This window comes from Prionailurus viverrinus, chromosome D2 (assembly GCF_022837055.1).
Source record: "Prionailurus viverrinus isolate Anna chromosome D2, UM_Priviv_1.0, whole genome shotgun sequence".
Classification (NCBI taxonomy): Eukaryota; Metazoa; Chordata; class Mammalia; order Carnivora; family Felidae; genus Prionailurus; species Prionailurus viverrinus.
The window spans coordinates 87386166-87514383 of NC_062571.1; the positions used below are offsets into that span (position 1 = coordinate 87386166).

A 128218-nucleotide genomic window follows, 5' to 3' on the forward strand; every position below is an offset into this window, starting at 1 on the left:
AATGGCTTTGCCGGTGCACTCTAGCAAACACTTGAGGAAGTCATGCAAACTTGTTCAGAAAACAGAAGGGGAGAGAACACCTACAACCCATTTTCTGAGACCAGCATAAACCTGATACCAGAACCGGACGAGGACATTGCAAGAAAAGAAAATCTAGGACAATATCCCTAATGAGCATGGAGATAAGAATTACTGAAGAAATATTAGCAAACTGAGTTCAATGATAGATAAAATCCAACCTAGTGATGCAAGGCTGGGATACTATTCAAAAGACAATGTCATTTACCACACTGGCAGAATAAAAGAGGGAAATCATGTGATCACCTCCACAGGAATAGGAAAAGCACTTGACAAAATTCAACATCATTAATGACTTAAAAGCAAAAAATCCCACCACACTAGGAGGAGAAACTTCCTCACCTGAGAAGGGCATCTTTGAAAAAGCCCAGCTGACACTGTGCTTAATGGTGAAATACTGAACCCCTTCCCTTAAGACCAGGAGAAAGGCCAGGGTGCCTTGCTCTCCCACTTCTGTTCAACTCTGTGCTGGGATCCTAGACAGTGTGCTAAGGCATAAAGTTCTAAATGGAAGAAATAAAATTGTCTTTGTTCACAGATGCCATGATTGTGACATACAAGGTTTTAGGATACAGTGGATGTGCAACATTTTAAAAATTGTATTTGTTTTTTGTTTGTTTGCTTTTTTAGAAAAAACACAGGACTACTGCTCCCATTACAAAGGGCAGGTCTTTGCAGGATGAAGGAGGGAATTCTGAGGGTGAGAAGGAGGCCCCTACTTGTCAGCGATGAGTGGGTTCCACAGGACTATGATGACTCAGGCCCTGCGCAGGAACTTCTTGGAGATGTAGTGGTCCTTGTCGACTGGGGTGGATTTCTTGCCCTAATGCTCTTGGGGACTCGGTCCACATCTCCTCCAGCACCGCGTCGCTGTCCCTGTCGAAGGGCATTCCTATGGCCTGGGGGCTTCTTGTCGTTGTGGCCACTGATGAGCACTTGGGTGTTGTTCTTGACTGACTGTGAGCACAGTGAGTGGACCCGGGTTAAACTCTTCCTCGTCCCGCTTCTGCAGCTGCTCCAGGGTCACCTCACTCTTGGGTTTGTTGAGGACACTCATAGTGGTAGTGGCTGTGCTCCCAGGTCAGTGCCGACTCCTCTGCATTGCTTCTGCCTCTCACAACTTATTAAGTATTAGATATGGAGAGAAAATTGAACAAAACTTGTGCAACCCCTGCACTGAAACTATGGAATGAGACAGAAAGTAAAGACCGGAATGGACAGCATGATTTGCTATGTTCATGGATTCGAAGACTCAAAATTTTAAGAAGCCCATTCTCTCTGCATCAATCAATAATTTCAATGCAATGCCAATCAGTATCTCAGCCAGCATCTTTTAGGAATTGACAAACTGATTCTAACATATACATGGAAAGGCAAAGAATCTAGAATAGTGAAAACAATTTTGAAAAAGAAGACCAAAGTTGCAGGGCAAGCACATCTGCTTTCAAGATGTATTATAAAGCTACAATAATCAATATGGTACAGTATTGGTGTAAAAGATCAAACAGACATCCCTATTGCAAAAGAAGGAGGAGGAGGGGGACGAGGAGGAGGAGGAGGAAGAGGGGAAAGGGGGAAGAGCAGAGAGAGGGACGGAGGGAGGAAGAAAGACAAGAAGGAAGGAAGGAAAGAAGGGAGGGGGGGAACCTTGGCCCTTACTTCATATTAACACAAAAATCAACTTGAAATGGAGCTTTAAAATTAACAGCTAAAACTATAAAAGTTGTAGAAGAAAATAAAGGATAAAATCTTTGTGATCCTGAGTTGGGGAAATATTTCCTAGAAAGGACAAGAAAGGAACAAACCATAAAGGAAGAAATTTTTACTTCATCAAATTTGGACTTATTTTCCAGAATCCCCTTTAAGAACCAAATCAGAATCAGATATACAGAACTGGCTCCTAGAAACCAGCACACAATTGGATTAGCCATAGGGGATGGGGGAAACTTTCTGGGATGAAAGAAATATCCCACACTTGACAGCAGTGGTGCTTACAAAACTGTATACATTTGTCAAAAGTCATTGAATCACATCCTTTAAAATGATAAATTTTACTTTATGTAAATTACAATTCAGTAAACTGAATTCAAAAATTAACTGCTGGGGCACCTGGGTGACTACACCCACTCTTGACCTCAGCTCAGGTCTTGATCTCAGGGTCGTGAGTTCAAGCCCTGTATTGGGCTCTGCCCTGGGCATGAAGCCTACTTAAAGTTTTTTAAAATTATATCTCTATGTAGTACTAATTAAAAACCTAAAAATAAAACTATAAAAAAAATTAGGCCCCTTATGATAGCATCAAATAAACAAAATGCTTGGAAATAAAATTAATGAAAGATGCACAAGACGTGCATACTGAAAACTCCAACCCATTCCTAAACAAGAAATAAATAAATGGTGAGATATACCATGTTCATGGATTAGAGGGCTCACTATTATTAAGATATCCATTTTCTCTAAAATTGATATACAGATATAACCTCAACAAAATCTCGGCAGACTTTTTTGTAGACTCAAAATTTATATGGAAATACAAAGGCTATAGAATTGTCAAAACAATTTTGGTAAATGAACAAAGCTGGAAGACGTACACTATCTCTTTTCAAGATTTACCATAAAGCTGTAACAATGAAGAGAGTGTATCACTGGTATAAAGAAAGACAAAGATCCCAAAACGGACTCACACATGCAGATCAAATGACTTTTGACAAAGGTACCAAAGTTATCCAATGAGGACAACAAAGTCTTTTCAAGGGATGGTGCCGGAATAATTGGGTATCCACATGGGAAAAACCAACTCTCTACCTCATGCTTTGCACAAAAATGGGTTAGAAATTGGCCCTAGACCTAAACTTGACTCGAAGGTAGACAAAAATTTCAGACAAGACAGAGAAATCACCAACCAGAAGGGAATGACTGCTCATCTAAAAAGAACATTGAGGGGAAGAACAGGCCAACCACAGACGGGGAGAAAATATCACAACACATCCATCCATCAAAAGACCTGAATTCAGAATGTCTAAAGAACTCCTTTTAGAGAGCTCAGTATTCATACAGAACTCAGTGTTAACAACGCACACACACACACCAAATGGGCAAAAGACTTAAACAGACCCTTCACACAGTAAGCTGTACAAATGACCAATCAGCAGATGAAAAAGTCATCAATACCATGAGTCATCAGGAGAATGCAAATGTTCCTAATATGAAAATTTCTCTTTGTTCATCATTTTTGGAACACTCATCGTCTGCCAATGTAAGAAGCATCATTTTCTTGATAATTGTATAGTTCTCCATGACAATTAGATTTGGCCGTGCCTACTGGAGAGATCCTGCCGAGCCTCTAAGACACCAGCCGGCCGCCCTGCGGGCCAGCAGATGCCTTCAACCCAGACCCCACGAGCACTCCCAGGGGCCCAGCCAGAAAGGAGAACAAGTCTGGGCCACGACTGCCCCTGCACAGTCCAGAACATTCCCTGAAGGTAGACCTGGCGTGTGTGACACCCATCGGGTCAGAAAGACTCCAGCTGGGGTTGGTCTGAGCACTTCCAGGTCAACTCGCACGTTCCCTCCTTCCACTCAGTCGACTTAAATGCAACAAGCAAGGCCCTGGGAGCCCCCAGTAAATACAGTGTGGTCCTGCCCTCGCGGCATTGCAGGCACTGGAGAAAGATGCACATTCCTGTGACAGGAGACTCCTGGAGAGGGTCTCTGTCTACTGTGCAGGCTTGTGTGCACACGCACACGCACGCGCACGCACAGACGTGCAGCACACGCAAGAACACCATCTCCAAACAGAAAGCTGCTTTTCTTGGGCCATCTGTGCTGCTGTCTGTGAGTCTGGCTTCCACGAACCCCTGGGAAATCGAAAGCCCCCTGAGTCCTCGACCCGAGGCCGTGGCCATGTCCTGTGTGCTGTGCCCTGAGGGCCTGAGGCCCAGGCTGCTGGCGGGCTGACCCAGGGTCTGGGAGCTGAGGCACCACCAGTCAGAGGGTGCTGAACCACCAGCTCCCACCTCACTACTCTCGTGGAGGACGGCTCTCTTTGCTGTAGGGCTGCCGTCCACTCACCAAGGTGATGTCAACGGCAACTGCATTGGAAACGGAGACACTGCAAGACTGTGTAATTAACAGAGCCTTTCGGGACGTTTCAATTAACTCAGTCTGCAGACGAGCAAACTCCTGTTCTCTGGAGCACCGAGATTTTTTAATTAAAAGGAATTTGAGATAATTTTGTAAAGGTTTCTTGGATTCCACTGGACACACCCACAAGGGTCTGAAGGCAGGTGGCCCCGCCTTGTTCCAGGTGACCACGGTCCCCTCGGCTTTCTTGGCCTGCAATGCCCTCCCTCCAAGACTGCACACGTGGGCCCGAAGATGCGCATCATCCCAGCAAGAGGGTGGGCTTAACTTTCCGAGGACTGAGGAGCCCTGTCGGCCCCGGAAGTGATAAGCCCACAGGTGAGCTGGGCTGCACAAACCTTAACTTCCCAGCCCCAAGACACAGCTCTGCCACCCTGCGCACTGCCCTGGGGACGCTCAGCCTGCGGGCTGGGGGTGCGGTCAGCACGGGCTCTGCGTCCACCTGTGCGCACAGGACAGCCTTTCCTAACCTCGTGTCCCAGCGAGACAGACATGGGCCCTGGCAGGCAGGCGGGGGGAGGGTCCCCCAACACTGGGCCTCTCTCAAGATCCAAGGCACCCTCTGCAGGGGTCCAGGGGGCCCCGTTGAGACAAAGCATCTCCTGGGCCCCAGACCACTCCAGCTGCTTCCTAAAGACACAGGAGCCAGAACATTGGGCAGCAGCCCATGAAGGCTGCTACCGCGAAGTCCAGCAGCACCATGCACGGCACCCCCTCCACGGGCAGGAGGTGCCCACACGGAGTGGACAGCTAAGGCGAGCACAGCCCAGGACACTTGTCGGCCAAGCAGGGGCCGCTCCCACACACTCCCACACACACAGGCATAAATATATCCTTATATACTCTCTCTCTCTCTCTCTCTCTCTCTCTCTCTCTCTCACACACACACACACACACACACACACACTGCCAGGTCCATGGGCAGGGACTCCCAGAGACGCTTTGGAAGGGACGCCAACTCCCCAGACCCTCAGCCACGCCTCAACTGCATTTCCCAGCCAGTGGTCACAGGAAACTCAAGGCTCAGTGCTCCCAATGGCTAGCACTGTGGTTCTCAGCAGGGGGCAGTTACCCCCTGGGGACACGTGGCAATGCCTGGATGTATGACTGACTGTCACAAATGTGGGGGGGGGGGTTGCTGCTGGCACCAGTGGGCAGAGGCCAGGGATGCTGCTAACATCCTGTAGTGCGAGGAACCGCGCCCCTCCCCCTCCAAGAACGACCCGGCCCGGATGTCCACGCTGCAGAGCCTGCCTGGCTTAGAGGTGGCCCCTGCTCCACCCTGCACAGGGCAGCCCCCACCGGCTTGGCCTGTGGAAGTCCAGGGGACCCTGTGGTCAGAGCTGTACCCAGCTGAGGCCCCAAAGCCGCCCTGCACACCAGTGACCGCTCCAGAAGGCACGGGGACCCTGTGCGGAGGGAGGCGGCTGTGGCCCCGGACACGAGGCACACACCTGCTCACCAGCCGGGTTCTCAGCTCCTGTCAGATGTGCGTTTCATAAGCAGCCCACACGCAGCCTCTCCAACCCAATTCAGGGAAAGGGCTTTTGGGACAGCGGCACCTGCATCTGCCCAAATTCATCCGTCATGTTCAGCCCGAAGGCAAGTGCAGCCAGTCTCCTGTGTCTCCAACAGCCGGGACAGCCACTCCCACCCCTGTGCCCCATTCCCCGTCCCCTGCAGGCCCTGCCCTGACTTCTCCTAAAGCCCAGTGTCCTGAGCCTGTCTGTCCAAGTGACCAGGCAGCTTCACCTAACTTCTCTGACGGCCTGGAACAGAACACACGCTCCCAGAGAAGACGGAACAGAGTCATCCAGAACCGAAGCCAGGGTCTGGCCGTCCAGAGGGCTCTGCTGCTGCCAGCTGGGGACGGGGGAGGGCAGGGGGCAGGGCCAGAGGGCCCGGACTGCCACGACAGGGCACTGAGTGGGCAGGAGCCATGCCGGACACACGGGCTGGTTACACCTGGCCCCAAGGAGGGCTCGGGCCTGGGGGCACCAGAACTTGGTTCTGAAGGGGCCGAATCTGAGAGTGTGAGACACATCAGTGGTAGCGTCGAGTCAGAGACTGGACAGAAAAGTCCGCAACGTGGGAGGCAGGTCCCGGATGGAGATACAAATTTGGGAGTCGGCATATGGATGACATTTGAAGCCGTGAGGCGGCCGATGCGTGAGTGTAGTGACACACAGTGGGGAGAGAAGGACCGGCCAAGGGGCCGAGGAGAAGCCAGTGGCGGCACCCTGGGTACCACAGGGAGGGAGCGACTCTGGGCGGCTCCGCGGTGCTGGGTGCTGCCACGGGTGGAGGACGAGCAGGGCTGGGGCTGGCCATCACTGGCAGCCACGTGGAGGGCACCTTCCCCCGGGCGCGGGGCCGCAGGTTCCCGGGGGGCAGACAGGCAAGGACGAAGAGCCCCTGATGAGTTTTGCCGGAGACGGGGAGCAGCGCACATGCAACGCCTACAGGACGCCTGCGCCACGAGGGCCCTGGGGACACAGAATCACGTGGCTCCACCCTGGCCACCCTCAGGAGCCGGTGACGCAACCCGTCAACACGCACGAAACCTGAGCTGAGCTCAACACAGGGCTCGGCTGAACCCGGGGGGCCCGGGAGCTCCACCCGCCCGTCTCCGCTGCAGCCGTGGACGGCTCTTCCCGCCCCCACAGAGCCTCTGAGACGTCCTGGGGCAGGGAGGGCAGAGATGCGCACATTCTGTCAGGCCTACACCTAGGAACACATCCTGGGTTGTGGGGTCATTGCAACCCAGCCGAGGGCCAGTAGGAACCATCTGAGGCTGGACACTTCTGGCACGACGGGGGCCCCGGACGGTCTCAGCCGGAGGGTATTTGCGAGAAGGGCCGGGGAGGTTTGGGCTCAGTGCGGCGGCACGGGGGCGTAGGGGCAGCGGCCTGGACACTGTCAGGGTGCTTGGACAGCTTTAGGGCTGGGCATCCTCGTAGATCGTCCACAGAAGGTGGGGGGTAAAGTGGGTGCAGAGCTGTGACTGGCAGAGCCGGGCAGGGGGAGTCTGGCCATTTGGGCTTGGACAACACTCGTGACGTGCCACGGAGGGCTCTTGTCTCTGTCTTGGCCCATCACGGTCGGACGTGGGTGTTCTGTGATATCGTTTACGTGCCACACAAGAGCGCCAGGGCCCGGTCGCGTGCCAAGCCAGCTCCAGACGTGAAGGCTGGGCTCTCTCTGCCACGTCCCGCCGAGCAGCTTCTGAAGTGGTTGTGTGAATTCACACTCCCTCTGCCCGGGGCGTACAGAGCAGGTGCACACTGCAGATACTCAGCTCGCTGAAGGAGGTGACGGGCACACACCAGAGCCCGTGCTTCAGAGAGACGGTCCTTTCCCAGGAACAGTGAGCACCCCCGGCACCCGGACGTTGGATCCCGGCACTGTCCCCTCCCCGACAGAAAGACCCGGGCTCCCTGGAGAGCTGACTGACTCCAGCACCGGGCCAGGGGACAAACCTTGTGGGGCCAGAAAGGAAGCGCTCAAAAGGCTGCAGGAACAAGAGAAGGGCGACAGGGCGTGCCAGGGGCACGGGAGCCAGCCGAAGGCCGGGCCGGAGCTACAGCAACAGAAGTGACAATGAAGTCACACTGGATTATAACCCAAGTGCCCGACCTACACCCTTGCGTCCACACTAATATACGTGAATGGCCCAACAACCACACAAATGGGGAGGAGAGACAAATCTGCACAGAACGTAGACGTCTCCGCCTCCAGGATGGGGGCCTGACACCCACCCCCTAAGCGTGGGTGGTGTGTGGGGACTGCCGACAGGACAGTCCCTGACGGCGGACCCTCCTGAGTAGGAGGCCGCAGCCACGGGGACAAGGTCAGAGCCCCGCTGGGCTCCTCCCACAGACCCAGTGGGACCCCGACATGCTACAAAAACACCTGACCAGCTATCCTCGAAACCACCGAGGTCATCAAAAACCAGGAAAGGCTGAGAAACTGTCGTGGCCCAAGAAATGTAAAGAAAGACACGTCATGTGGAACCACGGAACAGAAGAATATCAAGTACAGACGGGAAACCTGAATCAACTATGGGCCTCCATTACTCAGTTGTGACTGTTAACTCGATTGGCCACGGGCGCCCAGATCACGCACTCTCCCGGCGGGTCTGGGCGTGTTTCGGGTGATGCCAGCACTGCAGTCCGTGGATTCAGTAAAGCCGACCCCCAGCCCAGCGAGTGTGGACATCGACCAATCCACCGAGGCCCTGATGGAGGAAGGGTGGACTCTCCCTTTGTTCCTGCCTCACCTTCCGGGACGGCTCGTGTCATGTTCTGCCCTCGGACTGGGAGCTGCCCACGGACGCGGACTCTGTTCCCGGGGTCGGCCGGCCCACGGCTGACTGGATCCTGCTTGGCCTGGGTAACTGTGCGAGCCCCCCGGTCTAAATAAATCCCCCGATACGCACACACACCCCCGCATGCACGTGCACACACGCACACACCACACTCCTGTTCTGCAAGTGCACCACCTCCCCCCCCACAGCCCTACTATGGGGTCAGGTCACGGTGGGCTCACCGGGTGTGGCTGTCTGACCCTCCACCCCAACACAAGACACTGATGTTCGTGGAAACCCGTGGTGACGGCTCGTCGCACTGCCTTCAGACTGTGCTGCAAATCTATAATATTCTCTCTCTCTCTCTGTTTTTTTTTTTTAAGTAGGCGTCATGCCCCTGAGATCAAGACCTAAGCTGAGATCAGGAGTTGGACGCTCAACCCACTGAGCCACTCAGGGGCCCCTAAAATACTCCAAGTTTACAAGAAAAAAGTTTTGAAAAAGTAACACATGCTTCATATGGATCCAAGCGTGGATTGGAAGGCGATACGGAAAACTGCAGGTGGTTGTTATATTAGTGCTGAGGTTACATAAGACGCTGAATTTCTTAATATTTTTTCTTGTCACTTTTTGTTATATAATAAGAAGCTATAAAGTTTAAAAAAAAAAAAGGAGCATCCTGGAAACAGCGTCTGGTGGCTACACGAGCAGCCACGTAATTTGTCACACAAACCAGGACACGTCTGAGAGTGACAGGGAGGCCGTTCATCACCACGCCCGACCAACCAGCAGGAACCGGAGTCGTGCGGGGTACAGGGTCGTAGCTGCGTCCTCCCTAAATCCCTGCGCATCGTGGCCCCAGAGCAGAGCCGGGTCAGTGGGGAGGCTTTGTCAGAGGCACCGAGACGTGCACATTGGTGTCCGGGGGCCCTTCTCAACCTTCTCGACCCTGCGAGCCCGCACAGCCAGCTCACCCATGGCTGACCACGCACTCTTGCCCGAAGCACCCTACAGGGGTGGGGGGAGGGCCACCCCAGGTTTTCCAGCTGCTGTATGCGCCACGGGGCCGCCAGCACAGGCATGAACTGCTCGCGCACGTGTGGACGGGGACCCCCTCTCTTTGTGGCTTCCTTCCTGTTTCCCTGTCCCCCGCCCTCCCAGTCATGTGCTAATTTTGCAAAGCATCCTTTCTGCCAAGGAGCTAAAATACAATTTCAGAAACACACGACGACCTTGATTCTAGAAGAAAAGGAGAAAACAAAAGAATTGGGGACAAAGGAGAGACACGACCCAGGACAGCCCAGGTGGGTCCCTGTGAGCTTCCCGGAAAAGTCCCCAGGGCCAGGTGGGTCACAGGCGCTGGCAGGTGCACAGCCCGCAGGCTGCCTGGGCTCCATTCTTCACACTCAGGAGGCGCTCGCTTCCCCTCTTTCTTCCTGTTTGTTTCCGAGACGGACGGCACTTCCCCGGAGGCTGAGTTTCGAGGCAGAGAACCGAATTCCACGAGTGTCCCAGTGATTCCCGGGGCTCTGACACAGCGACTGGCTCTGCTGGGTGGTGCTGGGTCCTCTTGCCACACTGGCACCCTGCGTGGCCCCGGAGTCGAGGTGGCCGAGAGGGCGCTCACACAACACAGGGAAGGCAGGCCTCTTCCCGAGGTGGCCGCGGGCAGGCACGCTGAGGGACTTCCGGCTCGTCCCGGCTGGCCACCCCCGTGTGCGTGCTCTCTCCTGAGCCTGAGCGGGACCTGCTCCAGCCACGCAATGCGGCAGAGGGACAGGGTGCCCGTCCACACCCACCGCGTGCCTCAGCCTCCGTGTGCTGGGCTCCATTGGCCTCGGCGCTCTCGGGAGGAAGTCCCACTCCCCCACGGCAGACACCTGCGGACACGGAGGAGCCCCGAGACCACGGACGATAGGCCCACACAGCCGCTGGTGATCCCTTCAAAGGGTGGGGCCCGATTCCCTCCCCTTGAGTGTGGGCTAGACACGGTGACCCACTTCTGGCAAGTGGCCTAAGGCGCCAGGGACAGCATGTGACTTCGGAGTGTGGCTTCCTCCTCTCTCCCGGCTCGCGGAGAGGCTGGCCGCCGTGGCGTGAGGCCACGCAAGCAGCCCCACGGAGAGGCCCACGCGTTGAGGGGTTGGCGCGGGAGCAGGGTCCCCGCCCGTCAAAGCTGCAGACGGTGCGGGTGCGGCCACGGCTCCCGGCTCCTGGGGGGCCCGGAGCCAGACACACACGGGAGAGCCGCTCCCGACCCCCCAACTCACAGAAATGGAGGTGACGGCACGTCTTAAGGCCTGAGGTTTCGAGGTGGTTTGCTACGTCACAGAGAACAGGAACAGATAACACACAGCAGGCGACAGCGTGAGCCGCGACCCCCGGGGATGTGACGTTCGGCCTCCAGGCCTCTGAGCCGTTCCAGCTGGGAATGAGGCACCGTGTACGTGAGCAAGGGAGCCACCGCGGATGTCCTGGGGGACCCGTCCCCACCGGACCCTGGCCAGTCACGAGAAATAATAAGGACAGGTGGTGTTAAGTCACTGAGCTTTGGGGCCCTTCGTCGCCGCAGATGAGTAACTGACGACGGGCCCCGCGGCCACAAACAGCGTCCAGTCTGAGAGACTGGGTGCTGAGACCCTGCCCCGCCCCCAGGGCTCCGGGTCGCACGTGGCCAGCCAGGTCCCAGGAGAGGCCCGGGTCCTGGGGGAGGCAGCCGACGGCACAGCAGACCCCTCCTCGCCCCGACGCTGCCACAGGCGCGAAAGAACAAAGGCCACGCTTGCAAAGGCCCGAGTGTCTGTGCCAGGCCTGACACGCTCCCAAGGAAATCGCAAAGTCGTCTATTTCTTGCTTTTGTGACCAGTTCCACCTCACGCATACAAAGTATGAGGAGTCATGATGTGAATTCTGAGAGCAGAGACCTTTCTAAAGTCAACTTCTGAAATCGCTGTGAGAAATTGAATGTGCTCAGCTCTATTTTTAATAAATTGGGGGCGACACTGACTCCCACCCACACCAGCTCCTCGGTTTCGGAGCCTAGATAACAGCCAGCCAGGATTTCGCAGGATCGACGCGGGCCTGTGCCGGAGCCTCCGTGGGCTCCCAGGCACACGCGGGACGTGGCGGGGGGAGGAGGGGCCTTCCCACAGCTGAGTGAAGCCAGGCAGGGAGAGCCCCCAGCGGTCAGCTGCCTTGGTTTTTAAAGTAATAGATTTTAGGTCAATGACGAAAAACATTTTTTGATGAAGCAGGCATCCCAGATTTTAAAAATAACAATAATTGTATTAATTACAGCTTCTCCCAAGTTGTCTCAAATTCTGATCATGGAAATCACTCCGTGTTTGGATCCAGCCAGTGTTTGGGGAAGCAAAAAGTAGCCCAGTGTCCTGCGGGGGCCCGGCCGGCTCGCACCCCGAGAGGAGCTCGGTGTCCACCCGCCTTGGGGAGAAGGAGCAGAACGGAGGAGGCCTGCGCGCTGGACGGCGAGGACTGACCGTTTGTGGGAACACCAGCCAGCAGGAGGAGCGCTTACCGAAGCTGTGTTTGTGTCCGTGGTCACACACAGGTTGCGGAGCGAGGCAGGTGTGAGGAAACACACGGTCGACCTATTCGAAGTAAGGAAGAACGACGTGCACAGGAAGGACAGGGACCCCAGCCCCAGGGCCAGGCCCTTCACTAAGGTCAATGCCACATTTGACTGAGCTTCCTGTGGACGGGGAGCCGGGCACAGGCCCTTAAAATAAGAACCAACCGGCCCCAAAGAGGACCAGAGGGGCTGTCCCGGGCCCCCCAGGAGGGCAGACGGCTCCCGTCAGCCCCCCAGCAAGGCCCTCGGGTGTGGGGCTGGACCGCCATGCTCCCAGCACACACCGGAGGGGAGCCAAGCGACCTCTGGGACACGCGAGCCCTCGGCACCCGCCAAGCAGCCGGCTCTGGGACCAAGGACACGCACAGAGGATCGGGGAGCACCTAGGTGTCCCTTAGCAACCCCCACTGGTACACTTGCCCGGCACGCCTGGGGAGGGATCAGAAGGAAGACGCCAAGTCCCCACTTACGAGAAAGGAAGGCGGTGGAAATGTGCTGTGGTTACGTGTGCCCCAGGCCGTACCTGAGACAGATCACGAAGAAATAAAGACACAACTGAAGGAGACACGGGGCCATCTCATAACCAGCAGCTTCCCGGTTAGAGCCAGCTTGTGTCCAGGGCCGGTGTGGGCTCCCGTCCAATGCCCGTCACCCAGTGCGTCGAGCCCCAGGGGACTCTGCCCTCAGCATCTGGGCCTGCTAAGCCCTCCGAGCCCAAGGTGCGTCCCAGGGTGGGCGGCAATGGGACCGCCTGGGAGCCGGTTGGCAATGCAGACCCTTGGGCCCCACCCCAGACCTGCTGAGTCGGAATCTGCCTCTTCACAAGGCCCCCCGGGGGGGTTGGGGCCCAGGACGGCTGGGCCGCCCTGACCCTGTTCAGAATGAGTGCCCCTCCACGGCTTTGCCACCCCCAGACCCTCATCCTCAGACAAAAATTACCCCCGCGCATTCGTACATTACTTCTCAACTGGAAAGCTGGGTGGTTAAATCTTTAAAAGAAAATCGGCTTACTTATAGCACTTTAAAACACACAACCAGATGGACAGGCGTGCAGAGATGACGTGACGGTAGGTCCCAAGTCCATTCTGAGACCAGCCTTGTCAGCCACGGGAGAGAAACACGTCAAGCTCCAGGGCTGCCTAAACACCCTCCAGGACGCCCAGAACCCCAGAACCCCAGAAACCCAGGAACGAACACGCAAGGGGGCTTTCCAAAGGGGCCACATGCCCTCCTACCCAACCTGAACCAAATGCCCGCCCCACACCAAGGGCCTCTGCATTGCCTCTACCAGCTGGTCAAGGACCCCAGGGTCCCAGGGTCTGCACCCACAGGGCTTCTGGCCACCAAGGCCCCTGCCACGTGGGGAGGGTGTGTGAACCGCCATTAGCCCGAGTCTGGGTCCCACAGGGAGCCACCGCCCAGCCCCCCCACCCCTTCTTCCCGGTCAGGAGGGAAGGAAAAAGGTACTTCCTGAAACTCAAGTCTATGCCCCCTGCAAACAGACTCTTAATAAGGAAGGGCCGGACTGACCCCCACAAGGGTGGCCCCATGAGCACTAGCAGGCCGCCACCCGTGTGCCCCACCCACTGCTCTTGGCCCTGCAACACAAAGGAAAAGTGGGGCACACGCACCGTAGAGTAGTGGACAACCCTTCTTTGCTGCTCGTGTGACTGGCCACCCAGAAAGCCCAAGCGCAGAAATCAAAACCCTGGGAACCAGCAAGGGTCTCAGCAGAGCGGCCATTTCCAGGATGAATAGTTTCAAAAGTAAAGTTCCGGGGTGCCTGGGGGGCTCAGTTGGTTGAGCGTCTGACTTCGGCTCGGGTCATGATCTCGCAGTCTGTGGGTTCGAGCCCCCCCGTCGGGCTCTGTGCTGACAGCTCGGAGCCCGGAGCCCGCTTCGGATTGTGGGTCTCCCTCTCTCTCTGCTCCTCCCCACTCGTGCTCTGTCTCTCTCTCACACCCAAAAAATAAACATTAAAAAAATTTTTTTAAACAATGAAATAAAAAGTAGAGTTTTCCTTCATTCCAGCACTAACCAGTGCAGAAAGATCCTGTTCACAGTTCACCGAAGCCCAGCAGCGAACACACAATAAAGGGCATTTAAACTTAGAAGCACCCTAAGTGAGCCCACAGGAGGAAGACCTTCTCGCTGCCATCAGATGTTGTTCCAAATGGATTGGAAGTTTCCATATGAAGTATTGGAAGGCAGCGCAGGTGCAGGTTTAGAAACTGGGAACGGACGACAGTAACACGACACCAAGGCCAGGACCTGCCAGGAAGGAAGCTATTGATGAATCCGACCACACAAAAATTAAACACATCCGTACCAAGAAACCCCCAGCAACACTGCAAGATAGGTGGCAAATGTGCATAGGGGCTGTTTGCGGGTGAGGCTGTGTGCACGCGGAACGGTGAAAAGAAACAGGACGGCAAAGGTCCCCGTGGGAGGCACGCGATTCACAAGAGACAGCCGCCCCAGAGATAGAAAGCAAAGAGATTAATTACCAGTGCCATTGGCAGAGAAACTCCAAGCATTAATACAATCTTTACCTTGCGGACCGTCAAAAGTGTAAAACATCTCCACCAGCCCAACTTGGTGAGGACTCAGGGAAAGAGGGCTTTGGAGCACACAGCGAGAACAAACCACCACGGCCTTCCGTCCCGGCTGCTCCGTGGAAGTCTCTGCCCTCTCGCCCCTCCCCTGGGTCCCTCCTGCCATTCAGTTTACTTATTCACATTTCCTGTCCGCTGTCGGTCTCCCCACTGTCCCCCGCCGTCTGGTTACCCTACACGCAGCAGCCATACCCATTTGGTCACCAGCGGGTAAGGCGCAGCCCCGACGGCAGCTGGCTCACAGAGGGCCGTTCGAATTGAGGCCAGCCGGGCAGACGTACCAAGATGCCTTGGGTGGACACTCTTGCGTGTGTCATTCCCAAGGGCATGAAGCTGAATGCACAGAGACGCTTGTGCTGAGCTGTTTATGATATTCACAGACAGGGAAACACCCCAACGTCCTACGATAGGAAATGAAGTGAATAGGCAATGTGGTATCTACACAGAGGAATTGTCTACACAGAGGAGAGCCGAAAGGCAGGGACTCTGGGACCCGACGACCCATCAAAACCACCAGCAGGGCCTAAAGACGTAGCTGTGCTGAGCTCTGCCTCCACCCCCACCCCACCCGCACCCATCCCGACAAACTCAACTTGAATCTCTGGGGGGTGGGGCCCAGCCAGCCTGGTGTTTAAGGGCACCACGGAGTCTAGCTCGTGGCCACTTTTGAGGACCACGGTGGCAAATCTAGCCAACAAATGATGCTGTAGATCTATCAGGTATCTGCTACATATCGCTGAGTAAAAAAGCAGGTTACGACAGATCCACATACGGAACACGCTCCCATTTCCGTATCAGAGGGAAAAAGTGTGCTCCCACACGGCTGCACGCGTGAGAATGCCCCTAGGGCAAGGCTGCAGAAGACGTCCACCGACGTGTTCGCCACGGCGGCCTCTCGGGGCCAAGGATACACGTCTGAGTCTTCCCGTTGAGGACAATTTCAGGAAAAACAGGAAAGCATACACATTTATTTATTTTAATGCTTCTTTAATTAGAAAAAAAAAAAACCAAAGGCTTTTTTTTTTTTTTTTTTTTTGAAGAAAGGTGGCTTGAGAACCTGCTGGCCTCCTGTCCTGGCAGGCTGTCCACCCACCCAACAGACACGGGCGAGGCATTCTACGGTCTTCAAGGCTCCCTTATTCCCGGTTTTCTTGGGGGAAGCAAACCTTTGCAGTGACTAGGTACTTACTCCCCGCTACTAAGCTAATGCCACACTGGGCTTGAGAAGGCCAGGTGCCCCCCGGTTATGGAGCTGCTCAGCAGGAAGGAGCTGGAGCCCCAGCCCCCACCCCATGGCCTCCAGCTCAGCAACCGCATTCCACTCGGGGACACCAAGACAGTGAGAGATGAGGAGGCTGCGGGACGGCCGCAACTCTGGGGCAGAGAGCAGAAGAAAGGCGGGTCCCCAGCAGGGTTCAGCTCCGGAAATCCAGGGCTCCCAGAAGTGGGCGAGGGATCTGAGGCGTGGGGGCAGGGGCGCAGGGAAAGGGGCCCCGGTCCGGTGTGAGAGGCGCACAGAGTTTGAACACGCGGCTGGCACCCGCCAAGTGAGCACAGGGTTCTCGGCGCCGCAGGACCCACAGGGACGAGGACACTTAAGACTTTCTATATCACAACCACGCTTTTTAGCTGGGATTTACCTGGCACTCTGTTAAACTGCCCTCTTTTATTCTTTTTTTTTTTTTTCCATTTCTCTGCACACCAAACTTGATACATTAATCGGGAGTTTTAATCCAAAAAATTCATCAGAAGGGCTTCCGTTGCCATAGCAACCGTGCAGTCCCAGCAAATGCACGTCTCCAGCACAACTCGGCCGCCTCTTCCAGCCGGCTCTGCAGCGGGGCCGGGAAAGTCACGAAACCGCTGTCTGGAGGGGCCGGGAGAGAGCTGGGGTTCAGGGGCCACGGCTTGCGTCCCGACTCTCCTTCCTCCTTTCCGAACCCCACTCCTTCCATCTAAATCACGCCACGGACCTCACGCCAAGAGCTGCACAACATTCTCTCAGCAAACGTGTGCTGTGACTCTTGAGCCATATGTGTCCTGACAGTGACACGCAAACGTACGACAAAGTGGCTGCCGGCCTGGACATCGTTGCCGGCTGCCCAGCCCGGGCCCAGGCCTTGCCTCCCAGTCTCACCCAACAAAGTCCGGATAAGGCCCGATGGTGTGTTCAGTCTGGGGATGTGGCCACCGTGCCAAGTGATGAGCAACTGACTGACGGTCACACGTCCGAAACAGCAAGCACCTGTAGCCCGAGTGGGCACCCACTCCCACACACGTCCCCAGGAGCTGGCCCACGGCTGCTCACTCCAGGCAGGTGAGGAGGGGTGCAGGATGTGCTCGAGAAGTCTCAAGTCAGACTGTGCGCATCATAAACAGACCCTGTGCTCTTTTTCAATGATCCTTGAAGTCTGAGACACTGCACACCGTGAACAAACAGAAAAATCCCTCCTTGAAAAGCTGGAGGCAGCCCCTGTGCTACATCAATTCCTCTACGTTCACATGCTCTGCCTTGGGGAGCACGGGGCTAAGGTACGAAGAGAGCGGCCGGCCCTTGGCTGACACCAGCACGGGCTGAACTCAGCCGTCTTTCTCATCCCGCAGCCAGAGAAGCCACATGTAGGTAGACCTGCTTCCTCACTCGCTCCCAATTCACTCTGGGCGTTCTCTACTTTGAATATTTATGTCAAAAGCAAAAATGTATAACATACGAAACACTCACAGCAGTGAGCTCTGCGGCTCTCAAGTTCAGAACACACTGTACCGATGGGGTGGGTCCGGAATGCACCCATGCCTAGCCCCTGCTGAGCTGCGGAGCCGGCACCCCCCCCCCCCCAACCCCCCGGGGCACCTACAGCAGTCTCTCCACTGCTCTCTGACGATTGCCTGCACATCCACCACCACTGGCCTCAGGTCGTATTATTGTAATTTCCTATAACGCTTAAATTATTTATCAGAATAAATAGCTCGGGCTCTTGTGCTGAGCTGTGCTCTAAAATTATAAAAGACCCATCATACCTCTGCAGGCTGCCTACAAATGAAAAATGCATATTTCAACTATTTTAAGAAAATGTCAGAAAACATCAAGTGTGTCATCATTGTACCATTTAAATTATCTGCACGACATCTGTAAAAAGAGCTGTATGCTTGCATGTGAATTTATCACAGTGCCCCAAAGGCAGACCTTCCCTGCAGGTGCTAAGTCAACGGTGGCCCATCACTCCTTTCCACTGGCGCCGCCTCCGCATGGCCACTCAAGAGATACCTCCCCTGGGTCAGCAGCTGTACCTGCAAGGGGACCTGAGAGGAAACTCTCAAAGGCAGTTCCCAAAGGGCAGGTCTTTGCACAAAGGCAAAGCCGTCTCCCCCACTGCACACCTGCGTGCAAAGACCGGGCACGGGGCGGCCACGCCACGCCACGCCGTCACCAGGCAGAGCTCCCAGGGCCAGGGACCCCGCGCCACCTGTGGGGCTGGCCTCTCTCCCTTCGCAAACGCGGCACAGTACAGGTGCAGAGCAGACCAAGCCTGCACAGCGCCCCTGAAAGGAAACTGGAAACACACACAGCCGTCGCCACAGTACGTGGCTAACCCCGGGGCCACTCCGACCACGGACCCTCTCCCCAAAGGGCGGGCCCAAGCCTGTTCCGCCCGCCGCGCCGCCACTGGACACGGAGGACGCAGGCTGGAGCCCTGGATGCGCGTGGGCGCCGCAGGCACCACGAGCGAGTTTCCTCGGAAACCGAGCCGACCCGGGACGCCGTCCCACCCGGGCGGCCGCGGTGTCTGAGCGCGAGGAAAAGCTCCCGCCGCGGCCGCCCCGCGAGAGCGCGCACGGTGTCCGTGCGGCGCGGGTCCCCACGCTGCCCCCGGGAGCGGCCCGGGGGGCCCCCCGCGCTCACCGTCCTCCTTGTCGTCAAACACCGGCCTCCGCGCCGTGGCCGCCGACAGGGACGAGCCCATCCTCTTCTTCCACTTGCTCCACGGAAACAGGGGGCGCGGCTGCGCGCGGGCATCGCTCGCGTCCCGGGCCCGGGGCTGGCCTGCGGCGGGCGGCGGCGGGACCGGGGGCGCGTCGGGGCCCGGGGGGCGCGCGCGGCCGGGGGGCGGCGAGCCGGGGGGCGCCGCGGCGCTGCTGCCTCTGCGCTCCGCGCCGCTCCTCATGGCCGGGCCTGGGTGCGCGCCGCGGCCGCAGCCGGGGACATGGCCCGCCCGCCGGGCGGGGAGCAGGGGCGGCGGCCGGAGCGGCTGGCGGCGCTCTCCGTGCGCCCCGGCCTCGGCGCTGGCTGCCGGCGCGCGCGGGGGTGGGGCCGGGGCGGGGCCGGCGGCGGGGGGCGGGGCCTGGGGGCGGAGACCCGGCGGCCGGCCCTGGCGGTGGCGCGCCCCGCCGAGGGCCCGCCGCCCACCTCGAGCGGGGCCTGGTCTGCGCGGATCCTGCGGCGGCGGCACCGACTAGGAGGCGGGGACACGGGCGAGGGAGGGAAGGCCACGATCCCCTCCGGGTCTCCCGAGAGGACGGGAACGGCCCCGCTCGGCAAGGCGGCGGGGACTCGGGGTTCCCCTTGGGTGTCCCCACCCCCGCCGCCCTCGCGAACAAAGCCGGCCACCGGATGTGGGGCGGCCTTCAACTTCATCGTGAGGCTCTGCGCTTCGCCAGGCCGCGAGCGGGGCCGGGGAAGGGCGGCGGGGGCCAAGGCTGGGTAGGGGTCAGAGCGTGCAGGGGAGGGAGAGGGCGGGGCGGGCCGCGGGGCCTGGTACTTCAGCCCCTCCGCCAGCGGTCTGAGGGGAGGGAGCCTGGCTGCCAGCGCGCGCACTCACGGACTCGTGCACCCGCGCTCTCGGGGTCTCCTTGGCAGGGTCCCCATCCTCCTCTCGGTGAGGCCTGCCGGACGCCCATCCGGAGCTGGAGCCCCTGGCGCAGGTGCACTCCGCGAGCCCTCCCAGGAACCGTGTGCCCGAGTTGCCCAGAGTCCCCTGGCCCTGCCCGGGTCCGACGAGGGCCTTGGCGCTGACCGCGGGGTTCTCCACGGCCTTCGCGGCGTATTTGGGGAGCGCCACGCACAGCTTAACCTCGGTGAGTCTCCACCCCTGCTCGCAAGGCCACGTGAGACCGCGGGAGTCCAGCGCTGGGCACAGCGGACGCCCTAGGAGACGGTTCTCAGGAGTGCCAAGCCTCCTGCACCTTAGACTTTGTCACTGAAGAATCATTTCTGTGATGGGTTGGCTTTTGGAGGCCTTAAGTTCTGCCTGGTAGCCAGGCCCAAAGCCCGGTCATTGCTTCCTTCCCCGAGAGGTCGTGGAGGGGCCTTCTGCTTCCCCACAATGCGATGGACCCCCCCTACCTCCCCCTCGCTCCCCGCTTGCAGGTCCTGCAAGGCCCTGCGGATCTCGCCGCTGCTGCCCTCCGTCCACGCACATCCTTCGGCCACCCTGGGCTCTGCCCTGTCTCTACCCCCCAACCCCAGGTTGTGGTACTCAGTCTATCCCTCACCACTCCGGTCTCTTTCCATGGTTGGCTACACTTGTACCCCACCCCACCTTTGAAATTCAGCGTGGCTCCTTGACCTGCTTGACCAATGAAGTGAGAACTGTGGTGAGCTGTATAACACAGGTGTGGGGCTGGCCATACATATCCCCTTGGCTAAGAGGAAGCCCCCATCACTGGGGACACTTGCAGAGCAGCCCCAGGCTTGTAGGACAGGTGTTGGGCCATTGAGATGGGGGAGGGGCGCATTTTTGCTCCAGCAGAAGCCGGGTTAGTCCCACTGCCCACCTCGCCTCTTCGTAAACAGTCCTTTTATGGAACTCTGAGCTGCCCTGCTGGGAAGCAGATACCAGCACTGGCCCCGGGAAACAGGAAACAAGTTCAAAGGGGATTCTGATCCTGGGGCGCTCACCGCTCACCGACGACGTGGAGGGTCCCGGCAGGAGATGGGAAGCAGACCATCCCTGGCTGTGGGCCACCAGCACTGACTCTGCTGGGACCAAACAGAGTCCCAAACACGGTGGCAGGCAGGAGTTTGGGGGATCAAGTGCTGGGATGGTTGGCTGCCTGGCTTCTGATGACCACAGAGAGAATCATCAGAGAGGGGAACGCACAGCAGAGGGGCCGGAGCCCCATGGTGCATTGGAGGGAGCCCTTCACCCTCTGGGATGGTACCAGGTCTGAACACAGGCTCGCGCATCAGTTCCCAGGGCCGCTGCAAGAAAGCACCGCAAAGTGGTGGCTGCAAACCACAGAAGTGGATTCTCCCACAGCCCTGGAGCGGAGCCTGTTCCTTCTGGAGGTACTGAGAGGGAATCCGCCCCTTTCTGGGCTTCTGGTGGGCTCCTGGCAATCCTACGTGACCCTTGACTCGCAGGGGCGTCACTGCACTCTGCGTCCATTGTGACCTCATGTTTCACCTGCGTGTCCTCACCTCTTCTTTCCTTATGAGGCTTCAGGGCCCACCTTAATGCAGGCTGACACCATCTCGAGACCCTTAATTACACCTGCAAAGACCGTCTTTCCAAAGACGGTCCCATTCATAGGTTCTGGGTGGACATATCTTTTGGGGGGCCACCATCAAACCTACCGCAGTCCACGGTTGGGTCCTCCAACATCTGTGTCCATCCTGTGTGTAGAATACCCCGCTCAGCACTGCGGCGTGAGCTCCAGGCCTAAAATGCCACCTAAGCATGATCAGCTCACGAGTCCCAAGGGTCACCATGTCTCTCAGGTGCTAGTGACACTCTGGGTGTGGCGCATCCCAAGGCAGAATTCCTCTTCATCTGTGCAGCTGGAAAACAAGATACCTGTTTCCCAAATACATGGGCAGGTCGGGCGCAGGACAGACCTTTCCATTCCAAAAAGAGAACGTGGAAGAAACAAAGGGGTCACCACTCCCAAGTAAACTCAAAATGCAGCAGAGAAAATTCCGTTAAGTTTCAAGACCCGAGAAGAATCCTCTGTGACTGGAAGCCCCGTCCTCAGAGCTGTGTTCTTCCTTTATCCTGATGGGTTGCACGTACCTGCAGCTCACCAGACCTGTCAGCCCCTTTCCTGCTTATAGAACTTTCTAGAAAGTCTGATAGCACTCTTTCACTCCGCCCTGAATCTGTTGCTCTCAGTGCCGACGAGCGGTGCATCTGCCGGCACAGCATTCGCAGACACACACGGGGCTCCCTTAAATGGGGGGGGGGGGCAGTGAGCCCACCTTTCCCGCTGGGCTCTGCTGCGACGGCTGAGTGACTTAAGAGTCGCACACCAGCCTCTCCGGCAAGCGGCTGTGCAGCCACACCCTTGGCCCTCTGTTTCCAACATGCTTTTCCAATAGGCAATTTCCTAATTTTAGTGTTCTTTGCAATCCAGATAGGCCCAAATCATTAAGCGCTGGTTCACTTTTGCTTAAGAGACTTTCCTCAATTTATCTCTTTTCTCTCACATTCTACTATGAGCAGCAAGAGGAAAGCAGCCCACGCCTTTAACACTTTGCGTATAAATCTCCTCAGCCAGTATCCAAGTTCATCACCTGCAAGGCGTTCTGCCTGACATCAGAATGCAGTCCGGCCCAGTTTTCTGCCACTGCACCACCGGGCTCGTTGCCCTGGTTTCCAGTAGCACGTTCCTTGTTTCCATCGGAGACCCCACCACCTTTAATGCTCACCTTGCCACCAACAAACATCCTGCTCATGGTGGTGTGTGTCCTGTCCGAGGGCAGCATTCCCTTCGTCCTCAGTCCTCACCAGCCCACCCTGACGGGCCATATTTCTACCAACTGTCTCTTCAGGGCATTTCGACTGGGTCTCCTGGAATTAATGTCAGTTCAGAGCTGGTGTTCAGTAGTCCCCAAATGTCTGATTATGTCCTCCCCCCCCACCCCCACCTCCAGTGCTCAGTTACCCTGGTAGAAGGCCATCAGTCCCTTCGGGGAAGGCCGGGAGAAAGATAAGCAGTATACATTTTTGGTAGTGTCCCAGAGTCCTTCTTTGAGGGGGCCCTTCCATTCAAGGGGCCCTGGGTTTGTTAACCAGCTCTGGTCTGGAAACTGTTGAGGGGCCATGGCTCCCTGTTTTTATGATTCAGGTTGTTCACTTGACCTAGAACTTCTCTGCTAACACAGGCTTCCTGTCTACTCTACTTCCGGGAACATCGCGACTGACCAGCCAACACCACAGGTCTGCTCAAGTCAGACTTGGCCTCTGCTGTGCATCACGGCCACCATGGCCACCTTGCTCGTGGTGGTGGAGTGCCTCCTGTCATCATCCACTGGGGAAGAGTTTAGTTCATTTTGGGGTGTATGTCTTATTGGGTGGAATTATGATCTCATTATGTGTTTGTTTGGAGACCAAGTGTCGTTTAAAGAGGTGTGTATGATGTCAGGTCGGCAAGGGGTGGGCTTGTGATGGTTAATTTTCTGTGTCACCCTGCCTAGGCTTGGGAAGCCCAGAGAGCTCGCAAAACATTATTTCTTGGTGAGTCTGTGAGGGTGTCTCTGGAAAAGACTGATATTTGAGTTGGTAGACTGAACAAAGCAGACTATCCTCCCCGCCATGGGTGGGCAGCATCTAACCTGCTGGGGGCCTGAATTCTCTCTTCTGGAGCTCGGCTGTCCTCAGACACTGGATGGAGCTCCTGGCTCTCGGGCCTTCCGACTCTAGGACTTAAACCAGCTACCCACTCCACCCCTCGTAGCCCCTTCCCTGGTTTGTAGGCCTTTGGCCTTTAGACTGGGAAGTAACACTCCAACTCCGGTTCTCCGGCTTGCAGGTAGCAGATCCCAGGGTCCCTCGACCTCTGTAACCATAGGACCCGGCTTCGGTGACGAACCCCCGCATATATACCTCTACATATCCTATTGATTCCGTTTCTCTGGGAAACCCTGACTCGTACAACAACCCAAGAAGAAAACAATTCCCAATGGTGGTAGATTTAAATCCTCCTCTCTCTCTCCAATTGATAGAGCAAGTGCACACACACAAGTCTGAGGAACACCGTCACCCAACTTGCCCTAACCAACCTCTAGAGAACATTATAAACTCACTGGCATATTACACATCATTTTCAAGCGTGCAAGGGACATTCATGGAGATAAGTCATATCCTGGGACCAAAAAAGAAAAATGTTTCAGTAAATTTCAAAGGTTTAAAATCATACAGAATATGTTGCCTGAACACAATACATTAAAAAAGACACCAATGATAACAGATGTTCTAAAAGGCTGCACGCATTTGGAAATTATATGACAAACTTCCAAGTAATCCATGGACCACATAATAAATCACAAAGGGGATTAGAAAATATTTAAGACTGAATGAGTATGAAAACCAACATAACAAAATGTGTGGGATACAGCTATTTTTAAATGCTTATATGAAAAAAGTAAGCTTAAAATCAATGATCTAAGTTCTATCTTAAGAAGCTAAAAAAGGAAGAGTAATTTAAATTCAGTGTGAATAGAAGGAAAAGACATGAGAGCAGAAATCTACGAAACAGAACATGACAAATGATAGAAAAAGTCAATAAAGCAAATCATTGGTACTTTGAAAACAACCAGTAAAACTGATAAAACCCTACTATTATAGAATAAAAATAGAGCAAAAAAATTGCCACATCAGAATGGAAAAGGGGGTTATCACTACAGGGCCTAAGGAGATTAAAAGAATAATTAGGGGGGCACTGGGTGGCTCAGTCGGTTAAACGTCTGACTTCAGCTCAGGTCACGATCTCACGGTTCATGCGTTCGAGCCCCGCGTCAGGCTCTGTGCTGACAGCTCAGAGCCTGGAGCCTGCTTCGGAGTCTGTGTCTCCCTCTCTCTCTCTGCCCCTCACCTGCTCACACTCTATCTCTCTGTCTCTCAAAAATGAATAAACATTAAAAATAATGTTAAAATAAATAAGGGGATATCGCAGAAATTTTGTGCCATAAATTCACAACTCAAATAAAATGGGAGAAGCCTTTTTAAAAATGCAGTTTATCGAGACTGATAGAATAGAGAATATGAATAGGTCATATGTGTGCACAAAATTGACTCTATATCTAAAAACACGCCCCCAAAGAAAAGTGTATTTGCTGGGACGACTGGATATCCGTATGAGAACAAGCTGACACCCTTACGCAGATACTAACTCAGAACGGATCGGAGGCCTCCGTGTGAGAGCTGACACCACAAGGTTCTACAAGAAAACATGGCGGACCTGCGTGACTTGGTTGGCCGAAGAGCTATCAGATGTGACACCAAAAGCTCAAGCTGTCAAAAAGCCCGTGTCTGTCTTCACCGAACTTAAAAACTCGCGTGCTTCAGAGACGCCATAAAGAAAACGAAAGGGGGAGGCACAGACCGGGAGGCAGCGATGCTAAGCTTACACTTCTGGCAAAGGACTTGGGCAGAGAATATATAATGACTCACGACTCAGTTATAAGAAAGCAAGCAACCCAGTTAAAAGGCGGGCAAAAGACTTGAACAGACATTTGACCGATTCATACAAACGGCTAATGCACACGTAGAAACGCACTCTACACCGTTAATCATCAGGCAGACGAAAATTCCAACCACGCTGAGATAGTACTTCATGCTCATTAGAAGGGCTATAATAAAAACCACACTCACTACTGCAGGGGAGGAAAAAACTTTCCCCGTATCTTCTCAGACCCAGTTTCTGGGGTGTGTGAATTAAAACGACGACAGAGTAATAGGAGGAAATGTTTGTTTTCTGTGCACAAGGGAGGCATCAGAGAAAAGACAAGAAAAGCTCAAAAAAGCTACTTGGCCTGGGGATTCATACGCCATTTTAACAAAGGGCAGTAAATTGTAGAGAAGTGACAAGAAAAAGTGCTTTGGGCTTCTAGGGATGGTAAGTTGGGGGAAGAAAAACATATGGGGGAAAGTACTGGAAGATAAGGTAATTTAGGAAGGTTTGTTATACAGACTGGAGTCAGCACCATCTCCAGAGCTGAGAGCGGTCTCCCCTCCCGGCGCGGGAGAGCGTCTTCGCGGAGGGACATCTGCTCCCTGACTTGGTGGTGGGGACACACTGTTTCTCAGCACCATTCACCTAACGTGATCCCGTGTCAGGGTGGCATATTCTGTGATGGCCAAATACCTTGTGTTTTCAAGGACGTAGCAGAACTGGAACCCCCAAATTCTGCAGATAGAAATGCACAGTGATATGGCCACCTGGAGAACAGTCAACTCCTTAAGAATTGAAGCATAAGCTCACCATAAGACCCAGCAATTCCCCTCCTAAGAATCTACCCAAGAAAAATACAACACACAGCAACGCAAATACATGCACATGAATATTCATAACAGCATTATTCTTTTTTAAAGTTTTTTATTCTTCACTATTTTGAGAGTGTGTGTGTGCACACACAAGTGGGGGGGGGGCAGAGAGAGAGAGGGAGGGAGAGAGCGTCCCAAGCACTGTCAGTGCAGAGCCAGACGTGGGGCTTGAACTCACAAACCACAAGGTCATGACCTGATCTGAAGTCAGAGGCTTAACCGACTGAGACACCCAGGTGCCCCTATAACAGCATTATTCTTAATGTCCCCACACCGTAAATAGTCCAAATATCCACAAGCTGGCAAACAGATAAACAGACAGTAGATTCGTGCCACGGGATATCACCCAACAATGGAAAGGAGTGGAATACTGCTACCTGCTGCAACACGGATGGACCTTAAAGTCAGGATAAAATGGGAAAAAAACAGATGAAAAACCATGTATCGTATGGTTGCGTTTATACGGAATGTCCAGAAAAGGCAGATTTGTGGAGGCAGAAGGCACACATCAGCGCACTCCTAAGGCTGGAGGTGGAAATGGGGATTGTGGGAAGTTCGTTCTGAAGCCGGATGGTGGTGTCGGTTGCAACTCTATACATTTACTACAAATCATTGAATTGTGTCTGTACGATGGGCTGTGGTCAGGGGTCTTTTTGTTTGTCATCTTTCCATTTCTACCAAAGTATAACTAACAGACCGCAAAACTCACCATGGTCCCTCAAAAGCCATGTTGTGAGAGAGACTGCAGACAAGGGAGGGGTGAAGTGGCCCCTTCGGTAGGGCAGAGGTACACGGAGCTGCTCCCTACATGGAGCTGGCCCAGGGCCCTCTTGGACACCGTCCCCGAGGGCTCCAGAGAGGGGTGAGGTGACCCTGCACCAGCTGGCCATTCCCGTGACATTTCCGCTAACAAGCCACCCGAACTTCTCTCTACCACCTACGATTTGCATCTGACTCATGCACCTTGCGGTCGGCCGTGCTTCGGCAGATCTCACCAGGCTTGGCTCTGGGTCACGGATTCAGGCCACGTCTGTCCTGTGGGTCTCTATTCTTCTGGGAGCAGGAGGCCACTCATGTGCTTTCTACACGGATACGAGGGCCTTCGTGACTCTGCTCACACGGTGGAGTTGCCGGGAAGGACTCTGCGACGAGAACAGCATCTGCGTGGCCCCGAGGTGAGAAGGGCTGGCTGGCTGGCAAAGCGTGACACGGGAGGAGGTCCGGACGTCACAGGCACGTGTGGTCCCTGCGAGGCAGGTTAGTGACAGCTGGTGGCCACTGCACGACAGCCCTGTCCACAGACGTCTCAGCGGCCACGTGCTCTCAAAGCTTTGTCACGGCCACTGAGGGTGGCTGGAGCAGCCGGAACCACAACATGCCACGTCTCAACTGCACGTGACAGAGGGGTTTCACGTGGCCTGGCAGTCAGATTACGGACTAACGGAGAGCCTGGGCTACAGTCTACCTGCATTTGTTGTTGAATTGTTTGCGGCTGAATTCCTGTTGATCTGGTTTTATGGTTGAATTCATGCATTCTTAAACTCCGGGACTGGGTGAATTTCTCGTCCCTTTTCTTTCACATGGTTGAAAAATAGCCGTGTTGTTGGGACCTCACTACTTCGGAGACTGGTGATCGGGGGACAAGATCCCAGCTCTCTCACTGATAGCTGCATGGAGCTGGCAAGTCCTTAACCACCCTGAACTTGTTTCCTCATCTGTAACAATCAGGGTGTGCACGAGGTAAGCATCCCCAAATGCAGAAAAACATGGCTTCAAACTGCCTTGTTATTAGGCAAGTGGCACTCTATTTATCTGACATTTTCGTGTGTGTGTGTGTATAAATACAATATATATATATACATATATATACATACATACATATATATAAAAAGCTTATTTATTTATCTTGAGGTAGAGGGAGCATGAGCAGGGGAGGGGCAGAGAGAGAGGAAGAGAGAGAATCCCAAGCAGGCTCTGCGCTGTCAGCACGGAGCCTGACGTGGGGCTCGAACTCATGAACCGTGAGCTCATGACCTGAGCTGAAATCAAGAGCTGGAGGCTTAACTGCCTGAGTCCCCCAGGCGCCCCCATCTGACATTTTATATTTCTGCTTTTAAAAAAACCTCCTTAAGCTCTGTGTTGGCAGCACAGAGCCTGCTCGGGATCCTCTCTCTCTCTGCCCCTCCCCTGCATGCTCGCTCTTTCTCATAATAAATAAACTTAAAAATTCCCTTGCCCTGAATTAGATCTGTCCAGTATACTTTGAACCACTCGGCCATTAACAACGTGAAGGGGCACAACGTAGCAGGTGCCCGCGTGCGGCTCTCTCCACGTGGCCTCCCTCACCCTCCACCTGGCTGCCGGGGTCCGTCCGCAGCCCACACTGATCTGATGCTGGACCCCATGGAAGCATGGCGAGCCATCAGCCCCGGGTCCCAGACTTGGCTCGTGGGGCGTCCAAGGCGGGTGTGGGTGAGGCAGGTAAACGCAGGTCTCCCGGAAGGCAGAGCCCGTGTCCTCGCCGGACTTCCTGCAAACGTGCCCCAGGCACACAGGCTTGTCAGGTGGTGAGGGGCCACCCGCCTCATCACTCTGTCCCGTGCTGCCCACCCACAAGGAACCACGGACCTAAACTGATGTGTCCACGTCTTGTTTCTCGGGCGCGTGCGGGATTCAGGGACCTTTATGTTTGACGACTGCACGTTTTCTGGGGGGCACGTCCCTCCGTAGCCAGTGGATAAGCGGCCGTCACCAGCCCACCTTCCCTCTGAGCCCGGAGCTAGTCGCCTCAGAGGGCCAGGCCAGTCTCTGTCCCCAGGCAGGGGCTGTGACACCAAGCCACCCTCCACGGCCACAGCACTCAGTGCTGCCTTTAAGTAAAACTGAACCTCAAGGTGGCCCCAGCGGCTTGTTGAGGATGAGGACCACACAGGGTGGAGAGATTTGGGGGAGAATCCTTCCCCCACCACTTCTGATGAAGTTCTGTGCAAACGCTCCTGAAATCTTCAGGGAAGAGGGCCAATTCTCTGCATTGTCCTCAATCCTCTCTTCAAAAGAGGTGGCAAAATAAAGGGAGGTTTCATCTTTTCGTGCCTGTGGGCCCTGCTCCTGGGCGCCCAGGGAAGCTGTACTTGAACATTTACGGGGTCAGAATGACTTGGCAAAACCTCAAAGCACGGGGCTACTTCTGCCCCCACGCACACCGTACATCTGCTCCGTTAGAAACTTAAGCAAAAAGGAGCATTCTGAACAGACCGATAAGAAGAGAAAACCTCCCTGCTCCCCATGCAATTAAAGTCCCACAGCCTTGCACAGACTAGAAACAGAAGATAAAGTCTCTAACCTTCCACACCGTCCCCGGTCGTGATGATTTGTAATTCTTTACGTGCAAACACATACGACGCTGCCCCAAAGTCCCCTCCCCGGAGCAGTCCCTCCTTGTGAAAGTCGTGTATTCGGGCAGCTGGGCCTAACTTGGGCTCTGATAAAGCTCTTCTTTCTCTCTAAAATTTTAAAAGTTTGCTCATTTGCTTCGACATCGGCTTGTGAGCACCCTGGCTGCCTCACCTGGTTTTGAAGCAAACACTCTGCAGTAGAAATCAGCCTTCTTCATGGGGCGCCTGGGTGACTCGGTCAGTTAAGCATCCGACTTTGGCTCATGATCTCACAGTCCGTGGGTTCGAGCCCCGCGTCGGGCTCTGTGCTGACAGCTCGGAGCCTGGAGCCTGGAGCTTGCTTCGGACTCTGTGTTTCCCTCTCTCTGCCCCTCCCCTGCTCATGTTCTGTCTCCCTCTCTGCCCCTTCCCTGCTCACACTGTTTCTCTCTCTCTCTCTCTCAAAAATAAACAAACATTAAAAAAATTAATAAATCAAGCAAGAAAGAAATCAGGCTTCTTCAGGCCTGACTGGGAAAGTTCTGTCTGGCCAGTCAGAGAAGAGCCACGCCTGTCCTGGCTGGGGACACCCAGCACAAGCTGGCACGGGAGCCCCAGGTTATCCACACTGGGCTGTGTGCCATCGTCCCCTCCCTGGGAGAGGCCACATGGTCCTGCTGCCCAGGTCAGGCTGTGTGTCAGCTTCTGCAGGGGCCCGTGGGCACCCCTCTGGCCATGCGGCCGACATCCGCGGGCAGGGGCTGGGCCCTGTAGCCCAGGGGCTGGGTCCGTGTGGACGCTCAGCTCAGATCTGGCCCAGGACCTGGGCACCAGGGGCTGGACGTCAGACCCGGGCCGGGGGCCGGCGGTGTCGTGGCTACTGGCTAAGTCCACCTAAGCGTGTGAGCCTGCTGCTTCTGGGCTTCCAGAAAGGCCCCCTGTGGAGAAATCACTTCTGCTTTAGAGTGTGGCTGTGGGAGGGGACCCCCCACCTTCTCATGCTCCCCTGGGCGTGAATCCAGGTCCTCCATTTTCCCGGGGGCGTCTCCGGCCCCCAGTCGCCACCCTGCACCTTCGCTTCTCCGTGTGGAATTGGGTAACGACCCCCACCCGGCGTCACGGAGACGAGCACCCGGCGTTTGCTGGCCCGTCGGGCACCACGCTGCTGTCTTACCACAAGCTGCATTCAGACCTCACACCATCATACAAGATCCCCGTCGTGACCACCACATTTTACGAGTGAGTGACAGGGTCGGAAGGACCCACCCAGGCCCGGGCGTGAGCAGGGGTGGGTTAGGACCCCGTGCCCCCCACAGCAGTTGGGCAGCAGGTGCTCGTCCCGTAGCTCATTTGCTCTGGGACACGTGACACGTGGAACATATAAAAGTTCTGAAGCGCCAGCAGGAGCCCCGTGAGCCGACCCCGCCACCGGCACCCCGCCCATTAGCCCCCTGAAGCCGCGACCACAGATCCCACAGAAGGGGCGGCCGAAACAACAGAGGCTAATTCCCTCCCGCTTCTGGAGGCCGGAGGTCCAGGATCAGGTGTCCACGAGCCCGGTTCCTCCCGAGGCCTCGCTCTGCAGTCCTCAGCGTGTAGCCGGCCGGCCCTCCCCATGTCCCCACGGGGTCGTCCCCGTGCGTGTCTGTGTCCTCGTGTCCTCTCTTCTCACAAGGACGCCCGTCAGAATGGGTCAGGGCCACCCCTCAGGTGCTGGGACCAGGACTTCAACGCATGGGTTTCAGAGAGACACGATTCGGCCCCTCACACGCCCCACGTGCACGCCCGTCCCCTGCCTCCCCCAGCCTGGGGGCGGCGTCTCTGCCCAGCCAGCAAGGCCCCAGAGACCACGGCACGAACATACAGAAGATAAACCGGTGTGGTTAGTACCGAGGTGAGGCTGGCCGCCATACATCTGTTCTAGCGATCGGTCCGGGGCTGGGAGAACGGCCTTGGGGGTGGGCTGTGGACCCCGCATGCCCACCACACACAGCTGGGCCAGGACATCTCTCTTACCTCACCTCTACGTGAGGCACTCAAACGGCTGCCATGGTGACACCTCAGCCCCCCCCCCCCCCAAGGTAGGAATACGGACCCAGCCCACGTTCCCCAGTTCTCGAAACGTCCCAGCGCCCGGGGTCACGGCACCCGGGGGGAGCAGCGGGGGTCACCGCCGGTGCTGGGCTGGGGCAGCCCTCTTCCTCAGAGGGCGCTGTGGGTCCACCGCCGGGCCCGGGTCTGCAGACGGGCCTGGTGTCACGACTGGCGCCGCAGCGCCTGCCCCTGGCTTCTCGGTTTCCATCCCCGGCTTCTCTGGACCGTGCGGACTGAGCGGGGCCGTCGCTGGCCGGCCCGGGCCTCACGCTCGCTGCCGTCACGGGCCAGGACCCACGGCCACAGGCTGTGAGCCTCCACATCAGCTGGTCGCCACACTTTCTCCAGTGAAGACAGTTCCTTTCCAGGAGATATGCTCACCGTGGGGACGGCATGGTGGCCCCAAAACGTCCACAACCTTACCCCCAAAACCTGTGAGTATGGTACATACAGGACCAAAGGGACGTCATACACGTGGTGAGTGACAGATGCTGAGGGGGAGATGGTCCTGAATTATCTGTTGGGCCAACGGCATCACAGGCTCCGCGGGAGAGGGAGCGGGAGGGTCAGAGTCGGAGACGGAGGTGTGACAATGGAGTGAGGACACGAGGCAGGGGCCGTGAGCCAAGGGACGCAGGTGCCTCGAGAAGCTGGAGAAGACAAGGAAACAGATCCTCGCCCAGAGCCCCAGCAGGAAGCAGTCCTGTAGACCCCTCATGTCACCCAGGGAAAGCCAGCCAGACTTGCGAGCTCCCGAGCTGTAGGAGAAAGGCGTCTGTCGCAGGCCACAAGGCCCTGACGGATTTCTACGGCAGCCACGGGAAACAGATAGGACGGAAACGGAGTTAAGGCAAACCGTTTTCACCCTGTTGGGCATGAATGCCAAGGCGACGAAAGCCCCGCAGACACGGCCTGGAAGCGCTCAGGTCACAGGTGAGTCCGTGCGAGCGAGAGCCTTCCGTCTGAGGCTGAAAGCAAAGCGCTTCCTGTGTCAGGCTCCCTTTTGTGCCCCGGAGACGCCTGCCCTCTGCGCACCGTCCGTTCCGTAAGGGCCGCGCCGTGTTACAGGGCTGATTTCTCTCCAGGGGCAGCATGGGCTCCGCTTATCCGAAATCCCGGACACGTGGCCGCGTGCTGTGGGCGTGGAACCACACGCCAGCTGGAAAGACGGGAATGCACCTGCATTTCCTCACGCGTTCATTCAAGTCTGACTGGGCTCCCTCGTGCCACGGGGCGCTGCGTGCCGCTCTCGGGCACAGCCTCCGTGCTGATACCCCGAGGGGCCCCCAAGCGACACAACAGCAAGGTCCCACATAATCCACACTTTCATGGCACTGATGGGCTCGCAGGAAGTGAAGGACCTCGCCAGGGGACAAGAAAGCGACTCAAAGCCCGCTGTCTAGGAGACATCTGGGGAGGAATCTGCTTCATCCCCAGAGTGGAAAAGGAAGAGGGGAGCGCGGGGACTCGGGAAGATTGTGGGGGTGGGGCAGGGACCGTGTCTGGACTGCCCCACAGGGCGGCTGCCGCTCCGCCGGGATATGAACCCTAGTCCCCAGCCACGCGGAAAGTCCTGCTGTTCTCACGAGGGCTTTGCGTGAGGACCTCGCGGACGCCTGGGTTTTAAGAGTGGGTCGATGCCGGGTAGGAGAGGGCGGGCAGAGGCAGAGGGCCATGCAGAGCCAGCCCCCCCTCCCTCCCCACTGCACCCTGACCCCCCACCAAGAGCCGGAGCTCACAGGAGCCTGGGGGAGGGTGACCGGTGCCCATGGGGCATGGAGCCGGTGGGGGCCGTCTATGGGGCTCAACCGTTTGTCCCCAAATCTCAAAGGTGAGCTCACCCCCAGGCTCACCTGGAGCATTCACTGAGGAGTCATCCCACGCTCCTCCCGAGACGCCAGAGAACCAGCATTCCCGCGTGGTCCTCCTGCCTTCCTGAGGCAGTCCCGCTGCCCACGCCTCATGCACTCTCAGTGGTGGGTGGCACCTGTGAAAACCAAGGTCGTCTTCCCTCTGCGGCCTCACTGCCTTCTGAGGAAGGATATGTTCCAACCGCCACATTTAGAACTCGGCGCGGCCGGCAGAGGAGAGATGGCGCCAGCTGCTCAGAAGCATCTGGAACGTTTTCCAGAAAATAACTCCCAGCCGTTCTGAAGTCTGTGAAGCTTACCTAGAAATGCTTATTCTCTTTTTTTTTTAAACTTTCTAGAAAGTAGATTTCAAGTTTTAAAAATATTTTGTCTTGGGGGCGCCTGGGTGGCTCAGTCGGTTAAGTGTCCGGCTTCGGCTCAGGTCATGATCTCGCAGTTCGTGGGTTCAGGCCCTGCATTGGGCTCTGTGCTGACAGCTCAGAGACTGGAACCTGCTTCGGATTCTGTGCCTCCCTCTCTCTCTGCCCTGCCTCCACTTGCACTCTGTCTCTCTCTCAAAAATGAATAAACATTAAAAAAATACATATTTTTTATTTTGCTTTTCTTTTGATACAGACGGATGTTAGTTATCAGGAATCTACCAAACATAACTTACAGCCTCTTCATACCAAGAAATTAAACAGGAAAAACTAAAACAGAACAAAATGCTCTTATTGTCCATCGTGCATAAAACACTTACTTCCTCTGGGGAAGCAGGCACCCTCGGTTCGCGCGCACAGACCCTTCCACCATTCCCTCCATCCACGGCCACGACAGAGATGTTTAAAAAGAAAGCATTAAAGACCCTAACCCTTCCACAGACCAAAGGCGGAAGGAAGACACAGAACAGCGTGCAGGATAGAGACCTTGGACCTGCGGGGCTCTGGGTCCAGAAACAGGCAAGTGGCTGGGAAATGCGGTCCCTGAGGGTCGAAGAGTCTAAAACTGCCCAAAGGGAGTGGGGGAACAACAGCCAAGAGCATCACCTAAAATTGGACCCAGGGCAAGTCTCCCACCTCTACGACAGGAAGTCGAGAAAGAAAATCACCTCTGCAACAGTTACCTGAGGATCCCCCAGAGGATGGACTTGGACACTTCTGCACTTCTCAGGGGGTGGCTGCACGAGAGCCCCGAGCCCCCAGTGTAACACACATCAGTGCTGCAGAGCCCCAAAAGGCTGTGTGGAGGCACCTGCAGGATGGAGAAACATAGACAGGTGAGCAGACAGAGAACACAGAACACAAGCCCCTTGCCTACGACGAGCCTGCCAGCCTCAATTCCAAAGCACGTGACTCTAAGAAGAAAGATAACAAGATCAGCAACCAGCAGATGAATTCATCCCAGATGAAATGAAAACAATACAGCAACCTAAAAATTAAAATAGAGCAGATTTTAAAATAACCATGTTTAGGATTCTCACATTGGATAAAGAGAAAACATCCACAAAAACTTGGAAGAGATTATGAAACAAGAACTGGAAAAACAAAATAAGAACAGTAGAACAAAGAAAATTAGAAATGAGACATGAAGTCATAAAAAAATAACCATCTAAGTACATGATACAAAGTCTAAGTGGGCACCAGTGGAGACAGATTTCCCGGTGGAGAGCACAGGTAAAAATTAAGAAAAGCAGTTTTGAGACATGGAGAACGACTGACTGGTTTCAATCTATCCCCTCACAGGAGACCCAGAATAAGAGAATCGAGGTCGGGGTGCAGATCACAGGCCACATTTACGTGAAGACAAAATGCCTGGAATGTCTAGGATCGAAGATCCTTTCTGTTCTCAGACAGGAAGGACACACCAAGTGCCAAGCAGCGTCACTGAAACAACCCACACTTGACAATTATCGTAGTGAAATGTCAGGACATTAAGGACACAGTAAGGAAAGACAGATTTCCCTCACAGAAATGGCAATTCAATGGACAGCAAGCTTCTCGTCAGCAGCAAGAGCTTCCGAAGAGTCGTGTCTTTAAAATTCTGACTCGAAATAACTGCCAATGAGTTCTATACCAGTTAACCCTCATTCAAGAGTGAGATCAGAAGAAAGATTTTTCATACACTTTCCGACAGGCACGTCTGTAACCGCCACACTATGCCCGTCCTGCCACGGTGGGTCATCTGGGAATCTGCTCTGAACCTCTCACCTGCCCTTAGCGTTGCGTGGGCTTCCAGAAACTAATAGCCCGTCTTCCTCCGTTTCCAAGCCTCCTGCAAGAGCCCCTGTAACCACGCAGAAAAGTATCCAGGGCAGGAGAGGAGGCACTCCGAGGGCAGGACGGAGGTGCTGAGTTGGCCAGAGTCTCCGTGTGTTAGACTTGCTCGTGGAATCCCCTGTGCCGACCCTACTCCCCCTGCCTGTTGATGGATGTGGCCTTCTAACCTACTTTTGCTTCACCAACACCCTCTTCAGCTCTAAGCTATTATTGTATTTTTTCAGATCCAGAATTCCAATTTGATTCCTGGCTGTAATTTCCAATATCATTATTTCTTTGAACATATTAAGCCTTACCAAACTGTATTCTTGCAAATTTCATTATCTGGACCAGCCACAGGTCAGTTTCTTTTTTCTCCTGTTTTTCTTGGATTTGATCACATGTTCATGTTGCCTGGTGTGTGACTAACATTACACACTTTATTTCTACGTTTTAATGTTTATTTATTCATCTGGGGGAGACGGGCAGAGAGAGAGAGAGAGAGGGAGAGAGAGAATCCCAAGCAGGCTCCTCACTGTCAGTGCAGAGCCCCACACGGGGCTCAAACCCACAAACCGTGAAATCATGACCTGAGCCGACCGAGCCACCCAGGTGCCCCGTATGTTACACATTTTAAAACCATGAAGATAACTGGAGACCTAAGACGGTATTTTCTTCCTTCTCTGGAAAGGATTGACCTCCACTTCTGGCTGGGAGCCAAAAACACAGCCCCCCGGTCACACAGCTGCGGTCTGAGGCTGAGCTTCAGGCCCCATGAGGTTTGGCATTCCTCCAGGTCACTCTTGTCCTAGAGTAAGGCATTACGGAGCTCCAACCCAAAACCCAGGGGTTTACTAGACCCTCTGTCTCTGCAGGGATGTCAGACTAATAACTTAATCCCTTGGGTCTTTGGTCTCTTGGGAGCTTTGCTCAGCTGAGGTTTTTGTTTTGTTTTTTATAATTTTTGTAATGTTTTATCTTTGACAGAGTGTGAGCGGGGAGGGGCAGAGGGAGGGACAGAGACTCTGAAGCAGGCTCTGCTGATAGCAGTGAGCCGATGCGGGGCTCGAACTCACCATCATGACCTGAGCCGAAGTTGGATGCTCAACTGAAGCACCCAGATGCCCCAGTAGCGGAGCTTTCTAATACCTCTTCCAAACAGAAAGATGCTCACTGGGGGAAAAGTTCACCTTTCTGGAATGCTTCACTCCCTTGTTGCGGAAGGGTTGGTCATAACGACCTAGCCTGCCCTTTCTGTAGCGGAAACCGAGAGTGACCTTTCACAGCAAGGCGGATCTTATCTTAGAATCCCTGTAAAGCTCTTCAGGGGCCTTTGTAGATGATACTTTTGGCAGCCCTTCTAACAGTGTCCCCAATTTAGTTTCAGGTACTGTGGTGGCTTTGTGACGTGTCAGCTAAGTTAGCCTTAACTACCATCCCTCCTCCCCCCCTCCCAACCCCTTTCCCACGGGGTTTGCTAACTGGATCACAAGAGGCATCTCGCTGAGGTTTGGCGGACGGAGGGTGAAGCCGCAGCGGTCCGGTTTTCACACGTGGGCGGTCCGGGCGGGGCCCCAGGTGTGGCTGCGGCCCATCCGCTATTGCACACCTGCTAGCTCACCTCGCTGGTGGGAGGCAGGTGTGCGGTCCTGCGATGGACGGTGCCAACTTCTTCTGCAGGACGTCGCCAGGGCCGGTCCGTCCTCCCGGCTTCCTGCTTGTGCCCACGCCCCCTGTCCCCGGCAGCTTCCCCTCGGCGCCGCCTGTTCCAGCACAGCCGTGGACTAACAGCTTTCGGAGGCCGTCCAGCCAGCTCCGCGGCGCGGAAGGTCCGCCCCCTCGATCCCCGCAACGGCGCCCCCGAGGGTCCTGCGTCTGCCTGGGCGTCCGCCTGCCGCCGCCCGAGCGCCCGGCGGCAGAGGGAGTCCTGCTTGGCCCCGGCCCACGCGGGGCTCCTTGCTCCCCCGGTGGTGGTGTCCGCGTGACGGCGGCGATCCCGGGACCCTCGGAGGAGCCAGGCGGGCGCGGGGCAGAAGCGAGGTCAGGACCCCGGGAGGGTTCGCGGGCCCTGGAGGCCGCTGGGCGGAGTGGAGCGCGCCCCGCCCAGGCTCTGCTCGCTTTCGCGGCCGCAAGGGTCCTCCTCGCGCATCCGACCCTCCGGACTAAGGCACACGTGTCCCGCGTGGGCGCCACCGCCTGCCGCGCGGGAGAGACCGCGGGCCGCAGCCCACGCGCGCTGGGACGCGCCTCCGCGGCCCGCGCAGGCGCACCGCCCTCCCCGCGGCTGCGCGTGCTCCGCGGCTTGGCCCCTCCGGGACCCCGTAGGGCGTCTCCATGGCGACCGCGTGGGCCTGGCGGCCTGCACTTTTGGGCTGCACCGCTCTCAGTTCCCCGCGTGCCAGCGAGCTCCTGCTCGCGGAGAGGGGCGCCGCAGGTGAGGCGGGGTGGGGTGGGGTGGGGTGGGGGTGGGGGGTCGCTGCAGGTGAGGCAGGGGGCGAGGCGGGGGAGGGCGCCGCAGGTGAGGTGGGGGGAGGCAGGGGAGGTGCCACAGGTGAGAGCGGGGTGGGAGAGCGCCGCGGGTGAGATGGGGGGACAAGGGGAAGTGTCGCAGGTGAGGCGGGGTGCCTGGTGGGAGGGCGCCATAGGTGAGGCGTGGGGGGGCAGGGGGGGAGGGCACCGCAGGTGAGGTGGGGTGCGGGGGGGGGGAGGGCGCTGCAGGTAAGGTGGGGGGTGGGGGAGGGCTCCGCAGGTGACATGGGGGGACAGGGGAACTGTCTCAGGTGAGGAGAGGGTGCAGGGAAACGGCGCTGCAGGTGAGGGGGGTGGGGGTTCGCTGCAGGTGAGGGGGGAGGTGCCTGGTGGGAGGGCGCCATAGGTGAGGCTGGGGTGGGAGGGCGCCACGGGTGAGATGGGCGCAGGCAGCAGAAGGAAGGCGGTGTCCCCTTGGCCCACTGTGCCCTGTCTGGCTGCCCCGGGAAAGGCTGTGCACCCCAGGCCTGGAACTTGAGGACTAACGGGTCCGCCCAACCAGGTCTGGTGCAGATGGGGAAACTGAGGCAGGCATGGTGGGGACGTGGCGCAGCCTCCGCCCCCCCCCCCAGGAGTCCGCTCTACCCATTTTCAGGTCCTGTTGTTTCGCTCTCGTTTTGAGATTTTTTTCCCCTCAGGAGGATTGTAGGAGGTTGAAGCAGCCTTCACGGTGCTGATTCCCAGGAGAGGATCCATGAGGGAAGGCCCGGGATGTCCGTGGGTCGCCCTCTCTCATTCATTGCTCAGCCTTTGGGCAGCTCCTTAACTACCCCAAGCCTCGCACTCCTCAGCACAAGCACGGGAAGGAAGTATGTGTGTGTGCTCGTGTACCAGCCAAGTGGAGCGTCAACCAGGGATCGCGTGTGAGCCCATTAGCATTCCAATGTGTGTTATTACCGCTGGATCCGTTGTTTAGAAATTACACGGGGAGGGGCACCTGGGTGGCTCAGTCGGTTTAGCGTCTGACTTGTGCTCGCGTCATGATCTCCCGGTTCGTGGGTTTGAACCCCGTGTCGGGCTCTGTGCTGACAGCTCAGAGCCTGGAGCCCTCTTCGGAGTCTGTGTCTCCCTCTCTCTCTGCCCCTCCCCTGCTCACGCTCTGTCTCAAAAATAAATAAACATTAAAAAAAAAGTTAGAAACTACACGTGGAAGTGTGCTTCCCCAGAAGAGGTGCTGGTGAGCAGCAGTTCTTAAACTACTTTGGGAATATTGTTGAACCACTAAAAGTGAAGATTCTTTTTTGACAGATTTTCCCAGCACCTGACTTTGTGTTCCCCAGACCCAGCGCTGCTCCCTGAGCCGAACGGGGAGGATTCCTGGGCTCTGGGAGGTTGGCACCTGGTGGGGGGGATGGGGGGCGGGGGAGAGCTCAGAACCTCAGCAGAAGTACACAGTGTGGACGGGGGGATCCGTCCACACCACGTTTACGGGAGGAACGTATTGGCTTACAGGCCGAAACCTTCTGACGTTTTCATCCCTAATATAGCCATTCTTGTTTTGAGTCATTGTGTCTTCCAGGAGCTTAAAGTGGAATCTTGGAACTCTGTGCTGCGAAGTGAGGCTCATACGTTTAATCAGAACCTTCTTGACTTCCTGCTTTCTTCCTTCCTTTGAACTTGAGTGTCAAATTTATGATACCGTTTATGAAAAATGGTGGTTTTGTAAGCAAGTGACACTGTCGCAGATCTGCCCCATAGCCACCCCGTGCCACCTGGGTGAGTGTGGCAGTGGCCTAGCTGTGGCCGTGTCTCCCTCTGTGTCTCCAGGGGACTCCAGAGTGCGCAGGATGAGCAGTGGCCCCCCGACGGCTGGCAGATGGACAGAAGCGGCCCCTCCGAGCTGCCCCCTGGGGCGGCTGATCCAGAGCGCGGTGCCGGCCAAGTTAGCAGCGTGCCCGCCTCCCCCTCCGGAGAGGCTCACCAGGAGGTCAAGGGGGTCGTCCTTTCGTCGGTCTTAGACTTGAGTCAACGTGGCCTTCACCATTTAGAAGAGATCTTTAAAATCCCCAACATTAAAGTAAGTGGGGCATTTCTCATTTGTGCCTCTGCCTGGCAGACATGAGTGGCTTTTACTTGGAGGCCTCACCTGGGGAGAGGGATTCCAGAATGAGACAGAAGAGGGTTGACTCAGGGGCTCATGTGCGGCTCAGCACAGAGTGAGAAATTGAGGTACGGGGACGAGCCAATGCAAATACCTCGTGGAGTTGGACCGTGATAGCCATCCTGTCTCCCCAGAGGGTCTTAAGCACCAAAGAGCTGGTGGTAGAAACCACTGCCCATAACACCCTTGACCTCACGTAAAACACCGCGCCCACAGACCCCCACACAACATCGAGTCAGTCCACCACTGTTTCTCAGCCCCGCTCTGCTGACATTACCCGTGGACTTTGCCCTGTGCCCAGTGTCTTCGCCAGGCCCCTGCCAGCTGGTAATCCAGGGAGCGCTGTCTCACCCCCTGTGATTTCTAGAACAAGCTTCGGTCAGAGCACAGTTTTGACGTGAGCGGGGCTCCTGCTGCCTGGTACTCCTGTAATTTCCTTAAATCTCATTCGTCTCCATCTGGAACGCGAGAGTGAGCATATCGCTGTGGGTTATTGCAAGACCTGGACCGCAGTGTCCACAGCATGGTACACGCCAGACACGCTGCACCGTTGCGGTGTGGACTGACCTTTGGGAGTGCTTTTACAAAGCCGCAGGCCCTAATCGTAAGTGGCTGCTCGAGGACTAAATCCTCTGCTGCACGTGACACGCCCTGGTTTTGCTGCCCAGGCCGCCACCGGCCTTGCCCTCCCTCCCCGAGCACCCACCTCTTGGAGTGAATTCCTGGGTCGTCAGGGCTGCTGTGTGCCCTCCGCACGGGCACACGCTCCCAGCTGGCAGTCCGGACCCTGTTGGTGCCATGAGACTGTGTTACCTCTGTGCATAAAGGAAGAAGGAGCCTGCTTTTCAAGCTTAATAAAGAAGCATCATGACTGCTTATGCCCTTCGGAAAACAGAGACGTGAATAGAGATGTTATCGCCATGGCAACCAATCACTGAGGGAGGCGGCCGCTCGGCGCCGTGGCCTTCGAGGGGTTATGGGTACACGTGCTGGCGAAACAGCCATCACCGGAGTCGCCGGGAGCACGTCCACCGCTTCCACGGCCACATGCGGTCCTGGAGCGCGGGAGGGCCCAGTTTCCCCGGGTCTCGCCGGCCCGGGAGGGAGGATGGGCTCCTGGGGTGCAATCACCTGGCTGTTCCCTCAAGCCACTGTGGTTTTGGAGTCGGACACTTAGAAGCAGCTTGCCCTGAGACAGCGGGCCTGGGGGACTTGGAGCCCACGCTGCAGCCTCGCGTCGAGGTGCGCACACCCCTACCAGAGTGACCGCCAGCCCGTGTCCCCGAGACCGCCCGCGGCCAGCAGGGTAGCTGCCCACGCCTTGCCTGGCGGGACAGTTTGCTTTCTGTGCGCTTGTAAAGCTCCTGTCGTGACCCGTGAAGGGGCTCGGAGGACGGCCTCGGAGGCAGAGTTGGGAGTGGGGACAGCGTGGCCCGAGGGGGTGGCTGGTGCTTCCCTAGCACTCCCATGCACCCCGCATCGCTCGCTTAGCGTAGTCTGGCAGGTGGGTCCCCTGAGCCACTTCATAGGGGAGGATGCCGGAGCCCAGAGAGGTTTGGGAACTTGCTCAAAGTCACTCAGCTAATAAGGTTTTGAAATCTGGATTTGAACCCAGGAAGCGTGGCTTCCAGGCCATTCTCGTGACTTTGCGCTCTGCTACCTGGGTAGGGAGGTATGACCTACGACCTGTAACGGCCCCATCGAGGGGGTTCTTCTCCACCCACGATCGTGCTGTGCCCGACTGTGGGATTATATGTGCCCACGTGACCCAACCAGAGTCCCCGCGGCACATGCCCTCTTCAGCCTTCCCTTCCTGCTCCTTCTGACACCTGATGGAGACTTGATGGCGCTGGGCTGGCCCTTGGAGCCCTTGCTGAGGTGGTGGGGGCTGGGGTCGTGTTTGGGCGCCTGCCTGTCAGAGACCGCGCCTCGGAGAGCAGCGTGGCGCACTTGTCTTTTAGGTTCCTTTTAATTATCTGCTTCGGATGGGTCCCTGACCAGACTCCGCTCCTGCTGCCTGTCCACGGAGCAGAGGCCCGCGGGCTGCTGAGTGCTAGGGCGCGAGGGCGGGGGCAGTGACCGTGGAGCCTGAGAAGCGCTGAGCGTGGGGGCCCAGGAAGGAGAAAAGGGGCTTAAAACTCGGGAAGTACGTTTGGTCTGAGGGGTGTTTGTAGCAAAAGCCCCGTGTGGTGGTGGCGTCCCTGTCCAGCCCGCGAGGCGTGCGAGGGGTCCTGGTGCTTTTCTTTCCCTCTTGTCTGCTGTTTAAACTGCGTAAGGATCGGTTAGCGTGAGTTTTCTTTCAATTTGGTGTGTGTGGTTGCAAAAGCTAGTGTTTGTTCTGGAACTGCCTTGGCTAAGTCACGGCTCAAGACGTGCTTAGTTGACAGAACGTTCTCTTCTCTTCCCTGGAAGCAACTGCATCTTCAAAGAAACGCCCTCTGCGAGATTCCCGCAGACTTCTTCCAGTCGCTGCCAAACCTCGCGTGGCTGGACTTCCGCTACAACAGCATCAGAGCTCTTCCTTCTGGGATCGGGTCTCACAAGTGAGTTGCGCATTTCCAGACTTCAAGAACCATCACGTTTTCAGATGCCTGAGCGCCTGCTCTTTGGCCGCGTAGCTCGTACTCCTGGTTGAATTCTGGTTTCAGCTAGAAGCTTTTAACGCTATTTTTAAAGCCAGCTAGGAGATGCAACAAAGCACTTGACTGTAGTTATAATTTAGGGTAGGGGATGCTGGCAGCCACAGTGCCTTTGCTGGGCCATCCGTGAGGTTTTGGCAACACCTGGTTCCATCCCTGACTCTCCTCATGGGAAGCTGCCTGAAGGTCAGAAATAAGGCTGAGGAGCTACAGCCGGCCTCTGTGCTCCTGAGGCCTCGTGTATATCTTTTAGTTTCTGGTAAAGAACAAGAAATGCTTTCCGTTTGGAGAGTTGGAAACCCCACATTCCTGCGGCTCTGATTCCAGGGATTTCCTAGCACCCCCGCTTCTAGAACAAATGCCTCGCCTCCCTCCCTCCTCCTCACGTGGACTCTCCCCAGCAGCTAAGGGTCAGCTGGCACCAGCACTCCCCCAGGAGCCACGCTCTCTGGGAGCTCGGCCTACTGTCCTGACCCCGTCGCCTTTAGCACCCGCATCTTTCCAGATCAGTGTTTCTCACCCTTTTGAAAGCCCGGTAACCCTTGTAGGCTGTCCTTTAATGCCAGCGCTTCCTGGGCAGAGGAGAGCACGTGCGTAGGCCCTGGGAGCGTGTGCCTGGTGGACGTGAGGGACGGCAGGGAGGCCAGAGAGGAACACAGGAGGCAGAAGGGGCAAGAAATGCCTTGAAAGAGGGTCAGCCCAGCTAGCAGGCCAGGGATGCAGTGTTGGATTTCATTTTGAAAGAGCTTGGGAATCACAGTGGGTTGGAATGGAGAGGGCTGCAGTTTGACTTGGCTTTGAGGTCACTCTGTAAGGGGGGGCGAGGGTGGTCGTGGAAGGCCAGTTAGGAGGCCACGCGGCCGTCCCCGCCAGAGGCGGCGGCCTGGGCCAGGCTGACAAGGCAGAGTGCCAGGTGGACTTGAGGGCCGGTGGGGGTTCAGGTTGGTTCAGGGCATGGGAGGAAGAGAGGTGTCCCAGGGCGACCCCCGGTTCTTATGTGAGTAATCACGTCCGCACACGGCCGTGGTGGCCCCTCCAGGCAGCAGAGCGGGAGGCTGTAAAGGCCCTTCACTTGCCTGGAGGGTGGCTCACTCTTGCTGAAGTGTTTTGTAAGAAGTGAGCGTTTTGTCCGTGTAACGGTAAGAGAACATGTGTGAATCTTTTGTGCCTTTTCAGGCCCCACAAGGAAGCAGCTGACTTCTGATGACAAGCTGGGGTCTCCAGCAGGGGGCAGTCAGAGCCAGGAGCCGTCTTCCTGGAGCTCTGGGGTCGTCGGGGTCTGTGGGTGGTGCCGCTGGACGCACAGAACCCTGTCCCTGGCTCCAGCCAGGGCGGTGTGACGGTGGCTGAGGGCCGCGCCCACCGCCCACCGTGTCCCTTCCAGCTGACGACCTCGTGAGTGTTCTGAGCTGGTGGTTAGGGCAGGTTGGGAAGGAAGGCTTTGTTCTTCCCAGGGTGACTCATCTTTTGTGTTGAGGATAATTTGGTGCTTTCTGTCCCTAGACTGTGGCATTAGCACAGTTGAGGAGAGGGTTTGCTCCTCAGAGTGTAAACAAACGAAAGCCTCTTCCCAAAGCGCTGCTCTTTCTTCTAAAATAAGCACACAGTTCTCCAGTTTTGGAATGTGTTGGTTTGCCAGTCAAAGCCAGCTGCTTAATATCGTTTAAGATATAATTTTGCATGTGATTTATAGCCCATTATATCATTAAAATTAGATCAGCTTGCCGAAGAGCTGAAACATATTAATCAGAAGTGTTAAGTAATTACGGGCTTATTAAAAACCTTAAACTTTCCAAAAGGCCTAATGAAAGCAATGCCAGTACTAATGTTCTCCCCGCTCATTGTCCTGGATGTGTAAGCTTTGCTAGCAGAGAGAGAGAGAAATTTGTACGTCAGCATACGCGCCTCCCCAGGCAAGCCACTGCGGTGTATGCGTTCTGTGGAGAATCTGTGAAACGGCCCGTGGACTGACAGTGCCTAGGGGTCAACATTTACAAATTTATTATTTAACGTGTGCACGAGAATATTCAAACCTGTCATTGCATAAGGCGGGAAGACGCTTCCTTGGTGAGTGGTTGGTTCCCGCGGTCTGCGCCCCTGTGAGCAGGCAGGTGGCGGGGACGTCCAGGGCACCGGCCGCCTGCTCACGGGGGCGCAGACGCGGGGTCTGTCCGTCATGTGGGGAGCAGGCACTGCCCCGTTCTCGGGCCGTTTCTGTACCCCACGACTGGGGCTAAACCAACCCCCGGTGGTTGAAGTGATGGCATTGACATGACTCACTCTGCATACACTGAGAAAAGTCTGTTCCCTTCAGACCTCACGTAAGTAAGGAAAACCAAGGGAGTAAATGGAAAGAAAGTCGTCTCACCCCTTGGCGATCTGATTTTCCTTTGGGGTTGCTGGTCCGGAACTTAAACTTCGTTGGGCCAGAACGGGAGAACTCTCACTTGTGTGTCTGTGACGTTGCCTTTCCGCTTTCAAATCTTGGGGACCCTGACCAGTCGTGATGCTGGATTTTAATGGTTTCACCCTCCAAGGGGAGATAAGGCTTGAGATGGCCTCCCTCCACCCGCCGCACAGATTCACACGCGGGGTCTGTAGGTGCATTCGGCTGCTGGCCTCCTCTCTGGCGGGAGGGCCGAAGGCGCGGACGCAGGGTGGACGGCTCTCCAGCCCCGCGGTCACCCGGCTGCTTTCCTGGGGCCACTGAGGGCTCGGCGACTCCCGGGCCCGCGATAGAGGAGGAGGCGGGTGGGGGCTTTTCTCCAGGCGGTTGTGAGGGCGACCCCGTCGTGGCCGGCGGCCATCCCCGCACGGTCAGCAGCCCCGTGTGCCCGGGACTCCGGCCGGCCGGCCGTGTGCTGCAGCGAAGGTGTGGAGATTGAATACTACGGCCGACTTGACAGTTCTCCAGACGTCTCTCGGCGAAGCCCGGGGTGACACGGATACAGGGGGGAGGGGTCCCGCCCTCTTCCCGGGTGCCCGTCCCCGAGCCTGGAAACATGAGCCGGGGTGTTTGTGGTCTTTTTATGCCAGATTTCAGCTGCTGGTCCCTAAAAAGTGAAGGAGAGAAAGAAATTGATCCCTAGTGTATGATGAGTCTTCAGAATTCCACGGGAGGGGCGCCAGGGTCAGTCAGCAGAGCGCCTGACCCGTGATTTCAGCTCAGGTCATGGTCTCACAGTTCGTGGTTTGGGCCCCACATTGGGCTCTGCGCTGACAGATTCTCTGTCTCCCTCTCTTAAAATAAATAAACCTTAAAAAAAAAAAAAAAAAAGAATGACTTGTATAAAACAAAAGAAGCACAGTATGGTAAAAGGGGGAAGATAGAATTTAAGGTGAAATACTCCTTTTTCCCTATCATTCAATCAGTAACTTTTTAGTGTTGCTAAAAAGTGTTACTTTCTCGTGCTCCTTCTCTCCTCTCTCTCCGCGGCTAGTTGGTGAGAGATTTTGCAGGGGTGTTAGGTGTTCCACGAAGGAAGGGGTCTGGAGCCCGGTGCAGGGAGAAATGCCCTGATGCCATGCTTCCTCGTCTGAGACGACGGATTCTCCCTCCCCAGCCGGACAGCGTGCCGCGCCACAGCGGGCTCCCGGCACTTCGAGCGGGGGGACGTGCTGGCGGAGCGCCTTAGGGTGCGAGGCGTCCTCACAGCACGCCTCAGGAGACGCGGGCAGGAGTCCCGTCCCCCTGCAGGGCGGCGGTGCCCTCGGTTCCGTGGCTCGGGGAGGGTCCCGCTGGCACTCGTGGGTAGAGACAAGGAGGCAGCTGGACGCCCCGCAGGACGGGCCGCCTGACGGAGAGTCGCCTGGCCCCAAATGTCAGTTTGCTGACGGGGGAGCCTGGCCCATGCTGAGACGGGGGCCACACGCGGGGCACGCCATAAACGAGTGTGCCCACGCTGAAGCCGACACCAGGGAGAGGAGGTAGAGGAGGAAATTTGACAGTGTCTTTTAGGGACGGTCATTTGATTTTCTGCTTTTTAAACTATGTATTTTTTGTTTTATTTTAAAGGCACTTGAAAACTTTGCTTTTAGAAAGAAATCCTATCAAAATGTTACCTGTGGAGCTGGGTAAGTATTCGAGCAATACTGTAAAAGCTGGCTGTGAAATGCTGCCTTTTTGAGTTAGTGGAACCCGTAGTGGACGTACCAGGCGAGTCGCGGGGGCCAGCTGGCTCCTATTTACAGTTGCTTCCACTGTGTCCCTCGGGGCCCCAGACCCTGCGGCTCCCAAGAGCTGTTATGCGGGGACCTGCGTTCTTCGCAGGAAGTGTGATGTGTAAACATGGGGGGGGGGGGGGTGGTGGAAAGAAGAAGGCTGCGGCGCTTTGTAGCCAGCGCACAGCTCAGGAAAGCTGGCGTCACAGCTGCAACTCCCGGGGCCCGGTCCGGTCCGGTCCCTGCTGCCCCCTGTCCCTCCCCAGGGGGCCCGCGGATCCGGACTCGCCCTCCCCTCGCTTTCCTGGAGGGCTCTGCCACTGACGGCTCTCGGACGATGTCTGTTTCAAGGACCCTCCATTTGTGTTTTGTGTTTTTTGTTTTTTGTTTTTAATAGGAACTTTATTGTCACATCGGTTTCCAGGCAACACCCGGTGCTCCTCCCAACAGGGGCCCTCCTCACTGCCCATCCCCCACCCAGGACCCTCCTTTTGAACGTCTCTAAGTTGAATCCTCCCGATGAGCTGTCCTGGCGACTTGCAGTTTGGGCTCAGCACTGCGGTCTTGGGGTGGATCTGCAGGGACACATATGAGGGCGGTGCCTTCACTTTTGTTCACTTTCCTTGCTGTGAATGACGAGGAGGAGGAAGCAGAAGATGATGTTCTCCTTTCCGCATCTGTTTCGTTTCGTCTCATATTTCTGCTCTTTACTGCCTTTGTTTCTTTAGGTTTAACTTGCTGTTCTTTCTCTAACCTGTTGAGTTGGAGACTTAGATCACTGGTTTTCAACCTTTCTTTTCCAACCTATGCTGTGACAACTGTGATTTCCCCCAAGTGCTGCCGTGGCTGCTCCCACGAGCCCCAAAACGCGGCATCTCCGGGTGTTTTCCGACGTGAACCTTGTCAGGTGCTTACTGGCCGTTCAGGATGGACTAGTGTGGCCGCTGCCACCTTCTTCTGTCTACTCTTTTTTTTATTTTTTAAAATTTTTTTTTTTCAACGTTTATTTATTTTTGGGACAGAGAGAGACAGAGCATGAACGGGGGAGGGGCAGAGAGAGAGGGAGACACAGAATCGGAAACAGGCTCCAGGCTCTGAGCCATCAGCCCAGAGCCTGACGCGGGGCTCGAACTCACGGACCGCGAGATCGTGACCTGGCTGAAGTCGGACACTTAACCGACTGCGCCACCCAGGCGCCCCTTCTTCTGTCTACTCTTTACGTGACGTGTTTTTCCACTCTCTTGCTTCGAGCCTCTCCGTTGCACGGCTGGTAGGCAGTATGTAGCGGGGTCTTGCTCTTCTGTCCAGTCAGACTATCTCTGCCTTTTAATGGAAGTGGTTAGACTGGTTCATTTAATATAATCCTTGACGTGGATGGATTTAGGGCTGTCGCTTTACTCTTTGCTGTTTGTCTCCATGCTTCTTTTCTGTTCCAATATCTGCATGTGGGTTGGGTATTACGTAGACTTCTAGTCTAACTTTTATATTGACTTTTTAGTTATTCTTCTTAACATGCCTTTACCGTCTCACGGTTGCTGTCGGGGTTACACCACGCATGCTTCGAGCTAGCGCCGTCCTGTGTCACCACCTGATGTCACCACCTGATAGCCGTACCGGCCTGCTCTCTCCGGTCCTCCTCATGCTCAGCCTGTCCTAGAGATGAGGTCTACCTATGTTATAAACCTGCAACACAGACTGACAGTTTTGGCTTTCAGCAGTCACGTATTTTTAGAGAAACTAAGAGAAAAAAGTATTTTATATTTGCTTCACGTGTAGCATTCCAGGTAGACATCTCTTCACTCTTTCCTGAAGATACAGCTGGTATCCTTTTCCTTCAGCCTGAAGAACTTCTCTTCAGATTTCTTAAAATCAGTCTGTTGGCAGACTCTTAGTTGTTATGTTTCTGGAAATGTCTTCATTTTGCCTTAGTTCTTTTTTGATGTAAATAATTTTTTTAAGTTTATTTATTTTGAGAGAGAGGGAGCATGGGAGAGTGGCACACAGAGGGAAAGATAGAGAATCCCAAGCAGGCTCCGCACCGTCAGCACAGAGCCCAACGCGGGGCTCGAACCCATAAACTGTGAGATCATGACCTGAGCCAAAATCAAGAGTCAGTTAACAGACTGAGCCACCCAGGCACCCCTTGCCTTGATTCTCAAAGGATATTGTTGATTAAAAATAGGGGTTGAGGGGCGCCTGGGTGGCGCAGTCAGTTAAGCGTCCGACTTCAGCCAGGTCACGATCTCGCGGTCCGTGAGTTCGAGCCCCGCATCGGGCTCTGGGCTGACGGCTCAGAGCCTGGAGCCTGTTTCCGATTCTGTGTCTCCCTCTCTCTCTGCCCCTCCCCCGTTCATGCTCTGTCTCTCTCTGTCTCAAAAATAAATAAACGTTAAAAAAAAATTAAAAAAAATAAATAAATAAAAATAAAAATAGGGGTTGAATTTGTTTCATCCAGGACTTAAAAGAAGTTCCACTGCCCTCAGGCCTCTGAGGTCACTCACTCTTCGTCCTCCTTTATGAACTGTGTTCATTGGCCTTGGTTACTTTCAAGATTTCTCTGTATCTTTGCTTTTCAGTGCTTTGACTCTGAGGTCCTTAGCTGTGGTTTTCTTTATATTTTTCCTATTAGGTGTTTGTTGAACTTATCCAGTTTTGAAATTCACATCTTTTTGCCAAATTTGAGAAAGATTTTGGTCATTAACTCTTCAAATATTTTTCTGTTCCTGTCTCTGTTTATTTGTCCAACCTTTTGTTATTGTCCTGCAGATTACTGACCTTCTGTACATTTTAAAAAGGTAATTTTTCTGCTCTTCAGAGGAGATAGAGAAGTATCTTCAAGTTCATGCATCTTTTTCTGTCATTTCTAATTGGCTGTGAAAACCATCTAGTAATTTTTTTTCAGATACTGTGTTTTCAGTCCTTGGATTTTCATATTAAAAAAATAGTTTCTATTTTTCTGTGCAGAGTTCTTTTTTTTCATTTAGTATAAACAAATTTTTCCTTTAATAATTTTTTGGATTATATCTTGGACGTTGTGGTAGATGCACTGTGGAGATTCTGGGTTCTGTTATCTTCCTCTTTAGAGTACTGGTTTTTAAAAATAGGTAAGTTGAGGGGCACCTGCGTGGCTCAGTCAGTTAAGTGTCCAACTCTTGGTTTCGGATCAGGTCATGATCTCACGGTTTCATGAGTTCGAGCCCCACATGGGGCTCCAAGCTGACGGTGCGGAGCCTGCTTGGGATTCTCTGTCTCCCTCTCTCTGCCCCTCCCCCACTTGCACTGTCTCTGCCTCTCTCAAAATAAATAAATAAACTTAAAAAAATTTTTTTTTAAATAGCTAAGTTGAGAGAACCCGGACTCCCAACTGTCTCTCTGGCATCGGGCAGCAGGTGCGGCCGTGCTGTGTGTGGGAAGTTCAGGACCGTGCCAGGGATTTGCACGTGGGCCGTCTGCACAGCGATGTAGGGCCCCCCTTGGCGGTCCTCTTCTGTCCGGGGTGCACCCCTTCGCTTTCTGGCTGGTGCAGTAGCTCTGCGGTCTGTCCTCTGGCGCTACAAGGTCACATAGGTTTCTGTCTGTTACAGCTGCCCCGCGTGGGGCCCTCTGGGGCCTTCCGTCAGGCAGAAAGCCATACAGATGGTACAGGCGTTTGTGTCTTTCTCTTCTGGAAGCTGTCATTCCCCCTCTAGTTTCTGCCTGCTTTTCATTTCTGGCTTGCCCACGGGTGGTGTATATTCTGCCCAGTTTCTGCAGACTGGTTATCTGCAGGGAGTTGATCAGATCGGAGCTACGCCAACATTGCGGGAAGCAGAGTTTTCACTGTACTGTTTGTAGCATCACTTAGTGGTTCTCTAGACACTATGCCGTCCATCCTTGACCGATGACCGTCGGCTGAAGTCAGACTTTCACCACTTTTAGTTCCATTGCCTCCTTCCTGCCTTTTGTGCTGTTTTTTCATAGATTTTGCTTTTACGTCTTGTTATAAATCCCACAAACGCATCTTAAACTGTCAGTATTTATTTATATTTTCTTACATGTTTAACCTTCGTTTCTCAAGTTGCCTGCTTTCACCCGGGATGACCGTCGTGGCCTGAAGATCTCCCTTTAGTATTATCATTTCCTCTTTGGTAATGAATTCTTCAAGTTTGGTTTTCTAAAAAGTCATCTTTATTTGCCATCCTATTTGGAGGCTGTCTGGCTGAGTAGAGAACCCAGGTTTCAGAGATGTGTTCGCTACTTTGAAAATGTCTTTATCGTCTTCTGGCTTCTAACTTCTGCTGAAAAGCCAGCTGTCAGTCTTACTGTTTTTCCCTTAAAACCGATGAATCTTTCTTCGTCTGGCTGCTTAAAACTCCTCTCTTTGTGTTTAATTTTCAGCAGTTTACCTGCGGTGTGCCTGGGCGCATCTCTCTTTGCATCCGCTTTATTTGGGCTTCACCGAGCTTCTGGAACCTTTAGCGGGGTCTTTAATCAGAGCTGGACAACCCCTGGCTGTTGACATTCTTTCTGCAGACCTTGCTTCCTTCACATCCTTTCTTCCCTCCTCCTGGGCCGCCCTTCGGGGGGTGTCGGCATCTCCACTCTGTCCTGCGGGCCTCGAGTCTGCCCTTCTTTTCCCGTCCCCTCTCGTCTCTGCTCCAGGTCCTGCTACCTTGTGTTCGCTGGCCTTGCGGCTCACGGGTTCTGTCCCCTGCTGCTGTACTCTCTCCCTCCGTCCAGGGGCGGTCAGCTGGACTTGAAACTGTGCGAACGGCGGGGGAGACGTGTGGAGTCCCTGAGCCGGGTCACCGACTGCCGCCGGGCAGCTCGGGCGATCCGACAGCTGCCTCTCGCCCGTGTTCCTGCAGGGCCGTCTGGGTGGGCTCAGGGCGCTTGACCCACAGGCGTCTTTTGTCAGCACGCTAGCGTGCCGTTCACTGGGCTCTGGCCTCCACTGTTTGACCCGGAAGTTACTCCTGTGCCCGTGTGTGGGATGGTTTGTTGCTCCTTTGTGCTTTTCAAGCTCGTTTCTCTGCGTCTTCGGTGACTCTGATGTTTCCAGGCGTGACTGTCTTTGGCGGTCACCTACTTGGGGTGAACTTCTGGACACTACCCTGGCGTCTGTCAGCGAGTGGGGGGCACGTGCGCCGTGGTTTCCTCAGAGAGCGTGCCGGGCCCCGCTCGGGTCCTCCGTGGCTCTCGTTCCGGGCGTGTGCACCAGCGTACGTGAGGCCGTCCCGCGGGCCTCCGGAGTTCTCCCCATCTCATGGCGTTTCTCTCCCATCATCAGGCTCACTTGTGTCCTCCGCCGTCTCGTGTCTGCTGCCGGGTCCCTCTAGAGAACTTTCCGCCCCGGTCTTTGCAATTTCAACTCGAGAACTGCTAGCTGGTTCTTTTTTTTATAATTTCTGGTTCTGTCGACATTTCATCCCTGTTGAGTCATTTTACCGTATTTTTCTGTAATTATTTAAACATGGTTTCCTTCGTGGCTCTGAACACATTTGTGACTGCTTGGAATTTTTTGTTCGCTAAATCCAACATCTGAGCTGCTTGGGGACAGTTTCTAGTGATGCTTGTTTCCTGAGTATGGGTCACGTTGTCCTCCCTGAGGTTTTGTTGCGTTTCAGATGATACAGCAATTTTGTATTCTGGTTTTTGCCTCAGGGCTGTTACCGTCTCTTCTATTCGCTCTATTTCATTTATTTCCTTTTGTGACTCACCTGGTCCTCACCTGTGCGATCTGCCTCCGCTGCAGAGTTGTTTGGTTTTTTTTTGCAGCAAAGCTCAGACATCTGTCGTATCATTTTACCCCAAATTCCCAATAGGATTTTTAATCTTTCCTCCTTGTTTCATTCCGTGGAGGAGTGTGTGAAGGTGTGGTTTCCTCTCTCACAGGGAACGTGACCACACTGAGAGCCTTGAACCTGAGACACTGCCCCCTGGAGTTCCCCGCCCCCCTCGTCGTGCAGAAGGGACTGGGTGCCATCCTGGCCTTCCTGCAGGCCTGCGCCATGCAGCGGCCTCCTCCCCGAGGGTCAGCTTCTCCAGGTTGGTGGGACTGTCACTGCACCAAACTGCATTAGAACTGAAGTCGCTGCTTGTTAAAACCAGGACCCGGGGAGTCTGTCTCCTCAGTGGCGTCACGGGGAGCACGCTGGGCCTCGCGTGGCCTCTGCTGGACTCACACCGTGATCGGGGGTCCGTGCCGGCCGGTCGGAGCTGTGTCTTTCCTCGGTTCTGTGTTCGTGGGTCTGCGCTCTCCGCGCCCCTTGCAGAGCCTGTCTAGGGTGGGATCTGGTAAAAGTTCACTGGGTAAATCGAATGAAACTCCTCACCAGCAAGCCTCACCAGGCACCTGCTTCAGGAAATTCCCTCGGCCCCTCCGACAACTATTTCACAACAGGAGCAGTGACACGCCCTTACTCGTGGGCAGGGGGCCGTGGCCTTGCCACTTTTTGGGCGCACCCTCACTCAACATTTGATCCTGTGTTTTCAACGTGCGGACCATCCAGCCAGGCGTTCTCACGTGCTCACGAGATAATCTAACCGGGAAGGAGCACTGTGGTTCCACTCAGACAAGGTAGACGTAGAAGAGAATTGTAATTGAATGCTCACGAAAAACGTGAGTGCTCTGAAAATTTACTTCAGAGCATCGAAATCTTTACTGCTTAAACACAGCTCCTAGATTAAGAAAACGCCTAGACTTGAAGCAGCCATGATAGTTACACATGTGATAAAGTCAGAGTGTGTGAATTACTAAGTCCGTCTCAGTAAACGTAAGGAATGGCCAAAGTAATTAGGTAGTGCTGATCTTTTTCCCAAATCCAAACAAATGACCCCAGAATGTGTCATTGTAAACACCGATTGTATTTGCAAAGTGTCTTAGTTTGTGTCCCCCAACAGCAGTTCCTGAGTCAGGATTCAAGGGCCAGTAACTGATTCGAGAGATGATCCAGGCGGCAGCACGGAGGCTGAAGCGGGGGACGTGGGGAAGGGGAGGAGGCCAACAGAGGTGGGAAGCCCCCACTGGGCCTCAGCAGTTACAGCCCCTCGGGTGCTGCCCCCACGGACCGGGTCAGGACCTGGGTCTCACAAGGCCTCAGCAGTCACAGGGTTCCCGCTCGGACACAGGCCTGGGGGTTACTGCACAGCAGAGTGGGGGAGTAGGGCACACGGGCTCCAGACCAGCAATGCCTCGCCGAACGGAGGGGCGCAGTCCCCAGCCCTGCACGCTGGCCCTCGTGGGCTGGAGGAAACAGCCAGGCGCAGATGTGCGGGTGCTGGTAGGAAGGGAGTCTGGCAAACCCCGGGATGGCGAGGGCCCAGGGCACGAGGAGGGCGCCCACAGCTCCGTGCCTCTGCCTCGTCTACTGCCTGCCTGCTGCTGCAAACCGCGAACACCCTTGTTTCCCAAAGAACATACTGGCTTCGTCTCTTAATGACGGATCAGAATCCAGGGTCATTTCTCAGAAGGGATGGCCAGATGCCAAGTGTCTGTATTCCGAGTTTGAACCTAAAGCCAAAAAGTAGTCTGTGTCAGCTCGACCTGTGACCCCACTCTGCCTTGGTGGGGGCGGGGGCAGGAGGTGGGGGCTGCTCGTCCACGAGGGGACAGTGGAGCGTAATCCTAAAGGCAAGAGTGTTCCTGGCGAACTTCCTTTCAAGTAACTTACCCGGAGAGGACAGTGTTTAGGGTCGACAGCGATCTTGCCAAGCATACACAGTAGGCACCTGGGCCAAGAATTAATTAGAAATAAAGCTATTACAAGATCTGGGCTGGGGGAACAGAAAAGTGTGCTTTATCCGTATAAATAGACCTGGAGTGGAAGGGCCGGAGGGTGGAGGGAGCCGGTCACCAGGGTCGTGCGGCTCCGGGGGGCCGTGTAGAGGTGCAGCCGGCCAACAGCACTGTGTCTACCGGTGACTTGACCAGCTGCCGCGACGCACCCAACGGAGCCCCCACCTCCCCCGTTGTGTTTGTCTGCAGAGCGTGTGGCCGACAAAGACGATGTTAATTCTCAGGATCGGAGGGGGAGGTTAAAAGAAAAGGCAGACTTTCTCCCTCCTGTTGAAAAGCTAGACCCGAGTGAGCTGGGCAAGTCCACTGCCTCCCCAGAAGACTGGCCGGGCGAGGAGGAAATCAGGCGCTTTTGGAGGCTGAGACAGGAGATTGTCGAGAAGGAGCGGGAGGAAGTGCTTGCAAAGCAGCTCTTACCGGCAGAGTTACCTGCAAACCTCAAGGCGGCTCTGAACACGAAGGAGAAAGAACATTCTGGCTCCAGACACGCTCTCAGGTAAAATTTAAAAGCCGGGGTGTATTTTCTTGATCTTGCCAACATTGTAATACCATTTTTCGTGATCTTTTAAAACGTCAGGTAGATGTCTGTGCCCTGTCGGCATTTGTCATGTGGTGGATGCTTGCCTGGTTTGGGGTTACAGTTACCCAGAAACTCAGACCCTGTGCGTGTGCGTGTGCGTGTGCGTGTGCACGCACGCGTGTGGATGGAGGGACAAAGAAAGAGAACATTTCCTGGTGAATATAGCTCATACACTCACACGAGGGGGCGGTACCATTCCAGGGGGACGGAAATCGGCCCCTGGGGAGCACAGAATCCTAGCGGTTACTGTGGTTTGTGGTGCTGCGCGGCACAGCCCCCACGGACGGCGGGGACGCGTGTCCAGTGGTCCGCGGTGTCTGTGGCCCCGCTCCGTGGGGGGGCCGTTAGGAAAAGTAAGTCTGAAAGGCTGGGGTCCGGCCGATGGAAAACTTCCTTCCCCGTGAAAGGTGTTCAGGGGCTCATTGTGCCATTCTTTCTCCTGTCCTGAGGTTTGAAAACTCTCGGGAGGAAACCAAAGTGTTGTCGACCGATTCCAACCTGGGAGGCGCTGGAGGTGGGCAGTGTGGGTGTCCAGCTGCAGCCAGCTCAGCACTGAGTCCCCGGGGCCTGACCCCCACCCTCGCCCTCCCTCAGTTCCCCCGTCTCCTTATGAACAAGGGGGAGGCCGTCCTCTCTGCAACTGCACTTGTCTTTCCGGTTCCCAGCCACCCAGAGCCTTCCGAGGCAGGAGCCCCGGGTTGCCGGGCCCTGGGGGCGGCCAGGCCTCGGGCTTCCGTGGGCTTCCGTGGGCGCCCGTGGGCGTTCACCGTCGGCCCCCACGGGCCTTGCTCGGGCGTGTTGCGTGTTTGTGTTCTAGCGCGTGCCGTCCGCGGGGGAGCGTTCACCGCGGGGTCTCTGACGGTAGAAGGAAGATGGCCTCCCTCAGGAGCATCCTGCCGGCCCTGGCGCCGCGGCAGCGAGGGGGGCTTCCCGCCAGGAGAGCGGAGGACAGCGGGGCCTTGGCCCCCAGGGAGCAGCGCGTAAGGTGAGTGATCTGGCGGGGCCTGCCTCTCTCTGGGAAGGCTCTGCTCTTGCCTCCTCTGGGGTGCTCTGCTGGCTGGCTCCCTTGGGCGGGCGGCTGTGGGCACAGGCCTCGGGGGGGGGGGGGGGGGGTGTCGTTGCTCTGCGTCGGCTCCACCCAGCGTCTTCCCAGATTCCTTGTTCTTTCTTAATCCCCTCCTGCCCTCTTCCCGATCACCTGGCTCCCAGGGCTCTTCTAAGGAAGGTTGTGCATTGAAGCCTTGCTCCCCGGAGCCTGGGGGGCTCAGTCAGTTGAGCGTCGACTCTCGGTTTTGGCTCAGGTCATGATACGGGGTCGTGGATCGAGCCCCAGCCCGGTCAGGCTCTGTGCCGAGCCTAGAGCCTGCCTGAGGCCCTCCCCCTCCCCCTGCCCCTCCCCCACTCACACACGGGCCCGCTTTCGCTCGCTCTCTCTAGCTCTAAAGAATAAAGTTGACAATTAAAAAAAGGATGCAGTCGGGGCGCCCGGGTGTCTCAGTCGGTTGAGCGTCCGACTTCGGCTCAGGTCATGATCTCCCAGTTCGTGGGTTCGAGCCCCGCATCGGGCTCTGTGCTGACCCCTTGCTCAGAGCCTGGAGCCTGCTTTGGATTCTGTGTCTCCTTCTCTCTCTGCCCCTCCCCCGCTCACGCTTTGTCTCACTCTGTTTCTCAAAAATAAATAAATGTAAAAAAAAAAAAAACAAAAGAAGCACCCACCGATACAGTTCCCTCTTGCCCCTGCCTGGGTGGCTGTGTGCTGCCTGCAGCTGCGGTCAGCCTCGCGGGGGACGGGGCCGGGGCTTGTCCTCACCGGCTCCTCTGTCCTCCAGCTCCGCCGGCCGCCCGTCTCCACTGCGCTCTGGGCCCCAGGAGGCCGTCCAGCATGGACTGCGTCCACGGCACCCCAGTGCCCCTCACCTCCTGGCTGGGTTTGGCCAATGGGGGGCCTCAGCAGGAGATCGGAGAGGAGGCAGAGAGGGAGGGCAGGGTCCTGCTTCCCCCTGCACCTCCCTGTAAGTGCCGCCTGGGTCCTGGCAGCCTCTCCGTCCCTCCTCCCCGGGGCTTGGGGTCACAGGGCTCCTGCTCTGTCCCTGGGGCCGCCTGCCACACCCCGTGTGAATAGACCCTCCTCAGTCTCCCCGCACGAGTGCATTTACTCTGGGGACTCTGATGGGACAGACTGCCCGGGAAGAGTGTGGCGGGGGTGCGCCCGTGTCCTCCCCGCGCCGGACATGCTGACGGACCCCGACCCTTCCTGTGGAAGGAGGGAGGTGTCCGGCCCTCAGAACTGGTCAGGACTCGCCATGTTCCACCCCCTGCGCTGTCGTCCTGATGACGGACGTGCGGCTGATGCCTGGGGTCCCGGCTCCAGGGCACGTTCACACTGGTCGTCAGCCACATGCCAGGCAGGCCCCCAGCTGGAGCTCAGGCCGCCCCCCGGGTCCCCCAGAGAGTCCTCCGGCTGGAGTCCTGGATCTGCTGCTTCACCACCAGCTCCAGGTGTGGGCGGGCCAAGCACAGGTGGCTTTGCAGGGCGGTTCTGCCGGCCCTTCTGGAGCAAACGCACTGGCATGACCGTGACCGCTGGGGCGCCTCTCACGGTGCTGCAGCAGGGTCCCCCTCCCCACCTCCCTCCAGGCTCCTTTCTTTATGGTGCTTTGTGAGACCCGCCCAACCCGCCCTTCTGGACCCCCTCATCCCTCGCTCTGCCCTGTGTCAGTGCGAGTCCTACGATCTGGACAGCGTGCAGGGAGGTGGCACTCGGGGTGGCTGTGGTCACCGTGGCGTGTGGCCGGGAGGACGTGCGCTTCCTGCCACGAGGTTGGGCTCGAGCGGCGCCCAGGATGCTGCACAGCTCTGTGGGAGGAGATTCTTGAATACCAAGGGCAAGCGAGCGCTGTCTTCTTGGTTTCTCTGCCTCGGGCCTGCGCTGGCGTTCTGTGGTCCCTTGGTGACAGCGTGCAGAGTCCCGTCCTGTGGCGTAGACTCAGCACAGCCCCGTGGACCCCCGTCACACCACCTGGTTATCTGCGCACATGCAAGCCCTCGGAGCGTCCCCCTGTGCCTCTCCGGGAGTGGGTAAGGGGTAGTGGACGCTCGGGTGGAGCCCCTGTCGAGGGGCACGGCAGGGGCCAGGTCGTGGAAGGTCACAGCTCCATTTGAGGAGAGGAGTGGTGGAGCCTGGCTCAGCTGGGGGAGGGGGCTCAGGAACCTCCTGGGAGCGGCGGAGGCAGGAAGCAGCCTCGCAGGGGCGTGGGGCTGGGGAGAGAGCTTCCAGACTCCAGAATGCGAGCTGGGTGGAGCCTAGGGCCAGGTGAGGATTTGCTGGGACCCCACCCCATCCACGGCCAAAGCAGGGGCTGGTCTTTCCGTTTAGTTCAGAAATTCCACACGCATCCGGTGCGGCAGCCCCACCTCCGCGGGGCAGGCAGTGAGTCCAGTGGATACCGTTGGAAGGTCACCGTGCAGGGGCAGCGAGGTCACCGCGCAGGGCCAAGCTGCGCCGGCAGCGTGGAGGCTCCCTGGTGGAGGGGATTGGGGATGGACAGAAGAAGCTCAGCCATAAAAGTGAAACTTGGGGCGCCTGGGTGGCTCAGGCAGTTGAGCGTCCAACTCTCGGTTTCGGCTCAGGTCATGATCCCAGGGTCGTGGGATCCAGCCTCCCCCCCGCCCGTCAGCTTCTGCACCGAGCATGGAGCCTGCTTGTGATTCTCCCTCTCCCCCACCCCCCTCTAAAAAAAGGAAGAGAGAGAGAGAGAGGAAGGAAGGAACTCAGGTGTCATGGGGACCGTGAAGGCCTCTGATTCCTGAGCTCAGCCAGAGCCCACATCTTCCCTGGGGACAGAGGGTCCTGCTGCTCGGCCCCGGGGGCTGGGGGCTGGGGGGGGGGGGGGCTGTGTTGTCCCCTCGCTCGGAGCTGGCGCCGTGGGACAGGAGCAGACGGGCGCCTCCCGTCTGGGTGGAGGGACGGGAGAGGGTTTGGGGGGAAACTGTGCCGGGGCTGCTTCTGGCCCCACGGCTAACGTGCCGCGTGTCCTCCCCAGAGACGAAGGAGCGCCGCGGGAGTGGCGGGAGCGAGCCCGGACCCGGAGGACAGCGGACGCGGCCCTGGGCAAGCCCCTGCCTCCCCAGAGGAGTCTGGTACAAGGACGCCGGCGGGAGGGGTCTCATCCGGTCCGGGGGCCATGGTGCCCGCTGCAGAGGTGGAGCCTGCGGCCCGCTGACGGACCTATTTCCTCTCAAGTGAGGAGCCAGGACTGGGGGTGGGGGATGCGGGGGAGGGGCTGGGGGGGGGGGGGGAGCCAGATGCTCCACGCCAAGCTGGGCGCCGGGCCCGCTCTCCGCCCACGGGAGGCTCGCGTCTGGCCGGCCGCCAGTGCTGTCCCAGTGGGAACGTCTGTGCCCAGTCCTGCTGCCACCTCACGTTCCTTGTGAGGCCTCTGTCCTTTCAAGCAGAGCAACTGTCACCTGAAGAGAAAAGACACACGGAGCCCTTTTATCCAAGTGCGGGGTCTGGTAGGACGCCCACAGTCCCAATGCCGGTGCCCACGGGGCTGGCCCCTGGGTCCTCGGAGCGCCAGGTGGAGCCGGGACTGTGACCGCGGCCCTTCACACGGGGCGGGGCGTGTTTGCTCGTGCCTGTACTTCTCACTAAGGAGACCTGGCCGGGGGGACAGGAGAGCGGGTGGCTCTCAGACCTTCTAGGCCCTGAGACACCTGACTTCCCTGCAGACACTTACAGTGTTCCTTTACCGTGAGAGCCACATCAGAGCCACAGCAACTCGGGAGGAAGCGGCGCCTCCCGCCTCCTCTCGCCGTGTGGCCTCCCCGGGCGGGCTGCCCTCCGCTCCCTGCCCGGCACGCACGCCTGCCTGCGTCATAGGCGACGTGCTACGTCCTCCCATCCCGTCTTCTCTGTCACCACCCGCATTTTTGCACAACACGTAAGCGTCCAAGATTCGTGTGCCGTCGCTTCAGGAACAGGGCGACTTGCACACTTACACCTTCTCGAGGAAGCCGTCCGAGCTCGATCACAGCAGCCCAGTGGAAACAACTGGCATGCCAGGAGATGGGTGGCTGTAAGTTGTATCCCAAGTTCGGGGTCACCCCGTGGCCACGGAAAAGGGTGAGCTAGCATGATACCCCACTGACACGAGGGTCTCGAAGGCGTTCTAGGACAGCACGAGCTGAGACCCCGTGTGAGACTCACGCTGGCCTGTGAGACCGCGGCCTGACGAGAAATACCTTGTGCTTTGCCCCCACAGACCTGCGAAACCCCATGGGGCCGGGGGTGACGGGCGCGTCTTATTACCGTAGGGAGCGCTGGGAGCCTGCCTCAGCTGATGCTGACGGGTGACTCAGGGTGGGGCCTCGTCACGTGGCTGGTCCCCAGAAAGACCGCCTGACCGCGGCCTGCAGCTTTCAGCCCCATCCCAACTGCCCCGCAGGTGCGGGAGGGTGGTGCCCAGAGAGGATGTGCAGCTCCTCACACTTCCCCACGCCTGTCCCGTGCGCCCCCACCCTTTCCTGTGAGCCCCCTGCCTGTCCTGTGTGCCCCCCCACCTGTCCCATGTGCCCCCCCACCTGTCCCATGCGGCCCCCCTTCCTGTCCCGTGAGACCCCCCCACCGCCTGTCCCTTGAGGCCCCCCGCCTGTCCCAGGTGCCCCCCCGCCTGTCCCGTGTGCCCCCCCGCCTGTCCCGTGCGCCCCCCCACCTGTCCCATGCGGCCCCCCTTCCTGTCCCGTGAGGCCCCCCCACCGCCTGTCCCGGCTGCTCCCCCACCTGTCCCACGTGCCTCCCCCGCCTGTCCCGTGTGGGCCCCTCCCCCCCACCTGTCCCATGCGGCCCCCATGAATCTTCCATGCAGCCCCCCGTCTCATCGCGTGTGGCCCCGCGAATCGTCCGTGTGGCAGTTCCCGCAGCTGCTCCCAGGCTGCAGCCTCCGCTGTGCCCTGAGCTCTGTGAGCTGCTCTAGCGCGTGACTGACCCTGAGGGGCTGTGGGAGGCCTGGCTGGGAGCCGGTCAGCTGGCGGTGAGGGGCAGCTTGGACTCAGGCAGGCGGCCGTGAGGACGTGAGGAGACCCAGTGGTGTCGGCTGCAGGTAGAGGAGAATTGCCACCCTTATGGGAAACCCCCCAGCCATTGACCTTGGGACAGGGTCCTTCCAGGGGCGAACACCCTGCCCAAGGGGCTCGGCGGGAAGCCACGCTGTGCCGGAGGCTGGGAGGGGACGGCAGCCATCCACGCCACATCCCACTTCTTCCTCTGTTGCAGAGGATGCCCTCGCCTCCCTGAGGCCTACGAGGTGCGTAAAACATTTCTGGGACTTTCTGAACATGCAGGAAGGATGTTGTGAGGCTGGGTGTCCCTGCGGAGTCAGGGCTCGGGCTTCTGCAGATGCTTCACCCTCACCACCACCCCTCCGACCCCCCAGCCGAGCGTATGAAAGCAAACCCACACGGCGTCTTTGACCTACAGCCAGTTAACGTGCCGTCGTAGGATCAGGACTCTTAGCGGGACCGCGATGCAGGACTGCCGGAAAACAATTAGGAAACCAGTGCTTACAGCCCCACGGCCGCCGTGCCCAGCACTCCTGTGCGCGGCCAGACCAGGCTCGGCTTGTCCCCTGCCTCCCGGAGCGCCGGGGCCTGTGCCCCATTGTCACCCAGGCCCCCTGGAAACGCCACTCTGCAAGTGCCCAGCCGTCCCTTCCCGGCCAGCCCCTGGCTTCCCAGCTCTGCTGAGGAGGGGTGCTAGGCTCTGCCGCGGGGTCGGGGCATCCCAGCCCTCCCCTCTCCCGCCCACGCACCCCTTCCCACCCGCTCTTGCAAAGCTTGACTACTCCCCTGGCCTCTGCCGTTCAGTCAGCAGGTGACCACAAGGAGAAAAGAGAGGCCACCAGGCGGGCACGCACAGGCTCTGCTGTCTCCTCCCCTGGGCCTCTGCCAGTGCCCCCTCTGTGGGCCCAGTTCTGTTGCTCCCGGCCTCCCGGCGCTTTGCTGTGGCGCACGGACCCCTTCCCTCGGCTGGTCCCGGCACCGTTGCCCAGGCCCCCCCGTGGTGCCGCCCCGCTCCTGGGCGGCAGGTGCCCTGTTTCCCCTGTAGCTCCTCTCCTCCCTGACCCCGTGAGAAGCTGCTTGTGTCCTGCCACCTTCCTCGGGTCAGGCGTCCCCAAGGCTGGCTCTGTCCCCAGGAGCCGGGCCTCATCATCTCTGGGTCTCTCCCTGGCCTGGGTCTCTCCAGCGGATGGTCACAAGCAGTCCTCTGACACTGTGTCCTCACAGCTCACGGGCACCAGCCTCCGTGTCTGTGTCTCCTGACCGCCCTCCTCACCCTGTTGCACCTCACCCCCAGTGCCCTCCGGAGCCTCCTGTCATCCTACCTAGACCCTCCTCTTTACCACAGGGCCTTTGCACAGGCATCTCCTCCCCTTGCCCGCTGGGCCCCCACTCTTCGTGGGTCCTTAAAGCGTGTGTGGCCACTCTGGAAGGTTCCCCTTGCTCCCAGACCTGCACAGGCTCCTGGGGTCCCGGCCCCCTGCCGGCCAGGAATGTGCTGGTGCCATCCTTCCCCCAACCAGGCTTCCGACTCGGCCAGGCTCTGGCTTCTCTGGCCGGACACACGGGATCCGTGGTCGCCTGTGCCAGGTGTCGCCTGTTGCCGTCCGCCCGGCTCCCCCTCAGCCCGCCCTGCAGGATGCTGATCGGGGCGGGCCCGGCAGGGGGCTCCCAGTGGCGGGCTCAGGGCTGCCGGGGTGGGGGTGGGGTGCCCGAGTCAGGCTGGACTCTTCCTGTGTCCGGGCCCTGAGTGCACGCGGCCCCACAGCAGCGCTCCTGTCCCGTTGGCGCCCGGGTCCGGGGTGCACCCGCCCCCTGCCGGCTGCAGGGACCCCCTCCCAGCCTGTCCCCACATCGCACGGGCGGGTTGTCAAGACCAGGAGACCGCTGAGCCTGCTGGGGCTGCCGGCTCCCGGCCCCGTTGGCAGACCTGTATTTAAGCGCCACTAACTGTGGAGGCTGGCGACTGGCGCTGCGTGGAAGCCTTCCTTCTGTCAGATGGGGGTGAAATCCACACGTCACGTAAAACGTGTGAACTGTTTTCAGGTGTCCAGTTGAGGAGCACCCAGCACGCTCACCCCACGCACAGCCACCCCCCCCCAGCTCCGTCCCCAGGACTCTCCCGTCCCCCCGAAAGGAAGGTCTGTCCCCATCAGACACCAGGTCCCCGTCCCCTCCCCTGCCCCCTCGGTCTGTCTGCCCTCTGTGAACATGACGGCTCCGGGGACCTCGAGAGGGTGGGGTCACACCGGGCCTGTCCTTTTGCGTCTGGCTTCTGTCACCGGGCATCGCGACCTCGGGGCTCCTCCGCGCGTGGCAGGCGTCTCCCTCCCGCGAGGCCAGGGGACGTCGTGCCGTGTGGACGGACCGCTGCGTTTACCCGCTCGTCCACAGTAGACACTCAGGTCCCTTCCACCCGCGGGCTCCTGTGAATCTGCTGCCGTGGACACAGGGGTGCCTGTCTGAGACCCCGCTTTCAGTTTGGGGGGGGGCCGGAAGTGGGATCGCTGGAGCTAGCTTCTGTTTGTACATGGTTTACTCTAGTGGGCAATGTGATGTCCACAACACTCTGCAAGAAGAGGAAGGTTAGCCTGTTCTGTATAATCTGTGAACCACACGGACATACTGTGCATAGTCGCTGTTGTATTTTGTAGCATAGAAACTTAAAAATATTTGTATGGCCTGGAGTGGCAAAAAGCCTCACAAATCAAATAGGAAATACAGAATTTCTGGAACTACAGATGGAAAATTTTAACTTCGGGGCGCCTGGATGGCTCAGTCGGTTGAGGTCGTGAGTTTCAGTGACCTCGTGGTTTGTGAGTTCGAGCCCCGTGTCAGGCTCTGCGCCGACAGTGCGGATCCCACTTGGGATTCTCTCTCCCTCTCTCTCTGCCCCTTCCCGCTTGTGCGCCCTCTCAGAAAATGAGGAAATAAACGTAAACAAAGAAAAATTTAACTTTATGAAACTGAAATTTCTAGACAGCCCCGAGTACCGTAATCAAAGTCAAAAGATACAGGCTAACACTTGTACTTGGGACAAAGGCCGCTGTCTGAGATCTGAAGAATGATCACCAGGCTGTTTTACGGTAAAGAGCTCAGTAGGAACGTGGGCGGAGGCAGACAGGCTGTCCCCGCAAGGGACCCCCCAGTGGCAGTAAAGACAGGACAGAGGCTCCGTCTGCTCAGTGGCTGCCACACCATCACCCGCTAGGGCCACGCGTTCCCAGCCACCGTGGCCGCTGCTGTTGCTGCAACGTGTTGGAAAACACCTAAGTTAAAAATCCGAGCTTCTCTGAGCTCTTGGTGACCCCGTGCTTTAATACACGCAGTCCGACTCCTGGCATCCGCGTACGGAGACGCGTGTCTGTGGGCGATGTGGCAGAGGGAACGTGGACCCGTGAACGCCGGCACCGCCGGCCTCCCCACAAGCAGCTGTGTGTGGGCTCTGTCCCCAGAAGGTGGAGGGCTGGCGGCCTGCAGGGCGTGGGGGCGCCGCCGTGCCTCCTGTCCGTCCCTGCTTGTGGTCCTTGCTTTCAGCAGAGGACTGGGTATGTGGGACGTCTTCCTCCTCGGTGTTTGTACTGATAGCAAACTGTGGCTGGGGGCTTCTTTCCAAATCATACACTTTTAATTAAGAACAATAGTTATATTACTGACTTTAGAAAACACCTACTGAATTTATATTTGTCTTCTCTTCCTGTTGGAGAAATGTTTAGGAGTCCTCCTGGGAAATTGTGGCGGCCCCCTCCCTCCCCCACCCATCCACTGGGATTAAGCCAGCTCCGGCCCCACCCCCAACCCCCAACTCTGCCCCTCCCCCATCCCTCTCTCACCCCCACCCCCATCCCCACCCCCTGGGGTTAAGCACCTTGCCAGAGTCAGGCACATGAACCAGGCAGACCAGGTCCTGCCCTGCTAATCCACTTAGAGGTGTTGTGGCACATGAGGTGATTAGAGACACAGTCTGGGTAGCAGCACGTGGGCCCCTGCAGACTTCAGCCGGAGGAGCCCCTGGTGGGAGCCCCGCCTCCCCTCCCCGGGAGTCCCCCTGCCCTCCCTGCCCTCCGTGCCCTTCTCCCCACACCCACACTTGCCATGTCTCTCCCTCTGCCCACCTTGCGATGCCCTAAAGGGTGTGCTCTCCTTTCAAGGGCAGGCGCATGTGAACAGAGGCACACACACAGACACACAGGCCCAGGTGCGCACACACAGGTGCCCTCAGGTACACACACACAGATGCACAGGTGGAGACACATGGGTGCCCTCAGGTACACACACAGGCACATGCATAGGTAGGCACATGAACAGGTACACGCACACAGATGCACTCAGCTACACACACAGGCACACACATAGGTGTGTACACACACAGATGCACTCAGGTATACACGGGCACAGGTGCACACACATAGGTGCACACACACACACACAGGTCTAAAGCCCCCCGGCGTAGGGAGAGATCAGTCTGGTTCTCAGGCTTGCTCCCTGAGAGTTGGGGAGTGTCTGAGGTGTCTCAAGGGCACAGGGCCACACCAAAGGAGACATTTACAAGCCCACCTGCCATGGGAGCATATCACAGGTGGGAGTCAGGAAAGTGTGGAGGCAGCAGCTGGTTAGGACACTAGGAGAGCCAGGCAGACACCTGGGTGTGGCCCAAGGAGGGAGGAGGGAAGGAAGGCTCTAGAAAGGCAAACCCAGGTAGGGGTTGGGAAGACGAGGAGGAAGGGGGATCGTGCAGGCGATGAAAGGTGCGACTCCGGAGAGGTGGATGAGGAAATCCAAGAGCCCGGGTGACCAGAAATCCTGGCGTCAGGTCCTCAGACCCTTAGACGTAAGGAGTATTCCAGCATTTACGGGGCTGCTTGGACATATTTTATGCAGTGCCATAACTTAGAAAGGAAATTGTTTCCAAAATGAATTCACATGGCCTGCGATTCTCAGAGAGCTTCCAGAAACACGTGAACCTTTATCGCATCTTGCTCTGCCCTAGATGTGCCCTCTCTCCGCCATCCGTGAACTTGGGGCTGCCGGGGAGGGTCCTGGCGCTACCGGAGGACACGTTTGCGCCCCGCCGGGCATCCCGCGATGGGGGCGGCGCCGCATCCCACCTGGGGCCGGGGACTGGCAGACAGGAACGCTGTTCTCTACCGGCATCCCACGGACCTTGCAGGTTCTCACTTGGAGTCGGTGGGCTTTATCAGGAAAAGCCAACCCCGAGTGCTTCTCCTGGGTTTTCAGCATCTATCCGTGCTGATCCGTGACGTCATGGATCTAAGAGCAGTGAGTTTATAAATACAGGCTGTCCCAACGACAGGACACTTCCTACCTTCTCACGGGTCAGTTGTGCAGGAGCACTTACCTATTAGCTTGAAACTCAGTGATCCAAAATACAGCCGCACCCACTCGAGAGGCATGGAACCCATTCTAGAGCACGGCTCCTGTCCGCCCTGCAGACAGAACTGCGGGCAGCTCTCCAGGCCCGCTGGCATCCCCCCTCGGACCCTGCCCTCCCACCGGCCAGCGTCCAGCCGGCGGCCTCCTCGGAGGAAGGATGAGTCTACTGCCTGCGGGTGGTTGGCTTTGTGTGAACGGCAGCATTTCCTTAGGTTCCTGAAAATATCTTGCCTTTTCCTAGGTGGTGTCAAAGATTCCCTGTGCCGTGGATTTGGCAGACAATGAGAAAATGCCAGTGAACCCACCCGGAAACGTGAGGCAAAGCAGAGAGAAGTCATCGCAAACAAGTGAAGAAATGAGGTTGGTCCCGGGGTCCGAGTTCAGCCCCGCTGCCCGCTGGTGGCCGCGCTCACACCCCAGCACTCACTGGCACCTGCTGGCATCTGGGGCAGGCTGGGGGAGGGGGAGGGGGAGCGGGGGGCGGGGCAGGGCAGGAACAGCAGCTGCTGGGGGCGTGGCATTTCTGCAGTTTTCCGGTGCAGGTGACCAAGCACACCCCCGATGCTGACCCAGCACCTGCACCCCGGGAATGACCGCTGGGCCCTTCACCCTTCCCCAGCTGCTGCACACCGGAAGTAGACCTGTGTGCCTGTGCGTGTGCGTGCACGCGCATTTTCCTCTCGGCTCTTTCACTCACAACACACTTGATGCTGTGACTGTGCTGTTCTGCACCCTGCACCCCTCCCGGGCACGCGGGGAGAGCCATGGGCGGCCGGGGACACTGGTGGACGGGGCTCCTGTGCCCCTTCTTGCCGGCCCCGCCCTGGGCGCTTCGAAGCCGAGTGGAGGCGAGCTCTGGGCATGGGTGGGGGGCTCATGTGCTCCGGGGAGGACCGGCCTGGCCTGCACGTCCTGGCTCTGCCCACCGCCGTGTTTCCACATTCTGGGGACCAGGAGGCCCAGAGGAAGGTCGTCCTGGTGTGACGCGTGGACGGCGAAGGGGTGTTCTTTTCTGGGGAGTCATTCGTGTTCATGCCCAGAACCCCGGGGACAACCCTGCAGGTCCGCAGACAGGACCCACCCCAGCCCGTGGAATGGCTTAGATGGAAATGGACGGCATGCAGCTGTCCCCACAGCACATGAGCGTGTGCCCGCGGACCCCGACTGCCCTGTGGGCAGGGCTTTCCTGAGAACCGGGGTTCAGAGGTGCCGACGCTGGGGTCTGTGCAGGGCAGGACTGGAGGCCACCGTCCTGCCTGTGTCCATTATGCTGAAAAGCAAACAAAGCCGACACAGAGGCTGCTGCTGGCAGCGGAGGGGGGGGGTTAGGGTCCTCGGGGAAGCCCCAGGCTAGGGGGGGTTATGGGAGGCAGTTGTGTTCCCAGGCAGACACCCCAGACTCCGGGGCCACTGAGGGGTGGGGCTGGGGCCTTGGGAGGCCCCGGGCTGGGGAGGCTGGGGAGGCTGGGGGGGTGGGGAGGCTGGGGAGGCTGGGGGGGTGGGTGATGGGGGTGGGGGGTGGTTCTGTTCCTGGGCAGACACCCCAGACTCCAGGGCCTCCTCACACACCAGGCACTGCCGCCCTTCCTGCGCGGCCCAGAATGCTCTGCTATTCTGAACATCCTCGTGTTTAAAGGCAGAGAATTTAAGCCCAAAGCCCTGAAGTTGGCAGAGCAAGTATGTCTGAAATCCTAATTTAATAATCCCGTTTAAGGATTTATCACAACTGTGTACTTCCTGTGAAGACAGAGACTGTCCCTTTCGTGTAGTGTCTGTGCACGGCCCTGAATGTGTAATTTCTTACCTGGATGTGAAGTTTTAAAACGTGGCGTGTGTTCTTGCGGCTTCTCACTGCCTGGGCCTGTCTGAGCTGCTGCCCGGAGGGGGAGCGGGTGGCCTAGGTGGCCCCATTCTCGTGGCGACAGCCCCTGAGCCCCAGGACTGCACTTTGGCCTGGAGGAAAAAAGGAAAATTCTCTCTCCCTTGTCGGAGCAGGGATTGCCGAGACTCGACTCGACTCGACGTGTAAAATCGTGTCCTTCATCACCCTCTGTTCCCTCAGGGCCTTCCGAGAGGAGCTCTGGGAAGAAAACCTAAAGCAGCACATTCAGAAAACGCACGAGGGAAGAAAAAGATTTCAAGGCACGGCGCCACTCAAGGAAATGAGTCCGGCTGCCCGGGACTTGGCGATCGTAAGTGCGCATTGGCTCTGTGTAAAAACGAACTGTTCTGTTAAGAATCAGAGGGAAGCTGGCACGCCTCTTCAGAGCACGCGTTCTGTCGATCGTGGGGAGCGCTCCACGTGCCTCACGTGAGGGACGTGCCCAGAATCGCGCTTCGTGGCAGGATAAGAGGTGTTTTCTTGGCGTGCGAGGTGCGTGAGCCCCCCGACACATTGTGCCACCTGCCGGGACCCCAGCACGGCCTCCGCTTTATCGGCAGGGACAATGGGGACGTGCCCGTGGGGTCCTTGCCCGACGCCTGGTAACCAGCAGAGCCTGGTGAGACCCTGACGGGGCTGGAGCCGGCTGACCCCCTGGAACCCATGGGCAGGGAGGCAGTCCCCTTTGCACAGATGTGTGCTGTGTGTGCAGAAATGGTCGGGGTTATGGGAGTGATACCGCGCTCAAGAAAGGTGGCTTCCTGCTGCAGACGACACATAGTTACCCACCCAGCGGTAAGGGGACCTGTCACCTCCCCAGAGTGACCGGCCTCAGGCTGTGCAGGCTGAGCCTGATGCCTCTGTGCCCTTGCTGCTCACGGACGCGGGAAAACACGCCTGCTCTCCCCGGCCCCCCGAGCCCAGGCTCACCTTGACGCGGCGGCTCGGCACCAAAGCTGCCCACAGAGCCGTCCCCACAGCCCGTCGGAGGGCTCCGTCACCTCCTCTGTCCACGGGGTCCACGGGGCAGGAGGAGGGGAGGAGGGAGTGCAGGCAGGGCCTGGGCTGCCTCTCAGGGACCCCACCCTATCAGACTCTACCCTCTGCCGGCTTTGCCTTCCCAGCCCAGAGAATTGCACCTGCCCTCAGGTAACTTTATTCTCTCCAAACCCGTTGTTCGTGGCTGTAAGCTTCTCCTTAAACACCCCAAGCTCTACCTCCTGAGGCTTCTAAACATCTGTGCCTCGAGCTTCAACTGTGGAGTGAAAGGCCGGTCTGGCATTATGAACAGCTGTACTCACAAGTCTGATAACCTAACACGGAATGGACCATGCCTTGGAAGACACCATCTGCCAAAACTCACACAAGAAATAGCCAGTCTGAATATCTAGTATCTCTTAAAGGAATCCAACCGATAATAATTTTCAAGTGAGTTCACTGGAGAATTCTACCAAACGTTTAAGGAAGAAATGATACCATTCTCTATGATCTCTTCCAGAAAATAGAAGTGGAGGCGAAACATCGTAATTCATCCTATGAGGCCAGCATTACCCTAATACCAGAACAAAGACGTCACGTATGAGGAAAACTACAGACCGGTGTCTCTCCTGAACACAGATGTGAAAATCCTCAACAAAATATTAGCAAATCAAACCTAACAATGTATAAAAAGAATTATACACCATGACCAAGTGGAGTTTGTCCCAGGTGCACAGGGCTGGTTCCACATTCAAAACCCATTTTATGTAACGCATCGTCACCTTGTGGCCGAAGAAGGAAAATCACACGATCGTATCATTTGGTGCAGGAACAGCATTTAACAGAATCCAGCACCTGTTTGTGGTAACTGCTTGTAGCAAACTAGGCACGAGTGGAACTTCCTTGACTTGATAAAGAGCATCTACAGAAACTACAGCGAACATCGTACTTCATGGTGAGAAACTAGAAACTACTTTTCCCCTGAAGGTCGGGAACGAGACCATTTCTCTCCAGCATCACATGGGAAGTCCTAGCTACTGCAACAAGACAAGAAAGGAAAATGAGGTAGATTAAGAAGGAAGAGTTAAGACTGTCTTTGTTTCCGGATAACTTAGTTGGCTGTGTAGAAAATCCCAAAGAATTGAGCAAAATCTCCTGGAACTAATAAGTGATTATAGCAAGGTTGCAGGATCCAAGGTTAAGATGTAAAAGTTAGTCACTTACTATATACCATCAGCAAACAAGTGAGATTTTAAATTAAGAACATTCACATTAGCACCCAAAAAATGGTGCTAGGTACAAATCTAACAAAATATGTACAAGATCTGTGTGAGGAAAACAACAAAACTGATGAGTCAACTCAAACAAGAACTAAATGGATGGAGAGGAATCCCATGTTCATGGATGGGAAGGCTCAATATCGTCAGGATGTCGGTTCTTCCCAAGTTGATGAAGAGATTCAGCAGAATCCCAATCAAAATCCCAGCAAGTTATTTTGTGGATATCGACAACCTGCTGCTAATGTTTATATGGAGAGGAGACAAAGGCCCAGAATCGCCCACACAACACTGAAGGAGAACAAGGTTGTAGGACTGATACTACCCGCCCTGAAGACTCACGGTAAAGTCACAGTAATCAAGATGGCGTGGGGTTGGTGGAACATAGACAGATGGGTCAGTGGATCAGAGGAAGACCCACATAAGTACAGTCGACTGATATCCGACAAAGGAGCGAAGGTAACGCAGCGGAGCAAAGATGGCGTCTTCAACAGATGGTGTTGGAACCGCTGGGCATCCACGTGCAAAATAGCGAATCTAGACCCAGACCTTACACCTCCCCAAAAGTGAACCGAAAGTGGGTCACAGAACTAAATGTAAAATGCAAAACTGTAAAACTTGTAGAAAATGACATAGAAAATGTGGGTGACCTTGGGTTGGCGGGGAATTTTTAAATAGAACATCAAAGGCACCACACAAAAAATGATAATGACTTCATTAAGATTTAAAAATTTGTCTCTGCGAAAGATACTGTCAAAAGAATAAGATGCCAGGGGCACCTGGGTGGCTCAGTCAGTTAAGCGTCCGACTTTGGCTCAGGTCATGATCTCATGGCTCATGAATTCAAGCCCCACATAGAGCTCTGTGCTGACAGCTCAGATCCTGGAGCCTGCTTCAGATTCTGTGTCTCCCTCTCTCTCTGCCCCTCCCCACCTTGCACTCTGTCTCTGCCTGTCTCAAAAATAAACATTAAAATAGGGGCGCTTGGGTGGCTCAGTCAGTTGAGTGTCCAACTTCGGCTTAGGTCATGATCTCGCAGTCTGTGAGTTCAAGCCCCATGTCGGGGTCTGTGCTGACAGTTCAGAGCCCGGAACCTGCTTCGGATTCTGTGTGTCCCTCTCTCTCTGCCCCTCCCCCACTCACGCTCTGTCTCAAAAATAAACAAACATTTTTTTAAAAGTTAAAAAAAAATAAGATGCCAAAGACTGGGAGAAAATAGTTGCAAAAGACACATCTACTAAAGGATTGCTTATCCAAAATATAGAGAGAAAACAACCCAATTAAAAAGTGAGCCACAGATCTGAACAGACACTTCACCAAAGAAGATATATAGATGTTAAGTAAGCATATGAAAAGATGCTCAGTATTGTATGTCGTTAGGAAATTGCAAATTAGAACAGAGAGGTACCACACACACCTATTAGAATGGTTATAATCCAGTCACGGACGACACCAGATGCTGGTGAGGATGTGGGGCAGCGGGAACTCTCGTTCATGCCGTGGGGACGCCAGACGGCACAGCCACTTTGCAAGACAGTTTGGTGATTTACTACAAAATTGAATGTACTCTGAACTTGAGATCCAGCAATCGTGCCCCTAGGCATTTTCCCAAGAGTTCAAAACTTAAGTCCAGACCAAAACTTGCTCACAGATGTTCATAGCAGCTTCACTCATAGTTACCAAAACTTGGGAGCAACCACGATGTCCTTCTGTAGGTGAGCGGATAAATAAACTGTGGTCCCTCCAGACCGTGGAGTACCATTTGGCCCCAAAAAGGAACGAGCTGTCACATCATGACTAGACCTGAGGGAGCCTCACATGCATATCACTAAGTGAAAGAGCCCATCTGGAAAGGCTGCAACTGTATGACGTTCTGGAAGAGAGAAAACTCTGTGCACAGTAGGAACCTCTGTGGCTGCAGGGCTGGGGGACAGAGAGATGAGCAGGCGGAGCACGGGGGATGTTTAGGGTGGTGCCAGCTCTGTGACAGCACAGTGACGGACACCTGTCATTATACATCTGTCTGGGCCGGCAGAACGCACACCAGGAGTGAGCCCTGCCGTAAACCACGGCCCCTGGGTGATGATGATGTGTGAGAGGCAGGTCACGGAGTGTAACGCGTCCCGTCTGGTCTAAGCTTTCAGGAAGCTGAAACCTGCAAAGGGCCAGGAGAGAACAGAGTGGCCTCACCACCGGGGGGTGGGGGGGCAGCAAGGAATTCTGTCCTCAGACTGGCAGGCCAGGTGCCCACGGACAGAGGCATTCCCACGCAAGGTCTCACCGCGTTTCTTTCTGCGCGGCCTTTCTCTGGAAGCTACCGCAGACTGCATCCTTCCAAATCAAGTCAGCAGAACGGGAAAGGAGTGAGTGTTCCAGAAAAAAGGAAGCTGACCCAAAAGAGAGCCCAGGAGCCCCCCCCCCCCCCGCAAGGCTGTCGGCTGTGCAGGCCGCCAGCCTGGAGCTCGGGGAGGAGCCCCGAGGGTCTCTCCAGGGCAGACAGATCGCTGAGCATTTGACCAAGGGGACAGGATGTCGAGAGGTTCCCGGACAAGTGTGTCGAAAACAAAGCAAATCTTTCTGAAGGAGCAGTTAGTAATTGCACGACGAACGTAGATTTCTGCAGGGAAGAAAACAGGCAGCACGGGCCGGGGCGGCACAGGTCCGCTCGTAGGCGGGTCTTCGACAGTACGTGCTGTAACCTGTCCTTGTGGTTTCCTCAGTGACGTCGTCTTCTCTCTAGCTGACTGTCGTAAGATGACGTGTGGAACACACACCACATACAAAGTAGCTGTTAATCAACGGTGTGTGTTATCGGCAAGGCTTCTGGTCAACAGAGGCCTAACTTCTGGGCCACTCGTACAGTTTGGGGGAGTTAGTAGCTACACACGGATTTTCTGCCGTGCAGGGTTGGAGCCCCTAATCCCACGTTGTCCAACGTAGTAATCGTTACCCAGCCATAATGACGTGGACCTGAACGTTAACCCACGGTTGTGACGGATCCGTACTAGGGGTCTCGGTGCCTGGGCTGGAGGGCGGTCCGGGTTATGCCCCGGGGAGGTCCCAGCACTGCAGACGCGAGTACTCGCTGGCCAGCTTCTTGCGGGACCGGGACAGGAAAGAGCCTGCCTCCTTGACGCTGGCCGCTTTATCCCACTGAGGGCCACGGAGCCCCGTCCACCGCTTTTCCCGGCCCAGCAGACTGGCTGAGAACATGGGATCTGGAGAGCACAGGACTCCCCGCTGGGGATCTCCTTCCACTATTAGGGACCCTGGTCCTGCTGCTGTGTCTGTGGGGTGAGGGTGCAGTTGAGGCCCTGCCTCCCCAGGACAGGCATGAGGCTCTGGTGGGGTCATGGTCAGGGATGGTGCCCACGTTGGCCACATGAGGAGCCCCTGCTCCTGTCTTCAACCCTCCACGGACTGGCATTCCCTCAGCTGTGGGCAGGTGTCACAGGCGGGGCCCTGGTGGGGACTCCGGGAGGCGCAGCCCACGGGCCTGCCCGGAGAGGTCACTGTCCTTCTTGGGAGGGAGGGTGCTCAGCCGGCTCCCCTGCAGACCCCGGGGCAGGACAGAGCGCTGCGCACCTGTACACGGTCCTTCTGTGTGGACGGGGCTGTGCCCCCACTCCGGGCCCTGCCAGCTGGGCTAACGTCCACCCCCCTCCCTTTCTCCCGAAAGGCCAGGAAGCTACAGGATCGAGTGACGGAGTCGGGACCGGGGCCGACCTTAACTAGAAGCCACCGGTTGGCGGCTCTCGCTGGGCACCGCCCACGCCACCCACCTGCGTCCCAGCCCCAGAAGATATTGTTCGACACGAAATACTGAGTCTGAGGACGGTCGTGAGTGCTAATGAGTGAGGATCCCTGGCGCTGACAAAGACTCTTCAGACCGAGGAGTGGGTGCAGCGGCTCGTGGGCCCTGTCCGGGTGTCCTTCCCTGCGAGCGCACCCAGGGAGTCCGCTCCAACGCCACCCCCTCCCCCCGGGGTCTGCGTGGCTTTTTCAGAGGCTGTAAAAGGGTTAAGCCGGATTAAAGGAGAGAACACCAAGGACGAGCCACCGGGTGTGCACTCCCGTGCCCGCGTCTCTGCCCGTCTCACCGACGGCACGTCCGCGGGTCAGCACCCGGCCCTCCCCTCTGCCCCCGTCAGCCCCTCCTAGCTAGCCCTCACCCAGGCTGCTCAGACCCTCCTGCAGGAGCCTCCGACTGAGTGTTCAATAAATTCAAGGGCTTGACCTCGAAACTGTCTTTGATTTGGCTTCTCAGCTCCTTGACCTCTTGGTGGGAGGGAGGCAGGGTTAGACCAGGCCCGCCATGGGGTCCAGTGACCAGCCCCCCAACAGACCCTGGCTTGGTTTTGCATGGCTACTGCCCTTGAGGGGCAGCACCCTGATCTCTCGTGGGGGACCCAAGCCGCCCCCAGCTTAGCACCCACTTGACTCGGAAGACAGGCAGGTTGGAGGGGAGGGAGCCTGGGGCAGTGACCAGGGACACTCCCCACCCCAAGTTCTTTCCCTTTCCTTAGGTCCACCAGTGGTTTATTTTTTGCGTCTCCTAAGTACTCACTCTACCATTCTATGATTTGTTCATTTCGGTGTTTCCTTCGTTGATACTGAGCCTACACAGAGGTCACTGATCCTGCTAGCACTGGTGGGGGGCAATTTTAGAGTCCTATCCTAGCTTGGCTGCGGATTGGGCCTTGTGGTTGGTTCCCTTGTAGATTTGGGGTGTCTGGGGTGGGGGTGCCCTCCTCCCGGTGGAATTGGGGTGTCTGGGGGTGGGGTGCCTTCCCCCCTGGTGGAATTGGGGTGTCTGGGTGGGGTGCCCTCTCCCCAGTTTAATCGGGGTGTCTTGGGTGGGGGGTATCCTCCCTCCGGTGGAATCGGGGTGTCTGGGATGGGGGTACTCTCCCCGCTGGCACTTGACCGACCCACTCCTGCTCCTCTCCTGTTTGGTCATCTGACCTCCATCCTGAATCTCTGAGTGAGCACATCTGTGCTAACTGCCTGCATGGTGCATCCTGGGACCTCGAGGCCTTTTCTGCCCAACAACCCTGGGAAGGGGGAGGGAGGAAGAGCCAGAGGAAGGGCCGGGAACCCCTGGGGGACAGGGATTGTGCTAGGAAATGGGATGGCGTGGGCTGCAGGGCCATGGCCACTGTCCAGAGCAGTTGGTGCAATCCAGGGGCCTCTGCACACGGCGTCCCCGACCAAGGACCTGCTCTCTGGAGCCACCAGGGCTGACACCAGGCCTTGGCGCAGTAACCCAAGTTTCCCTGCAGGTGGTGCCTCGAGTTAGCCAGGACAAGGCACACGGCCGCCACAGAGCTGCAGGGCAGGGGCTGTGCCCTCTGGCGCACACGCCTGCCGCCTGGGCCCATGTAGGGCCCCCCCAGGGGCTGACATCTGTGGTGTCTGTTCTCCCACTGTGACCAGGCACCTGCATCGTGACAGGGGAGCCCTGGCTCACGTCTCACGTCCTTGGATTCCTCAGTGCTCCTGGGCTAAAATGAGGGTCAGGCCCGGCCAGCGCGGCCCCTTCTCTTCCCGCCAGCCACCTGCGCACGGTCAGGTGCAGGTGCCATTTGGAGCCCCCCTGCGCTGGCCACTGTCTAGCCCAGGAAATACCGGCATCCAGGTCTCAGAAGGGACTCATAGTGTGGAGGTGTGGCCAGGACGTGGGCCCTGGGCCTTGTGGGCAGAGGTGGAGCCCCAAGTAACCACAGGAGGTCGTCAGGTGGGGGAGGCCGTGCCTGGAGAGAGCAAGAGAGACCTGCGCTGAGGTGGGCAGTGCAGGGTGGAGTCCTCGCGCTGGGTCTGGCGGGACGCGGACTCTGCAGGCCACCGCGGCTCCTGGCATCCGGACAGAGACTGTTTGCGCCAACCCCCTGGGGCAGGACACCTGAAGAATCTCCCTGGCTGGGTTTGCATGCTTCCCAGTGCACAGAAACACACATTATCGGGCTGGAAACAGCTGACAGTAGCCTTGGGGAGCCAGAGCCCGTGGGGAGTAGGGCTCACTGGGAAAACAGCACCCCCAGCATGACACCATTAGCTTCCATTTCTTCCTTGTGGGACAGAGCAGGGAGGAAGCAACCGTGGGCCTTTCCAACCCTGGGGGTGGAGAGCGGCCCTGCCCCATCTCTGTGCTCCCCATCCCTGTGTTCCCCCATCTCCGTGCTCCCCATGTCTGTGCTCCCCCATCCTCGTGCTCCCTGTGCGTCCCCATCTCCGTGCTCCCCCCTCTGTACTCCCAATCCCTATGCTCCCCCCTGTGCTCCCCCATCTCCGTGCTCCCCATCTCTGTGCTCCCCCATCCTCGTGCTCCCCCATCTCTGTCTCCCCATCCCTGTGCTCCCCCATCTCCGTGCTCCCCATCTCTGTGCTCCCCCATCCGCGTGCTCCCTGTGCTTCCCCATTTCCGTGCTCCCCCCTCTGTACTCCCAATCCCTATGCTCCCCCCTGTGCTCCCCCATCTTCGTGCTCCCCATCTCTGTGCTCCCCCATCCTCGTGCTCCCTGTGCGTCCCCATCTCCGTGCTCCCCCCTCTGTACTCCCAATCCCTATGCTCCCCCCTGTGCTCCCCCCTCTCCGTGCTCCCCATCTCTGTGCTCCCCCATCCTCGTGCTCCCCCATCTCCGTCTCCCCATCCCTGTGCTCCCCCATCTCCGTGCTCCCCCCTCTGTACTCCCAATCCCTATGCTCCCCCCTGTGCTCCCCCATCTCTGTGCTCCCCATCTCTGTGCTCCCCCATCCTCGTGCTCCCCCATCTCCGTCTCCCCATCCCTGTGCTCCCCCATCTCCGTGCTCCCCATCTCTGTGCTCCCACATCCTCGTGCTCCCTGTGCGTCCCCATCTCCGTGCTCCCCCCTCTGTACTCCCAATCCCTATGCTCCCCCCTGTGCTCCCCCATCTCCGTGCTCCCCATCTCTGTGCTCCCCCATCCTCGTGCTCCCCCATCTCCGTCTCCCCATCCCTGTGCTCCCCCATCTCCGTGCTCCCCATCTCTGTGCTCCCGCATCCTCGTGCTCCCTGTGCGTCCCCATCTCCGTGCTCCCCCCTCTGTACTCCCAATCCCTATGCTCCCCCCTGTGCTCCCCCATCTCTGTGCTCCCCATCTCTGTGCTCCCCCATCCTCGTGCTCCCCCATCTCCGTCTCCCTATCTCTGTGCTCCCCCATCCTCGTGCTCCCCCATCTCCGTCTCCCCATCTCTGTGCTCCCTGTGCTCCCCCATCTTCGTGCTCCCCATCTCTCTGCTCCCGCATCCTCGTGCTCCCTGTGCTTCCCCATTTCCGTGCTCCCCCCTCTGTACTCCCAATCCCTATGCTCCCCCCTGTGCTCCCCCATCTTCGTGCTCCCCATCTCTGTGCTCCCCCATCCGCGTGCTCCCTGTGCTTCCCCATTTCCGTGCTCCACCCTCAGTGTTCCCTATATCCGTGCTCCCCCATCTCTATGCTGTCTGTGCTCCCCATCTCTGTGCTCCCCCAAACTCTGTGTGCCCCCATCTCTGTGCTCCCCGTCTCTGTGCTCCCCATCTGTGTTCCATCTCTGTGCTCCCCCCTCTGTGCTCCCCATCTCCGTGCTCCCCATCTCTGTGCTCTCCATGCTCACTGTGTTGGTCTGTGGAGCAGGCGAAAGGCCGTGTACACCCAGGGACGTGGGGGTCGGCACAATGGGAAAGAACTGCCCGCCCTTGCCCGAAGTTTCTTCAGCTACCACAGCAAGGTTTGGTGTGTGCACTGGAGTGCTGTCCCCTGGGCTTGGCCCCGAAGGACCAGCACAGGCCTCTCCCTAAGTGACAACTGCCCACCCGCCCCTCTGGGCCTGGGCGGGGGGAGTGCCTGTCCTGGGGTTGGGCTCGGGAGGCCCGGGGCTGAGCGCAGCAGGCAGAACAGAGCCTTCGGGTGTGAAAACATGGTCTGTGAGCTCTGAGTGGCTTTCTCCAAATAATCACCAGGTTGGGTAACTTGCAACTAGTTCACCCGTGAAATATCAATGCTGTTTTAGCAAATAGAAGCCGCTTTCTCGTGCCAGGTTGAAGTAACGACACAAGAGATGTCTAATGAGGTTAATGAGGTTAATGAGGTGTCAGGAGAATGAAAACCCAGGAGGCCACCTGGGACCGAGGCTGGTTTCCGTCCAGGGTGTGGTGGTCCTCAGTGAGAAGATGTGGGTCTGCGGGAGAGCCCGGCGAGGAGGGTGGCCCAGCTGTCAGGACGCCCCTGGGAGACGCCCTCAGACCCCGCCCGCTGTCCTCCTCCTCCTCCTCCTACTCCTCCTCCTCCTCCTCCTCGGGGGGGCCCCCCCTGCTGCACCTCCTGGGCTGTCAGCTGGCCTGTCGAGTGCCGGCGGCCCAGCCACCCCCGTGCGTGGGGGCCCTGCTTCTGCTTCCCCTGGGGGCACAGTCCCACCTGGCGGGACCCCGGGGCAGTGGTCCCAGCTCGTCACTCTGCCCGCCGCCCCCACGCGTGGGCCTGCAGCTCGTTGGGGAGACTGTTTTTATGTGCTCCACCCTCTGCAGTCTGTTTCTCCGGCCGCCTGCTGGAGTTCTTGGGGAGGACCAGGCAGGCAGGCTCTGGGAATATCCTGCCACGGGCCGTGTTCCGCTGCGCCTCGTCACGCGGAGCCTCCCCGGGAGCGCTGCTGGTCTTGGACTCTGGGAGAGAGGCTGGGTCACTTCCGCCCGGGCGGTTGGGGTCAGCGGAGGGGGCATTTCTCCTGCGGGAAGTCATGGGGACACCAGAGGCGAACGGCAAACCAGGTGAAATGAAGAACTGGGCCGGTGCCCTCGAGCCCTGGGAGCCCTTGGAGGTGAGTGTGACAGGTGTGCAAGGGTAAGCGAGGGACTGCCCTGTCGCCTGCCGCGTTTTCCCCGGCCACGGAAGAGCCAGCGAGCTGGATCAGAAAAAGAAGGGCCACGGATCAACTGCTTTGAAATGAAAGCAATTACCTTGGGAAACGACTCCCCGCCCGAAAACTGTTCTTGTTCAGATGCTACCGCGGGCCCCCTCGGATCCGGGCCTGGCTGCCTCAGCTGCCCTGACAAGGCCCCGGAGCGGAGTGGGGGGCGCAGGCCATGGGGTGAATGGGGCGGCGACAGCTCCCCGGGAGGCACCTGGGGCCCTTTCGCACCTCCGCCGCCACCACCGGGCGGGCGCTGCTCAGGGGATGTGCCCCGCTCAGCCCTGACCTCCCTCTGTGGTTCCACTGATGGCCCAGTGACAGGGGTGATGGCAGGTGGTTGTGATGACAGAGGTGGTGGTGATGGTGATGACAGAGGGGACAACTGATGGTGACAGGCCACGGTGGCGGCGGTGTGATGGCCGTGATGAGCACTGACTCTTGCAGAGCCCTTACCGCGGCCAGTGCCATGCGAAATCCTTCCCACGTTAGACGGTTCACTCCACCGGGAGGCTGTGTGTGTCACTGCCGTGACTCCCACTCTACGGAGGACGACGCTGAGGCACAGGGGAGGCAGCGGGACTCCAGCAACGAACGTGGCCTGAGTCCGCCCTCTTAACTGCTCTCTGTGGCACCTCCAGGAGTCCCGGCGGGTTCCGTTCCCAGCCAGGCCTGTGAGATGCTTCGTCCCGAGACGTGACAGTCCTCATGATCCCTGGGGTGGGGACAGGGCTCCAGACCTGACCCCGCAGGGCGGTCAGACAGAACCACGCCGGTCTCGCGGACGCAGGGTGTCCAGAGGGGAACAGAACCAAACAAATGTTTCCAATGGGATCTGTGACCCGCAGGGGAAGTTTCGGGTCCCCTGGGTTCAGCATTTGCAAAGCAGACTCCCTGGAACCCCTGCCTTTGGGGACAGCACAGGGGCCGTGTGGCAGTGCTGGCCTCAGGGAGGCCTGGTCCGCTGGCACACCCCGCTCTGCCCCGGACGTGGGATGGGTGCTAGCACGTGGGTGCTTAGTGAGATCAACGTCCCCACCCAGGCCCTGGTTCTCAGGGGCCCGGCCCGTCCTCGAGGAGGGACGCTGGTACTGGGCTGGCAGGGGGGCGGCAGGGAGCGGGGGTGTGGGGGCAGATCCTGGAGGACCTCCGAGGCCCAGCACAGAAACCACACCCAGGGGAGCCAGACGCAGCGGCTAGCGCCTGCCCTGAGCGCCCCGCCGCCCCTCCTGCCAGCTCGTGGTCACTCAGCTCGGCCCAGCGAGGGTGCCGGATGGTCTCCCGTCCCCCTTCGCGCCACCACCCTGCACACCCGGCGTGTTTGCCGGCCCTGCTCACTCTGCCGGGCAGGCCAGGCCACGGGCTGGGCGCCGGGTAGGCCCGGTGCCTGCGGCAGAGAGCAGAGGCTTTGGGGGCAGAGTCCGGGGACCCAGGGGGGAGGCTCCCAGCTGGCTTTCCCTGAGTCTGGGGGTCACTCCACAGCCTGAGGGCAGCCCTCCCACTGCCTGGGGCTCTTCTGTCTAGAACCTGCTGGCAGGGCTGGGCTGGTCAGCATGTGTAGGGTGGGCCTTTGAAGGGGACACTCAGAGGACACAACACTGGGTCAGCAAGGAGTCTGCAAGTGGGGTGAGCACCCAGGCCCCCTGGGCTGGTGGGCCCCTCCCTAAGGGTATCCGCCTTTTAATCAGAGCTCTGTTGGGGGGGAAGCCTGTTGGGGAGCAGGCGAGCCAGCTTGGGGTGCTCCTCCCAGGAGAGTGATGGTCTGGTGGGGGGGGGGCCCTAAACCGCCACCCTTTAAGTTGCAAATCAAACAACCGTCCGCCAATGCCTTTAGGTTCTGCTTCCCGGAGAAGCGATTTTGAAAATGGCTTCCGACTTCACTTAAAAAGTGCACAGGGCACAGCCCAGCGGGGCAGAGGCTGAGAGAAAGTCCCCGGGGCGGGGTCAGCTCAGCAGAAGAGCTGCAGGGTGCGTCTGCCGGCCCCTCCCATCCAGCCAGCACTCACAGTCCCCTCCAGGAGAGCTCCTCGGGTGTCTCTGGCGCCCAGCCCCTCGCTGCCCCTCCCGCTAACGCCTGGGAGAGACCCCAGAAGCCCCCTACATTGGGCCCCTAGGCAACCAGCAGCCTTTTGCTGCCCAAGCTGCCCCGGGGGCCCTTCTCCCCTGGGTGGTCGCAGGCTCACTCAAGCACCCCCTCCAGGGCACCTCTCCCAGGCACCTCCCACCCACACCCAGCACACCCCCCACTCCCCCGGGGGAAACGCATCCACGTGCCCACCTCTGCAATGTCCCCACTGGTCTGGGATCTGACTCAGACCCCAGCAGCCTGGTCCGTGGTATGGTCCCAGTGCCCACGAGGCATCTGGGACATGCTTGCACCTGTGCCGAGCAGGTAGGCAGCCTCTGGCCCCTGTTGCCTGGCATTTCTGCCCCAAAGTCCCCCCCCCCCCCCCCCCCCCGTGGGGAGGCTGCAAAGGCCTGTGGGGGAAGAAGCAGTCAGGCTCCCGCTGGGGGCCCAACAGTCACAGGGTGGGAGGCGGCGGACCCTGAAGAGGTGGCCAGGTGGAGGTGCCTCCTGGTGAAACCCCTCACTCTGCAGAGGAGCCCCAAGCCTTGCAGAGAACACGTGCTCGCTGGGCTCCCAGGCCTCCCCTAGGGCTCCTTGGGCCTTGATCCTCAGCCCCGTAAAACTGGCGGCGGTGAGGCGCCGCCAGCTCCCCGCGGGCTCCCTGGCTCCGCCCGGCTCCCCTCGGCCTGCTCCCCGCGCCGCGCGGCCCGCCGCCGTAGGGCGAGGAGGAGCGGCGCCACTGCGGCCCCGACTGTCCCCGGCGGCGCCAGGGGTGGCGGCCACGGCGCAGGTCCGAGCCGGGCGGGGCAGGGCCTGGACTCTGGAGGGGGCGGGAGGGTGGGCGGGGCCTGGCGGCGTCCGGGTCGTCAGGACAACCCAAAGGCCCGCCAATCCCCTGTGCCCAGCCAGGCGCTCGCTGCGAGCTTGGCTCAGGGGACCAGCCGGGCCGGGGCAAGGTCACTGCAACAGGCCGGCCCCAAGGGCTGCCTTTTTTACGGGGTCCCGAGCAAGGTGCGAAATGCGCAAAGGCTCGGGACAGTGGAGAAATCTGGCTGGGCTGGAGGCGCGCGGGAGCAGGGTTCCGGAAGGGGTCCCGGCGGGGCCCGCGCCCGCTCGGCGCCTGCACCTCCAATTAGCCCAGCCCGCCAGCTGCGCGCGTGGGGGAGCCCCGCTGTCACTCAGGGAAGGCGGTCCTTTCCGCTGTGGACGCCGCACGGGGTCCCGGGCCCTCTGGGCGCAGCGGGGTCGCACGCACCCCGCAGATTCCCCGGCGACCCGGGGGCGCGCGGCCGAGACCTGCGGACGGACCACCCTCCCCAACGCCGTTGCGGGCCACCCCCAGGCGCACAGGCAGCCCCGCGCCGGGCGCGCGCCCTCCGGTCACCCGCGGAGGCGCCGAGCGCACGAGGCTCGCCAAGTGCCCCCTCCGCGGCGAGGACTCGAGTGGGCCGCAGCTGGGCGCCCGCTGGTGTCCCCTCGGCGCCCGCGTCTCCTCGGCCCGGCCCGACCGGCTTCCTGCTCGCGTCGCCCGGACTTCCTCCCCGCAGTGCCGGGTGGCCACCGGGTGCCAGACCGGAGGCGGGGGGAGGGCGGGGGAAGGCGGGGGCCGGGCCGGGCCGGCGCGGGGGCGGGGGGCGGGGAGCGGCCCCGGGGCAGGGGTCCTGAGCTCCGGCCCGCACGTCCTCTGGGCGGGCGCTCGCGGCCGCGGGCCCCAGCGGAGGGCGCAGCCGGCCCTGCCCCGTCCCGGGGGTCCCGCAATGCGCTTCCTCGCCGGCTCCCAGGCGCCCGGCCCCGGCTCCCCCCGACCCACCCCCCGCGCCCCGTCGGCGGGCGGGGGGTGCCCCGCGCGCCCCACCCCCCGCCGCCCCGGCCCGCTCGCGGTGGCCGCCCCGAGCGGAGCTTTGTGACGTCAGGCGGCCGGCGGGCGGCGTCACGCGCGGGCTGACCCGGCGGCGGCGGCGGCGGCGGCGGCGGCGGCGGCGGCGGCGGGGCGGGGGCGGGGGCCGGGGCCGGGACGCGGCGCGGGAGCATGGAGCCTCGGGCCGGCTGCCGGCTGCCGGTGCGGGTGGAGCAGGTCGTCAACGGCGCGCTGCTGGTCACCGTGAGCTGCGGCGAGCGCAGCTTCGCCGGGATCCTGCTGGACTGCACGAAAAAGTGAGCGGGGGCGGGGGCGCCCCCCTCCCCCCACCCCCGGCGGCCGGCGCGGGGCGGGGTGGGGGTGGGGGTGGGGGCCCGGACCGGCTCCGGGGCGGGGCAGGCTCGGCGCCGGCGCCCGCTTTCGGTTTCCATCCCCCCAGCCCCCACCCCCGGCCCGGGGCTTCGGGGCGCGCGAGCGCGGCCGCCCCTCGGGGGGCCCAGAGCGCCTCTCAAAGTCGTCGCGACTTGCGGGGCGGGAGCGGCGGTGGGCGCCCGGGGAGGGGGTGGGGGGGGAAGTCCCCGCGCCGCCGCCGCGTGCCGGCGGCTCCCGAACTCCGCACGTCTGCCATAATTAACGCACTTTTCTTTGTTCAGACGCACTGTTGAATTCGGCTGTTTTCAGAATTGTCGGTTGGGGGGCGGCGGGGGAGCGGGTTCAGATGCGCGCCTGCCCTGACCTGCCCTGCCCTGCCCTGCCAGTCGCTCACAAGTGGGGGCGTCCTGTCTATCGCCCTGGGTCCCCCCAGACTCCTAGGAGCGACTCGGGGCTGAGGCTTGGACTGATGGCAAGCAGTTGCGTCCAGCGGTGGGATTTAACCCACGCAGCGCGGCCTGGGGCGCAGGGGCCCCGGGCAGTGTGGGAGCGAGAAGGTGCCCGTGGAGGTGCGGAGCGGGGGCGGGGGGGGGGGGGCGCGGTGGCCGCAGGAGCCCTGCTTTCCGGGGTGGAAGGGGGTCCCCGGGCAGGCCTGGGGGCACCTGAGACGCACCTGTGCGCCCGCTGCAGGGACTCGGCGGCAGGAAGAGTCTCCTGGATACAGTGTCACATGGTAGTGAGCTGTCGCGCAGATAAATGATTAGGCATTAATCAGGCACTAATGTCTTGGCGCTCCTGCTGGGCCTTATCTCCAAGCTGAGAGCAGTAAATGGCTCCCCTTGTGGAGGCCCAACTTTTTCCCTCCGTGGAGCCCAGATCCTTGCAGTAGCGGGGACGTGGCAGGAAGACCATCACTCTTCAACAGTTACCCTGCTGGCATCATCTCTTTATTAGACGTGCCAGAAGCCATTTATGCACCAGTCATGTGATTTAACATATGGCCTCCCGGGTGACTGTCGCCCCGCTCCGCCCTGGCGACCACAGAGAGTGCTTGGCGGGACCCGGTGGGGGTGGGGGGCGCGGGCTGCAACATAGCCACCTGGAGGCTGCCAAGCCTGTACCTCCCCCCCCCCCCACCCCAGGTGGCCAAGGTCTCCTGCCCTTGATGGCCATCACTTCCTCTCTCGGGCAGGACTGCCATCTCGGTCGTCCCTGCTCCCCTGTATGTGCGGGGGCTGTACTCAGGCTTTGTCTGCACAGCCCTGCCTGGCCTTTCCTCCCTGGAGAGGGGCACTTGCAGCAGAGGCTCCCCCCCGCCTCGTTTTCTGGGCTCCCCAGCTCAGCACAAGAGAGGCTGTGGGCCCCTCGGCTGGTGGGTGGCAATGTTTGCCGAGATGGCAGCCTCACCCTCCTTCCTCTCTGCCTCCAACTGGGCTCCCCTCCCCGAGGCTGTGGCTAACCTGGTGTGGAGATCAACAGCCCCCCTCACTCCCCTCCCAACCACCCCCCTCGTAGAAGCCAGCGGGCCGTGCTGGGATCCCCAGTGTGGGAACTGGCAGCAGCACGCTGGTGGGCGTCAGCCCTGCCACGGCCACGTTCAGCTGTAACCAGAGTGGCCCAGAACCGAGGCCTCAGTGGGTGCGGCTCTTCTCAGCGCTGGCTCTTTCCGATTGGCATTGATTCCCCCCTCCTTGTGGGGAATCCCGAGACCCCCTGCGGCCCCCCAGCGCCTCCAGCCCTCCGGGGCGTGGTCCCGAAACTGCCCACCCTCGTCTCCCCTCCTCTTGCCACTTCTGGTTTCACCCTGCCTTCCGCTCTCTGCCCGTGATGTTAAGGACTCAGCACTCCTGTTTGCAGCCTGGTCATCAGGTGGGGTCTCTTGGCAGCCCGGGAGGGGGCGGGGGTGTGTGTGGTGGGCCGCGGTGTCTGGCCTTGGGCTGCCGGGTCCGTGGCACCGATCCGCCTTCCCTGGGGCCGGTTTCTCCTCCTCGGTGCCTGCTGCCCCTCCCCGACGTGTGACAGTGGCAGGGCCGGTCAGTGGAGGCCCCACCCTGGGTGGTGGCGCTGGCCGGCCGGGCACAACGGCTGGGACCTCCGATTGCACACAGCCGCCCACCTCTGGGAGCCCGCGGGTCCCAGAGCAGTGGGGTCGTCCTAGGTCTGTCGAGGGCAGCGAGGCCGCAGCTGTCAGTGTGCCCGTGGTGCGCGGCCAGGCACGTGCCAGTGACTGTCATCGTCAGCAGCCTCCAGCGTCTGTGTGCGGGCCTGGGGTGGGGGGTGGGGGGCCGGGAGCCCGAGTCTCCTGCAGGGGTGGAGCAGTCCCAGGGGAGGGGTCCCTCGTGCAGCCCCCATTTCCCGTCCCAGAGCGGGGCCCATGAGCAGTGTCACTCTCCAGGCGTTTGGGAGGTGGCATCCCCTCCCTTGGCCCTCTGAGAGGCAGATTCCCGTCCCCAAATGTGCACAGGAGGACAAGAGCTCACAGAGGCCCCCGAGATCTCAGCAGGTGTGTGGAGCTGCTGGGGCCGGTGCCCAGCTTCCTCCCACCCGAGCCTTGAACCTGCTGCCAGGTTGCTTTGTGCTCTGAAGGAAGGTCCTCCACTGCTGAGGGCCTGCCCTCTCGTGCCTTCACCTGCATTCATTGACTCCCTACTGTGTACCTGGGCTGAGTCCCGGGAAGACTGCGCGTGGACCCTCCAGCTTCCCTGTGAGGCTGTGCTTTCTCCTGGTGGAGTAAGGGTGCAGATGGCCCAGGCCTGCCCCCAGTCTTTGGGCTGGGGTGCCGGGCGGGTGTGGGCATTGTTTTGTGGGTGGTTTGGGGGTACCCTGGGGTTGAGGTCCCCCAACCGGGGTGGCCCTGGCTGAGGCATGGCCCCAGGACAGCAGAGACCCGAGTGGTAAAGGAGAGGTCTCGAGAGTAACGGGAGCCCCGACGACCAGCTGCCCCATCGGGCCTGATGGCAAACCCCAGGTCCCCAGCCCTCATCCCCCAACTGGTGTTTTTCAAACTTCCCCAGTTGTGAGTCACCCAGGGCGCCATTACCGTGCAAGATTCCTGGGCCTTTGTGACCCACACCCCACCCTGGGAGGTTGGGACTCCAGCCAGTCAGGAATCCCAGCAGGCCTGTCCCCGGGCAGGAGAGCACCCCTGTTCCATCCCAGGCGTAGCCCCTGGTCCAGGAGGGAGGCTTGGCCACTGGTGACCGGTCCTGGGATGGTTCACTGGGCAAGCAAAGATGGACGCCTGGTCCGGGCCCTGCTGAGCACGTCCTCCTTGCCTTCAGGGGCCAGAAGGGCCGGGAGCAAGGTGCCCTGTGTGTCATGGGGTGGCAGGGTCTGCGGCTGGCAGGCAGCTGCACCCAGGGGACCTGGCCGGCGTGGAGGTGATGAGGGGGTGTGGACTGCGGGAGCCCTCAGATGGCTTAGACAAGGGTGCGGTCAGCTGAGCTTTACTGGGATGATGCTGGTGGTCTGGGACTCGGGGGGCCAGATGTGACAGCCTTGCCCAATGGCTTGTCCCCGAGACCCTGGGTCTACCCATGGGGGCGGGGCGGCCTCCCATGTAGACAAGGGGTCACTCTGGTGTCCAGGCTGTGACTTCCCCTGCCAACCTGTTTTTCACAAGTCCCTGAGCAGAAGTGGACCCGGAGGCCTCCACACCCTAGAGGCCTGGCAAGGCCACCCTACCTTCCCTGTGCCAGCCTGCTCCTGACCCTCCCTAGGGGCTAGGCCCTGCAACTCCCTGTGTGCAGGGCTGCAGAGGAGACAGACTGCTGCACGTGTCCTAAACCAACGTGTAGAGTCGTGGGGGGGAGGGGGGAGGGAGGTGGGGGGCAGGAGCCTGGCCGCAGGGTGGGCCTCACCATCGGGACTCAGGCCTGTCCTGGGGCTGCAGGCTCCTCGGATGGACCCCTGGGGTGTTTCTGTTCCAGAAGCCATGTTTTCTCACCTCTCTACCGGACACCGGGGTAGCCTCTCCCTGTGCGAGGTTGAGGAAGGAAAGTCCAGGGCAAACATGGACCTGGCTGGGGTCGGAGGCCGCTGTCAGGTTCCACAGATGCTTGGATCCCGAGTCGGTAGAGCGGAGAGGCCGCAGGGGAGGCCGGGAGCTCTGGCAGGCGGCCGGGCCGTCTCCTCCTGGCCACGGGCCAGCTCGGGCCCGGCTGCTCTGGGGGTTTGCTGAGCTGGTTGCATGGGTGAGACCTCAGGGAGGGCGGGTGAGCCGAGGCCCGGCCGCTGGTGTTTTGCCAAGGACTGCAGGCTAGGCTGCTTCTCTCTGGGCCCGGTGTCCATGCCAGATGGCCGTGCCTTCGTCTCGGCAGAGTGGGGACACTCGGGGGAAAAACTGCTTTGCTTTTGGGTCTCACCCCCATCAGAGTCTCCTGGGCTCCTCACCTCGGTGTCCCCCACCTTTCCTTTGCCCTTCCCCCAGCTCCCCGAGGACGCTGTGCTGAGGTTTCGTTTGGGGGCCCCCAGTTTCCTGCATGGAGACCTTGGTCAGTCCGGCCCTCCAGGCCCCAGCTCTGCACTGTGAGTCACCCCAGTCCCAGGGCCCCTCCTCACACACATCTACCCCATCCTTGGGTAGGCAACCGGTGGGTCCAGCAAGGACAGCAAAGGGCAGGACAGCGGGGCTCCTGGGCCGCCCAGCCCTCTCGCTTGCTGAGGCCCTGCGGTGCCACCTGGGGGGGCACTGCCAGGCTGGCCGGGGCCACCATCCCTGGGCACGTGCCAATGTCAGCACAGCCTGGCCTCACCGAGGGGCTGGACCCCGTAGGCAAACCACAGGCTGTGGTGTTGCCACGCCTCGTGCCCTCCGGTCCAGTTGAGGTCACCCCGCTGGAGACAGGGTGCTGAGATCCTTCGAGAACGGCTTGTGTCTCTGTGCTTGGAGGCAGTGGAGCTGAGACGTGAGCCCAGACCGCTACTGTCACCAGACCCGCCGGGTGCCCTGGCCTCCCTCAGCCGCCTCGCCACCGCCATTGGCGAACTGGGCAGGGGGACAGTGTGGACCTCACGGGGCTGGCGCGGGGCTTGGCGCCCAGGCGCCTGCTGCCCAGGGAGCGAGCCCCTCACTGGCTGCTGTTTACCCGCCGGCAGCTGTGGGTGTGGCCGAGGCTGGAAGGAAGCGGCCGCCTGCGGAGTCACGGGGCCGCGGGGTCAGCCGGCCGAGTGCCGATCCACAAGGCCGCAGCTGACATCTGGGAGCCCGCCGTACCCCCGAGGCTGTGGTCCCCACGCAGGGCAGGTGCAGGCGTGTTGCCTGGGCTCTGGGTCCTCTGTGAAGCTGTGTCTGACCTCCCAGGGCAGGGAGGGGTCACTCAGGAGCCATAGAGCACGTGCACCGGTCTCTGTGACTGTCGTAAACACGCAGGGACTTCTGAGGGGTGTGTCATAAACGGTGAGGGGGGGAAACCTCCCTGGAGCACAGCTTCGGGGCCTCGGGGGTAGGGCGACAACCCCCTCTCCGCCCCAGCTGTCCCCAGCCTGCCCCCCCGGCGGGGGGAGGTGGCCAAAGGCGCTGTCAGCCCACAGGGTCCCACAGAGGAGGCTTCTGGAAGGAAGACAGGTTCCGGGTGAGGGAAAGGACCTGCCCTGGGGGGTTGCTCTTGGGGTGCCCCGGACCCCGGCTGGCAGGAGGGGTTCTGCACCCCCACAGACAGGCTGGTAGGGGCACAGGCGTGGGACAGGGTGGGGCAGAGGGAAGGAGAGCCTGGGGGGGGGTGTGGGCTGGTTCCGAGTGGGGTGACGGCAGAGAAGCTTGGGAGGGGAGTGGGGAATGTGGATGAATCCCCATGGTCTGGTCACGGTCTGAGTTCCTGTAAAGGGGGGCAGGAAGCGGGCTTTGGGGGGGCCTTGGGAACAACCCTCCAGGTCCCAGGGGTGTGGATCCTGTCTGCTGTGTGGCCTCTCCTCCCGGTCTGTGGGACCCTTTGGTCTGTAGACGTGCCTACAGGTTTCCCTCTCAGGTTCTGGAACCTTCCTGTGGCCCTTATTTCGTGCCCACAGGTGGCAGTTGGGTGCCCACTCAGCATAGGGACTGGTCTCCCCAGTGACCTCCTGGCCATCCTGGAGTTCCCAATGGGGCTAAGGCTGTCCCTTGAGGGGCCCCTTCGGGGCTTTTTGCGTGTCTTGATGTCACCCTCTGTCAGGTCACCACGGCTGCGGGGGGTGGGGACCTCCTGCCTTCCCCGTTCTCCTTGCCAACACCCCCTTCATTTGAGGCCTCTGCATGGGCGCCATGGGTTCCATGGAGGGGATCCCAGCACCCCTAACAGCAAGAGGCAGTGAGCACGCTGGCCCAGAAGCTCAGGGTGAATGTGTGTGCACGTGTGTGTGTGTGTGTGTGTATGTCTTGGTGTGAGTACATGTGTTTAGCGCTCAGAGGTTTTGCTTTGTTCTCAATGTTCTATGTTCTATGAGGCTTATTGAAAGGGAAGAACCAGGTGCTGATTCCGGCGTGGGGTCCAGTCCCCACTCTGATGCCTGAGGACTCAGGATGAGGTTTGGTGACAGGCCTGCTGTGGGTGGGGTAGGGGCAGCTTTGGGCCGGGCCTTGTCTCCCACACCTGGACCCCAGCAGACTTCCCCGAGAGGGCTGCACAGTAGCTATTCTGGGCCTGGCGCCTGTCCTCTGTCCTGGCTGCTCAGCAGTGCCGGGGGGGAGCGGGGAGCAGGAAGGCAGCCAAGGGTAGTCCAAGCACCAGCACGAGCACGCGTGGCTGGGCGTCAGTAAACCCTGACTTACAGAAACTGGAGGGGGCTCTTGGGGCTGTGAGGTCCGTGTGCCCGGTGCCGGGGTGCGGAACCCTTTTTCCCGGTGCGGACACGACCCCGGGGCCCCCCGTTCCCCAGGAGTCCCGGCCCATCCTAGTGTGCGAGTCCTCTAGTGCAGGTGGCCAGCACTAGGGATCAGACTCTGGTATCGCTGTTGGTCACCAGGGATGCGTGGCCTGTGGCTGCAGGGGGATGGCCTGGCCGTCCCGGGCCACTGGGCACATGAAGAGCCACACGCCCAGCAGAGGACGGAGATGGGTGGCGGGGCTCACCGTGGCTGCTCCCCCCTCTCCCAGAGCAGAATCCCACCTCGGAGGGAGCCGGGTGCCCCCCTGCGGCCCGTGGCTGGGTGCTCCCTCCCAGGCTGGCCTTACAGCTCCCCCCACCGCTCTCCCTCGCTCACAGTTACAGGTTACAGTTCGGCTGTCTGGCCACACAGAGGGCAGGAGCAGTCTCCCTGGGGCCCGTGGCCACGGTCCTGTGTCTATGGATTCTCCGGTCATGAGGAGATGAATGTGAACCCCCTGCCCCCACACACGAAGACTTTAATTTCAGGGGATGGGCGCACGTAGACAAGAGCTTGATAAGAAAGGAAAACCGTGGTTTCCGGGCTTTTGCCACGACCTTGAACGAAAACGGGGCAGTGTTCACACGGTGGGTGTGCCGCCATATTTGTTAACTCATCGACCTCGAGACCGAGGACCTTGGGGGGGCGATGCCCCCGCGGGTCACTGCGCCTGGGCCAGTCCCGCAGCCCTCTGCGTCCGGCTCCCATGTGGCCTGTGCCCGCTCCCGGCTGGTCCGCGGCACTCGGGGGCCAAGCTGGAGGCGGTGATGTCCTGCGCGGTGGGCCCTCTTAGCTGGCCTCGATTCTTCTGGAGAACAGCAAACGGAGAAACCATTTGGAAATAGAAAAGGCAGAAGCGTTCATTTGTCGTTTCTACTTCGGTTAGGTTCGTAGTGGACGGTGAGCACAGAAGTGCCGTGTTTCCCTTAACTTGGCGGAAGAAGTCTGGTTTTGTGCGTAAAAAGTAACAGGTTTTGGCAAAAGGGCCTCGCAGGTGACATCACATTTGTTTAGAAGTTACCTATACCTACGCAGCCTTGTTTTTCACTGTTTGGAACAGTGAGCGTCTTCCTGCTGCACCGGGTGTCGCTGGTGAGTTAGTACGGCCTCCCGACATTCCCGGCACGCGGTCCGGGGGGATGGAGCACTGACCACTGACTTCAACAACGAAACACCCCAAGGTGCCCAGACGTCTGAATGGAGGCTGCCTGGCCCGACGCTTCCCGGGGAGAGGGCAGGCCTGTGGCTGCGGAGCCCTGTGGGTGCCGCTGTGCCATTGGCCTTGGCCGTGCGTCCTCGTGGGAGGGGTCCTCCTGCCCTCTCGTGTTCCCTTCCCATGGGTCTCGTGGCCCTGTCGACGCTGCCTGGCCCACCCTCCTTCCTGGAGCTGGAGGGCCTGTGGGAGGGCCTGGGGGTGCCCGGCAGGAGGGGTGGTCCTTCCGGGCTACGGTGGCCAGGGGTGGTGTGGGTGTCACCCTCACCCGAGGGCCGTGGAGACAGCTGAGACCGACTCAGCATTTGGGAGGGAGCCATCTCACTCCCAGACCCAAAGCTCTGGTTCGGTGGCTGGCTTCTGTCCTCTCTGGGCTGTGGAGGCCATTGCTGCCCCCACACACGGCCGGCGCCTGGGACCCGGCTCCCCGAGCCCTGCAGGGACCACGCTTGGGGTCTTCCCTCGGGAGGAGGGAGAAGGTGGACAAGGCCCATGAAGAGCAGCCGGCCTGCTCAGGCCATGTCACAGGACCAGAGACCCTGTTCTCAGGCTCCCAGGCCGCCCTGGGAAGTCTCCACCTGCCCCCATTCCCCTTGTTACCGTGAACCAAGGTGTGGACGTCGGGGCCCTGCGGACCCGAGAGCTGGCCGCCGTGCTGGTCACGAGCCTTGGTGGAGCACGTGCCTCCCCTGAAATGTCCCACGCGGTGGACACGTGGGGGCGTGTGCCTCCCCAGGTGCTCCGGGCCCCACGGGCCGGGGCCAGGTGCAGCGGTGTCCTCCCGTCCTGACTCTCCCCTTCTGTCTCCCCTCTACCAGGTCCGGCCTGTTTGGCCTGCCCCTGTCGGCCCCGCTGCCCCAGCCAGAGGACCCCCCAGTCAACGGCTGCCACGGCCCGGCCCCCGCGGAGCAGGACGGAGAGGCAATGCAGCTGGGGACAGTCCCTCCACCGCCTCCCGACGGGGACCAGCCCCCCGAGACTGCAGACCCCAAGCCACCGCTCGTGCCCCCGTTCCCGCCGTATTTCGAAGGCGCCCCCTTCCCTCCCCCGCTCTGGCTAAGAAGCACCTACCGGCAGTGGGTGCCGCAGCCGCCCCCCCGGGCCATCAAGAGGACGCGCCGGCGTCTGTCCCGCAACCGTGACCCGGGTCGGCTGGCCCTGAGCCCCATCCGCCTGCGGCCGCGCCAAGTACTCTGTGAGAAGTGCAAGAGCACGCTGAGCCCCCCCGAGGCCAGCCCCGGCCCCCCGGGTGCCCCGAGGCCGCGCAGGAGGGTGGGCAGCGGCCCTGGCTTTGGCGGCGAGCCCCGCAAGCCGGAGGACCCGGCCGGTGGCGGCGGCGGCGACCCCGCGGCCGCCACGAGGAGGAGCAAGAGGGAGAAGCGAGAGGAGGACAAGGCCCAGGTGCCACGGAGCCCGGCCATCAAGATCTCCTACAGCACGCCCCAGGGCACGGGCGAGGTCGTGGAGATCCCCTCCCGCGTGCACGGGTCCCTCGAGCCCTTCTGCCCCTCCCAGGCCCTGCACGGCGGCGGCGGCGGCGGCCAGGACCCCGGCGGGCCCAGCGCCTCCATCCCCAAGCTGAAGCTGACGCGCCCCGGGCCCCCTGGCGCCGGCCTGCCGCCCCCCAAGATCCGCCTGAAGCCCCACCGCCCGGGGGCCGGGGAGCGGGAGCCCGTCTACAGAGCCGAGCTGGTGGAGGCGCTCAACGGCCACGGGCGAGGCCCCCGGGCCAGCTCACCCCCTCTCCTGGGCCACGGCTCCGCGGGCCGTGGGCCGGCGGACTCGTCTTCCGGAAGTTCTGGCGAGGACGATGACTTCAAGCGGTGTCCCCAGGGCAAACCCCAGCAGGACAGCCTGGCGTTCCTGGCCGCCTGCCCTAGGAGGGGGACGGACTGTGCCGGCGAATCTGTGTGGAGCAGCGACAGCCTGGACGAGTCCAAATCGTGCAGCTCGGAAGTGCCGTCACCGGACACGTGTGACCTGTCCGGCGACGGTGCGTCTGTGAGGTCCTCGTCCGGGGCCGCGAGGCAGACGGTCCCGCCCCTGACAGTCAGGCTGCACACACAGAGCGTCTCCAAGTGCGTGACTGAGGACGGAAGGACCGTGGCCGTGGGGGACATCGTGTGGGGTAAGGTTCATGGTTTTCCTTGGTGGCCAGCGCGTGTCCTTGACATCAGTCTTAGCCAGAAGGAGGACGGGGAGCCTTCCTGGCAAGAAGCCAAAGTCTCGTGGTTTGGTTCTCCGACTACGTCATTCTTGTCTACTTCAAAACTCTCCCCTTTCTCTGAGTTTTTCAAACTGAGATTTAACCGTAAGAAGAAGGGGATGTACCGGAAAGCCATAACGGAGGCCGCCAATGCCGCGCAGCCTGTGGCCCCGGAAATAAGGGAGGTCTTAACCCAGTTTGAGACGTAAGCCGCCCGACCAGGTGAGCGCGCAGGGCTGCTCCTGTGCCCCCCCCGCCGCTCTGCTGGGAAGCCTTCCCCCTCTGGCTGGCAGCTGGCAGAGAGGCCCGCTTAATGGCAGCGGCACCCTGCTTTGCGGTTCGCGGAAGAGAGGCTTTCCGAATCGAGTCGTGGGGGATCGTCAGCCACCGTGCGGAGAACAGGGCTGGTTGGTGTTTTGCGGCCATTTTTCCAAGTGCCGCGAAAGATCTCCGTCCCCTTTTATTTGTGTCCTGGAGAAGGCGCGGGTGTTGGGGGGGGGGGAGCTTCCTCTTGGCCACTCACTCTGAGGGGTCACTCCCTCTTCTCTCCCCACGCTGGGGCCGCAGCCCCTCCCTCCTGTCCCCAGTGGGTCCTGACTTGGCCGGCTGCCCTCAGATGCCACTCGCTTGGCCTTAGCCCCCACCCCCCATTCCGGTGGGCGCGTGGTTCCCGGACCTACCTGTGTCGGTCAGGTGCTCCGGGGTCTGTCCCTGGGCCGGTGTCCTGCCCTCTGTCTCCCCCCCAGGAGAACTCTATAGGGCCTCCCACCCCAGGTCTCAGAAGGAGACCCCATGGGCCTGGGGTGTCACCAGGCAGCATGTGGGGTGGTCACCATGTGGGGTGTCAGGAAACGGCCGAGGGGCAGAGGCTGCCCGCCGTGAACTTCCCGGGGGGCACAGGATGCAGGGAGGGGCTGGGTGTGTTCCCATTGGAGGGCGTCGGCTCTGGGGCCTGAGCAGCGGGGTGTGTCCAGCGGTCACTGGCCCCCGTGGTGGCCCCCCAGTGCCCACTCCCCTCCCTGTCCTTCCCCACGGGAGGAGGCGGGTCCCGTGCAGGCTGCCTGCATTGGACCCGAGGGCGTGTGGTGGGGCCCCCCTGTGGAGGTCAGGCCATGGCCCTCTTCCGGGCCCCTTAGCCTAAGGCCCAGGCCCACAGAAGCAGAGAGCGGGGAGGCGGGTGTCAGAGGAGCACTCATCCACCCCAGGGGGGCCTCTGCCTCAGTTTCTGTGACCTCTAGCTAACCTTGTCCGGTCTGGTCCACCTGCCTGTGTGCCTGTCTGGTGCCAGTTTCCCAGCTCGGGCCTTCGGGCCTCAGCTGGACCGGCCGACGTGTGGTTGGGAAGGGGTTGGTGGGGCACCTGGCGTGGTCCCTCACTGCTGCACCACGTGTCTGGAGGGGTCCTAGGATTGAGGAAGCAATGGTGAGGGGTGCGCCTGGGCAGGGTCACAGCCAGGACTCCCGAAGCCTTGTCCCCACCCTTTCCTCCACCTGCTTCCTGCATCGAGCCTGGTCACTGCCCCTGAAAGACTCCCAGGGGTCCAGACACAAACCTGTCCTCCCCCGAAGCAGGCACAGCCCTGTGACCTCTGGGTCTTTGTGATGGGGCGTGGGCGCCCTGTGTGTCGGGGGGAGTCTGGAGAAAGGTCAGGTGCTCTGGGCATCTCCCCGCTCTGGGTGTGTCCTGTGGGCCCCGGGACCGTCTGTGCCCTCTGCTGCCCCCTTACCCGACCTCTCTGCTCACCAGGCCCCTCCTGCCCTTGGCCTGGTCTGGGGCCAGGGTGGAAGCTGGGCACCTCCCCCACTCGCCGTGGGCCCGTGCTGTCAGCGAGGATGTGGTGAGCAGTCAGTCCTTGAAACTGACCTTCAGATCCCCGGTCACAGTGGGCAGTTCCTAGGGATGTGAGCCCACCACGGGGGGGGGGGGGGGGTATGCGGGGCATGGGGGGGGTGGCAGTGTGGCCTGGCGGGCAGGGAGCCCCTGGCTGGGGTGGTTCAGGGCTGGCTCTGTTTACCAGGAAGCAGAGGGAAGAATCTTGCCAGACAGGTTTGCCTGCTGTAGGGGCCCCGTGCCCACAGCCCGGCCTCCTCCCCACTCCCTTCCCCCTCCCTCCCGGCCTCCCTCTCCTCTCTCTGTTTCTGTCTCTGAGCATCTCTCTGTCTCTGTCCCTCTGGCTTCGGGGACTGTGCCCATGCTGTCCCCAGCGGCGCGTGGGGCTCTGGGAGCGAGGGATGCTGGCTCTTGTCGGCACCAAAGCACAAAGTGGTCTTGCCCGAGTGACTCTTTAGTTTTGTTGTATGAGGGTGGAAGGCTGCCGTGAGGGCCACGCCAGGCAGGAGGCTAATGGTGCTGGTGAGCGGGAGTCTCCCGTCCACAAGATTGCTTTCGAGTGTCAGTGGTGCTGTTTGGGCATCAGGCCCTCTGCTCCTCCAGGGGGAAGCCGGGAACTGCCTTCGCCTCGCCCGGGAGCGGCATGGTCGCTGGCACCTGGGCACGCCTGGGAGGAGGCCGGCACGGTCCTGCCGCTGGGGCAGGGGTTGCTGGGGACGGTTGTCCTTCAGGCCACGTCCACCGGCTGCCGAGCCCGACTGGCCCTGCTACCACCCCCTGAGGCACTTGCCCAGAGCCCCTCGGCCCCGGGGGAGAATCTGTGCTGCTGACCAGTGCTCGTCGGGAGGAAAGCAGCACACATCGTGGGGGCAGCTCCCTCCCGGGGCCACCTGGTCCCGAGACTCCTCCGTCCCACTTTGCAGGGTGGCAGGAGGCTCAGCTGAGAGGGGGGTGTCCACAGGGACATTCTGGAGAAGCCCTGAGCCATCCTGGGACTTGGTGGCCAGGGCACCGGTGAGAGCCCAGCCCGGGGCGGGCTCCGGCGACAGGGCACAGTGGTCCTCAGCAGGCACTGACCTCCAGGGACAGACATGGGGCCACCTCGCAGGGCCCTGGCTGCTCGCTTGCTGCTCTGGCCCCGAAGGCTGGCATCTCTGAGCTTCATTTTCCTCATCTGTCTCGGAGTGACCGTAGCACCTGCCACGTGGGCCGGGTGGTGAGGGAAGGGTGCCCAGCGGGTCTGGTAATGACCTGTTGGCCATCGCCTTTCTGGCCCCTCCCACGTCCCCTCCCCCAGGTTGCCACAGGCTGCATCCCTGGGGTGGGGACGGGGTTGTGCTCCTGGCTGGATGAGGCGGGTGTCCCCCTCCTGACTGTGACGTTCCAGGGGCTCCAGGGGTCACAGGGCGAGGCCTTTTGGGAGCTGACTGGTCAGGCCTGGCCTGCAGGCAGGCAGGCAGCGGTGCCTGACAGGTGAGGGTAACTGCTCCCGAGGGTGGCATCCCGCCCACGGAGGGCCGAGTGCCCCTCCAGATGGGGGTCAGAAGGTGCACAGCGTCAAGGAGGGCCTCCCTCGTGAGTCACGTTCCCCAGACTTGTGCGTAATCACGTGCAGGAAGGTGCTGAGAAGGGGCAAGGGCCCCACAGCAGAGTGTCTGGTGAGGAAGCTGACCTGGACTAGGTATCCGGGGAGGCTGCCTGGAAGAGGCGACATATGGCTGAGAATGGAACGGTGAGCTGATCGTGAGCTAATAGGGCGAGTGCCTGTGGCCTTTGGCGGAAGGAATCTCGCACTTTCCAGGGTGGGGCAGGAGGCACACAGCTTGGGGAGGCCAGCGCTGCAGCCTTGTCCTGAGAGCAGAGGGTGCCTTGGGGGCATGTTAGGCAGAGGGGTGAATGGCCTCATTCGGACTGGAAAGACCCCTGGCTGTGGGGTCAGGGGTGGGGAGGTGGACAGGAGGGGAGGGGACAGAGCAGGGAGCAGGGATCTGAGGCCGGAAGAGACCAGCCAGGGATGCTGGTTGTCGGCTCCCGGAACTTGGGGACCACGGTGGCCAGTGTCTGAGTGCCCGAGTCTCGGCTGGCAGGCCAGCACTCAGAGCAATGTTGGACCTGGGGTCGTGGATCCGTGGAATGATCTAGGCCCCACGGGATGGCTGCTGGAGGGGAGGAAGCTTTGGTGCAGCGGAGAGGCAGAGCAAGGTTACGGGGTGTGAGGCCTGGCAGGGGCCCAGAGATGGGGACTGGGCAGGGAGGTGGATGGCACAGATGGGATGGGGCCTCGTCCAGCCTGCTGGCCCCACACGGGGAGAGGGTCGACGGTCATTAGGAGCGTGCCCCGCGGGGCCCAGAGCTATGGGGACAGGAGACCTGGGGGCCCTGAGAGCACTCTCTGTGCAGCACTCGGAGCTCAGGGCTCTACTGGGCAGAGCCGGGTGGGGGACGGGCTGTTGGCAGTGTTCCGCTGAGGCGTGGGCCGGGCTCTGCGGTACCTGCAGGGGGTGGGGGGGCACAATGCTGCGCGGGGTCCCTCCCTGCCTCTCGGGCCAGTGGGACACTCCCAGGCTGCATGTGAGCTGAAGGGGCCCCAGCGCGCCCCTTTCTGCCTGAGCCGCCAGGGTGTCGGAAGGCAGGGAGCTTTCCGAGGTCACAGAGCAGCCCCCTCGAGGGGCCAGGAACTGGGTTCCTGCTTCACTGAGCGAACGGCGTCCGGAGGGTTAGCTGCAGCCACGGTCCCGAACGACCACATGCGGGGCCACCGGAAAGAACAGAAATTTATTCTCCTGGCTCTGGAGGCCAGAACCCCAAACTGCAGGCGTCTGCAAGGCTGTGCTCCCTCCGGAGGCCCCAGGGGAGGATCCTTCCAGCTCCCGGGGGCTCCCAGAGTCCCTGGGCTTGTGACCACACCGGTCACATGGCCTCTCCCGCTCCTCAGTGTCCAGTCTCCCTCTGCCCCCCTCCTGCAAGGACCCCAGGGCGGCCGCGCGAGAAAGCCAGCGTTTCCTCATCAGAGCCCTTAATGTGGTCACACCGCAGCACCTTCCCTGCAGAGGGTGACAGTCCCCTTCCAGGGGTGGGGCCTGAAGTCCTCGGGGCCCCAGTTGCCCAGTGTCCCTCTCATCTGGTCAGCAGATGTTAGGGGCCTGTGTGTCCACCCAGCTTGGGTCCTCCAGCCTCGTCCTTGACAGGCCAGCTGGGCTCAGGGACAGGTCAGCGGGTGGTGAAGGGGACTGGAGCCTGACGGGGTTGTGTGGTGCTGTTCCGGAAGGATCCACCGGCCCCCCACCAGGGAGGCTGTGCCTGTGGGCGGTGGGTCCTTCAGGCTGGAAGTCTGCGTGCATGTGCTGCGTGCTGGGCCGGCTGGGGCAGAAGCATCCGGACCCCGTGTCCAGGGTTTCACTTTCCTTGTCTGTCGTGCCTTCGAGAGCAGGGTGCTTGAGCTGCGAGCCCCAAACCGACTTTTCTCTTTTCCCAGCTGTAAATAAAAAGGTGCTTCCGCGTCTGGAGATGGGTTTTCAGCTGACTTCCTGCACTGCTTTCAGGGAACTCAGGTTCTCCGTGAAGGTTATAATTATTTTGTTCCCGGAGGAAACTAAGGCCTGTAATTCTGAGAATTCGGAGCTTGCTGTGGGCGCGCAGGCCCTGTCCGACCTCCCCCCTGCCGGGGCCGTCCTTCTGCTTCTCCCGGGCAGTGCTCTGAGTGCCGGGTGGCCAGGCAGGGTGCAGGTAGGCGGGGCGGGAGCAGGGGCAAGGCTGTGCTGGGAGACTCACGTGTTTGCAGCAGGTACCTGGAGCAAGGGGGCTTCTCCTGACTTCGGGGAGGGGCTGCCTGTACCCCCAGGGAGAGCACGCATCGCCCTGGATGTCATTGCTTCCGTGCCCCTGCCCCCCCCCACCTGCTCTGAATATTCACCCCTGGCTCCACACAGCTTCAGCACCCCTGGACCCGGCACCTGCCCTGGGGTCAGAGGTCCAGGGGTGCACGGGGAAGGGCCCACATTCTGCACGCCTGTGCCGTGGGACTCGAGCAGCACCATCTCCACCGGGGCCCCATCTTCTTCAGAATCACTCTCCAGGCCTTTCCTTAGGGACCTTCAGTGACACCCTGGGCATCCCGTAACCTTTGGATGCAGTCTTGCAGGACAGGTCGGCTCCCAGCACTCTGCAGAGTGCCCAGGGCGCTGTCACAGCACACAACCTGGTGGGACATACTCACTCCCGTCAATCCGTGCAATGACTGCCCTTTCGGGGCTTCTGTCACTCCGTCCCCACGGGCTATCCCGGCAGGTTAGCTCAGCGGCTCCTAAGCCGTGGCCATGCTTTGTACACAACCCAGCATTCCGGCTTGTTTCCCGCCCACACCTGGGGCTGGCCGTTCCCCAAGGGGTCCTGGGTCCTCTCGAGGGAGGGGCAGCTGGTGATCCCTCCCCCGGAGTTTCCAAGCAGACCTAGGAATATCTTTAGAAGAGAAATTGACTTTGGAACTGATTTTTCTTTTCTTTTTCTTAAATTTTAATGTTTATTTATTTTTGAGAGAGAGACAGACAGACAGAGCACGAGTGGGCTAGGGGCAGAGAGAGAGGGAGACACAGAATCCACAGCAGGCTCCAGGCTCTGAGCTGTCAGCACAGAGCCCGACGCGGGGCTCGAACTCATGAACCGTGAGGTCGTGACCTCAGCTGAAGTTGGACACTTCGCCGACTGAGCCACCCAGGCGCCCCTCCACTGATTTTTCTAATCCAGAATTTTTACTTCTTGGTTGTTTGGTTTGCATTTCTGTTCTCTTATGCAGAAAATCTTGTTAATGAAATTCACATGGAGTTGACTTTTGAACAACGCGGGCTTGACCTGCACAGGTCCACTTGTACACGGACTTTTTTCCGATGAATACACAGCAGTAGCGTGAATGTTTGTAAATGTAAAATTTTCTCTTCCTTCGGTTTTCTTAATATAACGTTTGCTTTCCTCTGGCCGGCTTTGTTGTAAGAATACAGCATATAATTCATACAAAATATGTGTTAACCATGTTGTTGGCAAGGCTTCCAATTAACAATAGTTTTGGGGGGAGTCAAAGTTTCACATGGATTTTTGACTGTGCCGGGGTGAGTGCTCCCAATCCCTATTTAGGGGTCAACGGTATTAATTTTCTATGTAAAAGTTAATGTGTATATACAATAAGTCAAATATTAAATATATGTAAACCGTATATTTGGCATGTAATATATCGGCTGTGTAATATATGTGGAATACTGCTACTGGGTGATTAGTGGGGATACTCCAAGGTTTCCTTAAGGATCTTAGTGTCCTTGGGGTGGGGGCTATGTGTCAAGTTCCTCTTTCCAAGTCATCGAGACAGTTTCTTTCTCTGTGGTTGTTACGACCTACAGTTAGGGTCATTTATTTCATTTTATGTTCCATTTGTAGCTATTCCTGTGTGTTTTGTAATTCCGTGCTCATGGACGTGACAAGGGTCCCACGTCAAATCGGTGCAACCAGTCCCATCTGGAGACGTCTGGCTCCGCCCTGGCGCCCCCAGTGTTGGCTGATCTTCCTGAGTTTGCGACATAAGCAGGCACAGATATGGAGCCCCCTCTCCCCGCTTGGGCGTAAGCGGCGTCCACACCCCCCAGGTGCCCCACTGCGCCTCCGACCCGCACCAACCAGATGCTGGTGGCCGTGTGCAGAGACCATGTCCCCATCCTGGCAGAGTCCCCGGGCCCACCGGCACCCTTGCGCCTTTCTAAGCCACGTCAAGATGGGGTGTGGGCAGGGGGTGTGAGCACGTAACCAGGCAGGAAGGTCCTTCAGGCCTCGGGGGATCTGAGACTATGACTGGACCCAGTAGTGGGAGTGCAGGTGTAGGGCAGAACAGGCCCCCGAGAACCCCCAGGTTCTCCCCATGCCCTGCCCCTGGCACCGTGTGGCAAAGCCACAGCGGCTGCCTCGCGCCGTGCCTGCTGGTCGTTGCCTCTTGCTCAAGGCTGTTGGTCCGCGTCCCCCTCTTGGAGAAGCTCTCCCAGAGCCCCCTGTGCACAGCTGTGCCTGACAGGCCCCCAGCTCGGCATGGTCACCCTGCACCCTTCTTTCCATCAGGGCCCCTTTGACAAGCCACCCCTCCACTCTGTGCTGCCCTGTGTGGGCTCCCCCTCAGGTAAGTAAGTTCTTGTGAGTTCAGACCCTCGCAGCAGGGGCCCGCGGCACCGGGGAACGGGGCTGTGCACCCCATCCCACACCTGGGGACGCTGGTTCGCGGGAGGCACAGAGTCGGGGTTCGCCCCCAGCCGGGCCCTCCACTGCACAGCCAGCACCCTCCGCCCCGCCTAGGCCTTGGAGAGAACTGGTTGCCTGATGTGCCCACCAGCCCGCAGCACCCCGGGCAAGAGAAGGTGCTTCCCAGCTGGAGGGGTAGCTGGAGTGGGGGAAGCCGCCCGGGAAGAGGATCTGGGACAGGTGGGCAGGTTGGCATCTGCCCCGGGGCATCTCTGGAATAAGAACCCTGAGCTGGAGGCTCCCACGTCCACGTGGACAGATCACGTGTAGCCCGGGCTGTCCTGGGGATTCTGGACACCTCGACCTCAGCCCCGGGCCCTCCCCGGACAGAGGGGGAGCACTGGGAGCGGGGCGCCTGGGCCTCCGGACCAGAGGGTTCGGGCCACGCATCAACTTCCAAATATCCTGGGGAAACTCCTTCAAACCACAGTGGTGCAGCCCTCCACCCTGGAGGAGCCGGCATTTCTGATACCCGCATTCCTGGGAGTCGTCCACTTCCGGTGGGCATGACTGACCCTGATTCTGAAGGCCTCCTGCCAGCGTGTCTGAATTTCCCAGAGGAAATAGCACTTCAGTGGCCTTGGGATCCCCACACCTGGGCCGGGGTCTCTGTGGTGCTGCAGGAACCATGGGGACCAAGCAGGTGGCTTCGGGCCTAGTTCTGTAGAGGAGGGTGCACAGGGGCCACAGCCAAGGCCACACGTGTCTCCGCAGGGTTGAGGGGGTGGCCGCGCTTGGCCAAGAGCCAAGGCCAAATGGCAGAGCTCTGCGTGTGTGTGTGTGTGTGTGTGTGGCCCATGGAAGGCCGTGTGCTGTGGGGCTCTTGGGGCTGGAGCAGGGTCATAGACCCAGGACGTGAGCTTAGGTGGCCACTGTGTGGCAGGCACTTCTGAGGGACTGGGCCGTGGGGGGGGGGGGGAGGGGTTGGTGGGGGTCCGCATGGGGGCGTTCTGCACACACCATCAGGACGGTGGACATCCGCGATGCCCAGCCAGCGGCTGCCTCTCTTGCTTTGTTTTGTGACGCCTGGTGGTTCCCCCTTCTGCGTGTGGCTGCTGGCTGATGTCACCGTGTTCAGAAGGCTTGTGGTTTGAAGACGGGCCTTCTTAGTTCTGGTCTTACGTGTTGGGAGCGGCAGCTCTGGTCGCCGTCAAGGGACGTGGGACGCTGCCCAGCACCCGCCATGCTGCCCACCCTCCGCCCACACAGCCCAGGCCCTGTAGGGGGAGGGGAGCCCTCCTGGTCACCCCCATCTTCTCGACAAGCCCCAGCTGTGGGCCCAGTCGCTAGGGCGCCAGCGACTCGGGCGGGCAGAGCGGCCTTGGCTGACCTTAACCGTGGGGCCCGTGCTGGTGACCTCGGGGCCCCATGCGGGACACTCCTGATGGGGGACAAGCTCCTGGGAGGTCAGCCCGGACCAGTGAGGGGCAGACAGGGGGGAAGGGGGGAGGGGCTGTCCGGGCACTTGCGTGGTGGAGGTGGAGGCAGGGCCCTGCCCAGAGACCCCGGAGCCTGGGGTGGGGGTGAGGGGAGGCGGGGCAGCCGCGCTGGGCATTGGGTGTCTTCCTGCCTAGGAAGCCCCGGGAAGAACGAACTTTTCTGTGCGGCTGTGGCCGCCCAGCCAGTGTAGTGATCTCGCCTTTCCCATTGTTCCCCACATTTTCCAGGGGGGCGGGTGGGAGGTACAGCAGGGGCTGGGGTGCTCTGGGAGGTCCCCCAGAACATCCCTGCATGACAAGGGACGGGTTCTGGGCCTGTTGGGCTGGGAGGAAGGAAGTGACCCGGCAGGGGTCCTGCGCATTCTGAGGGGGGTTTCCTGGCTGCTGGGTACGAGGAGGGTGCAGGGGGCTCCCCCTTCTTCCCCCGATTTCTCAAAACACCTGCTCTTCCCATGGAGCCCGGCCAGGCCGGAGCGGCGGTGGGCGAGGGCACTAGGACAGACCCGTGACCACCCTGTTTGTCTTGTCGGGAGGGGGGACTCCTTGAAGGCTCCGTGTGGTGCACGAGACAGAAAGGGGCAAAAGGGGCCGGCTGGCCGCCGCCTCTGGAGCCCGTGGTGCATTTTTCTAACGAGGATCAGGGCTGATGGATGTTTAACGACATCTCCAAAGGTCGTGCTGCTGACGGAGAGGGGCTTGGGCAGGTTTAATTATCTCCCGGGGTGGTGTGGTTCTCGCAGCGAAGCGTGCTTGCCTTTGATGTGAGCCCCCAAAGCATTCAACGGAAAGGGGCGGCCCGTGCGCCGATTCCCGGGTAGTGCTGACCCCTCGGCCCCCAGCAGCTCCCGCTGTGACCGGCCATGACCTCCCCGGAGCCCCCATGCCCCTCCTCACCGTGTCTGCTGGGCCACTCAGCAACCTGATCATGGAGGTGTGGTTGCCCAAATCCCTGTCCGGGGTGGGCTGTTGGTCCCCTGTGCGGACGCCTGCAGAGAAGCTCAGCCTGGGTGGTCACAGCTGCTTCCTGGGCAGGGACAGATGAAAAGGCAGAAAGGAAACGGTTCTGGGGGGAACGGGTTTGTGCAACAGGCCGCGCTCTGGCCAGTGTTTCTCCCTAAGGGACTGTTCATCTTGTTTGGGATCTGCGTGCTCAATGGTGCAGGACCTGGGACCCCACCTCGTCTGCCCAGAGCGCGCAGCGGCTGGGGGGTGGGGGGGGCGGGCAGAGCCCCATCCAGCTTCCGCATCCATGGAGAGTGGCTGTCACCCTCGTCCGGCTTCCCTGAGACACCCCCCAGGCAGAGCTCACTGGGATCAGCACGCTTCCTGTGACACAGTGACTTTGAGTCATGTTCTTCTGAGAGACATTTTCTTGGGGACCCTGAGTCAGGGCCTCTCCCTGGCCAGGGAAGGGACTGCCACCCCAGGTCAGAAACCCCTGCCCCTTGAGTGTCTGTTGCTCAGGCCTCCTCCCTGACGGGCCAGGGAACTGTGGAGCCCTCTGGAGCAGCCTTCCCTGCAGGGAGTGTGGTCGGGGCCAGGGTTGGGTGTTCAGGCCTGGACTTGGGGGGAGACTGTTTCCAGCAGAGGGCCTGGCATCTCGGGGCACCTCGCTCCTGGGGCTCAGCCTGACGTCCGTCCAGGTGCACTGTGGTGGAGTCTACGACCAGGGAGGCCTAGGGCCCCGTGGGGTCCCCTTCTCAGGCCTTTTAGAGTCAGGGCTCCCCCTTGGGGACACCTCGATTCCAGGTGTCTGTCCTCCAGGACAGAGAGGGGTAACTGTGGTTTGGAGTCACCCGGTCTGGGGTGCTTTGTTCTGGTCACCCTGGGATGTGGGTTTGCGTCCTGGCCTTGAGGCTTAGGTGAGTGACCTTGGACAGGGTCGGGAGCCTGAGCCCCTGTCTACAAGGCAGGGGTGGTGATGGCCCCTCAGCCCTAAGCACCAGGGCCGTGGTCATCTCCACCCTCACACCCCCCATCCCCTCTCTGCACCCACTGCCCCTCCTGCCCCCTGGGGGGCTGCTGGCTACCCCCAGAGCCCTGTGTCAGGGCCAACGCGGCTCTGGTTTGCTGCAGCCACTGAGAGAGCTCCTCTCCCGGTCACCGGGATCCGGCCATTTTGGACAGAAGAGGAAGGGCCGTCCCCTGCCCCCCGCCCAGCCGGGCCACTCACGGGTGGGATTGTTGCGGTCAGCCCTTCTGCCCCAGGGTCTTTCCTGGGCCCCTCGGGAACCTAACGCCGGGTTGGGACCTGGATGGTTAGTGCGCCTGAGCCTCGGTGATGTCGCAGGGAGGGGCCACCAACCACGGACACCTGTCACAAGGGCAGCAGCCTTGTGTTGGAAGGTCTGGGAGGTCAGTGTCTTGTCCCCTCCACCCAGCCCCCGACCTGGGGCCAGCCGCATCCTCCGGGGGGGGGGGGGGTGAGGGGGTTTGCTTTGGGCTTAAGCTCCTCCCAGCCACCTGCTTGCACCACCTCTGTGCCCCTCGAGGGCACGGGTGGGTCCTGGGGCCTTCAGGCCAGCCCCCCAGGGCCGGTGTGGTGTGGACGGGGCTGACCTGGGCACACGTGTCCACACGCGCATGCGCACACACACACACACAGTCATTTGGCTGAGTCCAGATTCAGTGCTGGTGTTAGACGTCGCAGCCCATCCGTGCAGATACCCGTGAGTAAATTTCATTTTTGTTCAGCTCTATTCTCTGCAGAGTTGAATTTGCCTCATTCTTTGGCTGCTTAGTTTTTATGTTCTTCTCACTTATTTGTCCCCAGCTAAGAGAGATCAAACCCGTCAGGGCCTTCAGACGGCGACGATCACTGTGTGATGTGTGAACAGGCTTTGCCACCACACACGGGCCTAACGTGTCGCGGCTTTGGTGTTCCTTATGATTATGTGTGCTCCTGGGCCGTGGCGCCGGCCGGGGCTGGGGTGTCCATGTGGCCCCTCCCCTGCCACGATACGTCGGGTGCCCTGAGCTGTGTGTCTGTCTCTGTTTCTCTGTCTCTCTTTCTCCCCCCCCTTTCTTTCTCTGTCTCTGTCTCTCTCTCTCTCCCCCTCCCCCCCCCCCCATCTCTCTCACACACACGCAGGGCCTCTCCCTCCGCGTGGCGGCCGAGCCTTCTCCCAGGGTGGCGGTCTCAGGGCAATCTGGGCCTTGTCACGGCATCTCCATCTGGGGGTCTGAGGCAGGACCGGGGCAGCATCACTTCTGCTTGTTTGGTCCGAGCGCATCGGGGGGGGGGGGGGGCGGGTGGGGGAGCCCGGCCCCTCCTGGTGGGAGAGCAGCCGTCTGCGCCCTGTGGGCTCTCCTGGCCGGGCCGGACTGTCTCCTGTCTGCTGGACGCCAGCTCCCCTCGCCCTCCAGGACCTCCTGTGACCGTGTGGCCCTGCAGACCTGCCACGTGTCCCTCCACCCCCCGACTAAAGTGCAGAGAACACGTTGCCCCCAGTCACCAGACTCGGGCCAGCTCCCGTCTGGCAGGCGTGGCTGCTGTCCCCATGCGGGGCCGGGAGCCGGGGCTGAGGTGCCCGTCCATCCCTGCGGCCGGGCCTGCTCAGGGAGACCTGGGAAACATTTTCTTATTCAAGGGTCTGTCCCCTCAGCCCCAGGGGGCTCCCCCACACCGAGAGGGCGTGTCCCTCCAGAGGGTGTAGGTCACACATTCTGACGGTGACACACTGGGGTCCCTCTGAGCTGTGAGCCCCAAGCCATGTGCACAACCATTTTAGCTCCCCAGTCCCCCTGGCCATGAGGGGCCAGAAGGATCTAGTGTCTCATGGGGAGCCCTGTGGTCTGGGCTCTTGAGCCGTCAAGTGTCCTGCACCTTTTTCTGGGAAATCCTGGGACCCCGGGAGGTGGGATGGACACGAGTGGGACAGGGACCACCCAGGAGGTTCAGCGGGCACAATGTGGCACCAGGGAGGCGAGATTCCTGGGGTGGTGAGGGCCAGTGGGAGCTGGCGGGTCCTTGAGGGTCCCTGGTGAGACAGAGCCTGAGCGGGTGCTCTGGACTGGTGGTTGGACCCCCAAGGGGCCTGTCCCCCGGCACTTGACCCCGAGGTAACCTCTTTCCCTCTCTGCTTCCCTCAAGGTCACCGACGGTGAGGGTGCGGCTGTTCTCCTGGAGCTTCTGACTTTGGGGGTGCCCTCCGCATCACCTGTTCCGTCTGAGGGGTCCCGTGTGCCTTCTGGCCAGCTGCCTGCAGAAATGCGCCAGGCCCATGGCGGCCAGCCTGCTGGGGGGTCCCCAGAGGGGAGCAGGTGTGTGTGGGGAGGAGGACAGCCCCCAGAGCACCGCGGCTCCTCCCCGCTGAACGTCTTTATCCCCCGACTCAGACTTTAGCTCCTGTGGTTTGTGAAGTTCCAGGAGCCCACGACGCCCTTCCTGCTGCTGCCTCGCCCACTGGGGCACCTAGCAGGGGCGAGGCCTGCCACCCCGCATCCAGGTCCTGGGCCAGGCCCCCTCAGGCCCGCAGGCTTCCAGAAACCAGCTTGCACGTGTGGGGCGCTTCCTCCCCAAGCCCTCGGCGCGGGGTCTTTGTGCACTTGAGAACCCGGAACCTGCCCGGCCTCCCCCATGATCCTCCCAAAGCTGGGGGCCCGCGGGCGCCCTGGCAGTGAGGGCCTGGGGAGGGGAGCCACTCTGGGAATGCGGGAGACTTCCAAAGGAAAACAGCTTGGCCTGTTGTTTGTAGGAGCTGCTCCTGTCTCCTTTCTGTCACTTTAAAGACCAAAAAGAAAAAGAAAGAAACAGAAAACGAGTTCTGCTCCTTCTTTATTTAAGCACGAAAGAGGATGAAGGGAGGTCTGTGTCGAAGCCGCGCCGGGCGCAGCGTTTCCGTGTGGTCCTGTGTGTCGCGTGCGGGTGGCCCCTGGAGGGACGCCCACTGTGTGTGAAGGTGGCAGCTTTGAGAAGCAGGTGGCCCGTGCCACATTCCCTCCCCGCCTGCCCTGGGCACGTGGCTTGTCTGGGCCTCCCTGCGTCTCCCCCGGTGGGGCAGACAGGGTGGTTTTGTTCTCCCTCCCTGCTGCCTCCTGGTTTCCCGGCTGGCTCTCTGGAGCCGAGGGACATCCCAGAAGGGACGGTGATGGCTCCGCCTGGTCCTGGTTTTACTGGAACATTTTGAGGGCCCCACCAGGACTGTCGGGGCCAGGCTGGGGCGTGTGTGTGTGGGGGGGGCACTTCAAGAGCCCCCCAGGACAGAAGAGCGTGAGACTCCCCTCCCCCCTGGTTCCTGTGGTTCTGGGCTTGACTCTGGGGGGCAGAGGGTGCGGGACACAGCAGAGCCAGAACCTCACCAGAACAGACCCTCAGGAGGAGCTGTGCTGGCCCCCAGGGTCCACAGCTGGAAGACTCGCCAGTCCGCCAGGGCAGGGCGAGCTTTGGAGGAAGGAGGGACCGTGCTCTCTTCCCCTCCCCTCCTGTCCTGCTCCGCGGGCCCTGCGCTCACAGCTGCCCTAAGGCCATCCCCCCGGTCTGGTGCCAGGGGCTGCCATGCCCACTCTGAGGGGAGAAGCAGCTTCTGTACGGTGCCGCCTGGATTTGGGGACAGCACCAAGGCAGAGAGAAGGCGTTCTTGGAAAGCTAGGCATGGCTCCTTGGAGAAGCACATCACAAACGGAGACGAGGACTCAGGGCCCCGGAGCCGGACAGCCACAGGAAGACCACTGAGCGCCCGGCCAGGGCTCCCAGCCCCATGCTCCCAGGTCACAGCAGCAGGAACAGCCCCCAGGCCCATCCAGGCGTCCCAGGCGTCCCATCCCGACCACCATTGCAGGAGACAGAGACCGGCCCTGCCCCAGAGCTGTCCCCGGGCTGTCCTGGGCCCGTGCCCTCCTCCCAGCTGGGATGCCTGGCCCCAAGATAGCTCTCAGACTGTGGCTCTCCGGTCCCTTAGCAGCCCTGTCTCCGGGCGGATGCCACCTAGTCCTTCTCAGGGCCCTCTCCTGCCATTGGCTTGGGGTCCCCTCACATGACCAGCAGCCCGCTGGCTCAGCGCCCCTCAGGCAGCCCTTGCTGAAGCCCCCAGGCCCATCCGGCAGGAGGGTCTGGATGAGAGCCAGTCTCAGCTCCCCCTCCGCACCCCCACCCAGCCGGGGTGCACTGGCCCCTGGGCATGCAGGGACAGACAGCGCATCTAATTAAAAGGGAAGGTAGCTTTTTTTTTTTTTTAAGTCTTTGTGACTGTTTCTTTAAGCAGCAAATTAATCATGTTTTCTTGTCAGTTTGATTTCATGGTACCCACGGCAAGCCTGTCCATGATAGTCTGTCATTCTTCCCAAGAACTGGGAGGCAGGGCCCACACCCGGCGCTGGCCCCAAACCTGGGTAGGTGGCTGGTCCCTGGCGACATCTGGGCGCCCTGGTGACTCAGGTGCTCTGCTTCTTCCCTCCACCCGCCCCCACCGTGACCCTGATGGATGGGGCCAGCACAAGGGCAGCAGGAAGTAGGGGGCTTGGGGTGGGGGGTGGGGGTGGGGACAGGTGCTGGGTGCTGGTTGGGAAAATGGAGGAGGAAGGCTCATGCCAGCTTGGAAGGGGCTGGGGAGGAGGTCCTCTCAACAGAGGGACACCCCCCCCCCCCCCCCCCCCGCCACCTCGAGCATGGCCCTGGCAGGAGGGACCAGCTTGCTCAGTGTGATGAGGTCCTGGGTGTAAATGGGGTGTGGAGTATGTGAGGCCGGGCTGGAGGGACATCCGGGAGCCCAGAGGGAGCAGTCCTGGGCCCTTCCAGCTCTGGGCCCTGCCTCCCATGGACCCCCTGCAGGAGCTGCTCTGCTCTGAGAACAGGGCTGTCTGGGCATGCCCCCCATGGACGGAGCCTGTCCCTTTAGCTTTCAAGGAGACTGGGGGCAGGGTACAGGGGGAATGTGGCCCCAGGAGCCAGCCAGGCCCAGCCTGGTGCGTCCTGGGCCTGGATGCCCCCCCGGGGGAGGCTCATTCAGCCTCCAGCCCCACAGGCCCCTTCCCGCACCCAGCCTGGTCTCGGGAGAAGGAGCCAGCCCACCCCCCACCCCACCCCAGTCACCAGGGTCCTTGCTTCCCCCAGGGCTGGTCGATGGTCATTGACCCCTGGCCAGCTGGCATTGCTTTTGATGTCCGAGGCCTGGGGAGGACAGGAGGGTGACAGGTGGCGAACTTCCGGGTCTGTTTTCTGTCACGTGCCCCATCCCAGCCTATGCCCTGCTCCTCCAAGGGATGGGGTCTCAGTGCCCCCCACCAGGCTGCAGCATGAGGGCAGGGGCTGACAGAGGTGGGGACCCGCGGGGGCGGGGGAGGCTGGCAGGGGGCGGGGCTTACAGGGATGGGGCGGGGAGAGGGCGGGCTGACGGCCATGAAGCCCAGGCAGGGGGCAGGGACGGGAGAAGGGAGGGTGAGGGGGTGGGAGGGGGGCGGGCGGGGGATTGACAGGGGGCGGGGCTGACAGGGGCGGGGCTGACAGGGATGGGGACGGGGCAGGGAGGCGGGCAGGGGGCGGGGTTGGCGGGCGGGGGATTGACAGGGGGCGGGGCTGACGGGCGAGGCTGACAGGGATGGGTTCCAGGCAGGGACAGGGGGGCGGGGTTGACGGGCGGGGACGGACGGGGACGGGGGCGGGGGCGGGGACGGGGGGGGGGGGGGGGGTCCGAGGACGCGGTGGAGGTGGGCCTAGGGGCTGGAGGGGCGTCCTCGGGGATGGAAGGGTCCCCGGATGGAGGAGGGAGAGCAGAGTTTCTGACCCGCTTCTACTTGGCCTCCTATTCGGGTCCCCTGCAACAGAACGCCCTCTGCATTCCCATAGCAACCTGGGGTGCCACCCCGTTGTTCAGTTGGGGGACCCAGACCTGGAGAGGGCACGGCTTGGCCAGGGTGTTACCGGAGGCACTTGGAACCCGAGTTTTATGCCCATCCTGCCGCCTGCCAGGGGGGCCGACCCCTCTCCCGCCCTCAGACCCCACGGGTTCTGTGAACTGGCCGTTGGGGGCGCACCGGGGCCTGGGCCTGGAGAGGCCTGGGCTTCACGATGGGGACAGGGCGCTGTGCCACACACGTGGTGGGTGTTGGGCTGGGGCCCTAGGCCCCACAACTGCGCTTCTGCTCCCCAGGAAAGCACAGGAACCCACCATGTGCCTCCTGCTCTTGGGGGCAGTGAGGGTGGGGGCAGAGCAAACACAGGGTCCTCACTGGCGCTGAGGGGCTTTGCCACGCGGGTCGGGTCACCGCAGGCGCCCACATCTTCCAGCTGGTTTCTGATCCCGTCAGCCGGATTTAAGGGCCCCAAAGCCCTGGACACTCGGGGTCCTGCAGAGGTGGCTCCCCCACCCCCACCCCACCATGCCTTCCCTTTGCTGCAAGAGTTCTTTTTCTCTAATTATGAAATAACCACTGTTGGTGGTAGAAAATCAGCAAAATTAAAGCAGAAAATAAGAACCTGCAGTCTCCCCCACCTTCCCTACCCGGTGGGCCTTCTGCACATTTGCCCCCAGGTGGTCCTTCTGGGCCCTGGGTCCGCTCAGGAACACAGTCCCGGGGCCTGCCTCCCTTCCTGCCCCACCTGTAAGGGCAGCAGTCCTTCCTGATGCCAGAGTTGGCTTCCTTACCTTAGAGATCAGAGATCAGTTCGTAAGGCCCTTGGGTCTCTGGCAGGGCAGCCAGCACCCTCGACCCTGTGCTTTTACAGACTGGCTGGACATCACTGACCACATGAGGGGGGCAGGGCTGTGGGGCTCCCCTCCATCCCCAGTGTGGCTGAGGGCAGAGGCCCAGGGCCCCAAACCTGGGAGCACAGCTTAAGGAACCCGAAGAAGGGTCTGGGATCAGTGTCCCCATTTGTAGACAAGGATTCGGAGGCTGAGGCCTCCTGGGGGGAGGCGGCCGTCAGTCGGCTTGGGCTGTTATGACAACGTACCATGGACCTGTGCTTCTCACGGACTGGAGGCTGGCAGTCCAAGGTCAAGATGCCTCACGGTGTTTGGTAAGGGTCCCCCGTTGCTTCACAGACGGCCACCTTCTTCCGTGTGGTTGAGAGAGAGGAGAGAATGAGCCTGGTGTCTTCTTCTTACGCTGACCCTACCCGGGGGCCACCCTCACAGACTCATCTAAATGTAACCGCCTCCCAGGCTCCTCTCCAAAAAAAAAAAAAAAAAGCCAGTCCGCTGGGGGTTAAGCTTCAACATAGGGACTTTGGGGGCCCAAACATCCAGTCCTTATCAGGGCAGGGGTGTCCACATGTAGAGTGCATCCTGGACCAGTGGGTGTGAGTTGGGCCTCGGGACGGCTAGGAAAGCTGGCAGGAGCAGAGGTAGGGAGGCAAACACGGGCCCACCCAAGGGGCACTGGGCGGGGCGAAGGTGGGGCCAGGAGGGAGGCCTGCAGAAAGGGGAAGGGGCCATAGATAGGTGTGGGCAGCACGGGGGGTTCGGGGAACATGTGGGGAGAGCCCGAGCCCCTCACGGTGGGAGCGGCACTCCATGGGCTGCAGATCCCACGGGGAGGAGGCCCACGGCTGGGCTGCCTGGTCCTGCACCGGGTCTGTATAGGAGGGGACTGTCCCTCCCCCACAAAGAGGAGGGCTGGGGGCACACAGCTGAGGCCTGCTTCGGCATGGTCGCCGAGGCCCTGCCCAAACCACCGGCTCCCACCTGCTCCCTCCCACCACCCGTGGTTCCCGCTGGGGACAGTGCCCAGCCCTCCCCCCTCCCTCCTCCCTCCCACCACCCGTGGGTCCTGCTGGGGACAGTGCCCAGGATCGGCACCCACGGGGCAGCCGGAAGGGGAGATTTTAGGGCCGGCTGCTGTGATGCTGTCCCAGCCCTCAGGTCCCTAATCTGGATGCAGTTTGAAGCGTGGAGCTCCTAATGGCTATTTGTCGCAGAGACAAGGGTCTCGATGATTCGTTTGAGCAATTGGCTGTGTATTATCAGCGTAGGTAGGGTTTGCAACAGAGCCAAGCACGTGGGTCCTGGAAGCGCCTCAGACCACCTGCCCCCGCCCTCTGGGGAGACGGGAAACCAGCACAAGCTGCATCGGCCACTCCCCGCCCAGCGTCCGACTCAGCGGTGTTGAGAACATTCAGAGTCGGGGGTTGCAGAGCACAGCGGTCGCCCCCTGACGCGGTCCCCAGCCCCTGGCGCCCTGTCTCTAGGCGTGGCCTGTTCTGGACTTTTGGTGCAAATGGAATCCTACAGTACGTGGACTTTGCCCTGGCTTCTCTCGCGTGGTCTCTCCAGCGCCCTTCCGCGTCCTCGTGCTTCTCCCCCTCCTCCGAGGATCACTGCTCCATCCGCGCGTGGGCCACGTGTCCTTCATGCGCTTTCTTTTTTTTTAAAAAAAATTTTTTTTAACGTTTTATTTATTTTTGAGACAGAGACAGAGCATGAACGGGGGAGGGGCAGAGAGAGGGGGAGACACAGAATGGAAGCAGGCTCCAGGCTCCGAGCCATCAGCCCAGAGCCCGACGGGGGGCTCGAACTCACGGACCGCGAGATCGTGACCTGGCTGAAGTCGGACGCTTAACCGACTGAGCCACCCAGGCGCCCCTCATGCGCTTTCTTCTTGATGGACCTTGGGTGGTGTCTATCTCTTGGCCGTTATAAATAGCACTGCCAAGGACGCTCACGCACGGGTCCCGTGTCGGTGTACGTCGGGGTCCCGTGGGTCATGGACACTTACGTCCTTTTTGTGAGGGTGTCGTGATGGGGATTTGCAGTCTCAGGTGCTCTGATGTGACCCCAGCTCCCAGCTGTAGTCCGAGGAGCAGGCACTGAGACCCTCTGGCTTGCGGCCCTGCTGCCTGAGCTGGCCCTCCCCTACCCCATGGATGTGGACTTCCCACGCGACCCCCGGCAGCGGCTACTGAGGGTAGTGGTGGGGCTGGGACTCCAGACACGGGTGCACAGACACACCCAAGCCTGCTGGTGCCCGCTGTTCAAGCTGCCTTTCTCACGCACGTCTGGCTGCGACACGTCAGCCCTTTGGGACGGTCCCTAACCAGCGGCTGCCCACACGATGCGTTAAGATCTGCTGGCCCATCGCGCTGGCCCACGGAGGCTGGAGAGGATAGTGACAAGGTGGTGAGGTCACCACCTGCAGCCTGTCCCCAGCCCCACCAGCCTGGTCATTCAGCGTCTGGCCCCAGAAGCCCCAAGCCCCCGCGGGATGCTCCTTCGGGCAAGAGCTGTCTCCACCCCACAGGCGCCTCTTCCCTGGATGGGACACTCGTGCCACCAGCCTCTCTGCTCGAGCCCCCAGCGCTTCGGAGCCCGTCCGTGTCCCCAGAGCGGTCTCGCGGTGGGCATCGAACGCTCGGGGACCTAGCATGTGGTGCTGGTGAGGCGCGGAGCGCACACCCAGCTGGCCGTGTGCTCCCTGGCCTGTGGCACAGGGCCGTGTTCTCCTGGCAGCGAAATGGAGCGTCCGTGTTCCGCCCGGTGGATGCCGCGCGCAGGCTGACCGCGCTCCCTCCAAACAAGCATCACTTCTGGGCTTAGCTCTACAGGAGTCCTGACTTTCTGATTCACACAGCGAGCCTTTTTTCCTTGAAATATTTAATGTGTTACATTCCAACTTTAAACACATTCGCTCTGAAGTAGGCTAATTGTTTAGGTTGTTAAACTGAATTTGGCTCTGAGATCTTAAAACGGAAACGAGATCCTGGCAGATCTGGGCACCTAAACAGACAGTTTGGTGGGTCGGTTCGCCGGAAAAGGCACCTCTTTCTGCGGGATCTGGGGTCGGGCTTGTGTTTACTGGGACTGAGGTGGTTTTACCCGCTGGCACGGTACCCATGGTCGGAGTCAGGTGTCCAACCTCGATGCAGAAGCTCAGGAAAACCTCCGAAATGAGGTTTTTGGTTTAATCACTCTGAATGTAATGCTGAGATTAAATCACACGTGCAGTCAGAACGGAAAACGTCAGAGAAGAATTTCGGATCTGCACAGCTGGGAATGGAATGTTCTGGCCTGTCCTGGAGCGGGGCCATTTGCTGATGCCGTGCACATGTGCGCGTGTGCGTGTGCGTGCGCGTGTGTGGGACGCGTCAACACGGATTGCCCTTTCATCACCGTCGCTTCCTACAGGCCACCCTGGAGATGCCCACTGTCCTGTGGCTCACGGGCCGCGGAACCCAGGGCTGCGTGGCCCTGGGACCGGCCGCCTCACTCGCGGCTGGTGAGGGGCTGGGCTGTCCTAAGTCCCACCATGCTCCGGTGGGGGTGTGGGAGGAAGGCCTGATGACAATTTTTTCCCATAATTCATGGACGGCAAAAAATTAATGAGCCTTATACTTTAGAGCAGTTTTGGGGTTACGGAAACATGGGGCAGACAGTTCAGAGTTCCCGTTTCCCCTCCCCACGCCCCACCCCTGCTGTTCACAGCTGCTCTAGTGAGTGCCTTTGTTGAAGTCACCCAGCGAGTCCCAGTACATTATTATGAATTAATGTCCATAGTTTGCACTAGGGTCTCTCTCTGTGCAAACCCATACCTTCCGTGGGTTCTGACAAACGCGCGGCGACAATGTCACACGAAATAGTGCCACTGCCCTGAAAACCCCCTGTACTCCACCTGCTCATTTAGGTTTTCAATGAATAAACACACATAGGCTCACACACGAAGGCAGTTATTTTGAGATAATTATCAAAAGGCTAGATGCAGGCGTGCAAAGCGGTGGTGCGTGTGTCCCCCGCATGGCAGAGGCCCCGTGGTTTGGCGGTTGTGGGAAGCGTGGACGTTTGAAGCGTCTGCCACGAGAGGACGGGGACACAGGCGCATCTGTGGGTTACGGAGAAAATTCCCGGCACCGGGGACATTCCCAGTGGAGGGCAGTGCCAACTTTCAGGTGGAGGTTTGTGCAAAGACAGGTGTCATTTTTTCCTGCCCGAGGTCACAGGTCCCCTGAATTAAGGATCCCTGATCTGGGGGAAACACCAAACGCTTGTGGAGTCAGAACACACGCCAGTGTGAATACAAAGCCCAGTATGTGGCTTTGAAATCCACACCATCACAAGCAGCCAAGTGGGCCGGGCCCCGGGATCTCACACGGACAGAAAACGGGTTCATTGGGAGAAGCTGGGAGAAGCTGCAAGAGGGAGGGTAGTTATCGTTCACCGCGGAGCAGGCGTGAAGCCTGCGTCTCCGTGTCTCCCCGTGGCGGCGGGAGCCTCGCCCCAGCGCCGGGGGAAGCCGGGCGTCTGGCTCCCGAGGGCCCACAGCAGGCTGGACGCCCAGCCCCCGCACCGCCATCGTCTCCACGCGATTCCTCACGCGCCCGGTGGTAAGTGCCCTGGAAAGGACGGCGCAGTGCAAACTCTCCAGTGCTGTGTCCAGGACGAGCCCCGAAGAGCAGGTGTGGCCCGGCCTGGGCCTGGGCCCCCGCAGGCTTGCCCCAGGCCTTGGGACACAGGGGCTGCGCGGAGGGCTGTGCAGGTGCGGAGAGGGGAGAGCATCACCCTGGGGGCTGTAGGGAAAGGCCTCTGCAGGAGGGGTCCGTGAGCACAGAGACCCTCGAAGTGTGGCCTTGTGTGCACAGCACCTCCATGGTCGGTGCCAGCCCGGGGCCAGAGCAGCCGCTCAGGGTCCCCGCCTGTTGCCCCTGTGCGAGGCCCTCCGGCTTGTCTCCCGCAGGCGCTGCGCCCAGGTCTCCTGCGGTCCCCCTGCCCGTGCCCACACAGGCCATTTTCTGCCCCACTTGTTTTGACCTCCTTCCTCGGGACCAGGGACCCTTCTCACCCCCTGGGTCCCAGAGACAGCCTGTCCACCCTCCCCTCCCCCACTCCCCTCGAGGTCTGGCTGCTGGGTCTGGCTCAGGTAGGGTCTTTCCCAAGTCACTGCTCCAACCGGGCACCCGGTGAGGCAGTGGGAATGATGGGCAGCCTGTTCAGGGCTTGAGGGACTTGAATGTCAACCTGCAGCCGGGGGGCTCAGCCACTGACTGTCCCTGTCCCTGTCCCTTCTGTGGTGTCTGCCACGCCCTCCATGTGGGGCCTGGCTCTGAGCCAACGAGCGAGTGGGGCAGGTGTGCTGGAGACCTCCCAGCAGGAAGGACAGGCGTCTGCTCCCCCTGCCCCAGCTTTGCATATTTGTCATTCTGAACATCCATCTGCCCCCCATGTCCCTGCGTGGATCCCTATGCCCCATCAAGAGCCCAAAAGGCAGGTCCTGGTGCACTCAGCCCTACCTGTCGGCGAGCAGGTAGCCTGGGTCTTGGCAGTGGTCCCTCATCTGGCTCAGCAGAGGCGCAGGACCAAGCCCTGCCCCCTATCCTGAACCCGCCCCCCGCTTAGAGATGTCCCTCCCTACTGCCTACTGCCCAGCTCGCTGTCCTTGTCCTGCCCCTTCTCCTGGGGAGGCAGGACCTCGGGCTGCTTTCTTCCTGGCTCCTTTCCTTCTCTCTGAGACGGCTTTTGTCTGAGGAAGTGATCCTGCCTAGTGGGCACTGCCGATGGGTCTGTGGGCACCATGGCTGGACAAGGGCAAGGCCCATTTCAGGATCTGGAGTGTCAGAGTCCTGGCCCCTGGGGGCCCCGGGGGGGGGGCTCTCGCCTGCCCCTGCCATCTCTCAGTCCTGTTCCTCGCCCAGTGGGTCCCACTCTGCCCACCGGCCATCTTCTCTACATCCAGACCGTGCCTACCTACAGCCTGAGTCCCAGGCGGGTTCCGAGGGGTTTGCCCGGCACCTGCTGGGAGCCCCTGAGACTCTGTGATGCCACGATGGTGACACCGTTTCCTAGGTAACTGCAGCCAGCCGCCAGGCCTGCCTACATGTTGTGGGGTGCAGGCCGGGGACGCCAGGTGGGAGGGTTGTCCCCGCGTGTGTGTGAGAGTGGGGGTGAGGGTCGTGTGTGTCCGTGAGGGCATCTGTCCGGAGACTGTCTGCGGTTGTGGGTCTTTGTGGGGTGTGCCTGGCTGTCCCAGGTCTGTGTGCCAGCGTGTGTGACTGTGTCTCTTCGTGCCTGGAGGCTCAGGGAGGGCAACCTGGCCTAACCAAGCGCTAAGGTAGCCACGCTAAGGACTTCTGGCCACTCCCCACCTGCCCTGGGCCTTCTGGCAAATTCGCACCAGCAAACAACAGCGGGCCTGCCTGTGTGGTTGGCGGGACTGAGCCCTGGCCTGGCCCAAGGAGCTGGCCTGACCTGGCCCAAGGAGCTGGGCAGACCCAGGGTTGGGGGGTGCATGGGGAGGGGAGGGGGCGTGGCTAGCTCTCAGCAGGAAGCAGTTGGTTCCTCCAGTTCCTGGGGTGGTCCTCAAAGCCTACCACCCCCAGCTTCCTGTTGGCTCCTCCCTTTCCCTGCCCAGCCTCTCTGTGGGGACTGGTGGCCTCCCGTCCACTCCTGTCCCCTCCCGGGGACGATGGGTGGGGTCCCCGAGTCCCCCTGGCCCATGGGTTCTGAGGAGTGGCTTTGGAGCTGTGGGGGTCATGGGGCTAAGCCGCGGGCGGGTCGGTGTGCAGGTCACTCTGGAGGGCAGGGTGCCCTCACGTCACATCCTTCAGGCGCTGCCTCCCCTAGGTCTGCGTGTCAGTGATGGGGCCGCACCAGGTAAACAGTCCGGGCCATCGGGAAAGAAGACCATCCCCCGGGGGCCACAGGCCTGTTCTGTGGGCTGTGGGGGTGTGGACCTTGGCTAGGAGATCCAACAGCTTTGGTGGCCCCTCGCCTGGGGCCTGGGGACCTGGGGGGAGGTCCCAGGCAGGTCTGAAGTGTGGACTGGGGCAGACCCTGTGGAGGCTCCTCGGGAGCAATGTGGGGACAGGCTTGGAGGCCACCGGGCAGCGCCGGGGGCGGGGGCTGACCGGAGGTGCCTGGAGCCCACGTGCCCCGTCCAGTGCCCCATGCTGGGGCCTGCCTGCGTGAGTCCGTGTTGAGGAGTGGACCAGAGATGAAACAAAAGCTCTGAGGTCACTCGCACACGGGAGCTTGGTGGCCACTCTGTGACTGGGGTCTCCGCTCCCTGGAGAAGCAGCCACATAAACGGGCGCAGAGCAGGGAGACCACACGAGGAGGCTCTCTGGACTCTCCAGGCCCAGCCCCAGCCAGCAGAGTCCCCGAAGGGCCTGGACCCGCCCAAGGGCTGAGAGGGAGCAGGTCCTGGGGCGGGGGGCAGGATTGGGGTGTGCTCCAGGGGGTCAGTGGCCCCAGGGCGCCCTTTGTTCAGCAGCAGATGTGACCACCCCCCACGCCCACGCCCCCAGGCGCAGGCCGGATGTGGACCCCGTCCCTGGAGGGATGCACATTGGAGCCGATATATAGATTTTCCTCTCTGCTGACTGGACTGCGCCTGCGCTGGCGGCAAATGAAGGACTAAAAACACGCACAGTTTACGGTTCACACTTGAAACAAAAACGTCTCCCCCTTTGAGCTAACGTTGGATCAAGACAGACGAGATGTCAACCCGACGCTGAGGAATGAATCACCGCCGTGGCCGACATCCCGTGTTGGAGCCCCGGGGCCCCCTGGCCGGCCGTGCAGGGCCGGCCCGAGCGGCGGGTGCCCATGCGCGGGGTCCGCCCAAGGATATAAATGACCCGGGCGGGAAATCAATGCTCCTGCTGAAAGCCTTTCTGCGGTAATGGAGGCTGTCAGGCTTGGTTCAACGTGAGCCCCGTCTGGGGGAGGAGAGAGAGAGGGAGGAGCGTTTCATTATGTAATTGTTATTGAGTCTAATTTAGCACAGATTCTCCCAGTTCCAGAAGCAACGGCAGAACCATGGCTTTGGTGGCGGGACTGGTCTGTGTTCACACTAACTGAGAGACCTGGGGCACCAGGTTGGGCAGAACAGACCCACAACGTCAGGTGGCCGCTGGCCTTCGACGTCCGGCCCAGGGAGGCCGGGAGAGGGGAGGGGCTTCTCCCTCCGACGGGTGCCTGCTGGTGCCCAGGGGGGCGGGGGCGGGGCTCAGCCTGGGGCTAGGTCTGGGTTTCAGCGCAGGTGCGGTGAGCACAGGGGGGATGGGGGAGGGGTGGGGAGGAAAGTTCTTAGCTTCTAACCGCAGCCTGCCCTTTCTGGTGATTGGCCCCCATCCAGGAGCCCACTCAGAGTCACCTCTTAGACCCAGAGACACTCCTGTCACCGGGAAATTCTGAGGGATTTAGGACCTCTCTCTGAGGGGACAGAGGCCAGTATATAATTTTTCTACCATTTTCTACCCTTCATTATGTGGTGGGTCTCATCCAATCAGCTGAAGACCTTAAGAGAAGAAGACTGTGGTCCCCTGAGAAGGAGGGAGCTCTGTCTCCGGGGAATTCTGGAGCCCAACTCTCCCCTGGGTGTTCAGCCTGCGGCCTGCCCTGGAGATTTAGGGCTCTCCAGTCCCCCACAGTCGTGTGAGCCAGCTCCTTAAAATCTCTCTCTGTCCCAACCTCCTTCCCTGTCTCTCCCTTTGTCTCTCTCTGTCTCTCTTGCTCCCCAGTGTTCCCCTTCTTCCTACAGTCACCAGGAAATCAAGATGCGGGAAGGGGCCACTCCCCCACACGCCAGAGCCTTAGGGAGGCCTTCCTGCCCCTCTGAGGGGGTTCTCTGGGGTTCGGGTCCCACCGGACGCCTCTGCAAAGTACAAAGGCTGTTGTCAACCTCTGGTGCACCACGAATCCAGGCCCTGTGTCCGGAGCACCACAGAGGACAGAGAAAACCAGCAGGAATGTGACCCGAAATCAGCCCACCCAGGCCCCAGGGCTCTCAGACTCCTGGATGACATGGCCTCGCCCCTGGGGCTGGGGCCTGCCGGCTTCTGGTCCTGCCCGGCTCAGCCTGGACCCCAGCCTCACCGTGGCCCTGGCTTTGCGCAAATGTGGGGATTTCCTCCTCGACGCAGGAGCGGCCTCTCCACAAACTCGGGCAAGAAAGCGGCCTCAGCTCCTGCAAACAGAGGCCGCCCTCAGAGCCCCCCGCTAGCCCCCCACGTCCTCAGAGCCCCTCTCCACCCTCAGACCCTCTGCCCCCCAGGGCCAGCCTTTCTGTTTATACTGTTGTTCTGTTCTGCTCCGGTTACAAAAACTGTAGCTGTTTATCATGTCTCGCTAAGAAAGTGGAAACGAATAGGTAAAGAAGAAAATTAGAGTTCCCGCGATCCAGGGCGCTCACAGTCGCCTCCGGCATATTCTCCTGGAGAGCCACGCACATCCGGGCACGCTCGCAGGGACACAGGTGCGTGCGTGGACAGTGCTGTGGAAATCAGCATCACTTCTCACACAGTTTCTCATGCGTTAACACGTGTTCAAAACCAAAAGAACCTTAATGGCCCCCCGGTGCCCCCCACCCAGCGTCCCCCAAGGAATCCACTGCTCCTGACATGTTCTCTGCTGCCGAGATTCCGTGTTTGTGAACAGCCCTCGATGAGCGTGTCTGTCCTGGTCTGAGAGGCCGTGCCCCCCAGGGGTGTGTTTGTGGACAGATTGCTGGATCCGACCAGGAGGGCCCCGGGCGCTCGGGCCCCTCGGGGACGGCAGCCCTGAATTCCGCCGCGTGGGCCAAGCCCGCAGGGCACCGGCAGTGTGGCCCCCGAGGAGCAGGACCCGTGGGCGCCGTGGGCACCGTGAGTGGTCCCTGGAGTTCCCTGGTCAGGAGCAGACGCCCGCCCTGCAGCGCATGGTGGCGACCTCTCCTGTCTCTTTAAGCACTCTGGTGCGTTGTCTAGAAACTTGGAGGGGTCCTGTCCTCAACCGTTTGCAAAATGGCTTTATCGAGCTCTAAGGCCTGTGCCCTTCACCTCACCACGTCAGGCAACTCTGGAAGAGCTCGTCACCTCCAGGCCAAGCGCCTCCCCCTTGCCTGTTACGGGCAACCCCCCTCCCCCAGCGCCTGGCCCCCACAAAGCCGCTTTCTGGCTCCTTCCCTTTACCTTTCCTGGACTGTTCACCTGAATGCAGCCGGCTGGTACGTGGACTTTGCACCCAACCCCCTCGAGCGCCTCACTCGCCATGTTGCTCCGCGGCTCGCGCGTGTCCGTGATTCCCTTCTTTCCGCGGCTGAGAAACGGTCCCCGTGCCTGTGCCGCACTTCAGCCGCCCGTGGGCACTCGGCTCACTTCCAGCGCCTGCCTGCCGGGCCCCGGCCGCTGAGAACATGCGTGCACACGCCTCGCGCGGACGCATGTCCTCATGTCTCGGGCACATGTCTACGAGTGGGCTGCCGGGTCGTGGGGCGACTCACGTTCAGGGAGCCGCCAGGCTGTCCTCCGTGGTGGCGCCACTGTGCATTCCCGCCGGCCGTGAGCCAGGGCTCCGCTGTCACTGCACCCTCCCCGGCACCCTTTATTATCTGTCCTTTTAATTCCATCAGCTGGGCGTGGAGCCGATGCCATGCCTGTCCTGCGAGAGGGGACAGATGGACGAGCCACAGCAGGCCGCAGGTGGCACCCGCCAAAGCAATGAGTTCTAGAAAACGTGAGCTGGTGATTGGCGACATTCGTGCCTACGACTTGAGGCAGAAACAGAATTAAAAATAAAACTGGTCGGGGGCCCCTGGGTGGCTCAGGCGGTTGAGCATCTGTGACTTCGGCTCAGGTCATGATCTCGCGGTGCGTGAGTTCGAGCCCCGCGTCGGGCTCTGTGCTGACAGCTTAGAGCCTGGAGCCTGCTTCGGATTCTGTGTCTCCTCCTCTCTCTGCCCCTCCCCTGCTCACGCTCTGTCTCTCTCTGTCTCAAAAATAAATAAAGAGGGGCATCTGGCTGGCTCAGTCGGTTAAGCGTCTGCCTTCCGCTCAGGTCCTGATCTCGCGGTCTGTGAGTTTGAGCCCCGCGTCGGGCTCTGTGCTGACAGCTTAGAGCCTGGAGCCTGCTTTGGATTCTCTGTCTCCTTCTCTCTGACCCTCCCCCGTTCATGCTCTCTCTCTGTCTCAAAAATAAACGTTAAAAAAAAAATTAAAAAAAAATAAAACTGGTTGGAGGCGTCTGGGGGCTCAGTCGGTTGAGTGTCTGAGTTCTGACTTTGGCTCTGGTCATGATCTCACGGTTCGTGAGTTTGAGCCCCGCGTCAGGGTCTCTGCTGGCAGTGTGACCTGTGCTCTCTCTCTCTCTCTCTTTCAAAATAATTAAACTTAAAAAAAAAAAAATGTTCATCTCTTTAAAAAAATGAAGCTGGCTAAAATCCCCAATTCTCCTGATCTGTATCTTGATTTCAATTCTATTTTTTTGTTTTTAGATGTTCATTTAAACATTGACGCTCCCGCTGGCCCTGCTCTGTCTCCTCCCAGCTGACCGTAGGAGCAGGTGGGTGCCCATGCGTGTGGGCAGGGGTGCGTCGTTGACCAAAGCGAGTTCTTAGCACACCTCCGTATTGTGACCAGCGAAGTCACCAGCCCCGAAGGCTGACGGGTCAGGTCCCCTCGGCACCAGCAGGAGCAGGAGGGGGAGGAACGACGGGGAACAGCAGGGAACAGGGCATCTCGTGGAAGCATCCGGAAGCATCCACGCCCCAGATGACCCGGCACCACAGGAAGGGGTGGGCGCGACGGGCCTTGTCTCTACTTCATGTGCTTGGACACGTCCGTGCACTGTGGTTGCCAGGTAGAGGGAGGGCCGGGAACATTCTGAAGAGCCAGACCCCAAAGGTTGCTCTGCGGGCCCAGTGGTTCCTCCCCGAGGTCACCAGAGCCGACTACGGGTCCACATGGCAGAGAGGAGGGGGACCCAGACCCCACTGGAGATCTGGGCAGGGGCTGTGTCCCCGGGGAGGGGCTGTGTCCCCGGGCAGGGACTGTGTCCCCAGGCAGGGGCTGTGTCCAAGGGCCTGGCCCCGAGGTGCCCACCCGGGGGGCTTGGCTGTTTGACTTCCGTGGGCCATGGCAGGGCAGGGCATGGGAGAGACCTGGGGGCGGGTCGGCGTCTGGGTGCTTGTGACAGATGTCCTGCCGATCCCATAAGGACCTTGTGGACGTGCCACTCCAGGGCCACAACCTGCTGTCAACCCTGGGGTCCTGCCAAGGGTCCCTACGGGTGGAGCCAGCCTCCCTTCTGGAGGAGCTGCCCCAGCTGTGGCTCCCAGTGCCCCTGATACGGGCAGTGCTAGCTTGCTGAGGACAACAGGATGACACCCCTCGATCTGCTTGGCGCCCCCAAAGCTGGGCATGAGGAGGCACCCCCATGAGTGTGGGAGCCATCAGACCATCCCACATTCTGCCCGGGGGCTTGGTCTCCCCTTGGAGAAGGCCTGTGCTCACCCCTTTCTTCCCTGAAGTCCCTGGGGCTGGAATGGGGGGCGGGTGCCCAGCAGGGCCTGGACAGCCTCCCTGTCACAGGCCACCTGCCCCTGAGGCCATGCTCTGCCTGGGTGGGCTCCCTGGCTCTGCCCGCCTCCTGGAGTCCCTGGGCAGCTGCACTGCCCCTCTCCCCACAGGATCTGGGCGCTGGGACCCCCAGGGCTGCACCCCCAGTCATGAGGCCCCAGCCAGAGTCACAGTGTGCAGTGACTTCCAGCTGCTCCTGACTCCACCCTCTGGCCCCTGCCCCTCTCCCAGGGCACCGGGAAGCCACTTTCAGGGGGAGGGAAAGGCCAGGCCCTGGTCAGCTCTCGAGCTCAGCAGTGGAGTTAGTCAGAAGGAGGGAGGAGGTGGGACCCCAGGGTCAGCTCTCTGTCTTCTGGTCCTGCCTCCTTCGGGGCAGGAGCCTGGCTGACTCAGGGGTGGGGGTGGGGTGGGGCTGGTGGGGTAGGGTGGGGTGAGATGGGCAGGGCCCCATATTTGGTCAAATGCTGAGGAAGCCTCAGGTGTGGAGCATTCCAGAAGCTTGGACTCCCGGGGAGGGCCCTAGGCAGACCACAGAGATGGCCTCTCAGCTCCCTGCTGACTCACTGGGAGAGGCAGAGGAAGTGCAGGGGAGCTGGGGGTGGGGAGGGGAGGGCGGGGAGGGCGCCAGGGCCTCCCTGAGCCTCCCGCAAGGCCCTTTCTGGCGGCTCCCCAGGGCCCTGGGCTCCAGCCACATGGTCAGCTGGCCGGGAGGCCCTCTGGGCAGGAGAGAGGGGCCTGGGGAGCTGCTGGGTCCCATGGGAGGGGTGGGGGGGGGCTGGGGAGAGTCCCACCTGAGCCTGACGTGGGTGTGGGGTCCCTTGAGGCTGGGACGCGGTGTCTGTAGAGACCTTCGAGTCTCGGGTTTTGAATCAGCAGCTCAGGAAGGGCCTGAAGGGCCTGTGAGATTGCCAGCTGGGCCACACGCCCCGGGCCTCTCCCTCCTCCTGCTGGGGTGAGGGGCCCTCAGGGCAGCCAAGGTGGCCCACACGGGGGCCAGGACCAGCAGGCGGAGGCAACATGGGGTGCTGAGGGAGCCCTCCCTCCCCCCCCCCGCCGTGGGCTCCTGGCACCTTGGGCAGGGCTGGGTGGGCCGCACCCCACGGGGCAGGGGGTTAACGAAAGGCCATGGGTGTGAGGCATGTGTGTGTGTGTGTCCGTGCGCGTGCAGGTAGTGAGTGCAAGCATGAGACACAGTGGGGGTCTCGCTGGTGTCCCTTCCTCCCCCCACATCTGCCTCCCCTCCCTTCCCCTTCCCCCCTCCCCACTGGGATCCAGTGGGCACGGGAGTCACTGGGCACACAAGAACCTATTTATTTCTCTTCAAGGCCCAGGCCACCAGGAGAGCTGTCTTCTCTTCTCCCTGGCAGCCCCCCCCCCACCCCCAGCCTGCACCCCCAGGGGCCCAGGGCCTGGGAGAGCCGGGTGATGCGGGGTGGCTGGAAAAGCCAGTTCTGTGGGGCCCCTCGCTGGCCTGTGCTGACAGGTGGATGGCAGAGTTTCCAGCGGCCTGCTGTGTGGGGAGGCCTAGGGCCTTCGGCAGGGGCTGCCTCGAGCCTCGAAGAGGCTGGCCTCACCCCAGGGAGAGAGAGGAGGCCTCCCAGACCCTTGCACCGTCCTCGGGGACGCCAGGGCACCAAGAGCACCGGGCCCCACACGCTTCTGGCAGGACGGGCTGCCAGGGACACCTCAGACCCTGGAGCAGGGAAGGGCAGGGCCGGCAGGGGAGGGGAGGCCTGGGGTCCTGGGGGCCCGTGGGGAGGCCGGAGCCAAGGAGCTGTCCCTGTCTCTGGGAGAAAGCTAATGGTGCGCCTGGCAGAGGCAGGAAACAAATTGCTTGTCCGGATTCCTCATTAAAATACAGCCTAAGTGATGGCACCCCGGGGACGCCACAGGCCCCTGGGACAAGGCCGCTCATCGCTGTGTTGGGCAACAGTTTTCCTTAAGCGCAAAGAGGGAGAACCCCGCCCCCCAGACAGAAATAGCACCCTTGGCCCCCATTTCCTGCTTCCAGGGGTGCCCCTCGCTCCCCTCCAATGGGCGACCACGCCCCTCCGGGCCCTGTGCCCCCTGTGTCCACGGGCTCCCCAAGCTCCCCTGGGAACCTACTGCTTTGTCTTACACTTTGTGCTTCTAAAATAAAAATTTTGAATTTTAATGAAATAAGTTTTCTAAAAGCTGCCCATTACAGAAAAGGTGAAAATACAAAAAGAAGTTTCCTTTTGGGGAGAAATGAAGAGGAGATCACGGGTGGGCCAGCGGGGTAAGGGCCGAGGAGCCACCTGTCTGTCCTCCAGAACTCGAACCCACGAACCGTGAGATCATGACCTCAGACCCTGCCATAGGGCCACGTGGGCACATGTTGAGGACAGGGAGGGGGGCAGCCTGGGTGCGGTGGTGGGAGGAACTGGTGGAGGTGCCTGAAGGGCGTGGCCTGCACCGTGGGGCGCCTCCCAACGAAGCTTCGCGTGACCCTGGGATGGAGGGTGGGCCGCGTTCCTCACAGCGAGGGTCCCCTCTTTAAAGTTTTATTTTTATTTTTTATTTTAGAGAGAGACAGAGAGAGTGTGAGCAGGGGAGGGGCAGAGAGAGAGGGAGACACAGAATCCGAAGCAGGCTCCAGGCTCCGAGCGGTCAGCACAGAGCCCGATGGGGGGCTCGAACCCACGAACCGTGAGATCATGACCTGGGTCGAAGTCACAGATGCTCAACCGCCTGAGCCACCCAGGGGCCCCGAGGATCCTGTCTTTAAATGTGGCTGTGCTTTTGTCTATGAAAGATTCACACTGCCTCTGTGCGTTGTGTTATTCTGGCGACTCCCATCAGACGTTCGTGTTCTGAGTTGTACTGACCCGGCCAGCAGGGAAGACCAGGCTGGCCTTCCCCAGGTGCCAGGAGGGTGCTGGGGCTGGAACAGAGGTGCTGGGGGGCGGGGCAGGGAGGTGAGTCCCAACCCAATGGACGTCGCCCTCAGCACTGGGAGGCCCAGACGGTGGGTAGGAGACACACGCCCCACCCCGCCCAGGGACCTGGCTGGCCAGGCCCCTCCCTGTGCCCAGAGGCACCCCCACCCGACCCCCAGG

The 128218-nt window shown here is 59.8% G+C and overlaps 3 protein-coding genes and 1 pseudogene across 25 annotated transcripts in view; 2 read left to right on the forward strand and 2 right to left on the reverse strand.

Moving 5' to 3' along the window:
• STK32C (serine/threonine kinase 32C) overlaps positions 1-19003 on the reverse strand; it is a 77993-nt gene extending 58990 nt beyond the window's left edge. For both annotated transcript variants that reach the window (XM_047825199.1, XM_047825198.1), the window contains exon 1: positions 18633-19003. In XM_047825199.1, coding sequence (XP_047681155.1) covers positions 18633-18894 — 262 coding nt within the window. In that variant the 5' untranslated portion in view covers positions 18895-19003. The remainder of the gene's footprint in view (positions 1-18632) is intronic.
• LOC125147861 (small nuclear ribonucleoprotein Sm D2-like) lies at positions 794-1135 on the reverse strand (annotated as a pseudogene).
• Positions 19004-37311: 18308 nt separating the features above from the next.
• LRRC27 (leucine rich repeat containing 27) lies at positions 37312-75184 on the forward strand. Of its 18 annotated transcripts, none has more exons than XR_007145325.1 (13): positions 39455-39756; positions 39862-40111; positions 42608-42738; positions 46850-46908; positions 52870-53022; positions 54962-55268; positions 56170-56337; positions 59396-59594; positions 60084-60430; positions 60617-60799; positions 61220-61453; positions 61627-61657; positions 61787-64286. XR_007145325.1 is itself a non-coding variant. In XM_047825186.1 (11 exons), exons 2-11 carry the CDS (start codon positions 39911-39913, stop codon positions 74764-74766), a joined length of 1614 nt encoding a protein of 537 aa, XP_047681142.1. In that variant the 5' UTR covers positions 37312-37999; positions 39862-39910; the 3' UTR covers positions 74767-75184. The 18 variants fall into 18 exon arrangements, 14 of the variants coding, with proteins under 14 accessions (XP_047681142.1, XP_047681146.1, XP_047681147.1 ...); XR_007145326.1 differs by having other exon boundaries at positions 61831-64286; XR_007145324.1 differs by having other exon boundaries at positions 61220-61657.
• Positions 75185-82816: 7632 nt separating this feature from the next.
• Positions 82817-108699, forward strand: PWWP2B (PWWP domain containing 2B). 5 transcript variants are annotated; one of them, XM_047825183.1, is made up of 3 exons: positions 82817-82921; positions 93013-94622; positions 108033-108699. In XM_047825183.1, exon 2 carries the CDS (start codon positions 93119-93121, stop codon positions 94607-94609), a length of 1491 nt encoding a protein of 496 aa, XP_047681139.1. In that variant the 5' UTR covers positions 82817-82921; positions 93013-93118; the 3' UTR covers positions 94610-94622; positions 108033-108699. The 5 variants fall into 5 exon arrangements, with proteins under 5 accessions (XP_047681139.1, XP_047681136.1, XP_047681138.1 ...); XM_047825180.1 differs by lacking the exon at positions 82817-82921 and adding an exon at positions 83890-84064; XM_047825182.1 differs by lacking the exon at positions 82817-82921 and adding an exon at positions 84370-84709.
• Positions 108700-128218: the final 19519 nt, after the last annotated feature.

Excerpts from the sequence above, each read along its gene's own strand:
- LRRC27 (XM_047825184.1), top strand. Across the intron at positions 40,112-42,607 it reads TTAAAATCCCCAACATTAAA|CAACTGCATCTTCAAAGAAA; the intron begins GTAAGTGGGGCA and ends CTTCCCTGGAAG. Across the intron at positions 67,164-68,865 it reads CAAACAAGTGAAGAAATGAG|GGCCTTCCGAGAGGAGCTCT; the intron begins GTTGGTCCCGGG and ends CTGTTCCCTCAG.
- PWWP2B (XM_047825179.1), top strand. The coding sequence starts at position 88,330 with ATGGGTGAGACCTCAGGGAGGGCGGGTGAGCCGAGGCCCGGCCGCTGG. Across the intron at positions 88,668-93,012 it reads CCAGGCCCCAGCTCTGCACT|GTCCGGCCTGTTTGGCCTGC; the intron begins GTGAGTCACCCC and ends CCCCTCTACCAG.